This window comes from Diceros bicornis, chromosome 1 (assembly GCF_020826845.1).
Source record: "Diceros bicornis minor isolate mBicDic1 chromosome 1, mDicBic1.mat.cur, whole genome shotgun sequence".
NCBI classification, from domain to species: Eukaryota; Metazoa; Chordata; class Mammalia; order Perissodactyla; family Rhinocerotidae; genus Diceros; species Diceros bicornis.
The window spans coordinates 63,155,686-63,299,864 of NC_080740.1; the positions used below are offsets into that span (position 1 = coordinate 63,155,686).

A 144,179-nucleotide genomic window follows, 5' to 3' on the forward strand; every position below is an offset into this window, starting at 1 on the left:
TGTTTTTTGTGAGGAAGATCAGCCCTGAGCTAACATCCATGTCAATCTTCCTCTTTTTGCTGAGGAAGACTGGCTCTGAGCTAACATCAATTGCCAGTCTGCCTCCTTTTTTTTCCCCTTTTCCTCCCCAAAGCCCCAGTAGATAGTTGTATGTCATAGTTGCACATCCTTCTAGTTGCTGTATGTGGGACGCCACCTCAGCATGGCTGGACAAGCGGTGCCTCGGTGCGCACCTGGGATCCAAACCCAGGCCGCCAGTAGCCGAGCACACACACTTAATCGCTAAGCCACAGGGCTGGCCCCAAGTACAAATCCATTGTAGTTGAAGACTTTTGAAGTCCGTGGTTTAAAGTAAGGTATAACTGTGGTTTGGTTTTATTTTTTAATGTTCTATTTTCTGAGATCAACTACCCCTATATGGCATTCAGAAATGCCATTCATTTATTCACTTAACAAATATTTTAAGTGCCTGCTATGTGAATAGAATACACAACAATGCTTGCCTTCATGTAGTTTACATTCTAGTGGGGGAAACAGATAAAAAACAAAATATACAAGTAAATTATGTGTCATCTTAGAAGATGATAATTGGGTCTGAAAAAAACTAAGCAGAGTGGCAGGAATCAGGCAGAGGGCGGAGCAGAAGGAAGGAGAGTAGGCTACAGTTTTTAAAAGGATGACCTACTAAGCCTCACTGAGCAGGCACTGTAAGCTAGAACTGATAAACAGTCCTTTGGTAAATACAGACCCATACTCATTCCATCGTTCCACAAAGAGTATTAAGCATGTAGTATGTGTCAGGTCCTGAGCTGGGTGCCAAGGATGCAGTAGTGTCCAAGCAGTCATGTTTCCTGCCATACTTCACAAAGTGTAAAATCTTATGCTCACATACTATCTGGCCCTTTACAGGAAAAGTTTCCCAACTCCTGCTCTTAATCATTATCTTATCTGAAAAACTAATTTGAGGATCTGGGGGAAAATCGTCATAACTGCAGTTCATTTAGATAAGAAAAACCTCTTGCGTGTGGTTGTGCCTACTCAGATCTACAGTGAGTTGGGAAATGCACTCTGTGCCTTTAAGGTTTAATGCATTTAATGCTTGAGGAGAATTACTAGAAGACATTTTCTGACATTTGAAGCTGTTTCAATTTCAGCTGCCTGTTATCTGACACTCCAAAATAAAATCACTAAAAATTTGCAGCCTACTTACTTTGAAGTTCATATATGAGACCTGTGATTCTGCTGATGCCCCTCAAATACAAAAAATCATTTTAGAGATATTGTGGTTTGCAAAGCAATGAAAAATATAAATTCAAGACCTTGAGTACTGTTAACTAAAAATAGCATCTGTGCCTCTTTTCAAGCTCCATTGTATAAATCTCTATTATAAGTCTATAGAAAGTTTAGATTTCAACTCTAATCCACAAAATCTTATGTATTCACTCATTCAACAAATTTTTACTGAGGACCTACTATATGCCGGGCAGTGCTATTGCTTACAGAACAGTTACTTATTAGGTTTCGGTAGCCTATTCAATATTACATAACCCTCACCAATGATATTTTCACTTTTAAATGAGATTAAAAAAAAACAGATATGTTCCTATTATCTTGGAGACTGTAGTCTACCGGAGAAGAGAGAACCCAAAAAGACACAAATAACAACAACAAAAAAATCACAATTGTGAAGAATAGGATCCTAGGAAAGAGAATAACATGGCACCTCATTCCCATTGGAAGACTTGGAAAGCTTCTTGGAGGAAGTGACGTCTGAGGTGGGACCTAGAGGAGGAGCAGGATGAAGCCAAGTGAATTTTTCGGGAAGAGTATCCTTGCCCCTTGCCACAATGTTCTCGTGCTGAAATGCTAAGGATCTGGGGAAACTGAGATCAAATATGTAAGTTGGATATTAATAGTATTATTACCCTTCTATACACACATACACAAACTGACTTACAAACAGGCCAACTGAGGCTGGGAGAACTGGCAGTTCATCCATTTGCCCAGTAAATGCGAAACTGGGGATCAAACTCAGGCTGGCTCAGTGGAGCTTTTCACTACCCCATCCCGTGCATCTCTTCCCTGCTCCTCGAGGCTAATGAAACCGGGAAGGCTTTGCACCACTTCCTAGCTCCCATTTCAGTTCATGTGACACTGGGCTGTTCTAAGGAGAAACTGATTTCAGAGGCATATGATTTTGCTTTAAGATTTCCAAATTCAGAGAGAAGAAATGTCAAAAGCTGTCATTTAAATTAAGTTCAGCCCCATACTCTCTAGCACTCTGCCAACCCACTCACCCCACCTTCAATAACACAGTTGGTTCACAAATTTCTTGTCTGGAAGGAAAACATCACCATCAATTCCTTGGACTCTTGGAGATTCCAGAAGGAGATCCTGGTGTTTCTGTGAAATGCACTCTCTCCTTTACCTGCTTTCCTGGTCCTGATGGAGTCGCTCACTTCCTGGGGATGCGATACTAAGCTCAGGGAGCTGAGTGTTAAGTCCTGCAACCCTCAGAAGACCTCCCAAGTAGAAAGCCATTTTCCTTTTAGGGCGAACACAGATACGGATAGACGTGGCCACACTTCTATTTGTGATCATGTAATTCCAACTTGACAGGTGAAGAAAATTGGTTGGAGTGGAGTGATGTGAGCTCCACAAGTCTAATAACCATTTAGATGTTATTTCCAAAGATTCATCGGAACCCAGAGGTTTTTCTGGTTATCAACAGGGTCCCCAAATTTCCCTCTCTTCTAGACATTAACCTGTAATGATTCCGGAACCAACAGACCTAGATTCAAATCCCAAATCCTCCACACGTTGGTTGTGTGACTTTGAGCAACTTAATTGACATATCTAAGTCTCAATGCCATGTGCTCAAAAAATATTAATTTACTTTCCCATATTGCCTTTAATTGATATGCTGCTAGTTTTCACAAGCATGGCAGTAGCAGTTTATAAAATACTAAATATATCTGTAGTTTTAATAAATTGCCACTGCCTTGAGCTCTCCAAGGACCATCCTCCCCCCCGCCCCCAAGTAGCCTCAGAATCTCTCCATAATCCAGCAACAAAAAAGTTAATAACTCACACATCTGGAATCTCTAGGACCCCTCAGCTGGTATCCTTTCTGACTGGTTGATGCCCAAGATAGTCAAGGTGCCCAAAAGTATCTGTACTTGCTTCTCACCATAGGTTCTCCCAAGAATCCCCAAGAGCTAGCCATGCTTCATCCATGCACTCCTCCAGGCCCTGGGGATCTCTGGCTATCCTGACACCCACATACGGGAGCAGCCAGTCCACTATGTTTCCATATGCCAATATTTATTCCACCTGCCAGAGTGCACCCGATCCAGCAGAAGTGGGGTGGGGGACGGCTTTGGCAGCACTGCTAACACCCAGGTGAGCAAGCCCTCCATGCCCATCTGGACCATAGAGCTTGTGACTGCCCACCTTGGTCTGGCATTCCCTAGAATCATCTCTTTGTGGCCACTTGTGGAAACTGCACCCACCATGAGCCAGGCTCTGAGAGAACGAGAGAGAGATGGGGAGAGCAGATGGTCAGGCTAGGAGATAGCAGGAACCACTGCAGGCTCAGGCCAATGGCTGCAGGCTCCAACTCCATAGCTGGCGCTCCCAAGAGAGGAGAGGACTTTTTGGAGTCCTATAATTACTAAGATTTTCCCCATTTCATAGATAAAGAAACTGAGGAAGGGAGAGGCTATTTAAAATGTAAGTGGCAGAGTCCAAATCTAAACACAGGCACCTTAGTGACAGAGGCTGTGTGCTCAACCTTCACACTGTTCCGCGTCTTATTTGGCCTGAAGTATAATTTCAACTTAATTAAAAATGACGTATTGGTAATTGATTTTCTTGTCTTAGTTGATAAGAGAGAATTTGACCATATAAAAATCTTAGGCAACATTATAAAATCTAAAAATAATTTTTAATGTAATTGTTTAGTTCAGTGAAGCTGAAAGAGGTCTTGGGACCATGAACAATATTCTTGATTTTAAAAGAAATTCTCTACTTTTGAAGCCTGCAAGTCATCTAATGACTATCAGTTGCACAGAAAGGTAGATAGAAGAGTTGGATGTAATTCCCTATGTCAAACCACAAGGTGTCATTTGGCATGTGACAGCCATGCCATCAAAAGATCACACCAACAATGTCTAAAAATCAACAAGTGATCTGTAAATCATTACCATTTTAATGAACTATGTGCACTAAAACTTTTATCACTTGGTAAGCAATTTTATATATTTAGTTCAGAGAATAAAAAAGAATACATGCTTAATTTTTTATATATAGCTTGATTTATACATTAACTTATAATACTGTAATGCTTAAGTATTTTTAAATACCACCCCTGCATTCACTTACAAAAAGGATGTTTCATAAGTGTATATGAGAGTGAGCTAGCAAATTTATGGTAATCTGAGTACAATATTCAAGCCCCATGACTTTGCCCAAAACAGCCCCCAAATGTGGTAGTCACACAGACCACTCCTTGTCTGTGGCTGGGGGTAGAGCTGTGCACGGAGAATCAGGACATCCAGATAAATGTAAAGTTATATAGTTTTCTTTTTTCTTCTTCCTTCTTCGTGTGGTCCTGGCAGGATGCATCAGGATGCTTTCTGTGGCATAAATTAAGAAAGAAAGAAAAAAAACCTGACAACCACACTCATGTAATAAGACAACAGTAAGAATTGTGAGACAACAATCTCACATAATAAGAAGCCAAAAGGGAAAGCAGTTCAATGATGTCAAGGTCCCCTGTTCTTCAAAAGGCTAAGAACCTTTCCCTGAAGCAATCCTACCCCCAGCAGACTTCCACTCATGTCTCCTGGGCCAGAATTGAGCCACATACCCCCTTCTAAGCCAAGTACTCACATGGGGAAGGGAATTATCTTAATGATGCAGATTCATCAAGCCATTCCCTACATTCCAGAGCACCCTTAATGAAACTTCATCAGCCAAAAGTCAGAGAAGATACCACTTGGGCTTGAGTTCCACGTTCACTAAAAAAATTCATAAACATAGACCATAAGGAAAAAAGGAGTCATTTAACAGATTGATGTATAATTATTTCCCTTTCTATCAAAAGACCTGAAAATACTGTCAAATAAAGCAATCACTCATCTTTCAACGCTGACAAAAATGTACACTAGCCAGGCAAACAGGGAACTGGGTACAAATTGGGAGCTAGGTTCGCCGTTCCTTTACTGGTCTGTGCAGCACCCGCTGGCCATCAAGTAATGTTGTCAAGCATTGGAAGAAGCCCGTCAGACAACCAAGCAAACATAATCTATTCAGAGCAGACAATTAGTGATACTACTTGTATCTGATATGGATTTTTTTATGTAAATCATTTAATGACTTAAGCAATCCGTTTAAAGTTAGGGTGGGCTGTCAATGACGCTTGTTGATTTTGCAGCTCAGACATTATCACCAAATACTCTTGGTGTCTTGTCTTCTTTCTGTCTCTTAGCTCTGCCTCCTGTGGGGTCAGCTTCATCATCAGACTCCATATGGTGGACACGCCCCGCACATACACAGCAGCTCAAGCTTTACTCTTATGACAAAATGACTGCCTCAGTTCAGACCCCACGTTCTTATCCTAGATGATCTACGGAAAAGAAAATGTCAGTGCCCACAGCACATACCCAGATCCTGGGATCTTTCATTGTCCTGAAATGAGTCATTTGACTAAACCCAAATTAATAACCGCAACCAGGGGGAAGAATATGCAGGTTGGCGTGGGTCAATCATACCCACCCCCAAACCACATGGGAAAAGGGGTATGTTCAGGGTGTAGTTAGAGGGAGAAAGGAAGAAGAAAGGAATGGTTATTGGAGTGACAAACAACAAATTCCCACTGCACCTGTTCTCCACACCTGAGTTTCTCTCTACATAAAGGAATTTTTCCAGCAAGCCTCCAGTTTCCAGGGCCATCTCAGAGCTACATTTTACAAAACCACATGGCTCATTTTACTCATTCAACTTAGAAAAAATCCATAAATCATGGTATATTTTATTCAACAAGTGCCCCAGAATCAGTCACGGTACCTGAGGCATCCTCCTGGGTTGGCTCAGGTGCAAGTTTTGAGGCTGCAGCTCTCACTGATGAAACAACATGTCAAAGCGATTTCTGGATTCGTGTTCACTGGGCTGTAACCATTGCTAATCGAACTTGGAGATTTAGTTGCTAGCATTAGACACAAAGATGTGAGACCAAAGCCAGGCTAGGCAATGAGATGCCGGCCCAGATTGGCATGTGGATCATTTTCACTCAATTTCCCTCTGTTGATGGATCAAATCACTCTGAGTATAGCAGTCAAGCAGGAGAAAATTCCAAAACCTGCACCTGTCCATCCAGCTCCCAGCTGCGATCTGGAAACAAAGTAACAGACACAGAATTCCCAGCTTCCAATGATATATCAAGCAATGAGATGAAAAATGAGCGATCTGTGATCTGTAGCCAAATAGGATGTTACTGTTGTAACATCCCAAGTGCACAGCAGTCAACGAGCGGCAGCCGGGTATACTCAAAACACGCCTGAGATTGGAGTCTGCAGACTTATATTTGACCAATTACTTTGCTACTTGGGTAATTCACTTGGTGTCTCTAAAACTCCATTTCCTCCTCTGTAAAATGGGAGCAACGTAATGAAATAAATAACTTTTGAAACATCTGTGTAATTCACAATTACCCCTCTTAACTGTCCCGTGTATAGAGGAGCCGTTTTATAAATGATTCCCCAGCAGCCATCTTCTACAGTAACAGGGATTGGACCAGGAGTAAAATCCAGCCCATTCTGGGCCAACTACATTTCTCTCCCTGACACTAATATTTAAAATTGGGCTCAAAAGGGAACAATTAGGCTCCTTCAGAGTGGTAGGACCAGTAACATGGAATCTCACACTATTAGCAACCAGAGTCCACTTGTACTGACCAGCAGAGGAAGAGGATCTATGCAAAAAGATTAAAAAGTGGACACAGGGCCGGCACCGTGGCTTAGCAGTTAAGTGCGCCCACTCCGCTACTGGCGGCCCGGGTTCGGATCCCGGGCGCCCACTGATGCACCGCTTCTCCGGCCATGCTGAGGCCGCGTCCCACATACAGCAACTAGAAGGATGTGCAGCTATGACATACAACTATCTACCGGGGCTTTGGTGAGAAAAAGGAGGCGGATTGGCAATAGATGCTAGCTCAGAGCCGATCTTCCTCAGCAAAAAGAGGAGGATTAGCATGGATGTTAGCTCAGGGCTGATCTTCCTACAAAAAAAAAAAAAAAAAAAAAAAGTGGACACACAAAGAAGTTGAGAGGGGACCAAGAGAGTCACGACCACTTTCCAGGCCCTTCTAGAACAAGCCCAGCTGCAGCCCTGCCCAAAGGTTCCATGGCAAATTCCATAATCTTAAATCAAACCTCTTCAATCCCTTTTTGTTATTTAAAACATTTAAGTTGATTTCTGTTACTTGCAAACAAAGAATTTTTATGAACTCATAATGTCTAACTCACTGGGTGGCTGTGAGAAGTAAATGAGATAACAATGCTTTGTAAATGGAAAATACTATAAAAACTGATAAGGACATTAAATTTTATGACTGACAAAGACAATAGACCTGGACAAAACAAATGGACTGTTTTTTAATGAAAAACTAAAATTATTTTTGAGAAAGCAATTTCTTGCCATGGAAAGATGTTTAAGATATATGATTAAAGGGCCGGCCCCGTGGCTTAGCGGTTAAGTGCACCCACTTCGCTGCTGGCAGCCCGGGTTGGGATCCCGAGCGCGCACCAACGCACTGCTTCTCCGGCCATGCTGAGGCCACGTCCCACATACAGCAACTAGAAGGATGTGCAGCTATGACATACAACTATCTACTGGGGCTTTGGGGAAAAAAATAAACAAATAAAATTAAAAAAAAAAAAAGATATATGATTAAGCAGATGATCAGGTTACCAAGATAGAAATTGTTTATGCCAGGGGTCAGCAAACTTATTCTGTAAAAGGCCAGATAGTAAATATTTTAGACTTTGTGAGCCATACAATCTCTGTAACAACTACTCTGCTGTTGTATCAAGGAAGGAGCCATAGATAATATGCAAACAAATGAGTGTGCTTGTGTTCCAGTAAGGCTTTATTTATGTACACTGAAATCCGAATTTCATATAAATTTTACATGTCACAAAATAATATTCTCCCTTTGATTTTTTTCAACCATTAAATAATATAAAGTATAAAATATATTCTTGGCTGTGAGCTGTACATACACACAAACACACAAACACAACTTTGAAAGTATTACTTCAAAACATTGATAGAATTTATCTTAAGGTGTTGGGTTTCAGGGATACATATTTTCTTCCTTTTGATCACCTTATTCTCTATTTTTCTAGGATAGGCATATATTACTATGAAGTTATTTTTAATTAAATTTTTAAAAAATGAAAGTGGAGTCATGAACTGTAGTTCATGAAATATAATCCAAGAAAGAGGCAGGAAAACGGTGGAGTTGGAGTGTGCAAACCTTCCTGAGGCCCCTAGAACACTAGCACTCTTCTTCCTGGGAGCTAAGCTGGGTGTGAGTCTCACTGTGGACCAGGACTACACCACTGGGACAAAGCAGGGAATCCTGTCTGAATGAGCTTCCCATGTCAACACAGAGCCACCTTACCAAGTACACTAGCCTCAGATCTCCTGGCCTCCAATTCCAGAAGTTATAATAAGAATCCCACAGCCTGGAAGCCTAGTGTTTTCTAGAAGGAAGGGAACAAAAATTAATGAGTGTAACTCCTTTGGACCCAGATGATCAATGAGTAGTTGGTTTTCCTTTATAGAAGGGAGATCGAGGGAGCATCCACTCAAACTCTCACCAGGGTCGAATGCCTCCGTGCAGCAGCCCTTCCCAGTTCTCAGCCAACCTCTGCCAATAGGCACGTCATATGTGCAGTGCAAGTTAGCATCTGTGGTTTGCCTCCTGTGTGCCAGGCACTATGCTCGGTGCTATTCAAAAGACATGCTCCCTCCACTGATAGCTGCAGATTGTGTTGTCAATGTCAGTATTGTCAGCATTCAGTTTAACATATCTAAAATAAAATTAGGGAGAAAGTCAAGATGGTGGCGGAGGCAGACTCTGAACTCTCCTCCTCCCGCGGACACAGCCAATTTCAACTACTCTTGGAAAAATTACCCCTGAGAGAGAACTGAAAACTGGATGAGAGGAACCCCTGCAACAAACAACAATCCTAATTGAAGTGGAAGGGGCAGAAATTCCCTTCTGGAGAGAAAAAACGCCTCCTTCACAAGGGTTGGGGCATGCACACAGGGCAGGACTGTGTTGATTGTGTGTGTGTGTGTGTGGACCTGTGGGTGGTGGGGCTTGTCAGCTGCAGAAGGCTTGTGCTTCTCAAAGAACCACATAGGGGATTGGCCCCACCTTCCAGAGCCTGAAACAATTGGGTGCTCCCTTGCCTGAGGCCAGCCCCACCCAGCTGCAATCCTCAGAGAGCTGACAAAGAGACCTAATAGGCTAGAGGCTTATAGCAATTTTAAGCCCCTGAGCCTAACAACAAGCCACGCTGGAGGCCTACTCATTTAATAGAAAAACTGCAACAGGAATGTGCTATTAGACCTTGTAGCCAACTGTGCTGGGGCTCCCCACACCCGATAAAGAGACCGAAGGGCCCACAACAACTACACACAGCTAGCTGAACATTACAACCAGCTAGCCAGGGGGACAGCTCAGCCTCCTTGGCACCTATGTGAAAAGCAACCCCACCACAACAGAAGGACAAACGTAGCCCACACAGGGGTCACTACTGGAACATTTGGAATTGGTGACGAGAGGGAAGCACACTGTTGGGCCTCATAAGGCATCATTAACATGAGGTCACCTCTCTAAGATCAGGAGATATAGCTGACCTACCTAATACATAGACACAAGCACAGGGAAAGAGGCAAAAAATGAGGAGGCAAAAGAATACATTCCAAGTAAGGGAACAGGACAAAACCCCAGAAAAGGAACAAAATGAAACAGAAATGAGCAACCTACCCAAGAGAGAGTTCAAACAAAGAGTGTTAAGGATGCTCACTGATCTTGGGAGAAGAATGGATGAACTCAGTGAGAACATCAACAAAGAAATGGAAGATATAAAAAAGAACCAATCAGAAATGAAGAATACAATACTGGAAATGAAAAATTCACTGGAGGGACTCAAAAGCAGAGTAGAAGATACAGAAGAACGGATGAGTAAGCTGGATGAAAGACTAGAAGAAATCACCCAAGTGGAACAGATAAAATAAAAAAGAATTAAAAAGACTGAGGACAGTCTGAGGGACCTCTGGGACAACATCAAGCACACTAACATCTGGGTTATAGGTGTCCCGGAAGGAGAAGAGCAAGACAAAGGGGCAGAGAATCTATTTGATGATAATAGCTGAAAACTTCCCTAGCCTAAGGAAGCCATCCAAGTGCAGGTAGCACAGAGAGCACCAAACAAGATAAACCCAAAAGAGGCCCACACCAAGACACATCATAATTGAAATGTCCAGAATTAGAGATAAAGAGAGAACCTAAAAGCTGCAAGAGGAAAACAAGTTACATATAAAGGAAACCCCATAAGGCTATCAGCTGACTTCTCAGCAGAAACCTTACAGGCCAGAAGAGAGTGGCACGATATATTTAAAGTGCTAAAAGGAAAAAACCTACAGCCAAAAATACTCTACCTGGCAAGGTTATCATTCAAAATGGAAGGAGATATAAAAGATTTCCCAGGCAAGGAAAAATTAAAGAAGTTTGTCACCAAGAAACCAGTTCTACAAGAAATGCTAAAGAAACTTATTTAAGGGGGAAAGAGAAGACCACAAATAGAAAAAATTATGTATTTCCATGATAAGAGGGCAACGGATACAAATACACAAAAAAGATGTTAGATATGACATCAAAAATATAAAATGTGGGAGGAGGGGAGTTAAAGAGTAGAGCCTTCAGATAGGGGTCAAACTAAGGAGACCATCAACTTAATATAGATTGCTATATGCCTAGGCTACTGTATATGAACCCCATGGTGATCACAAACCAGAAACCTATAATAAATACACAAAAAAGTAAGAGAAAGCAACCCAAACTAAGTACATACTTATCAATAGCTACTTTAAATATCAATGGACTCAATGCCCCAATTAAAAGGCATAGGGTGGCTAATTGGATAAAAAAAGCAAGACGCATATATATGCTGCATACAAGAGACACACTTCAGACCTAAAGACACTCACAAACTGAGAGTAGAGGGAAGGAAAAAGATACTCCATGCAAATGGCAATGAAAAGAAAGCTGGGGTAACACTACTCATATCAGACGAAAAACACTTTAAAACAAAAACTGTAACAAGAGACAAAGAAGAGCATTACATAATGATCAAGGGGACAATCCAACAAGAGGATATAACACTTGTAAATATCTATGCACCCAACATAGGAGCACCTAAATATGTAAAGCAATTATTAACAGACATAAAAGGAGAAATAGACAGTAACACCATAATAGTAGGTGACTTTAACACTCCATTTACACCAATGGATAGATCATCCAAACAGAATATCAATAAGGAAACATTGGCCTTAAATGACACACGAGAACAGATGGACCTAGTAGATATATACAGAACATTCCATCCAAAAACCAAATAAAACACATTCTTTTCAAATGCACATGAAACATTCTCCAGGATTGATCACATATTAGGCCACAAAACAAGTCTCCATAAATTTAAGAAAATTGAAATAATACCAAGCATCTTTTCTGACCACAACGGTATGAAACTAGAAATCAACTATAGGAAGAACATCAGAAAAGCCACAAGTATGTGGAGATTAAACAAAATGCTACTGAACAACGATTGGGTCAACAAAGAAATCAAAGGAGACATCAAAAAATACCTGGAGACAAATGAAAATGAAAATACAAGAATTTATGGGATACAGCAAAAATGGTTCTAAGAGGGAAATTTATAGCAATGCAGGCCTATCTCAACAAACAAGAAAAATCTCAAATAAACAATCTACCAGTGCACCTAAAGGAACTGTAAAAAGAAGAACAAAGAAAGCCCCAAATCAGTAGAAGAAGGGAAATAATAAAAATCAGAGGAGAAATAAATGAAATAGAGACTAAAAACACAATAGAAAAAATTAATAAAAGCAAGAGCTGGTTCTTTGAAAGGATAAACAAAACTGACAGACCTTTAGCTAGACTCACCAAGAAAAAAAGAGAGAAGGCTCAAATAAGTAAAAGCAGAAATGAAAGAGGAGAAACTACAACAGACACCTCAGAAATACAAAAGATTATAAGAGAATGCTATGAAAAGCTATATGCCAATGAATTGGATAATCTAGAAGAAATGGATAAATTCTGAGAATCATACAACCTTCCAAAATTGAATCAAGAAGAAATAGAGAATTTGAATAAACCAATCACTAGTAAAGAGATCGAAACAGTAATCAAAAACCTCCCCAAAAATAAAAATCCAGGACCAGACGGCTTCCCTGGTGAATTCTACCAAACATTCAAAGAAGACTTAGTACCCACCTTCTCAAACTCTTTCAAAAAATTGAAGAGGAGGGGAAGCTCCCTAACTCATTCTATGAAGCCAGCATTACCTTGATACCAAAACCAGATGAGGAAAACACAAAAAAAGAAAATTACAGGCCAATATCACTGATGAATATCGATGCAAAAATCCTCAACAAAATACTAGCAAATCGCATATAACAATACATTAAAAAGATTATACACGATGATCAGGTGGGATTTATTCCAGGGGTGCAGGGATGGTTCAACATTCACAAATCAATCAACATGATACACCACATTAATAAATTGAAGAATAAAAATCACATGATCATCTCAATAGATGCAGAGAAAGCATTTGACAAGATATAGCATCCATTTATGATAAAAACTCTGAATTAAATGGGTATAGAAGGAAAGTACCTCGACATAATAAAGGCCATATCTGACAAACCCATAGCTAATATCATCCTCAATGGTGAAAAACCAAAAGCTATCCCTCTAAGAACAGGAACGAGACCAGGATGCCCACTCTCACCACTCCTATTTAACATAGTATTGGAAGTCCTAGCCAGAGCAATCAGAAAAGAAAAAGAAATGAAAGGGATCCAAATTGGAAAGGAAGAAGTGACACTGTCACTATTTGCAGATGACATGATTTTATATATAGAAAACCCTAAAGAATCCACCAAAAAACTTTTAGAAGTAATAAATGAATATGGGAAAGTTGCAGAATACAAAATCAACATACAAAAATCAGTTGCATATTTATACACTAACAATGAAGCAGCAGAAAGAGAAATTAAGAATACAATCCCATTTACAATGGCAACAAAAAGAATAAAATACCTAGGAATAAACTTAACCAAAGAGGTGAAAGATCTGTACACTGAAAACTATAAAACATTTCTGAAAGAAATTGAAGTGACACAAAGAAATGGAAAGATAATCCGTGCTCTTGGATTGGAAGAATTAACAGACTTAAGATGTTAATTAAGTTAAGACAGGAAACAAGTGTTGGAGAGGATGTGAAGAGAAGGGAACTTTCATACCCTGCTGGTGGGAGTGCAAACTGGTGCAGCCACTATGGAAAACAGTATGGAGATTCCTCAAAAAATTAAGGATAGAACTACCATACGATCCAGCTATTCCACTGCTGGGTGTTTATCCAAAGAACAAGAAAACACCAATGGGTTAAGATACATGCACCCCAGTGGTCATCACAGCATTATTCACAATAGCCACGACTTGGAAGCAACCTAAGTGCCCACCAAGGGACGAATGGATAAAGAAGATGTGGTATATATATAGAGTGGAATACTACTCAGCCATAAGAAATGATGAAATCCAGCAATTTGTGACAACAGGGATGGACATTGTGGGTATTATGCTAAGTGAAATTAGTCAGAGGGAGAAGGTCAAATACCGTATGACCTCATTCATAAGTAGTAGATAAAAACAACAACAGTCAAACACATAGAGACAGAGATTGGATTGGAAGGGAAGGGGGGAGGGAGTGGGGCGAAAGGGATGATTAGGCACATGTGTGTGGTGATGGATTATAATTAGTATTTGGGTGGTGAACATAATGTAATCTATGCAGAAATAGAAGTATAATGATGTACACCTAAAATTTATACAATGTTATAAACCAATGTTACCACAATAAAAAAAAAAAAGTTTTTAGGGGGCCGGCCCCATGGACTAGTGGGAAAAGAAAATAGCAATAATAAAAATGGTGCTATACTCCTGGCACCTGCTGTCTCATTTTTAAGTCTTAATTTTGCCTGTGATGCGTAATAACACCAGTTGAGAAACTGAGGCTCAGAAAGGCAAAGTGACTTGCCCAAGATCACCCAGCCAGCAACTGGCAAAGCCAGGATTCAATCACAGGACTGATTCCAAAGTGACAAAGCATCCATGTCCTGGGGCCTCATCATGCAAGTTAACACTCGGGAACCTGTTAGAAATGCAGAGGTTCAAGCCCTACCCCCCGACCTGCTGATTCTGATTCTGCATTTTGACACAATCCCCAGGTGAGTCACGTGCCCAGTAAAGTCACCATCCTAAGAACCTATTCTTCAGATTCAAATGAAAAGGAGAAAGGAAACAAGATGTGTTATGCAGCTGTGGGCTGGGCACTGTGCCACTTTAATATGACCCTTTTTCTTTTAATCACACAATGACCCTGATTTCATGCCCATTGGATTAACATATAGGTGAGGAACCTGAGGCTCAAGGAAGTGAAATAACTTGCCCAAGACCCACAGCCAGTGAGGGGCAGAGCCAGGATTTGACCCCAATGACCCCAACATGGCTCTGTCTGCCCTTCCTGCTCTCCTGTGTGTGTGGAGGGGGAGAGGGGGTGGGGAGGCTAAAGGGAGTTGAAGGACCATGTAGACCATGTAGCCAACTTGGAAGAGGGCTCAGTCAACCTTTGGGGTTTGAGTTTACTACTAATGTTGGAAAGAGGGTAATTTCTACATCATAAGCTTTAAGCTTTTAATAAGCCACATTAGAGGACAACGGGTACAGGATCCTTAACTGTGTCTACCAGAATGAGATTTTTTTTTTTACCTCTGTTAAATTAGGATGTGCAGTTTCCGTACAAGGTTTGTCCAAAAGGTGCTGAAATGGCAAGTTTTGGAATTGACACATTTCTCATCGCTAATAAAAGTAGAAACAGAAATTAGTCTCAGGGCAACTACTAAGCCCACGGTCAGCTAAAGAGAAATGGAAGGCTCCAAATGAACACTGAGAAACGCTGGGTCCTTTCACAACAAAGAAACACCAAGCAATGATTCAAATCAAGTCAGAAAAAAAAATAGGACTTGCAGGATGGTTTACATCAAGGGTTGTCCCTGATTCGGATGATAAGGTACATCCAAAACTGCATGGAAGGAGTAGAACAAGCTGCCACAGACAAGCAGGTGACAGAGCCCAGGAGAGACAGCCTGCACGCTGTGCCACGCTCCGCCCACCCCACACATCCTGCCTCTTGTTTGCCTGTTCTGTTCAAGGCCGTATTCCTTTCACCTCAAAAGGTGCCTGGCACATAGTAAACACTCAGTCAATAGTTGGTGAATAAATAAATGAAGGAATGGCATCAGGCATTGATTATTAAATGTATCAAATGTTGCTCCAGGAAATCTGAGGCCTTCTATAGGGCTGTCTCCAAAGAATTCTGGGGGTCCTGAGAGGTGGGGAGAACAGACCTGTAGTTCCCTCTCCTGCTCCCATCTAACTAAAACATCCTTATTTTATATATTGGGCTTCTAAGTAAGATTTGACTTAAGGAAAGAGTCTCATCACTAAAAAGGGAAAAATAAAGTTTTGAAAATCCCTGGTACAATAGAAAAAGATTAATCAAGAACAAAAAGACAGATTCTAATTCTTCTTATTATTAGCTATGTGACCTTGAGTAAGTAGCTTAACTTTTCAGAGCCCCAGTTTCATCCTTTATAAAATAGTTTGTTGGGTTTGGTTAGATTAGTTTTAAGGTCTCTTCCAACTCTAATATAATTTTATTTCATTATTTTAATTACCATCCAATTTTATTTTTTCATTCTTCTTTGTATTTTTTGTGATTTGTTCTAATTTCTTTACAACGAACATGTATTTTTTTTGTAGAAAGAAAAGATGTATTCACAAAGACATATAAGTTATATTAAACTAAAAAAACCCTCCCAAGTATTCTCTACATTTGCATTGCTTTTAACAAAAACTAAAAGAGATGTTTTCCACGTTCTCGCCTGGGGAGAAGAGAATTTAAAGTCATGCTGTAGAGAGAGCTGGAGCCTTCAAAAGCAAGTAATGCTTAATCTGTTCTATTTCTGAAGCACAAAATAAAACCAAACAAAAAAGAAAAATAAGCTACCGCTTCACCAGTGCCAAGATTCCTCATGCATAAATAGAGATCCATCCAGAAAAACAGCCTTCTCAGTCGGGTGGGACAAATCCTCGTGTGCTTTTGTGGAAAATTCCCCAGCAAACTGGCATCAAGGACATTGTCTACAGCTGCCTGCACGTATGGCCAGAAAACTACACACAGGTTGTGAGATGCCCTGAGCTCTGCTGGGGCAAGTACCTGAGTGAGGAAGCTGTTCCATCCCTCATCCCATGGAGGAAGCATGGCTGACAGTTCTTGAGCTGACTGCAAGACCATCTTCAGCAAAACTAGTGTAGGAGAGGTCTGGTTTTAGACCTCCAGTCTCCATTTTTTGTGTGTCTTTTCCTGGCTCACTAACTCCCTCCCCACCCCCATCCCACCCACCGTGAAGCTTCGTAGGGCTCAGTACTGCTTCCCCATGGACCTCTGATCAATCCTCTCTCCTCTTCCTTCCTCATTCATATCTCACTCAGGAAGGGACCTTAGCCACAATCACTCCAAAGTATGATTAATGATGTGGCTTTCTGTAATATCTCTCCCAGATGATTATACTTGAATGGAAACTGAGAAATGGCTTTCTACTTGTGGAATTTCTGATTTGGGGGAGATTGGTGGGAGGCAACAGAAGCAGGGAGAGCTGCTGGGTCCATCTGAAATCAGACATCAGAACTGTCTCTAAAAGTACAAGGCGGGGCCTCTTTCTCTTTTTTATCTACACACTCTCTCTAGGTGAGCTCTAAATACCAAAACATCACATCCGTATTGAGGGCTTCTATATCTCTCCTGGAAATCCACACTCATATATCAAGTCTCCGTTTGTCATTTCTGTTTGGATATCCAATAGGAATCTTTACTATGATCAAAACAGAACTTTTTTATTCCCCAGAAAGTCTTCAGTCTTCTTCAGAGTAAATAGCATCATCATCCACTCTATTACTCAAGCCAAAAATCTAGGAGTTATCGCTGGCTCTTTTATTTCCTTTATGCCCCACAATCAATTCAGTGGCAGATCCAGGTAACTTTATCTTCAAAAGAATCCCAACAACCATTTCTCTCCTTCTCCAGTGCTCCTACCCTAACTTGAGCCATCATCATCTCATGCCTAGACCATTGCTGTACCCTCAACTGATCTTACTAATTCCAGTCTCCCTAAAATCCATTTCCCACAAAACAGCCAGTTGGATGTTTTTTGAAACATAGATCCAATCAATTCACTCTCCTACTTAAAACCATCCAGTGCTTCCCATCCCACTTACAATAAAATCCAAAGTCCCTGCCCTAGCTTATAAAGTCCCACAGGATCTGATGCCCTCCTTCCTCTCTGACTTCATTCTGTTCTCACTTCACCCACCACTATCCAGCCACACACTGGCCTTTTTTCTGGACTTCATACCCACCAAGCTGGTTTCTGCTTTAGAGCCTTCATGTGTGCTATTCACTCTCCTGAAGTGTTCTTCCCCAGGATCTTCCCGTGCATGGCTTCTTCTTGTCATTTAGGTCTCAACAGGTAAACTATGCAGAGAAGTCTTTCTTGACCACCAATCTAAAGTAGCCACCAGGTCAGATATCATCACATCATTGTATTTTAATTATCTGCACAGCACTTATCACTGATATTTTCTTGTTTATTTATTTGTTGGTTTAAGTTTAAGACTTGTATTATAATGCAAAATCCAAGAACTTCCCCATTGTTCACCACAGTTCACCATTGTCTGTCCCGTGCCTGGCACACAGTGGACTCTCAATAAATATCTATTGAATGACTGGATGGATGATAACCAAGGAGATAAAGCAAAGATGTTTACATTGAAAGGAAAGAAAATCATGAGGAAGCCTTCACATCATGGTGAAAAAATCATGGTGAACTACTATAGTCTTGACTTATCCATGTCAGAGTCACCTTGTTTTGGGTGGGAGCCCCAGTCTGAGGGTACTCAGGAACTTCTTTCTTATCTTCAAGGGCAAGCCAAGATTTCTTCTTCTCTCTCTACATTCTTTTTAATTTTATACTGATATGACATTAAAGATGTTTTGAAAACATGAAAAGGCAACCCACAATACCATGATCATAGCAAAGCAATTCTTTCCACATATACATATTTCCTTTGAGTTTTTATTCATAAGCAGATATAGTTTTCACAAGATTGCAACCAAAAAATATATACTATTTTACTGGGTTGTTTTTTATACTTACTATTATATCATAAACATTTTCTTTGTGTGTGTGTGTGTGTGTGTGAGGAAGATCAGCCCTGAGCTAACATCCATGCCAATCCTCCTCTTTTTGCTGAGGAAGACCGGCGCTGAGCTAACATCTATTGCCAATCCTCCTCCTTTTTTTCCCTTTTTCTCCCCAAAGCCCCAGTAGATAGTTGTATGTCATAGTTGCACATCCTTCTAGTTGCTGTATGTGGGACACCGCTTCAGCATGGCCAGACAAGCGGTGCGTCAGTGCGCGCCCAGGATCCGAACCCGGGCCGCCAGCAGCAGAGCGTGCGCATTTAACCGCTAAGCCACAGGGCCAGCCCCCTCATAAACATTTTCTATGCTACTGCAGATTTAAATATTTTTGTAATATTAGTAATAGCTAGCATTTACTGAGAGTTTACTATTTGCCAGGCATTGTTCAAAGCACTGGTATTATCTTGTTTTATCTGCACAGTAACTTTTTAAGGTGAGTACTATCATTACTTCATTACCTCCAATTTTGTAGAGTCTCCTGCTAGAGAAGGCACTCGCACATGCATATTAAATGTATCAACAACAAATATCAGTATGAGATTGTTAATAATATTGACTGGCTACAACTACAATAATGGAATGCCTGAATAAACTATGATGCATTTAGTCTGTGTATACCATACTGCCATTAAAAATAATTACACAGAAACATGTAAGGTGATTGGAAGAAATATTAAGAGAAAAAAGAATCAGAATTATATGTTTATTATGATCTCATTAATATTATTTTAAAAAGTCATGTGCAGCTAAATATAAGAAGATCACATATTGATTCCATTTACATGAAATATCCAGACTACGCAAATTCACAGTGACAGAAAATGTATTAGTGGTTGCCAGACGCTGGGGAGAGGGAGAAATGGAGAGTGACTACTAACAGGTATGGGGTTTCTTTGGGGGGGTGATAAAAATGTTCTGGAAGTAGATAGTGGTAATCATTGCATAACTTTGTGAATATATTAAAAACCACTGAATGGTACACTGTCAAAATGGTGAATTTTATGGTGTGTGAATTGTATTTCCATGAAGAATATATTTTAAAAGTAACTGAAGAAAAAAATACACATGTATTGTGTAATACATGTACATATGCATTTAAATATAAAGAAAGAGGTAAAAGCATGTACAGAAAATTATTGATCATGGTAGAAGGAAGTAGAGGTGGGGATATAAAATAAGATAAAAGGAGAGGGCTTGTTTTTCTGTCTAGTTCTACTTCATTTGAATCACATTATTTGTATAATTTATAACTATAATGCTTTAATTTATTACTTGTTTAATTTAAAGTAATAAATTGTGTAACAAAAATGACAACAAAATTTTTAAAATTCAAATCAAGTAAGTAAAATAGACATTAATGCTTAATTTTTGTTAGTCAGTTCACCAAGCTATTAAGATCAATAGATATTATACAAATGAGAAGATTTCAGGGTAATGTTTCTCCTCCTTAGTTCATTTGGCCTTCAGAGGCTGAAGATTTCTCCTCCATGGTACAAAGAATGACTTTTTTGGATTCATAATAGGTTTTAACATAATACTACATTAATAGATATATAGCTGCTGCAAGCTCTCAAATAATCACACTAGAGAGTATAGGTAAGAATAATTGAAGTTCATGGACAGCAAAGATCGAGTCTAACACTGCTATATTTTCTTACTTTTATTTCACCCACAAGTGCAAAATAAAATGCTCAAAATGCAACAGTGAGAAAATGGAGGCATTATTTATAGATTGTATATGATCATCTACTTAGAAAAACCAATATAATCTAGAGAAAAACTATTAGAAAAACAAAGAGAGCTTAGCAACATCGCTGATATATGATTGACCTACAAAAATCAATAGTATTTCTCAACATCAGCAATAACCAATTAGAAAATATAATAAACAATAAGATAAGCAAAATATATAAAATATTTAAGAATTAAGCTAAGCAATAAAACTCAATACCTCTCTAGAAAATAATTTTAAAATCTAATATAGGACATCAAAGATGATCAGAATAAATGGAAATTATAATAATTTTAAAAATGTAAATTTTCTCATACTAATCTGTAAAATTCCCAACCAAATTTCAACTTGAACTTGAGAAATTCATATTTACTCTAAAATTTATGTGGAAGAATAAAGGTCAATGCATAGCTAAGTCAACTATAAAACATAAAACTAAAAAGCTGTCCATCAGACATAAAGACACACTATAAAGCCACAGTAATAGAAAAACAGACCAATGGAGCAGAATAAATGTCTTGGAAACACAGTCATATGTATATGCGTACCTCATATATGACAAAATGCAAATAAATAAGCAGATAATTGATTGTTTAAGAGAGGGTATTAGGCAAACTCGTTCACTAGATGGAGGAAAATAAAACTAGACCCCTTCATAACACTATATAAAAAGGGAGGCTCTTGATAGGTTCAAGGTAAAGGCAATAGATCTACAAGGTTAACTAAGGAAAATGATGTGGACTTCACAAATGAACAAAATAATTAAATTAAATCATATACTATATTGGGGGAGCATTGATTTGGTTGCATCACATTTAAGGATTTCTGCTTCTTGTGGGCTGAGGATAATGGTGGCACCTAAATCAGAATCACTCCACAATTTTTCCAAAAAACTATACAGATTAACCAGAAGAACAAATAAAACCACATCCCTTCAGCATAACTAGAAGGTAGAAGACTCCCACTGCAAGCATTTGTGGAGAGTGAGAGAAGTCCAGGAAGACTTTGGGAGGAGAGAGAAGGGGTTGTTGGTTCGAGACCACGGGAGTTCCCCTGGAATTCGAAACTGGCCCTTGTACATGGAGGGCAAGGAGAGACAGAAGAAAGAGTCAGGCCGCTCCAGATTGGTAGGTGGCAGGTTTCATAAGCAAGGGAACTTACTTAGGAGGCTTATCTTGGGCGGCCACAATGTGAGATCTCCACACCAGCCCTCCAGAATCTGGAAAGTTCATGTGCAGGCCTTAACGGGGTTCAGTCACTATACCATCCAGATGGTCTCAATAACACATTGCTCTCTCAAGGCTACGTCCTTGAAAACAGCTCCCACTGTGGAAACGGTGGGCGGAACACACATTGCAAGGACAGGGGAGGGGATGAGGAGCCTCTGACTGCCTGAGTCCAGTTCAAGGCTCAACCAGCGGTCACATCCTCTCAATGACCTCCTCCAGCAGGGGTGTAGTTGCCTAAGATTGAATTAAAATCACCTCTAGAAAGAGAAAGTCCTTACCAATTGTGACAAAACATAACAACAGGAATGACTACAGGGAAGAGACTTAAAGGTGTGCAGGACCCAAGGTGCCAGCCTCAGAAAGACACAACATCTGAAGAGAAAAAAAAAAAAATACACACACTTTAGAGTCTGGGGTGGTGAGGAATAAAAGAAGCATGTGAAAGAAATTTGGTATCCTACAAGACAAAAGAAAATTTAAAAATTGGGGAATACACTGCAACTTTCCCACTATGATAGATACCGATGGATGATAGATGATAGATGGTAGGTAGCTAGGTAGGTAGGTAGGTAGGTAGGTAGATAGATAGATAGATAGATAGATAGATAGATAGATAGATAGATAGACAGATAGATATAGATAGATGATAGATAGAAATCCATTAAAGAAACCACTTCACTTCACAGATTGAAGAGGAAGCTCTTGAATTAAATGCTTATAATCTTCCCAAATTGCCAACCTGATCCACAAGATAAAGACTCCAAAACAGTCTACATCTATACAAACTTGGAAGAATAAAACTGAAACTTAAAAGTGAAACATTTAAACTGGTGAAAATTGTCACACTCCACCCCAAAACCAACAACAAAGCAGAAGAAACTATAGCACAATACTCCAAACTAAAGCTAGTATTTTCAAAGAAGCATGTAGGAATATGCATCAGAAGATCAAAATCTAAGGAACAGAAATGAACACAAACCAGGAAGAGATAAAGTAAGAGCTGATTCAAAGAAATGGAAGAAAAAGAAAAAAATTGTCTCAGAAATGAAAAATTACATTATAAGTTGCCCTAGGAAGATTACAGTTGAATGAACATTTAATAAGAGGAAATGAAGTAGAAAAACAACCAAGATAGTAAAATAAGATAAAAACATAAAAAAAGGTTGAGAAGAAATTAAATGGAAGACAAGCAAAGGAGATCCAATTACACATGATTGGATTTTCTGAAAAAGAAAAACAAAACAATGGAATATAACTAATATATTTTTTAAAAATCAAAAAAATGGTTCAGGAAATTATAGAAAATCTAAATCCACATACTAAACAGGCCCACCAAGTACCTAGGAAAATTCACCCAGAACAATCAACTCTCCGATATATGCTAGTAAAACTATTATACTTTAAACATTAAAAAAACCTCAGGTTTCTAGGCAGGCAAAAAGACTAAAAATCTTAAAATAGCAAGAGAATTCAGCTGGTATCAAACTTCCCAGGAGCAACATACCAATCAAAGAAGCAAGCAGCGTTTGCAAGAAACTCAAGGGGGTAAAATGTGAACCAAAGATTTTATATCCAGCTAAGCTGTTCTTCAATACCAAGGCCATAAATAAAAAATGACATAAAAAATACTTTTACACATGCAAGAACTTGGGGAATACTGTATTCATGAGTCTTTGAAGAATCTGCTAAAGGAAGAATTTCATCCAACCAAGTTATGACTGAGGAAATTTAGGCAAAAGGAGTGATAGTGAGAATTTTATATATTTAATTTTTAGATTTAAGACTAAAACAAAAGTGGAGACAAGACGAAGAATAATAAAAAATGCCATATGTTTTGATGAAGTAAATACAACGTGAGTAAAAAGTGGAAGAGAAGGGAGAGGGAAAGGGAAAGAAGAATAAATTCATTGATGTGGCATTGAAGTAGTTCTCAAATTTATTGGCCTCTGAAATCCTTTACACTTCTAAAATTCTTGAGAACCTCAGAAAGTTTTTGTTCATTGAGTTATCAATATTTTCCATATTAGAAATTAAAATTAAGAAGTTATTTACTTAAAAATAGCAATATAGTAAAGAACGTATCACATGGTAACATAAACAACATTTTTATGAAAAATGATACTTTTCCCAAAAAATATAGTGAGAAGAGTGGCATCGTTTTACATTTTTGCAAATCCCTTTAAGGTCTGGCTTAATAGAAAACAGCTGGATTTTTGTATGTGTTTCACACATTTCATTAGCCACCAGAATGATAACATCATCACATATTGTATAGCCTCTGGAAAACTTCCATGTGCATTCATGAGACAATGAGAGTGGAAAAGCAAAATAATGTATTGGTATTATTATGAGAATAGTTTGACCTCACAAACCCCCTGAAAGAGTTTCAGGGGTCTCCAGTGGACCACAATTTGAGAACATCTGTTGTACAGATAAAAGGGAGCAGTCAGAGGATACATTAGAAACTGACAAGCCAGATAATAAAAGTTAACTAAGAAAACAGTCAAGAAGGGCATTTAAAAAGGTATAAGTAGAAAGGTTATCACTAAATACCTAATCCTAATACCAAAAGAAATTTTAAAAATTAAAGAGCAAAGCAAACATGTCATGTAAAGAAACATAGAAAATATAAAAATCATTACATATATAGTAATTATAATTGACATACAATGACAGAGTAGAGACCAAACATAACCAGCATATCAATAAATGTGAATTGGCTTAACTCATCTTTTAAAAGAAAAATATTTCCAAAATGACTCACAAAGAAACACCAGATTTAGGATGTATACAAGAGTCACACCTGAAAAAAAATGATTCAGAAAGGCTAAATGTAAAGGGATGGTTCAGACATAACAGGCAAATGAAATCAATAAGAAAGCAGTGTTTCATTACAAACAATACTCTCTAATTATAATGCAATAAAATAAGGAATAACAATATTTAAAATAGGAAAATTCTTTCACCTGGGAATTAAAAATTTTCTCTTAAACAAATCTTAAGTGAAAGAGGAAATAAAATCCTCAATTTCAAAATTTCTAAAATGTAATGATAATGAAAATACTACATATCAGAATCTATGGAATACATTCAAGCAGTAATCAGAAGAAAATAATTGACTTATACACATATCAATAATAATAAAAATTAATGAATTAAATTACAATCTAAAAATAGATTTTTTAAACTCTAGGGGACCCAGTCATAGGAGGGCCCCTGCAATATTGTGACATTTACTTCCAAAAAATGTTTTTTAAAAGAACAATAAAGTTAACCAAAAAACACAAAGAAGAAAACAATAGATAGAAGTGAAAATTAATGTAGTAGAGAAGAGAAATATAAGAAATCTAATTAAATCAAAATCCTTGCTCTTTGAAGAATATTAATAAAGTAGGCATAATACTAGTACACCTAATCAAGAAAAAAAGCAGAAATATATAAAAGAAGAAAAGATAAAAAACAACCATTGAGACAAAAGAAAACTTTAAAATCATGAGCTAACTTTGCACACCTCTATGCTAATACATTTGAAAGCCTATATCAAATGAATAATTTTTGAAGAAATACAGTTTACCAAAACCAACTCAAGTAGAGTTAGAATGCTTAAATGGACCAATTTTTATAGGAAAAAAAATAGAGAAATTTATCAAGGCTATACCCCACAAAAAAGCACCAGGTCCAGGTTTCATAAGGAAATTTTACCAAGCTGTCAATAAACAGATAGTGCCAATGTTACAAAAATGGTTCCAAAGCATAGAAAATGAAGGAAAACTTTCAAAATCATTTTATGAAGCAAATATAATATTGATACCCAAATATGATGTAGTCCAAAAATTTTAAAAATAAAATTACAAACTAACATAATTTATGAATATTAATACAAAAATATTAAATATTTATTAGCAAACAGAATTCATCACCACACTGTGAAAATAATACACAATAACCAAGCAAGATTGTTCTAGGAATACAAGGTACAGTCAATATAGGAAATCAATTAGCATAAAATACCGTAAATGTAAGGAGAAAAATCATGTTATTATCTTCATAAATGCTGGAAACATCTTTTTAAAAATTCACCACCTGTTCCCAATAAACACACACACACACACACACACAACCATGATGCTGAAGCCACAATCTTACTTAATGTAAAAACACTACAGATATATGCAAGACTTGTACCTGCAAAATGGTCCCAACGATCCCCTTCCATGTATTCACTTTTTTGTATAGACCCCTCCCACAATGAATAGTGCTGATCTGTGTACCCAACTATACAAATTATAGAAATGATCTTGTCTGATATCCAATGCTAAGTTATAAAAAAAAATTGTAGTTTCCACCTGGTTCTCTCTGGGATTATTTGTCCAGTGGAAGCCAGCTGCCATGTTGCAAGGACACTCAAGTAGCACTATGGAGAGGATTACATGGTGAAAAACTGTGGCCTCCTGCTAACAGCCAGCACCAACTTGCCAGCTATGTGCATGAACCAATTAAGCCTCCCATATCTGTAGCCCCAGCCACCATCTTGACTACTACTTCATGAGAAACCCTCAAGCCAGAATCACCCAGCCAGGCCACTCCTGAATTCCTGACCTATAGAAAATGTGTAACATAACAGATGTTTATTTTAAGCCACTAAATTTAGAGGTAATTTGTAATGTATGCAGTAACAGATAACTAGTACAACCTGTATGAGAAAACATTAAAAACACTACTGAGAGACGCAAAGTCAGATTTGAACAAATGAAGAGGTAGCCCTTGTTCTTGGACAGGACAACTCAACTTCATAAAAAGATGACTTCTCTCTACACTACTTTGTAAAGTTAAGGCAACAACAAGAAAAATATCGATAAGCTTTTTTTATGAAGCTACATAGGTTGCAACAAATGTTCAAAAGGAAAAATAAACGTGCATGAATAGCTAGGAAAACACTGAAAAAACAAAACTATGAAAAGGGTCTAGCCCTACCAGATGTTAAAACACTCCATAAAGCTTTTATAATTAAAACAGTGTAGTACTGGCCCGTGAATAGGCAGACAGACTGGTGCAGTAGAAGAGAACAGAATGCCCAGAGAGAGACCCAAGTACATATGGAAATTCAATATATGGTGAAGGTGGCTCTCAAATCTGGGCAAAGGTGAACTTTCTTCAAAATGGTACTGAGATAACTGGATCTTTTGGAAAAAGATCTTAGTCTTTTGGAAAAAGATACAATTAAATGCATTCCTCACATCATACATAAAAATTAACTCCAAATGGATCCAGAGGTCTAAATGTAAAATATAAAACCATACAAGTACTAGAAGAAAACACAGTTGAATTCATCTATAACCTGGGTATAGGAAAAGTTTCTAAGTCTTAAAATCCAATTGAAATTTTTTAAAGGGTAAATTTGATTACATAAAAATTAAAATATTTTTCATGAAAAAACTACCACAACGGAAGTAAAAATGACAAATGACAAACTGGAAAAAAAATATTTGGAGAATGTATCACAGATAAAAAGGTATTATTCTTAATATACTTAAAAACTCTTAAGGAAAAAAATGACCAAAACCTCAGTAGAAGAATTAAGTTAAAGGCACAAGCAAAAAGGAGAGATACAATGGTCCTTAGCCATATAAAACTACTTCAATTTTATTTATAATAAGAGAAAAGTAAATAACATTACACTGAGATACCATTTCTCTTCTATCAGATTGGCAAAAAATTAAAAAGCTTGGCAACACATTCTGCTGGCAAGGCTGTGAGGCACTCTCTTTGCTGGTGGGAATGCAAATGATAGAATCCTTATGCTGAGGAATTTGGAAATCTCTAATAAAATTACATATGCATTTCCTTTTAACTCAGCAATCCCAGTTCTAGGAATTTACCCTGAAGATACACCTCTAGCAATAAGAAAATACATTTGCACTAGGTTATCTATTGCAGTATTATTTGTAAATGCAAAGTATTGGAAAAAACCTAAATGTCTATACATAGGCTATTGGTAGAAACAATTATGATACGTACCCAATAGAGTGCTTTGCATTTGTAATAAAGAATAAAGGTGATCTCTATGAGCTAAGGTGAAGTGAGTTCAGCACATATTGATAAGTGACAAATGCAAAATGCAGATATATTAATATTTCCATAGTCACAAAGTGTCTGTGTGAAGGTAGTTAATTACAAAGAGACAAAAGAGCATTTGGCAGACTCACCTTAATCAAGTGACCAAAGTTAATACCTTCAGTAATGGTATAAATTGATATTATGTGCCTCCTGACATGACGCCCTGAGTACGCAATATCACCTTGGCAGTATTTCTGCAAAAAATTCATAATCAAAAAAAAATCACAAAAACACAAACTTAGGAACAGTCTATAAAATAAAATGTTAAGGACATGAAAGATAAAGAATCCTGTGAGGTAGAAAAGAAGAAAAGAAAAGAGTTGTGACAGGTAGAATCCTGGATTGGAGGGAAAAACTAGCTAAAAACTCAATATCAAGACAATTGGCAAAATTTGAACTTGGATAGTGGATTAGATAATAATACTGAATTAATGTTAAATGTCCTGATTTTATGCTTGTACTCTGGTTATAGCTTGCTCCAGTTCTTAGGAAACATACACTGAAATAACTAGGAGTAAAGAAATACTACTATGCCTGCAACCTATTCACAAATGGTTCTTTAAAAATATAGACAATGGATGTGTGTGTGTGTGTGTGTGTGTGTGTGTGTGTATCTGTATATACACAGCCGGCCCTCTGTATCCATGGGTTCCACATTTGTGAATTCAATCAACCATTCAACCAACCATGGAAGGCCTACAATGGTTGCGTCTGTACTGAACATGTACAGGCTTTTTTTTTCTTATCATTACCCCCTAAACAATACAGTATAGCAACTATTTATGTAACATTTACATTGTATTATGTATTATAAGTAATCTAGAGATGATTTAAAGTACACAAGAGGATGTGCATAGGTTATATGCAAATACTATGCCATTTTACATAAGAAACTTGAGTATCTGTATATATAGAGAGAGACAGAGAGCAAGAATGATAAGCAAATGGAGCAAAAGGTTAAAATTAATGTCTGAGTAAATAATATATTGAAGTTCTTATGTATTACTTTTACAACTTTTCTGCAAGTTTGAAGTTAAAAATAAATAAAAATAAAAATAAATAAATAGTTTTTTAAATGTGGATTTCTGTTTGACAAGTGACAACATGGACAAAGTTCACCGGTGGTTGAGAGCATGGGAGAAGGTATTTGGAATGTCTAAAACTCACAAGACCTTGACTGAATGTAAAAGGAATTCCTGCAAAGCAATAAGAAAAAATAGCAATCCCAACAGAAAAAAAGACAAAGTCTATGAACAGACAATTTACAGAGGAGGAAACCCCAAAAGTTATCAAACATACAATAAAGTGCTCAGAGTCATTGGTAGTTGGAGAAATGCAAATTTAAAAAACAATAAGATTTCACAACTCTATTAACTCACAAACATTAGAATTCTAAATAATTCTAAGGGTTAGCAGAAATGTGGGGATGTAGAAACCCAACAGATATATATGGAAATATAAATGGTACAGCCACCCCATATAACAATTTGGCATTACTTAGTCAAATTAAATATATGTACACTGTTAAAGAAAAACTTCACTGGACACCTATTAAAAATGTCAAGGAAGACTTTAAGACTATTGCAATAGGGGGCAGAGATTGAACTCAACTCTGCTGAAACAAAAGGCAGAACTTTTAAATGTTGTGAGCTAATGGAAAATGCCGGAGGACATTGGGGGAAGGTTGGTCAAGGTGATTGGGCTATCTGTGTTGGCCCTTTTCAAAGTCACTTTTCAATTGTCACTTTTCAATGTTAAGCTCCTACTCTCCCACAGAGACTGAGAGATAGGGACGGTATCTCCTTCCATGATTATGTTCAAAGGAATGACTCCCAGATCCTTGAGAAAGACATTTCTGGGTTGTAGAATATTGACAGCACAATTACAAGTTTTCTAAAGTAAATGCTCTAAGAAAAGGGAGGTCAGAGGCCTACAATCAGGAAGAAACTTGTCTAAAGTTTAGTCGAGCTGAGGGGAGTATTAAGGCAGTCTTGGTCAACACCCACCAGCAACTCCACTCCAGAAGATGGATGCATGCATAGATGATAGATAGATGGATAAATGGATGGATAGATAGATACATAGATAGATAGATAGATAGATGATTGATAGATAGATAGATAGATAGATAGATAGATAGATAATATATGCAAGCAAATATGTACAAGTAGGTCCACTGGACATTGTATGTAGGCCCAGGGAGTTAGAGCCCACCATGGTGCCCAAGAATGGATAGGTCAAGTATGGTGAATGCATACTATGCAGATTATGCAGCAATTTTTCTGAACCATATCCTGCGGTTTTTACCGCAGCTATAGCTTTTCACACTGACAGTTTCCCACCCTGCCATGTGTCTATCAACGTTTCAGACTTAGGCTTTCTCCGAAATAGGGAAATTGCTTTGCCCACAAACATTGTGCACTGGCTTTTAAGACTTCCATCTGGAAGCGACTCGTGTCTCTTCCAGTAACATTTCATTGGCCAAAGTAATTCACATGGTCATGCCCAATTTCAAAGAAGGGAAGGGAAGAGAACTGCTATTCTACCATATGCCCAAAAGGTAGAGAGCAGGTAATATTTAATGAGCAGCACTAATGACTAGCACATTCTCAAAATGCCCAACTAAGGTGGTTTTGTGACTACTCATGAGTGACATAAAGATCCATGACAAGGAGTCATTTGTAACTTTACTGAGGCATGAATTTGAATCACACATGTTAATGAGGATGCAGCTGGTTGGAGAGAGCACCAAAGCAAGTTTCTTATCTGTGAATTAACCAAGAACTGCCCAATATCCACATCACATCATATCATATTGCAACTTTGTTGTTCTCTTTTGTTGCAAATGCACTAATGCTCATAAAGTATACTTAGGTTTCATAGGGGAAATTATCTGCTATAAATTTGGGGACTATCAGAGTTCTTGGGACATATCTCATTTTGAACATAAGGGTTCATTCATTGATTTGCCAGTCACATCTATTGATCATGGCAAAGATTCATACCAACTACTGTTCTTAGCCACAATGCCTCTCCATTCATAAGATTCACAGTGACTAAGATGTATACTGACTGGAATTCAATGAGTCCAGTGTATCAGAGAGACAGTCATATATCAAAGTGCTCTGGGTACTGCGGAGTTCTTCATCCCAAATTGTTAGAGACTGTGACACGGGAAAGAGCACAGGATTTGCAGCACAAAGACTCACTAGCTGAATAATCTTAGCATGACAGTGAACGATTCTTAGCCTCAGTGTCTTTCTCAGAAAATGAGGCTATAATATGGCAGGTCATTTCTCTCTTCCTTGCCTCACTTTTTTCCTTCTACCCCTCATTCCTATTGAAATTATGCTATGAGAAACTCTCAAATTTAGCAAAGAGAAGGGTTTGTTTGTCTCCATTTTGAAGAATCTAAATACCTGAGCCTCCTATAAAACGAGGCAAAGGCCATAAGGGTCTACCTTTCACATCTCAGCAGGGACCAGAACACAGGACTTCATGTCCCTGATTCTAGGAGGGAACCAGACCCTGAGGAGTGGCAAGGAGAGAAGGAGATCAAAGAAAGTAGAAGCCTCTGAAAGACCTCGTAAAGTAGACTGAAAGGTGGGGCTCAGTGAGGAAAGCAAAACTGTGTTGTACATCACCGTCTGTGTTTTCTTACCTGCGTGCCTGTCTGGACATTCCATGCACAACCAATGGTTATGATAATAACTCTATCACTAAAGGCAGCTGTAGATCAACAGGTTTTCAAATTATAAAGTGTTATATTCAAATGTGAGGGATTGGGGCCGGCCCTGTGGCTTAGCGGTTAAGTGCGCGCGCTCCGCTACTGGGGGCCCAAGTTCGGATCCCAGGGCGCACCGACGCACCTCTTGTCCGGCCATGCTGAGGTGGCGTCCCACATACAGTAACTAGAAGGATGTGCAACTATGACATACAACTATCTACTGGGGCTTTGGGGAGAAAAAGGAGGAGGATTGGCAATAGATGTTAGCTTAGGGCTGGTCTTCCTCAGCAAAAAGAGGAGGATTGGCATGGATGTTAGCTCAGGGCTGATCTTCCTCACAAAAAGAAAAAAAAATGTGAGGGATTATAATTATGATCTCAAGGATTACAGTGTGTGTCAGTGTGGAATTCCTCCAGAGGGCAACTCGGTAGGGGCATATTTGAAGTCCTTTAACTTGCTGGATCTAGAACCATACTTAGAGTTTTCATGTCCTGAGCCTTTCTCCCATCTGCTTTATCAAGGACTTTCTAACACAGTTTTGAGAAATGAGTTATTCCACACAAGCACAAAGGCATGCCAGTTAGAGAAAATGTTTCCAACTGGAATAATTCTTAGAGTTGGAGCTGGGAGAGTTCTTATAGATCATTTAGAGAAGTGTTGTCCAATAGAACTATCTGTGATCGTGGACATGTTCTGTATCTGTGTTGTGCTATACGGTAGCAGCCACTAGCCACATATGACTACTGAGCACTTGAAATGTGGTTAGTGTAACTGAGAATCCTAATTTTCAAATTTATATAGTCTTAATTTAAATTTGAATTTAAATAGTCACATGAGGCTGGTGGCTACTATATTGGATAGTGCAGATTAAGGAAAAGGTTCTTGACCTGGGACCTATAAACCTCCTAGTGTCCAAGGGTAGCCTTCAGAAATAGCATAAAATCATCTAAAATTGTATGCAAAATATTGAGTATGCAAAATAATACTGTTTATCTTCCAATAATACATAGCTATCCAAGAACAAGTATTAAGTAAATTAGGGTGTTTATGGGGAGGATGGTACAGGATTGGGAATGAAAATGGGGATGAGAGGTGAAAGTGAAAATAATAAAATAAATAAAATAAAATAAAAATAAGAAGATGGCTCCGCACAGACTAAAAATGACAGTGGACCAAGAACTGAAGAGTATAATAACTCAACTCTTTTGTACCCAAGGTACTAAAGAGAAAGAAAAAATTGTTTGTATGGATGTTTTACTTAGCTTTCATCAAATTTTCAAAGAGGTTCAAGACTCCCACCAGAATGTCAAAAATCTCTGAGCTAGGGGAGAATAACCTCAGAACAGAAGGGATGGGAATGGGATGTGGGTTGGTTAAATAATATAATAGACAACGTTTTATCTGACACAATGGGGATTGGCAGTTGGCTGGTTAACAAAGAAAGTGCAAAATTTTATCTTAAAGTGGGAAAACATAAAAAAATATTACTCATACATTTAAAATACTGTATTTCAACTTATATAAAAGTACATGTATTTGCCTTTTCCAGTCTTCTGGTGTGGAGCCAAGGACTTTTCTTTGTGAATGAGTTCATTGACTAGATTTTTGCATTATATTTCTCCCACAAATCAAAACCATAATGCATTTTCTGATTTCCAGTGTGGTTCTCTAAATGGAGGAAGAACATAGAGACACTTCTGAAGCAATCTGAATGCAGATTTCTTCTTGAATTTCACAATTTTCCAAAAATTTTATAGTTATTTAGCACACATCTAGTTCAAAGGAAATTTGTTTTCAATTTGACTTAATGAATCTTTCCAAAGTAAGAAACTAGGTTTCATAAAAACATCCTCTCTCTCCCCTCAAATGTCAACAATTGTAGGTAGGTAGAATGATGGTCCCCCAAAATGTCCATGCTCTAATTCTCAGAATCTAAGAAAATGTTACTTTAAATGGCAAAGGGGACTTTGCAGATGTGATTAAATTAAGCATCTTGAGATGGGTAGGATTATGCTGGATTATCTGGTGGGTCCAATGTAATCACAAGGGTCCTTGTGACAGAAAGAGGTGGAGACTCAGAGAGTAATTTAAAAATACTATGCTTGTGGCTCTGAAGATGGAGAAGGGAGCCAGCCACAAGTCGAGGAACGCAGGTGACCTCTAGAAACTGGAAAAGACAAGGAAACAGATTCTACCTTAGAGCTTTGGGAAGGAATGCAGCCCTGCTGATACCTTGATTTTAGTCTCATTTCAGACTGACCTCCAGTTAAGATAATAAATTTTTTTATTTTTTTAAGCCACTAGGTTTGTGGTTATTTGTTAAAGTGGCAATAGGAAAGTAATACGCCAGTTTACATAATAGTTAATTAAATTAAATAATTATAAATGCAATGAGCATAAACTGATTTGGGAATAAATGCAAGCAACCCTTGCAAAACATGTAATCCAATTTTTGAGACCTGAAGTCTACAAGCAAACGAGTGAGGTATACTAGCAGTGATTACTCAGGACGCTGTGGACATCAATCAGCATGTTTTTTGGGAAAATGGAGACCATACATCAATCCAGCCAGCCAATCTCTTAATCCAGAGAGAGAGCATCCATTTTAGTGGCTAAGTTTTTTTGTGTGTGTGAGGAAGATTAGCCCTGAGCTAACATCCATACCAATCTTCCTCTGTTTTTTTTTGTTTTTGTTTTTTTTTGCTAAGGAAGACTGGCCCTGGGCTAACATTGGTGCCTATCTTCCTCCACTTTATATGGGACGCTGCCACAGCATGGCTTGAGAAGCGGTGCATCGGTGCACGCCTGGGATTGAACCCGGGCCACCAGCAGCGGAGCACCTGCACTTAACCACTACGCCACGGGGCCGGCTTGTGGCTAACTTTTTTTTTGGGTGGTCACTATATGCTAGGCACTGTGCTAATCATTTTACAACAATTTGGTAAATAAATACTGTTTTCAACTATATTTCACCAATGAGGAAATTTAAATTCAGAGTGCTTAAATAACTTGTCTCAGACCACACAGCTAGTAAATGGCAGACTTACTAGCCAACACTTGTTCTCTGATCCATCTGATTTGAAAACCTAGGGTCTTAAGGTCCTTTCTAAACTTGAGTTTCTATATTTCCCAGATGCTAACCCAAACATCTCATTTTACAAGTGAAAAAACTACAATTAGTCTAACCAATTCTAGCTCTGTCACCATAGTAGTCAAGATCACAGCAAGAAATAGAATAATTAGACAGGGTAATTTGAAAGGAACTGAATAAAGTATTTTTCACAAGATGTGTTTTTACACACAGTCAGAAACACATCAAGTGAGTCAAAATGGAGTTTACTCCACCTCAGGGAAAGAGGGCAAATAGGATCGCATGACATGGCATGACATGGTATAAACAGTATAGTTTGTGATCAGGAAATATAAATCAAGGGACATACAGACATTTCTCTTGGATGTATTTAGCATTACATGGCATTGCTATGAAATTCATTTGAGGTTTGATAAATATGTGGCCACACAGTGATTCTAGTTCAGCTGCTTGCTAGCCGTGTGCTCTTAGACAAGTCACTTACCCACTGTGAGCCTTTGATTCCTCATCTGCAAATCACCTCCTACCATCTTCACAGGGTTGCTTCAGAGATTAAATGAGCTAATGGATATGGAAGCGCTTAGTAGATAAACTAAAACATCCTCTAGAGATATGAAAGATTACAATTACGTGTGAAATAAGTGAAATGGATGATCAGCATGGCAAACCATGTTGTGAGACGAAGCAGTCTTACTCAGGACTCCCTCTGAAGTGAGCAGAATTTTAGCTCATCAAAGAAATGTTGGTTTTTGTTTAAAACCTTGCTAATGTTACAGGCTTGTCACCCAGGACCTCTCATCACTGCCTCTGATGTCTAGGAAATGCAAATCGAGTATCATTTTAAAATAAAACAAGATGACAAATTAAAGCCCAGGCAGATTCCTTTGCAATTACAACCTAACACTGCAACTGGTTCTTGTTAAAATAGTCTCATTAAATCCAACTGTTCAATTCCCTCTGCAATATACAGTATTTAACTATTGCTATACCGTGAAACCACATATTTATTATAAAAATAAAATGTCAAAAATCACAAGCACTGTGGCCTTTAATTTTTTAAAAAAGTCTTACTCAAGTCCTTGAAAGTATAAATAATATATAGTGATGAGTGGGATGCTCAGATCTGTTTTCTGAGAAAAATGTTTTTGTTTGAATGTATGAACTGGTGAGACAGAATAGATGCTAAAGGAATTGTGAAAAACATTATCTTACTTTTACATCTCTCACACTCCTAAGCAAAATATTTGCTAAATGAACACTGGAAAGGAAGAGAGGGTGGCAGGTAAATGAGCAACTGATGTGGAGAGACAATTCACAAAAGATATGTAAATGATCAATAATAATATTAAAAAAACTTCAACTGTAAGCTCCATGAGAGCAGGGACTTTGTTTTGTGAACTGTTCTATCTCTAGAGCCTCCCACAGAGCTTGGAACATAGTAGATGCTCAATATTTATTGGCAGGATGAATAAACTTTCCTCGTATTTGAATAAGTACAAAATAAAACCATAATAAGATGACATTATTCATCCAATAGATAACCAAAATTTTGATTTTGTTTTTCATGATAAAACTCAATGTTGGCAGGGCATAGAAGGAGAAGATTTCAAGTATGATTCTACCTTTTTGAAATCATTTGGGGGAGGGGGGAGAGAGAGAAAAGAAGGAGAGAGGAAGAGAGAAACACAGAGAAAGAGAAGGAAAAGAAGGGAGAAATGGAGGGTCTTTAAGTTCATCTACTCTAACTCTCTCATTTTACAAATGATGATGTCACCCATTTATTCAAGATGGGAAAATCCCTGCCGACAAGGAACTTACAGTCAAATGGAAGAGACAGGCACTGAATAAAGTTATTACGAGAAGTGCAGAGTGCTATGGGAGTGTGTAATGGGAGACGCAGCCTAGACTCAGAGAGAGCTTCCCAGAAGTGACAGGTGTAGGACTTAAGCAGAGGAAGAAGCCCAAAGACTCTGGACTTATAAAAAGTCAGTGGTGGTACAAGTAATACCTCTGGACATTATATATAAAACAAAATAAGAAGACTATGAAGAGTGAAGAAAGCAAACCAGCTAGGAAACTGGAGACCCAAAGGACAACACTGCAAGAAGTTTCCTGGCTTTTCTTTTTGCTTCACATATGCCAGACTGAATGCTGGAGAAACCAGCAACCTGGAAATGCCAACAGGTACAGATGAAAAAAAACTCCAAAACAGTAAAAGCCTGTTCTCTCTAAGCAGAGGACCAGGAAAGGTACAGCCTAGCAAGATAGAAAACATTTAGAAGATAATCGCTGTACTCCAGGCAAATACCACAGAAAAAGATACAGCAATAGATATCACTCAATCTGAACAACAGAGAGAAAATAGACTGAAAAAAAACAAAAATAAACAGAGCTTCAGGGATCTATGCAACTGTAACAAAAGATATAACATTCATGTCATCATAGTTTCAGAAGGAGAGGAGAAAGAGGCTGGGGCTGAAAGAAGACATGAAAAAATGACTGAAAACTTCCCAAATCTGGCAAAAGACATAAATCTACAGATTCAAGAAGCTGAGCAAATTCCAAACATGTTAAACCCAAGGAAATCCACAACAAAACACATTATAGCCAAACTTCAGGAAACCAAAGACAAAATATATATATATCTTGAAATCAGTAAGAGGGAATCAATACCTTACCTATGGAGGAAAAACAGTGGATTTCTCATCAGAAGCCATGGAGGCCAAAGGAAGTGGCATAAACATTTTCATGTGCTGGAACTGGAAGAAAAGAACTGTGAACCCCAAATCCTATGTATCCTGTGAAAATATCCTTAAGGAATTAAGGACAAATCAAGAAATTTTCAGATAATGAAAATCTAAGAAAATTGGTTTCCAGAAATTCTATTCTAAAAGTATGGCTAAAGTAGGCTCTCTAAACAGAAAAGCAAAAATAAAAGATAAAATCTTGGAATATCAGGAAGAAGAAAAATAAAAACATGGGAAACAAAATATGGATAAATACAGTAAACTTTTCTTCTCTTATTGAGTCATTTAAATTATATTTGATGAGCAACTAGAAAGCTGTGCAACTATGACATACAACTATCTACTGGGGCTTTGGGGGAAAAAAAATAAAGTAAATAAAATAAATAAAAAATAAAATATTAAAAAAATAAATTATATTTGATGGTTAAGCAAAAATTATAACACTGATATGGTTCCAAATACATGTAGAAGAAATATTTAAGGTAATTAACTATAAACAGGAAAAAGTAGGAAAGTAAAGAAAGGTAAGGTTTTTATACTTCACTCAAACTGGTAAAATGATGATACCAGTATACTGTGATATGTTATATATATAATGTAATTCTTAGAGCCACCATTTAAAAAAGGTATACAAAGAGATTGACTCACAGCCCGGTGGTGCAAGTAGTTAAGTGCATACGTTCCACTTCAGTGGCCCGTGGTTCATGGGTTCGGATCCTGGGCGAGCACCAATGCACTGCTTGTCACACCATGCTGTGGTGGCATCCCATGTAAAGTGGAAGAAGGTGGGCACAGATGTTAGCTCAGGACCAATCTTCCTTGGCAAAAAATGAAGAGGATCAGCATCAGATGTTAGCTCAGGGCTGATCTTCCTCACACACAAAAAAAACAGATTCACTCAAAAACACACATATAGATAAATCAAACAAGAATTCTAAAATGAGTTTTATATAACTCATAACCCAAAGGAAGGCCAAAAAATAAATAAATAAAATAAAATGGAAGACTTAAGCCCTAATACATCAATAATTACATTAAATGTAAATGATCTAAGTCACCAATTAAAAGTCAGAGATTGGCAGAGTGGATTTAAAAACGTGACCCATTGTATGCTATTTACAAAAAACTCACTTCAAATGTAACAAGTAATACAGGCAGATTAAAAGTAAAAGGACTGAAAAGAATATATCATACAAACATTAATAAAAGAAATATAGGCATTCCTATCAAAGGCTCTCCACCTAAGGAGACTTCAAGGCAAAGAAAATTACCAGGGATAATGAGAAACATTATATAATGATAAAAAGGTTAATCCAAAAAGAAGACAGAGCAATTCTAAGTGTGTACGCACCAAACAACAGAGCTGTAAAATATGTGAAGCAAAAATTGATAGAAATAAAAGGAGAAATAGACAAATCCACTATTGTAGGTGGAGACCTCAACACCCTTCTCTCAACAATTGATAGCACAACTAGACAGAACATCAGATAGAATATAGAAGAATTCAGCAACACCATCAACCAACAGGATCCAACTGACATTTGCAGAACACTCCACCCAACAACAGGAGAATACTCATTCTTTTCAAGTGCCCATGAAACATATGAAAGATAGATTATATATCCTGGGCCAGAAAACAACCCTTAGCGTATTTAAAGAACTGAAATCGTGCAGGGTGTGTTCTCCAACCACAGTGGAACCAAACTAAGATCAATCACAGAAAGACAGCTGGAAAATCTCCAAACAACTGGAAACTAAACAACACATTTCTAAATAATTCATAGGTCAAAGAGAAAGTCTCAAGGAATATAAAAAAAAAAAAACTACATTTTTTTTTAACTGAATAAAAATGAAAATACACCATATCAAAATTTGTGGGACACAGTGAAAGCAGTGCTAGGAGGGAAATTTACAGCACTAAATGTATACATTACAAAAGTGGAAGAGTCGTAAAACAATAATCCAAGTTCCAACTTCCTGACTTAGAAAAAGAAGAGAAAAATAAACCCAGAGCAAGCAGAAGACAGAAATAATAAAGAGCAGAAATCCATAAAATACACCAAAAGCAATAGAGAAAAATCAATGAAACAGAGCTGGTTCTTTGAAAAGATCAATAAAATTGACAAACATCTGGCAAGACTGACAAAGAGAAAATAAAAGACAAATTACCAATATCAGGAATAAAACAGAGGATATCGTTAAAGACTAGGCAGATATCAAAAGGATAATATAAAAATACTATGAACAACTCTACACATATAAATTTGACAATTTAGATGAAAGGGACCAATTCTTCCAAAAACACAAACTGCCACAACTCATCCAATATGGAATAGAACATTTGAATAGCCCTACAACTGTTAAAGAAATCACATTTATAATTAAAAATCTCCCCAAAACAGAAATCTTCAGGCACAAATGGTTTTACTGGAGAATTCTAGCAAACATTTAAAGAATTAACATCAACTCAACACAATCTTTTCCAGAGATTGCTAGGTGTTTACTATGTGTCAGGCCCTGTTCCTACTGTTTTTACATGTCTTGAACTCATTTAATCCTTTCAACAACCCAATAAAATAGGCCCTTTTACTACTCCCTCCCATATGAGGAAAAGGAAGCCCAGAGAGCTTAAGTACACAGCTAGGACATAGTGTGGGAGATCAAAATTTGGCCACCCTGAAATATGTCTCTTTACCTTGATTATTTTCTCTGATGGACATTTGACCTCCCCCATTAACTGCCTAAAGGAATTTAACTCTGGGTATGGACAGACTAGCAGGGTCCTCACTAAGCCCATTCTTTGCAAGGTTCTGTTTACCAAATATTTACATTTGTAAAAGTATTTCCCTCTGTGTACTGGGAAAGGAGGGGGTGGCTTTATCTGTAGAAACTCTTATCAGTACGGAAGAGAGGACTTAAATCTACATACTCTTGATTACTGTGATTTCTGTCTCTCTGGCCACGTTCTCTATAGGTGGCCCTGTAAAGAATTGTCTGACAAACATTTACATTTCCCTCTCCATGTGAATTGTCTTAATCTCAAACCATTACCCTCCTCCCCCCACCCTGCAACATCCTCCTTTGTCTTTAGCTGAAGATGGTATTTAAGATGAGAATTGCCACTGTTGTGTTGAGAAAGTCAGTTTCCCTGGTTTCCCCCATGCATACGTTATTAAACTTGGTATTATTTTCTCCTGCTAACCTGTCTTTTAATTATTCAGCCAGCCATAAGAACCTTAAGGGAAAGGGTGGAGGGGGGGATTCTCCCTCTTCTCTGACAACAGCATAAGCAGGATTCCAGTTTAGGCTTCTGGGCTATATTTGAATCAAATCGGATGCTAAAATTTCTCGTATTTAAATCTTAATCTAATGCCGAATTTATTGTCAAATTTCACTTTTGTGAAGGGAAATTCAGATCTGACCAGGACTTGCTATTTCAACAAAGTAGTTGGGGTACTACCATAGTTGGCATTCTCAATAAAAATATATGTGTTTTGTAAATAAAAATAAAGGTTAGTCCTGCTGGCAACTGTCATACAATTTCCATTGCAATGACAGGTAAGATACATCTGAGAGAATAAACCAGAAAAAAAGAAGTTTGTTATTGGAAATGGTAAGAGCTTCACTATAGCAGGATCAGCCGCACCACTATAATTACAAGAATCAAGAATCAAAACAACTCCTCATTAATTTTTTTCCTTTTTTGTCATTTTACACCATAAAGACTAATTATACCCCTTCCCATTGATTTTAACAAGCACCCTGGATTAAACACCGTAGAGAGACTGGTTGGAGAAAGCTGCCGTATATAGGTGTATCTGAACTGCCTCCAGTAGGAAAAAAAGGTATGTTAAAAACATCATACAGTAGTCTCCCCTTATCCGTGGTTTCAGTTACCTGCAGTCAATTGTGATCTGAAAATAACACTATGTCACAGCTATGTTACGATGCCTACGTCATTCACTCACTTCATCTCATCACATGTATCCTCTCATGTCTCACAAGAAAAAGGGTGAATACAGTACAATATTTTGAGAGAGACTACATTCACATAACTTTTATTACATGTATCATTATAATTGTTCTATTTTATTACTAGTTATTGTTAATCTCTTACTGTGCCTAATTTATAAATTAAACTTTATCATAGGTGTGTATGTATAGGAAAAAACATAGTATATATAGGGTTCAGTACTATCTGCAATTTCAGGCACTCACTGGGGGTCTTGGAGCATATCCCCCGCAGATAAGGGGGCCTACTGTATTGACAAATAAAATTTTCCTGATGAGTATTTTCTCTGAACAAAAGAGAAAACATGACTGACCCCAAAAAAATTACAGAGAAAAATAATTTAAAATTTAATATTCAATAAATGCTCTTCATACTTGTGTATGAAGAGCATTTGTGTTCCTTCTCAACAGCTAAGAGCTCTACATTAACTCAGCTCTCAAAATACTCTGTGATGCCCCTGATGGCAAGTCTTGCCCAAGTTTACTGGACACTGGCCTCGTTTTGTATTACAAGATACTGGCAGGCAAAGGCCATGCTGCTGGGATGTAAGGCTGAATCTGAGGGACAGGGGAATCCTGCGAGTTCCAGGGATTGGGAGTGGCCTACATCAGGGCTTCTCTAACTTTCCAGAGAGGAACCCGACTCCCGCCAGCAAACAGAGCCCTGGAGCATTTGGGATGTACTAGCTGCAAGTGCTTGTATCAGGCTGAAGCGTACGTAATTGCCTTTCTTTGGTATTTCCATTAGATTTAGCCTAATGTAACACCTGCTGTGTACTAGACAGTATGCTAAGCCGTGCTCCAAGCAAAGTGTCTTTTAAGTCTCATGTTTTAAAAAAATTAAGGATCTATTCCAATTTCACATTCTACAACATTATATGTTTGTGTGTGGGGGGGGTTGTTTTTGTTTTTGTTTTTTGCTGAGGAAGATTAGCCCTGAGCTAACATCTATGCCAATCTTCCTCTATTTTTCCGTACGTGGGACACCGCCACAGCATGGCTGGTGAGTGGAGTAGGTCCGTGCCGCAGATTCAAACCTGCGAACTTGGGCCGCCGAAGCGGAGTGTGGGGAGCTTTAACCACTCGGCCACTGAGCCAGGCCCTATATATTTGTTTTAATATAAAAATAATGTTTTTCCCACAAATCTTTGAGAAAAATGAATGCTCCAAGAGGAGCATTTTGCCCATCTATCTTGCAGCTTCACACATCCCTCACAGAGATGACTCTATATTCCCAAGGGTACAAACACCCTGTTCTGAGAATTGCAGGTGACATCCTCCAGGGAGAGATTTCAGAGGCAGATTGGGGGAAAATAAATGCCCTGCTGATGCTTTGCTCTTCTCAAGTCTTCTCTGCAAAATCCTTCCCTTTAGTAAGGCCCCAAAACATTGTTAGCATGTATTTTTTCCAGGAAGAAATGATTCTCATAGTACTTGACAGAACAATTAACACCTAAGGAAACAAGTTATAATGCCAGCTTCTGAATTCACACATACAAAAAGACTACTTTCCATACTGGAATAGCTCCAATTGTAATCTGATGCATAGTTTAATTTAATTTAAATCTGTAATTAAAAATTGTAGCCATCTAGGGCCTCTGATGTGACTCCAAGTTTTCCAAAGGCTTTAGATCCAATCACCAAGATACTGGCAGAAAAGCTGCGAGGGACTTTTTCCTGCTATACACCTATGGATATGTTCAGAAAAAAAAAAAACAGACAGACACGAAGTAAGGCTCTAAATCGCCATGCTATCTCCTGCAGTTCTCTGAAATGTCATTTGTGAACGAAAATATCAGGCAATAAAGGTTTCCTCATAGTCACCCTAACATAATCAGTGACAGGAATGACCTTGGTAGGTTTTTCCCTTTCTTTCTCCCTCTCTTTGCCTCATATCCTGTTTCCATTTACAATAACTATACTCTGGGGTAATTCATTAAATTTTTTTCTTGCTGCGTTTTGTATATCTCCTGTCCTGGGGACCAGGGGAATTTTTTTTTTTTTTTTAGACTGATTGACAAGAATGACTTTGGTTTTGACAAGACTAATGACTACATCCTTAAACAAACACAAATAACAGAGGAGCTTCAACCAGAAAATAATTTCCCCTAAACCGCTAAAGAAACTGGCAAAGTGGTAATTTCAAAGTTTGAACAATTGATGGACTTTTGAATTTAGGGAGACACCTAAACTCAAAACGGGAAAACAAAAACATACAACTGAAGAGTTAGCATTTTCTCCTTTGTCATCGGATCTAAAAGTTCATCCTGGCACCAACACAAAGAAGTAATGATTCCATCAGCAGTCCAACAGATGGCAGGCACGAAATGGCTCTAACCTTCTCCGAGAATGCTGGAGAATAGCTCCGTGGAGTTTAATTTAACAGGATGGCGGCTGCTATTTTCTCTCTGCCGCCTCCTGCACAGCATGCCTGTCCACAGCTCGGAGAGCTACGTCTTAAGGTCCGGCAGTACAGTTCCTCAGATAAACCCTTCAAGACAAGCAAGGTCTCCAGTTATTATGAGATCCTTCTTCTGCATGGGATTCTGTTCCAACAAATGCAACTCAAATTTTTGATTATAACAAAGCAGGTTATGTATGGTGGAGTATTTTTTAGGATCTTTCTTCTATTAGCATTTAAGAGACACTGGAGCACTTTTTTTTGGACAGTGAATCATATTTTTCTGAAGGACTAGAGGCAAAACACTAGAAAGGAGAGGTCTCATATTACAAACTCCCCTCTCCTATAAGTGGTAAGCCACTTATAGGAGAACAGACTTTACTTCTGAAGTTGGTAGGAATTGCTGTCTGTGGCTTCAGGATGCTGGGGATGCAACCTAGAATCTCTGGGGATGGGACCCAGGCGTCAGTATTTTTTAAAGCTCCCCATGGCGTTCCAACTGGCAGTCAAGGTATGAAAGAAATACTGCATTTTAAAATTTAAATACTGCATTTTAAGTTTCTATACATTAATTTAATTTCTATTCTGAGGCCCCAACACACGGGGCTTGTCATTTTTAGGACTCCACCTCTTTACCTGCCTCGGTCTCTCCAAGGCTTGTGTTGAGGTTCTGGGGGTTGCGGGATTAGCCCACACGAGTTAGCGTGTCCCGCCCAGACATCAGGGAAACACTGTGCTGATACTGCAGCCCTGAATTCAGGAATGTCCTCAGACCAGGCTGTAATAGTCAGAGCAGTCTGAAAGTAAACGACATTTAGGCCTGAATATCCTGTACCCTGAAATAGAGGCGTAGAGAGAACCAGCTATCTTCCAAAAGGTAAGTTACGATGTGCCCTCACCAATTCAGACATGATCATCCACAACGGTGCAATCTGCTGCTTCAGGGCCACCAAGCTACACATTTTTGTGCTGATCTTTCCACTATGCGTCCTGTGCTGACTTGTTCTACATCCTTTAAATAAGCAATCATCATTTGATTTACCCAAGAGCTGTTTCTGATCTTACCATCAATTGGTGCCCACTACTGCCATCTGTCAATATCACGATGGCGTAAGCCTTCCTGGAAACCCCCTGGAAACCCCCTGGATCAAGTCAAAAGAGAAAACAAATTCTGCCTTTCTCTTGCACACAGTAGGTGCTCAATAAACACTTGCTGAACTAAGGACTCTACCTGTAAAGGCATTCAGGCTCTAACAAAAGAAAGGCATCAATAGGGCTTAGACAAGGCATTTTGGAAACAAAGTACAGAAATCCATTCAAATACAGTCAAGTAAAAAGGGGACAAATGGAAGGATAATGGCAAATCTCATGGAAACAAAGTACAGGAAGTATAGCTAAGCCTCACAGGTCAACAAACAGCTGCTCTCTCTCCCCCTCCCTCTTTGGGACCACCTGACTTCATGCTGCTGTTTGTCTGTACTGTGCTTCATTTCTTCTCCCTCTGCAGACCCTGGTCCTCTGCTCCATCAGCCCATGGCCCACTCAGGTCATTCAATAAGAGTGGCCTCTGCTCATTTCTGGGAGAAACTTTAATGGCTCACCTTGGAGGAAGCAGGGAGCTAACATCACATGGTTGGTATAACATCCCCACCTGGTGCCACTGAAAAGGACTAGGATCATCACTACAAATGATCAACACAAGCTCTACTGAGTGGTGATACCCCCAAGAAATTCAAATTCACACATAAATATTAGTTATAACACCTTTATTTCAGAATGAGTGCAGGATTGAATTCACAGGTATACAACTAATTTATAGCTCTAAATCACAATAAGATAGATTCAAAAACACTTTATCCTGCACAAAAACTTGGCCTGAGAAATGTTCATTTGAATTTTAATCTACTTTCTTTTCATATTATAGAACTGTATATATAAAAACACTAATACAACTGGGGGAGACAATGGCTTATAGATTAAATCATTTGTAGCAACATCTCACTTATCTTGAGGTCACAGACCTGACAACTGCAGTTGAGGATCAAGAAATAAGTTAGAGGAAGTAGCAGAGCCACTAAGATAACATCACCAAGTCAATGCAGCAATGTTCATTCATTTTACTGCTAGAAAAGCCTCCCAAAGCCTCATTCAGATCCTGTTTACTGTTACTTGACATATAGTTGCAATTACATGATTTCCCAACCCCATACAGCAAATGAGAGGAAAGTTCCTAGAGATAGAAAAGAAAAACTATAAAACCACTCAAAGAGCAGAGCCATTCAGTGCAGGGGCTTTCATAACTATTATAGGACCTGAAAGAATCAAAAACATAAATGATAACCCTGAAAAGATTTCATCGTCTTCAGTAGATTGTTTGCAAAAGGAGGAAAATGTATACTAAATTAAGAGTTTCTTGTAAATGGTTGAAATAAAGCAAAAAAGATGTGCAACTTAAAAGAATAACCTGGAGTTGTCCATACCATGCACCTCACAATGTCTGATAAATGGGATATTACTATACGTATACGGCTTATAAGATACACAAAGCAATTTATATAAAAAGAATACAGCACCTTTTTAATCCACATATGACTGAAACTATAAAAGCCCCTTCATGGTACAAGCACCTCAATCATGTAGGGACAGCTTAAGTCAGCTTCTCTCTGCAAAAGAACTTTATATTGTGTCCTGAGTGATCAATGGTACTAATCAGTGGGCCTGATGGACTGCAAAACCTTCTTAAATGATAGGAGATGCAGAGGCCAAGAACACTTCCCCTAATCAGTGTTTCTCAAGATGTGGTCTGTGGAACAGCACAACCAAATCTCCTGGTGAACTTGTTTTAAAATGCAGATCCCTGAGTCCCAACCGAAATTTCATGAATCAGAATCGCTGGGGTAGCGGCCTGGGAACCTGCAGTTTAGCACACCTCCCCAGAGATTCTGGTACAAGCGGAAGTCCTGGAATCACTATAGTAAATCATCACCTTGAAGTGTAGGCTCAGCAACCCAGTCAGGAGGAGACTGGCCAGGTCTGGGAATTAACCCTTTCCCACCCTTGTTCCTAATGTGCCCACTAAGGCTGTACTCCTGGTTTTGACATTTCTTACATTAGACTATATATAATAAAATAAAGTTAAATGTGGGCTTCTAAGTGGTTTATCATAGGAAAAAGATTCTGACATATAATAAAAATAAACTCTAACAAGCCCTGATTAATTTTAAAAAGAACATAAGATTTCTAAGCCATATATGTGAAGCTTGAAGCAATGGATGCTTGCAGGGGAAAATAAAATACTGAGCGAGGAAACGTGTCTGAAGCAAGTCCAGAGGATTACTCGGGAATGGAGAGGAAAATACATCTAAAAGCAGTCTTGGAGGAGAGGCAGAATGCAGCTTACTTCCAGAACAGGAAAATGCAAATCTATTAACAACTGGCTGGGATGTCTAGGCTGGTCCTTAACATTCTTGAAGCAGAGGCTGGAAACTACTGGCAAACATGTTTTGCTTGGCCAGCACAATATTTTAAACAATCCTTGAATTCATTACCACCACGTAAAAATTGGGACTTGTCTTTTTCTTCAAATTCTGCCTTTTCCTGCAAAATTGGAAATTGGAAGAACTAGAATTGGAAGAACTAGCCACGTGGCCACACTGTACTGGAGCCAAGCAGCAGCTGCACACCTTTAGCAGGGGGTGTGCTCCCAGGGGTCTCCCCAGTGGCCACCACTCTGCTTCACTCACCAGATCACCTGCCAGACCCCTGCAGGCATTTGCATTGGAGCTTCAAGGAATTAAGACAAAAATTCAACCTCTCTGTGCTTCACTCATTCTATTTCTAACAAAAACTCTTGCTACAAAGATCCTTTTCACCTGAGAGGTGTCAAGAAATCAGATAATGCCCAGAGGATTACTTGGGAATCATGTACAATTCATTGTACTGTTCTCATCCTTAGCTGCCCATTGGAATCACCTGGGGTGCTTTAAAAAATACTGGTGCCTGGGTTCCACCCCCCGCCGAGATTCTGATTTATTGGTCTGGATGTAACCTGGGCAGCAGGATTGCATAAAGCTCCCCAGGTAGTCCTAATGGGCAGCAAAGGTTGAAAACTCCTGCATTCAGAGGATGCAAGTGGCTGAGTATGAAGGGTTAAGTTTATGCCAACGTCAACCTGCAAATACAAATTTCTTGCCTCTCACTTGCATGATAATTCACATCACCTCTTATTTTTGGAAATGGGCTATTATTCCCAAAGCCTACTAAATGCCATTTACAAACTGGAAAAGGAGGTCAAAGGGTGTTCTGGTTTCTACCATTCATTTTCCCTCCAACACAATTGAAGAATGAAACACTAAGGAAATGAAGGGAAATTATCCTAAGAGACAAACTCAGGCAGCACAAATAGCTCAAATACAATAAGAAGAGGTTCACAGTGGCAGGCTTCTATAAAAAAATAATTGCTTTGAAATTCATCAATGTACTAAGTGGAAAATTTTTCAAATATTAAAAAAAGAACAATTTCCCTAAGACTTTCCAGTAATGGCCCAATTTTTATCTTAAGAAGATGAATTCCAAATTATTGCCTCTCTTCAAGCTTTCTATTAGGTAGTACACATTTATATTTTGGCTTCCGATCACAGGAAATGTAAATTACTGTCCTCTAATTTTCAAACAGTAATACTATCCTATATTTGAGAAGAACATTTTCAAAATGGTTTCACATAATAATGACTTCTACTTACTGGACTTCTACGTACCAGAGAGTAAGCTAGGCATTTTATATACATGACCTCAAATCAGTCCAACAATCTCACAAAGTTAATTCTATAACCCCATTTTACAAATTTAAAAAACGAGCTCCAGAAACATTTAAAATTATGTACAGGATTATTGAGCTAGAGGGTGCCAGCACTTGGAATCAAACCCAGGTCTGTCTGTCTGAACCTAAACCTGTGCTTTTTACACTGAGCTACCCTGTTTAATCATCACAAGTAGAAAGATCTGTGCCCAATTATCCCCATTTGTCCTGTGAAAAACAGAGAGGTTAGGATCTGCTCCATATCACAGAACGAGTTAGCAGGAGCCAAGATGGCAATCTGCCTCCCCACTCTCCAGCCCATGTTGTTTTAGAGGACCAACTCACAGCTCACGTGCTACATTATAAAAGCTATACTGATGGCAGTTATGTAGTACTTATGGGTAGAAATCAAATGCTCCTGATTTCGAGGAATCTTAAATGTTACTATAAATATGGCTTAGCTTCAACACAGGTCTGGTACATTCCTGTCTGTTCCAGGCCACCTATGAATCAAGTATCCAGTTCAGCTCCTTTATTTGTCCCAGAATCCTCTCGTGAATCCTATGAGCAATGACGCAGATAACAGAAAGGCCCAAGCACCGCTCTTCAGGCCTCTAGCCTGTCCTCGGCTGTCCTGACCAGGCAATCAGCAGGACATCCTGAAGTAGGGCGGACATCACTTTCTGTGGGGTTTTTCCTTTATTTGTAAAATCGTAAGGAGACTGTGCCATAAAAATCAGCTAGAAGGGCTCATCTCCACGAGTGCTGTTATTTGGGGCAGGCTCCCAGGGGAGTGTATCATTTCATGTCCTGGCAGGAAGGTGTCCTCTTCTTTAAGGTGCCGACACTGCATCCAAAAACTGCGTCTTTGATGTGCTGTGTCCAAGAAGTGTTTCTCGAGCAAAAGTAAACACAACACGGCTCCCCTGCAAGAGAAAGCAAACAGGCTTTATCACCTCATAAACATGACTCACCAATCAATACTTATTTGCCCTCTTTTCTGAAGCAACTCTTAAGAGTCACTTGAATTCTATCGCTTTGGATAATTCTTGAAGAAATTGCATTTCTGCCTCCTAATGATCTTTGAACAAAGCAAGCACCTCATTTTATTAAGTCCAGCGACCCAGAGGAGCTGGTTCAAAGGGGAGTTAAGATATAGCTAAAATTGAGGTCTTAATCATTCCTTTTTTTTTTTCTTTTTTTTTTTTTTGTGAGGGAGATCAGCCGTGAGCTAACATCCATGCCAATTCTCCACTTTTTGCTAAGGAAGACTAGCCCTGGGCTAACATCTGTGCGCCTCTTCCTCCACTTTATATGGGCTGCCGCCACAGCATGGCTTGACAAGTGGTGCATTGGTGCGTGCCCAGGATCCGAACCCGGGCAGCCAGCAGCAGAGCACATTCACTTAACCGCTATGCCACGGGGCCGGCCCCGAGGTCTTAATCATTCCGATGTGAACAAACTCTGCTATGTTATCAAACCTCACCAAGCCCGGTCTCCCAACTGCCAGCGGCAAGAACAAACAGATGTCAGGGCTGTTTTATTCAAAAAGGACAGGAAAGGGCCAGCCCCATGGCTTGGCGGTTAAGTGCGCGCGCTCCGCTGCTGGCGGCCTGGGTTCGGGTCCCGGGTGCGCACCGACGCGCCGCTTCTCCGGCCATGCTGAGGCCACGTCCCACATACAGCAACTAGAAGGATGTGCAGCTATGACATACAGCTATCTACTGGAGCTTTGGGAGGAAAAATAAATAAATAAAATTATTAAAAAAAAAAAGACAGGAAATCAAAAATCTATCAAATGGATGTGTCAGCAGCAACACCACAGCATATTGGTTAGTGAGATTTGTGCACCTCCACTTTGGCTCATGACAAAACCACCTTCTAAGCTTTTGAATTGTCAAATACCCACTTGGATACACAGGCCAGAGAGTTCTAGAGAGTATCTTTAGTGCTAGGTATGATAAACAATGTGGTCACATTCTATGTGAAGTTAAATTATACAAATTTGAAATGTGGTATGATATAAAAATATTGAATGTCTCCTTATGCATATTTGTGCAAACCCCACAGAATGTTTTTTAAAAATTAAGAATTGCAAAATTCCAAAGCTGACAAATTGAGTTAATTGTACACAGCACCTTTACTATTTCCACATCAGAGCGCTACTTTATCTGCTAAATAAAATGCCTATATTTCTACTCCATTATGCGTATGCATTGGAACTTTGAGCAATTTCAATGATCACTGTTGCTAGTATTTAACTTCACTGTTGTGATAATTTTAATGCTTTTGTATGCCTTAAAATAATATCACTCAAGGGAGGATGTTAGAGCTAATGAAGAGAAAATAAACTGTCACACTATTAACTTTGGTATAGAGGTAAGATGCAATCAAACACTATATAAAAAAGGCCAAACAGGGGCTGGCCCCATGGCCTAGTGGTTAAGTTCGGTGCACTCCACTTTGCCGGCTTAGGTTTGGCTCCCAGGCACAGACCTGCACCACTTGTCAAGCCATGCTGTGGAGGCGTCTCACATACAAAATAGACGAAGATTGGCACAGATGTTAACTCAGGGCGAATCTTCCTCAGAAAAAAAAAAAAAGGCCAAACAACAAGGCTCCCTGATGTTAATTTAGGACAGGGCATGCTCTAACCCAGGGGATAGAACACCTTTTCTTAAAGGACCAGATAGTAAATATTTTAGGCTTTGCAGGCTGTAATATCTCTGTCACAACTATTCACTCTGCTATTGTAGCCAGAACATAGCCATGGGCATAGCTGTGTTCCAATAAAACTTTATTCACAAAAGCAGACAGCAGGCTGGATTTGGCCTATGGGCTGACTCCTGCTCTATAGCTATAGAGCTAATTTCCCCCCTTCCTTTTAATGTAGCATTTTACTGCTCATAAAACCAGTAGCTCCCCCACCTACAATCATTCTTCCACAGATAGAACTAATCTTGAGAAAATGAAAAGTTCCATTTAAACAGGAGCATTTATTTCAAGCTTGCAAAAACTTTGTAAAAATAGTCAAGAAAATGGGGTAAAAAAAGAAAAAAAGTGAAGCAGTAAGCTGGCAACGACACTGCAGCAACATCAAAGCCTCAAAATGTTCTATATCATGTTTTTGGTGATGCTTACATAACTGTTTATATTTGTCAAAACTTACCAAATTGTACACTTAAAATTAGTCAATTTAATTGTACATAGATAATACCTCAGTGAAGCTGATTTTGGAAAAACCTTAAATAAAGCCTCAGCAATAGCCTCTCATTTGCAGTAATTATAGATTTATGTGGTAAGAGTGTACATTCCTTACTTTACACATTTGCTCATCTGAGAAACTGTTCATGAATTACGAGAGGCTGAATTACGTAAATCCTTCAGGAACTCCATTGCACTGAATGCATTCAGTGCAAGTGTCCTGCACTAAACGCCCAGTAGCATCCAGACCTCAAGCACCTCACGTAAGAGAGGAGAATAATTTGCTTTTTAAAAACAACACAAAGCCCTGAGTTCATGACTCAGGGTAAAAACACAAAAACAAGAACTTGGGTAATTTAAGACAATTGGTAATGATTGTTTAATTTCCTCATTTTCACTAGCAACACTTTAAATCAAAAACACAAATTGATGTGAGTTTCATCTCCTTTCTTTTCAGTTGTCTTCGCTCCAGGCTGGAGCCTGTCAACATTCAAGCAGCAAAAAAAAAGGCAAACAAGAGGCTGGGATGCTAAAATCGGGAAAGCCACGCAAATCATTCCTCTGATTAATCTAAAATTGACGGAATACATGAAAACAGTTTCAAAACCCCATCTACGAGCTTTCTCAGTGCCCTTGCATTTAATGTCTCATTTCAGTGACGAGAACTCATTTAAAGCAATCGTTCTCCAAGTGTGGTCCCTGGACCAGCAGCAGCAGCACCACCTGGGAACTTGTGAGAAACACAAATTCTCAGGCTCTACCGGGACCTACTGAATCAGAAACTCTGCGAGTGGGACCCACCAATCCATGTTTAACAAATCCTCCAGATGCTTCTGATGCTCACTAAAGTTTCAAAATCACTAATTTACAATTTGGGAACCAACGTATACTTTTTCCCTGTAAGTGGAGTCCCCTCATTTTCTTATTTAATGTGGAGCTGACTTTAGACCCCACCCTCCAGGGTCAGATGGGATCTGTGCCCAAGTGCACGAGCACTAGAGTTGCTTAGTGAGCCTCAAAGAAACACCAGCCTGGGAAAACAGGGAGATGTGGCCAAGCTCTTCTCTACAACTTTTCAGAAAACAGAGTGGATGTAGGAGCACACCATATTTAGACTCCATCCCAGCATTTTTTGAGCACCTGCCATGTGCTGTGCCTATGCAAAATGAAATTATCGTGTTTACTCTTTCCAGTAATAAATAAATCTATTAGTATGTGTTAAGTATAGAAGGCTTAATATTAATCAAAATGGAGCCAAATCTGCAAACAAGCAGAAACACTTCATAATTCTCCAATTTTCATTCGTAGGTCTGGCCAGCATGCTTTAAATGCTGAGGTACTTGTACACAAATGTTTCTTTTGCTTCTTCTTTGGTTAATTGTTCTCAAAGTTTATTATATATCACAAGTAGAGTACCAAGTTGCTTATATAAAACCATGTGTACTATAGTTTTAAGCCAACATAAGGAAATTTGAGGTAATTCTGCATTACCCACAACACGGTTTGCTTTACTTAAAGGTTTTATGTTCTCTCAGATGTTAAAAAACTAAGTCTTATAAATTTTCTAAGATGCAAATCCACTGTACTCATTTATTTTAGGCTTTATTCTGTCTTATATAATTTTGTTTTACCTTTCTACTATGAAGAACATTCTCCCTGATGTAGACAATCAAAACTTAAGGATAAGAAAAAGTTAAGTAGTTCTGAAATCCCCCTGCTATTAACCCTACATCATTTGCCCTAACCTAGAGGTGGCATGTGCTCCAGCACAAGTGCCATCTTCCTTCCATCCTGTGCCCGTGGCAGACATGGCTAATCAATCAAGGCACTCTTAATCAGAGCCTGAGAATTATTCTCAAGACCTCAGAATCCTTCTCAGTAGCATTTCAGGCAGCCACTCCCAATCGTTGGGAGGATATATGACTGATAAAATATATTTATTTTCACTGGCCAATCAACATGCCCCTTTCTTGTATTCCTTCCTGCTCCAAATACAGCTTTAAACTCCTCCTTTCATTGTTTTCATTGAACAATAAAAATAAGCCTCAGTTAATCCTGAACTGCAGTCTCTACAAATCTATGCCACATTGAGGGCTGCAATCATGTGGGATTGTGCTGAGCAGTTTAAACAATTTGAATGCAGTTGTAACCCAGCAAGTAGTACAAAACTGCTCTGAACATCAAAGAACCAAGTAAATAAAGGTACTGAAGAGATAACAAAACACCTGTGAAACAGCATCCCGTGCATATAACTGAGAAATGTACAGCATGAATAGCCCAGGGAGGCTGATGCATAATGCCAGGCTTATAAGCATGAAAACATGGCTTGAGTAAATAATTCTGATTTTGCTTTTGGTACTCACTGATGATTCTTTATTCGGCTAAAGGGGCACCACACTGTTCCTTTAGCAGCATTTCCATTATTCTAATTCCCTATAGAGAGAAGAAAGAAAAATCAAAATGCCATATTTTACGGACAAGCAGTTTTACATATATCACAAGCCTTTCCCTTCAAGAAATCCAAGTGATGGCCATATATTTGTTTCAGAAGAGTAGGCTCATAATTATACCTTACATTTTTATAATACTTTACTCAGCAATTTCACATACATTATGTCCACATGCACTCAAAACTACTCAGGGAAGTAGACAGAGCGGAGTTTAGGGTCTCCATTTTAAACATAAGAAAACAGTCCAAGAGAAGTTGGGTAACTTCCTGAAAGTGGCCCAGCTGCTAAGTGGCATTGCCAGAGCTGGAATGATAATGGTAATAGTTAATATTTATTGAACACTTACAAATGTGCTACACTTACTGCTCAGGTTCTTATGTGCATTATCTTGGGTGGTGTGTGCCGGGTGCACTGTGGGGATCCCCTCCAGGACGCGGGCACTCCTTCCCTATCTGCCAGCACTGCAGGCTACTGCTGGCACACAGCCACCCTCAGCCAACAACTGAGAGCCCTCTCCAATAACCCTCTGCACAAAAATCTCCATCTCTGAGTCTGTGTCCCGAGAGCCGGCCTAGGACACCTTGTTTAATACACACAAAACCCCTGAACAAGTACTATTCTTAGCCCCATTTCACTGATGAGGAAACAGAAACTCAAAGAGGGTTAAGTAATTTGCCCAAAATTACACAGCTCTTAAGTAATAAAGCCAGGAAAGAACTCAGGCATTCTATTCTGGTTTCAGGGTCACCCTTAATCTCCTCGCAGTGCTCCCTCCACTACTGTACATATCAAGCTGTCTACCCACCCATCTTGCCCAGTGAAATTCTACCCTAGAAGAACAACAAAAGCAGATATTCCCTCTTTCCTCCTTCAAGGACAAGTTCTGTAGACCAGAGGATAAACCTTCAGATGGAAAGACAGGATTATCATGTAATTATGAACGAAGGTCTTAAGGAAATCAAAACTGGATCTGGAGCAATGGGACACACTGTTCTCAGGGACTATAAAGTAGTTTAAAGAGAATAATGATCCAAGCTAACTTAAAATACAGTTCCCCAGGCCCCTCACAGGAAGACTTTGATTTAATAGGACTCAAGGAGGCCCCAGAGTGCTAAAACTCTAACAAGCACCCAGGTGATTCTCAGCCTACATGAGAAAGGTAGGGACTTCCTACTTGGGGTTTGTTGTGAGCCACAGGAGGAGGATGCATCTCTAGAGAAGACAATACAATATATCTAGTACCAAAGTACACAGAACAAAATGTATCATTTCCTTGAGGTTTCAGAAGGCCTTCAGATTCTGGCTGGCCATCACCACAAATACTGCCACACTCCTGGAAGGAAGAAGTATTAATTAAAGGATCTTGACAAAATGCCAAGGACAACAGAGTGTTGGGTGAACCAAAGTAGCAAACTGTGGGATGAAGGGCACTGCATCAGAGTCCGGAGACCTGGGTTCTGGTCACAGCCCTGCCAATTATTCAGCTGGGTACCTTAGGCTAGTCACTTTTACCAAGGAGTAACTTAGACCAGAGAGCTCAGGGGACCACGAGGCTGACCGGATAGTGCAGCTGCACACCAGAATTACTAGGGGAACCCAGCAAGCAAATACAGATTCCCAGGCCCTACCCAGACTGGATACAATCCGAATTTCCAGGGCTGGGGCCTGGAATCTGTAGATTTATAACATACCTCACGTAGTTCTGAAGCACAACTAGTTCATCCACTAGAATTTGCAAATGGCAGCTTGACACTACCTCCAAGATCCCTTCCAACTCTGCCAGCCTGGGAATTGATGAAACAGCTCTCCTTCGTCATTTTTGAAGATACAGTACCTACTGTACTATCATCGTCTGAGAGCTACTCTCCTTTTAAAGAATTAGGGGGAAAAGGAGGGAGGCAGGGGATGAAACAACCAGTGGAATGAAATTTAAGCTAATTCTTAACATAAGACCTGAACTGTGCTCATTTCTGCTCTCATTCATTCAACAACAGATCTGGTTAACAAATATTTATTATGCAGCTACTGTGTGCACTGGAGATTAAATGGTGAACAAACAGGACAAAGTCCCTGCCCTCACAGAGCTCACAGTCTAGTAGGTTCCGTTCCCCTGTTTCAATGTTTTGTTTCAACAAACCCCTGGACAACAATTAAATGCCCTCCTTCTATTTTCAAGAAGAATAAAAATGGCCACGTTACTTCCATTTCAAGCTTCTTTTTGCAGAGTGGGCCTGTAAATCTATATGGGATGTCTTTAAAACCAGAAAAGCACACTCCTTCCTTAGGAAGTAAGCGCTGGTGCACTCTCTCCATTCATCTAAATTAAGAACGTCACCAGTTACTGAGCTGAACACTAATTGACATAAGTGAAGACTTCGAGGGTTGCCTTGGGAATTGAAAGACGTTATTTATTGAATCAATTATGCTCACAATGTGACAGTTGATTTTTCTTTCCCTTTTTTCCCCTTCTCTCATGCCACTTTAGTCTTTTTAAGCAGAACAGTTAGAAATAGAAGGTAGAGAACAGGGGCAGAGAGAGACCTATAAAATGAATTAAAGAAAAAAAACCTAACAGGGAGGCCAAGCCATTATTTAGTACCTCTCTTTGGTAAGGAAAGACCAAATCAAAGCCCAATAGATAGAATCCCTTCAAATAAAGTTCCAACGCTTAAAACTCAACCCCTAGGAGATCAGGCTTAAAGGGGCTAAATTTACACCACTTATCACACAATAATGCCTGAAATGCAGAACAAACATTAAGTGGATTCACCTTTATAGATACAGCTTAAAAGCTTTTTGGACTGACAAACCATAAACCAGCCTGATTTTATTATTTGTTTCCCCTCTGAGAATTTTTTCTCTATTACAAGGCTATCTTTCTCTATTTACCAATGTATGGATAAGTGAGCCCTCTCAGTCTCATTTCCCTAATACTAGAGCTGTGCTGGCCAAACACATCCCCACAAAGGAGCCCCAGAGTCTTCCCGATGCAAAACATTTCACAAATTCCCCAATCTAAGAGTCTCTGAGAAACAGCTGATTATTACAGAAAATGAAAAGCTTGCCTGAGAAGGAGGTGGAATAAGTTGGAACTAAAGGTGGCTAGATCCAGATAGTATATTTATTTTGTTATCGAACTGATGCTTCCTTAGGAAGCTCTGACTTACCTAGGAGGCCTCGAAGAGAGTAATATTAGACCTTATAAAAATTACAAAGTTCTAAAGCAGTTCTCAAAAGATACATCTATGGGGCGTTCTTAACAGAAAAGAATTGCTCACTTAATTATCACAATGATAAAAGACTGGTCATGATTAGATGAAGAACAACTATTTATTTACTGAGCATTTACCAGAAGCTAGGTGACTGTGATAACCAGATCAGGCATTGGAAGATCCCCACTGGAAATAAAGCTTTCTTGTGGGTCACAGCTTTGGAATAAGTACCGTTAACAGTATCAGCGCCCATTGTGTGCAAGAGACTCCACTGATGCAGTGAGGAATAAGATGCATATAAGACATGAAGCCTCTACTCAAGGGATCATAGGTCTCTTGGGAGGAAATAGAGGAATGCAAAATAACTGAAAGGCCAGACAGCCTCTGAGAAGCACTACCATGTTTAAAAGAAAAAAGTTCAATGGAAGAAGGGAATAGAGACTAATCTTGCAGGAAGGGAGGACTTGCAGAAGACACTGGAAGAGGATGGATGTGAGTAAGACCCAAAGTCCAGTTATGGGTGTGACATACAGAGTGAAGGGAAAGACCAAGCAGAGGGAGGCTTAAGAAAAGGCACGGGGGGATGGGAACATTAGTGTGAGTGCAGTTAAGCAACTGTATTCCTGAAGGCAGAGAAAGTGGACTGTATGTAGCAGGAGATGAGACTATCACACTTCCAAACTTTCCACCGTCCCCACTCCCCACCTGCCCACACACACTCTTCCTCCCACCTAGCTCTGCTCTTTCCTAGAAGAGACGACAGCATATAAAACATTCTTGTATTGCCAAAAATGGATTTGTTATGCAATGACACCATTAGAGAGATTTAGGTTGAGTCCAAGCTAGCTTGTGAAACCTTGGGCATTTTGCTTAAATTCTCTACTCTTCAATTGCCTCATCTTTGAATAGAGATAGTATAACATGGGCTTGTCCTAAGAATTAGTTAAAATAATGCCTCAACTGGTTATCAAAGTACCTAGCTTCTGGTAAAAACTCAGTAAATAAATAGTTGTTCTTCATCTAAATCTCTTTCACCATCATCTAATCCCACTAGAATGTAAGCCCCAAGGGTAGGGGTCTTATCTGTCTTGTTCAAAATGTATCTCCTAGAAGAACAACGCCTGTTATATGGAAGGCATTTAGTAAATGTCTACTGAATGAATGAATGAATCCATCAATCAACCAATCAATCATCAGCTTACAAGTCTACCACATTGGACGGTAAGGTGCTCAGGGGCAGAAAACAAAAGTTACTTACATTTTAATCCTTATTGTCTAGTGCAGAATTTGGCACACAATAGGTGCTCAGCATTGATAGATTATAAAACTGATCAACTGATTACTTTGGAATGCCAGGCTGATGAGTCTGAACTTTGGAATTACAGTGCAATCTGTCCAGTAGTTAGCACTCTAGAAAGTGTGGTTGAAAAGATTAGGATGACAAGGGCTGCCATAGGAAATGAAAGAACAAAACAACGAAAAAATGAAAGATGAAAGTAAAAAAGATAAAAGAGAGAGAATGACATGGAAAGAACTGACAGCAGAGGTGGGACTTAAAATGCGTCCTGAAGAATTTGGATTAGCCAAAGGAGTTTAGAAAGTGGGATAATTTTGGATACTGAAGTTTGCATTATAAAACCACTCACCTCTTGATAAAAGGATTTGTATCAAGTTTACTCTAAAAACCTCACTTTCCCTTTTGAGTCTAAATTTTTTTTAAGTCGGTTTACATAAAACTTTCTCAGAATCTTTTCATTTACTTTACCTAGTCATAACGGTATGAGGTAGAATAAGAAAATGTCACTCTCCTGCTTCAACCCTTCAATAGTGTCTCATTGCTCTTATAATAAAGTTCACATTTTTTATCATGGCTTTAAGGCTCTGGATGATCTGCTTCCAGCCCATTCCAACCACAGCTCCCTCCATTCTCCCCTCACCACTATACGGATACACAGGACTGCTTTATATTCATGGAACACGCTCAGTTCCTTGCTTTTTCACTCACTGTTCCCTCTGGCAGGAACATCCCCAGATCTTCCAGTGACCGGCTAGCTCCTTGCAATATGCAGATCTCAACTCACCCAGCACCTCCTCAGAGACTCCCTGATTGCCCTGGCTACAACAGCCCAGGCCACAGTCAGGATCACACAGCCTGGTCTCACTGTCTCTATAGCATTCATCACTCTAAAAAATTATCATGCTTTTTAAATATTTTGTACTGTCTGTCACCCCTGCCCCCCACTCGGCAACAGAATGTAAATTCCATGAGACCAAAGAGAGACCTGGCCAGTGGGTATCGTCTGTGGAGGGCGGGAGGAAGAGGGAGGAATCTGCATCCAGTTTTCTCATCAAAAGGTAAGAGAAACACTTCTCAAAGCTTCTCCAGGAAGAGCTCTTTTGCCACAATAAAGCATCTTTTAATCTGATGCTGTCCAATTCTTTTACAGTTAGGACTTACTCATCTATAAAACTGGGATGACACCAAATAATGATAACAGTTAAAATGTACTGGCCCACCCTGTGTGCCAAGCCCTGTGCTGCGTGCCTCACCTGCATTGGCTTATTTTACCCTCCCATCTGCCTGAGAGGCTCATTACCTTCTTTTTTTAGATGAGACCTGAGGCTCAGAAAAATTAACCCTCCAGGCCAAAATCACACAGTAACTAAGAAGCAGAGCCTCAATCTGACCCAAGGCAATCAGGATTGAGAGTCTGGGATCCAGGATCTTACAACCCTAGGGGCGGGAGGTTTCAATAAGATTGTGTTAGGCGAAGACTATTGTCATGTTGGGTACACAGGCAAGAGCTTCCCTTCCCTTCCCTATTGACTAGGTTCAAAAAGCCTGATACATATATCAGACATTTTAGCCCTGCTCCCAAACTAAATGGCATGATTCTTAATATATAAATCAATATTTAATCACATCTACAAATTATTTTAAATACAATGCTTTTCATGTAGGAATATCTTGCTAGAATGTACGACGACTTCAATATAATTTTCCCATAGTGCCTAATAAACTCTTGAGTAAGATTGATTTTTATTTTGATAGTAACCCAAAATCTTTACGTGTAACTGCAGAACATTAAACTGGTATAATAATTCAGATTCTTCGCTTCACATTATACAGCTTCCTCTCTCTTTAACGAGAATATTTAATCTCACAATTTGTAACGGAAAAGAATATATCCCAAAATAACAAAATCTAAAATTGGAAAGAACATTACATTATCTAACCCAGATAGGAAGCTCTCAGCAAAGGATTGACAGGGGCCCATCTGATTTAGAGAGTTGTCCTGGGATCACATATCAGAATGAAAAGTTACAAAGCCATTTCCATGTTGCCAATTTTCAAATAAAACCTGGCCTGACATGAACATTTTAGCAGCTAAAAGGCATTTAGTCATTGGTGTTTTTCTATTTTATAAAGTGACTTCCCTCACCCTCCACTGTAACTCAATCTATTTTCATTTTTAATTTTTAGAATTTGACCTGGATATGATTTTATTTTTCTTGACTTGGACTTCACGCAAAATATGGCTTCTTCATGTGAATCTGTTAGATATAATCAGAGAACTGAAAATTAATTTATCAGTAATTAAAAAAAGAAAAATCAAGGCCAGCCTCCCACCCAGTGCCACATCCCCTCCTTGATATTTCTGACAATTGATCATCTCTTACCTGCTTAGAAACCTCCACCGACGGGAAGCTTTCTCTTCCTTATTCCATCTACGTCAGCCCTACTATAAGATAATCCGCCTCACACTGAAGCAGCACTGCTCAGCGCCTGGCACCAAAGGGTCCCTGTACCAAGTCTTGTACTCCAGACTAACAAACTAAAAATCAACAAGCTTCTTATCAATTCCCTTTATCAGCCATTTTTTCACTATTCATCAGATTTAAGCTCAGTCACAATCTCCCCTTTGTTTCTTCCTTATTCTGAGAGATAAAATGGTTAGCAGCATGCTTGTGCATTTTATCAATGAATTGTCTCTAACATAATAAATCCATCTGATGCCCATATAATAAATAAATCCAATGGATGCTCAGATAATTCTCCTTTTATCTTTTATCTCTACCCTTCTCTTTCCCCCAGATTCATGAATTTCTATAAGTCAACGATCTTCTTTACACGTAGGGCCAGTCTTCAAATTGGGCATTTCCTTTGAACAAAATATAATTTTCCAAAGCCATATTTCAGTCAAAAACGCATCCCACCAAATCTCAACAATATTGAGGTTAATAATTTATCACAGCTTACTATATGCCAGGGGCTTCACCTACATTATGGCATTCAATCCTCTCAACAGTCCTATGAGGTGAGATACTTTTACTTTCACTATTTCCAGGTAAGGAAACTGGGCCTCAGAAAGGTAAGTAACTTGCTCAAGGTCACATAGGTGGTAAGTAGCCAACCTGGAATTTAAACCTGGATTTCTCCAACTCTTGCCACAATGAGTACTTGCCTCACTGAACTTGTTTCTGTGCCTGTAAAATGGGTGGAAGAAAGAGAATACGCATACTTTCTTGCAGGACTGCTCTGAGGATTCAATGAGGCAACATACAAAGCTACTATAAAGCACGGCCGACTTTGGTTAACCATTACTTCCCATTCTCCCTGTGGCCTGAAAGTGGCTACTGATTTCTTTATGGACCTAGCTCTGACTAGGGGCCCCTCACAATGAGACTCCCACAACAAGGCACCCACCATTCAGTTGGAATTCCTAGAGGGAATGTCAGCAGGGGCTCACCTTGTGCTTGTTCACATTTCACAAAGCCTGTTTTATTGCTCTTCACATCACCTCTGAGAGTTACTAACACTTGTGCTTGACAACACCGAGCCCAGCGGGGTAAACCAGCTTTCCCCCGGTCACAGGGGTCATCAGCAACAGAGACAGAACTAGAATCCAAGTCCCAGGAAAGAACTGATTACCGAGAGGCTGAGGCCCCTACTAGGCTGTGGGAGCACATTACATGCCTTGTCTCATTTAATCCTCACACCCAACCTATGAGTCAGTGACATGAGGAAAAGGAGACTCAGATAGGTTAAGAAACTTGATCAAAGGCACCCAGCTACTAAGTGCAGTATGTTTACAGGGTTCTCTTCTCAAATTACCATAAAACGACACGTCGCCTTAGGCATAGTCCTTCCTGCCATCTCAAAGTTATTTCCATCTACATCTGGGTGGTTCTAATTTTAAAAATTTAGGGAAGGCAGGGTGAGACCAAATCACATGTAGTTCTTGCAATTGCCCTAAAAATAAAAGCACCTCACTACATCTCCAAATGCATTTCATTTTCTGTTGATACCAAGTGAAGCTCCTTCATGCACTTTGGAGAAACTGGAGGACAAACGTGCTCACGAAGCATTTCTGTTTCAACACAGTATCTGCCAATTAGAATTCCTTGGTTAACTGTCAAACGCCAACCTGGAGAGCTCTTTACTTCCCATGAAAAGCCTTTCGATGCTAAACATGATCATCATTTCTTGGGGACAAAACCCAGAGAGTAAATGAGGGATCAGGTTACAACTTGGAGCTGGAGTGCTGTAATGAACACTGGCAACATAAATATGACGGCTCGCCTTCACTCCTCATCCTTCACATTACCTGGGGAGTGCAGAACCATGAAGTCCACGGCAAGTTTAAGAAGTGACGCTTTAAAAAAAAATTCTAGGGGCCGGCCTGGTTGCGCACGCGGTTAAGTGCTCGCGCTCCACTGCGGCGGCCCAGGGTTCGCCGGTTCAGATCTCAGGTGCGCACCGACACATCGCTTGGCAAGCCATACTGTGGCGGCATCCCATATAAAGTGGAGGAAGATGGGCACGGATGTTAGCCCAGGGCCAGTCTTCCTCAGCAAAAAGAGGAGGATTGGCAGATATTAGCACAGGGCTGATCTTCCTCACTAAAAAAAATTCTAAGCATTTAACATCACAAATTAACAAGTGCAACCAAAACAAAAGCTACATATAAATGACTAAAAAATAAAATCTCTATATGCAAACAATGGTCTAAAGATGAACCACCTGCTATTTTTCAGAATCAGTCATTGGCAAAGGGAAAAAAAATAACTTGTAGTGCTTATAGGCACAAATGTTCTTTAAAATTCCCAACCCCCAGAATAAACTGATAAGAGGAAAGGAGAGTAAAACGGAAAAGCTCCGTTTTCCACCCGTGTAGGGAAAAACCCAGTTCTTCCCTGCAGTGTGTGTTTCTTTCCTGTGAGTTTCCTTTACTACTCACACAAAACACTTCATTTCTGACACTTTTGGTCACCAAATGTGTGGGGGTTTTCCCCACAACAAGCAAGCCTCTGACACCAGCCGGGTGTCCTACAATTTAACTCAATTCTGACACCAGCTACCAGAGAAGTGTCAGATCCCACCGGTTAAGAGCTCAGTCCCACAAGACTGCCCCCGCCCCCACAAACACACACACTCCAGACGCCAGTCACAGCTCTGGTTATCTATCACCCCTGCTTCTGATCAACTGGCTATAGTTTGGAGATTCCAACGGCCCCCTCCTTAGGTTCGATTAATTTGCCAGAGCAGCTCACAGAACTCAGGGAAACACTTATTTACATTTATCAGTTTATTAAAGTGTATGATAAAGGATTCAGATGACAGCCAGATGAAGAGATACAGAGAGCACGGTCTAGGAGGGTCCTGAGCACAGGAGCTTCTGTCTCCAAAGTTGGGGTACGTCACCCTCCTGGTGTGCATGTTTTCGCCAAACTGGAAGCTCTCTGCACCCCATACTATTGGGATTTTATGGAGGCTTCCTCACATAGGCATGATCACTTATTAACTCGTGTTTCTAGCCCCTCTCCCCTCTCTGAAAGATGAGGGCTGGGGCTGAAAATTCCAAGCTTCTTTCTAATCATGGCTTTGTCTTTCTGCTGACCAGCCCCCATCCAGGAGCCATCCAGGAGCCAACTCAGAGTCGCCTCATTAGAACAAAAGATACTTCTAGTGCTCTTATCACTTAGGAATTTACAAGGGTTTTAGGTAGGAGCCCTGTGTCAGGGACCAGGGGCAGAGACCAACATATATATATTTTTTTCCATTATTTTACAGAGAGATTGAAGAAAGGGACATAATAACATGGTGGATACTTTTTAAAAGTTGCTCTAGAGCCATCCTTGATGGCCTACTGGTTAAAGTTCGGCATGCTCCGCTTCGGCGGCCCGGGTTTGGTTCCCAGGCGTGAAACCACACCACTGGTCTGTCAGTAGCCATGCTGTGGTGGTGGCTCACATGGAAGAACCAGAAGGACTTACAACTAGAATATACAACTATGTATTGCAGCTTTGGGGAGAAAAAAATTAAAAATTAAAAAAAAGATTTAAAAATTGCCCTAGTATTTCAATTGCTAATTAAATGAGAAGCATTATTAGTTAATCCCTAGGATCAATCCACCCGTCATATTGTTTGGTCTCAGATATTCCTACATGGATTAATAACTCCCACATGGACAATGCTCTAAATCTACCAGCTTGCCTTGAATGCTAAACAGTCTGATAAAATTCTTCTCTTCAATAAAAAACCTGAGGCTTATAAAAAATACATTCAGGGGGCCGGCCCCATGGCTTGGCGGTTGGGTGCGTGTGCTCCACTGCTGGCGGCCCGGGTTTGGATCCCAGGCCCACATCGACAGGCTGCTTCTCTGGCCATGCTGAGGCCGCGTCCCGTGTGCAGCAACTGGAGCGATGTGCAGCTATGACGTGCAGCTATCTACTGGGCCTTTGGGGAGAAAGAAAGGAGGAGGATTGGTGGTGGATGTCGGCTCAGGGCCGGTCTTCTTCAGCAAAGAGGGAGGAAGATTGGCATGGATGTTAGCTCAGGGCTGATCTTCCTCCCAAAAAAAAAAAAAAAAACCACATTCAGGAGCCAGCCCCGTGGCATAGTGGTCAAAGTTCAGCACGCTCTGCTTCGGCGGCCTGGGTTTGTGGGTTCAGATCCCAGGTATGGACCTACACCACTCGTCAGCCATGCTGTGGCAGTGACCCACATACAAAATAGAAGAAGACTGGCACAGATGTTAGCTCAGGGACAATCTTCCTCAAGCAAAAAAAGGGGAAGATTGGCAAGAGATGTTAGCTCAGGGTGAATCTTCCTCAGCAGAAAAAAAAAAAAAATATTCACACATCCTTCACTTGATGAACTGCAAGGGTGAGATTCCTTTTACATAACAAGCATGGTAAGCAATTCTGGCTGTTGTTCTGAGACTGATGCAAAATCTTCAAGGCTGAGGGACAACTCTGATTCATGCCTTGTTTGGAATTTGGCCAACCAATCCATGTTCCCTGCAAAATAATTTGTTAGACTGGCTGAAGTGTAAAGGTGTGAGCTGCTGGAAAAGTAAAATTAGAGGTATATGTAGCCTGGTCATCAAGGGCTCAGATGAAGGGTCTGACTGCCTGGTCTGAATCTAGGAAATGCCGCTCACCACCTGTGTGATCTTGGGCAAGTCAATTCACCTCTTGGTGCCTCCTCATCTATAAAATGGTGATAATAGTACTTATACCACAGAGAATTCTTGAGCAAATTAAAGGAGGTAATGTAGGTAATGTACTGAGGATGATGCCTGGGCATAGAAAGTGTTCAATAAATATTACTTGTTATTGTTACCTCTCCTATTACCCCAATAAATAAAAAGTTTCTCTGCTTTTAAGACTATTTTTAAAAGATAATAGAATGGAAACATAAAGAAGTCTTATCACTTTTGGAAAATAATACAAATAATATGTACATTTGTTCACTAATTCAATAAATGTTACTGAGCACTGACTATGCGCTACGTATTGAGGATAAAGTAGTGAGCCCCATAAAGAAGCCTGTCGTTCAGTGAAGGAGACAAAGAATACATTGAAAGAATCATGAAAATAGTCACATACAGACAAGAGGACTTCAGGGAATCTTTTCTAAGGTAGTGATACAAAATATGAAAGGCTCTATGTATAAAGATGTTTCACATGGGCTCATTTATAATGGTAAAACTTAGAAATACCTTCAATGCTCAATACTAAAGGAATGGTCAAATCAATTATTATATAACTACTTCATGAACTATTAGGCAGTCATTAAAATGATGGCTTTCAAGTCTATGTAGTTACTGTGAAAGGTATTTATAATAAAATATTACTTGAAAAAAGTAAGACATGAAATTGTACTTATACTGTAATTATGACTGCTTAAAATCTGCATATGAAAAACTGGAAGGAAATATGCCAGTTTGAGTTATAATGGAAAGATAACAATTATCATTCATAGAGTATTTATTGTGTGCCAAGGTACTTTAAGCATTTCTATACACTATTTCCTTTAATTCTCATACTCATAACATAGGTACTATTACTCACTTTTCACCCCGAGAGAGGTTATTCGTATATACACTATGAGGGAGGGCACTGAGATTTCAACTCAGGGTGCATTGACCCAAAAGACAGGATCATTACAACCACTGAACATTTGTCTATATATTGTAATGGGGAAAATAAGTTTTTGCTTATAATTTTCTTGCATTTTTCTTTTTAAATCATAACTGATTATTTACTGTGTGCCAGGTCCTGTCCTAAGCATTTTATGCGTGTAACTCATTTACTTTTCACAAGTACTCTATGAAGTAGGTTCCAATATTATCCTCATTTTACAGATGAGGAAAATGAGACTCAGATAATTAAATGGCTTGCCCAAGGTGACACAGCTGATCAGTATAGGATATTCTGCTGGTTTAAAAGAGAACTAGGGCAAAAGAACATAAATGGCTCTGCTGGAAATATAATTTAAAACATGTATGTGCAGGTAGTATTTATTCAAAAACATTTTATTTTTTTTATTATTTTTTCCCTCCCTTCCTCCCCCACTCAAAAACATTTTAAATAATTGTTTTGTAATTTTGTTTAAAGACTGAAAGAGTCTCTTTTGGGAGGAGTGCAGCAGTTTTATTAATTACAAAATATTTCAAACATATCAAGAACTACAGTTAATAGAAAAACCAGTGGGCTTTAACAAACGTTAACGTCTTTAAAAGTAGCAAAAACTACATCCCCACCAAAAGCCACTGATTGAGAAAATTTTTAATTATAGCTTTTAAATTCTTCTTAAATTGGATGTCAATATGAAAAGAGTTAATTAACTCTCAAAAAGCTACCATTTTCCTTTATTAAGAAAATTCAGAGAAAAATAGAAAAACAGTTTAGCTTGACTCTAAAGAAGAACACTAGGCAAGGAATAAGGGGTCAAATCCCAGACAGTAAATGGGATCCCAAGAAACTGGAGGTGACAAAGAAACATCACCCCAACAAACCTGGGTTCATGAGTCCCAACGCTTCTTTCCTCTTTAACAGGCAAACACTCCAGCCTCCCCCCCTCACCTTCCTGGGGCTCTGCCTCGTGCCCCAAGTCCCACAAGGGTGAGTACAACCAAAAAGGGCCTTCAGCAAGAGATGAAATTCTACCGTAGAGTGGGGCGACAGAATAAGAAATCACCACCAACAGGGGAGAAAGAATGATCAAGGAGAACAGCTGGACACCTCCAAGAGCTTGAGGAGCATTTAACTAGCATGCTGCAGGGGTTAAGCACACAAGTGAAGTTTAACTATTGGATATAGCTTTAAGAAATAAAATTACCTTTGCAATTCAAATTGCTCTACCCAGAATGCTGTATTCACCCCTGATCTGAGACACCTGAATGACATTCTCCTGGCCTGTTGGTCAAACTAAGAGACTTAATTCAGTACACAGAGCCTAGCTGAATCCAAGCCCAATCCTACAACAGGTTTGATCCACAAAGATTTGTGCCTCAAATGCTCTTAGTCCACTCAATCTGCAGATGCAGCCCCTCTTTTCCTGGTATTTCAAAGCAGGCTGGCCAGAGCTATTTCAGTTTTCAATTCTGTGCCTGCCTTAAGATACATGAAGATTTACAGTGGCCACAAATTCCTATTTTCTCATTGTCTTTGTCTTTGAATTTAGCACAACAGAGTGCAAGAACAGGCTCAGAAAAGTAATAGATTGATTGGAAATTCTATCCAGAACAGTAGGGAGAACGTGGCTCCCAATCTCCAAAGATACCGGGTTGGGTGTGAGAACAGAAGAGCATTAGGAAAGCAAGTATAACAGTAAGTGTTACAGAGACAAGGACATTTTCTCCATGTTCCAACAAGTGTCTACTTCAAGGTCACATGTATACCGAGTGCTGACAGAGACAAGTCATGCATTTGTCTTGTCCCTTCACCTAAGCTCTTTGGGGGAAAGGATTCTGTCCTCCGGGTCAGGGAGTAAAAGGGTACAACAGTTAAGAGGGTGGGCTCTGAGGTCAGACCGCCTGGAATTCTAGCTCTGCCACTTACCGGCTGATGAAAATGTGCAAGTAATTTAACCTCTGTGTGCCTCCATTGCCTCATCTGTAAAATGGAAAAGTGGGAATAACAACAGTCTCTCTTTCAGAGGGTTATCGGGAGAACTCAATGTTCATAAAACAGTGCAGTGCTTGGCTCATGGTAAACACTCATAAATTATAGCTACTGTTATTATTATATCTGGCTTTCTCAAAAGTTTCCAGAACAGTCTGTGCTTACAGAAAGCAAGGATTAAAAATAAGCCAGCATATCTATTCTTGGGCACTAATATCTCAAAGGCACCTACAATATCTACAAATCTTTGTAATATGCAATTTATTTAGCTCACATGGATTTTAAATGAAATTGTAACAACCCTACCACATGCTTACCATGCCTTCTTGCTCATCAGTATTTTATAAAAGTATACTTCTTATTTTTAAACATCTTATTGCCACCTTAACCCTTGACTATCTTCTTGTGACACGAATTATCTCTGATGCTCTTGGATCCGTACTTAGCTTCAACTCTTGAATTTTTGTGCAGGCTTAAAGACTATTTGTCAGAGAAATAAAAAAAAATCTTGGTATTTACACACTGGGGGGAAGGAGAGAGGGCTGAAAAAAATCATACAATGTCAGAATTGAAAATGACCTCCTTGGCCAATACCTGATTTTACCAAAACTGACGGTGAAGTTCAGAGTAACTAGTCCAAGCAACGTGGCCATTAGAGTGCAGCCAAGGCAGGACCAGAGCCCACATGTCCTGATTCCTGGCCTGTGTGCTCCTCACTGCACTGTGCTGAGACCTGCCTTCTGATCACTGTGCAAATAATGACACCGACACACCCAGAGCCCAGGAAACCACTTTCTGTCATTTCAGGTAAGAGCTTAACTTCCCAGGTTTCATCTAGCTTCATAGAAGGTAAAGTCCCAGCATTTCAGCTGGCTAACTTAGGGGATTCCCGAAAGCTTTATCACTGAGCAGTCTATTACAACCCGGATGAATTCAAATGAGCCATCGAGGGATTCTGGATGCTTAAGTCTCACAGTCAAGGTAAAGGCATTGATTTAAACTTAGTAGAAGGTGAAAACTGTATCACTCACAGAATACTCATTTTCACCAAGATGTTTTCACTGTAAAGGCTACATTTCTCAGGACTAAAACTCTAGAGATAAGAGCAGGATGAGCTGAGCTGATGGGGAGGGGGATATGTAAGAAGAGGGCAGCTATTGTTATTTAACTGATGTAGAAAGAAATTGTTAAAAATCAGCATTCCTGGTAATATTCTCACAGCATCTAATGAATAAATATCAAGTAAATCAATCTATTTGAGCACTCATGAGTGGGATTAAAAAGTATTACCAACGGAGGTAAATTGAGAGCTGGGAAGTAAACCCTCTGAACTGGAGGGACAGAACATATTTCATCAGTTCTTTGAGTGGCTCAAGTAATGGAAAGGATCTTGAAAGAATTCACATAACCAAGAAGGAAATACAAGTCTCTAATACATAGTCAGCAGAATATTACACTGGTGTTCTTACGTTGTATTTGTGACTTCTATTTATTCTTTTGAATGACAGATTTATTTGCTCTTTTCCTCTATCTTGAAATTCATTGGGTTTTGAAATGTCCACTCTTTTTTAGTGTTGTCACAACCATGCATGTGTGTACACTAGACATTCAATTCACAGATAAGGAATTGAGCAGCTCAGGGCAACTAGTCCAAGGTAACACAATTAAAAAGCTTGGAGAAGGACTCAGGCCAAACAACAAGGTAGTGACAGAAGCATTCACTTGCAACGTCTTTGGAGTAGGAATCAGAAGACTGGAGCTAACAATTTCATTTCTTCTTCACAACAATCCTACGAGGGTAGAATAATTAGCCCTGCTTTCCTAATTACAAACAGAAGTTCCAAGAGGTTAAGTCATTCATTCAAGTCATACAGCAAGAAAACTCGTAACACCCAGAGCCAGCTAGTGGAGGAAGCTATAAATTGGCGGAATTCTTTTGGAAGGAAGTTTGGCTATATGCATCAAAGGTCTTAAATATGTGCTTTAACTAGAAGCGACTAGAAATATACACAAGTATTTATTTTCACAGATTTACCACAATAACATTTATAATACTGAAAAAAATAGAAAACAATAAGAGCTATTATGCCAATGGAATACTATGAAGGCATCAAAAATCATGTTTTCAAGGAATACGTAATGACACAGAAAAATGTTCATGATATGTCCATAAATGAAAAAGTTGGGCTAAATGAACAGAATAATCCCAATTTTGTTTTTCAAAAAAACCCACACATTTACATACATATGCAAACATACACAAAGAAGACACATGGAAGGATCTATAGCAAAATGTTAAATGTGGATACACTGAGTATTAAAATTATGGATTTAAGAAAAAAACGATTAGGAAATAATTTTTAAAAGAAACAACACAAACTTGACCTATACCGTTGCTATCTAAATTTTTTGTTCAGGTAAGTATTTAAAAGGCTATTTACTTATAAAAATATACTTATCAGAGAACTTCTCTTTTTTTTTTGTGAGGAAGATCAGCTCTGAGCTAACATCCATGCCAGTCCTCCTCTTTTTGCTGAGGAAGACCAGCCCTGAGCTAACATCTATTGCCAATCCTCCTCCTTTTTTTCCCTTTTTATCCCCAAAACCCCAGTAGATAGTTCTATGTCATAGTTGCACATCCTTCTAGTTGCTGTATGTGGGACGCCGCCTCAGCATGGCCTGACAAGCGGTGCATCGGTGCGCACCCGGGATCCAACACCGGGCGGCCAGCAGCGGAGCGCACACACTCAACTGCTAAGCCACGGGGCCGGCCCCAGAGAACTTCTCTTAATGCTAATAATATCGAAGTTTTCCTGTGCCAGGCATGTTTCATATATGTGCCCTCACTTAATCCTTAAAATAACCCTGTGAAGTACGACTGTTATCACTCCATTTTAGAGATAAGAAAATTAAGGGTCCAAGATGTGAAGTGTTACATCCGGGAAGTGAGAAAACCAGATCATGGACCAAGGGCCACTTCTTTAAAGCTTCACATTCAATCCCTATGTTAAACACACAGCCAAAACCATGTTTCACACTGAATAATCTTCCTAAAGGCAGAACATACTAGGCTTTTAGTTCAGGAGTTGATATTTGGTATGTGATTATCAGGATGTCTATAATTTACTTCAAAATATTTCCACACATGCACTATAATATTATGGTACATGTGTATAGTTCAAGTTATATATAGTTCAAGTATAGTCAGTTGTCCTAATCCAGGATTCACACCCCAGGGGTTGGTTATGAACGTTCTCACCAGCAACCTCACTCTCCAGAAACTTGAGTTGCCTTTATCCTTGAAACACCAGCACTTTGTCATTAGCATAAGGAATGTTAAAATTGTGAATTTTCACTGGTGAAATTAGCGGCTTGCTAACTAGCATAATAGATGTTAGAAATGGACTCTCATTAATTTAATTAATGGGACTTAAAATATGGGGATTAGCTCAGAATTCTAGATATACACCCATTCTTGCACAAGGAGGGTGTAAGACCTCCTGGTATTTACGCCTTTGTGTAATCCCCTTCCCTCGAGTGTGGGCTGTATCTAGTGACTTGCTCCTAATGAACAGAATACAGAAAAATAAAGGGATGTCTGTGATTAGGTAACAAAAAAACTATGGATTTTGCCTTGCTAGTATTCTCTTGCCCTCTCTCTTGCTTGCTGCCATGTTGTGAGATGCTCTATACAGAGGCCCATGTGGCAAGGAACCAGTGGAGGCCAGTGGAATCCTATCAGTAACCATGTGAGTGCATTTGGAACTAAACCTTCCCCATTGAGCCTTTGGATGAGATCACAGCCCCAGCCAACACTTTGATTACATCTTTGTGAGACCCTAAAGCACAGAAGCCCAACTAATTTGTGCCCAGACTCGAGACCCACAAAAACTGAGAGATAACAAATGTATGGTCTTGTAAGCTTGTGGAGTATTGGGGTAATTCGTAACACAGCAAGAGATAATTAATATGATTAGTTTGCAAAAATGATGTAACCAGTCAGTAGCCAGGTTTTTCAAATGCCCATTTGGACTATGTATATAGTGTCAGCATACATACACACAAGCATAGTATCTTCTGTCTGAGGGAATTATCTTCCAGTATTAAAATGGATTTTTGTAAGACACAAATAAGCATGAACCCTAAGGAAGCAGCATATTCAGATCCCTTTAGCTTTGGCATGTCTAGGCCAGACCTTCTTCAGAGCGACGTACAAATTGTTGGACTTGCCCACATTGTTTCAGTGACAAATATTTCACATGCTGTTGAATTCAATCTCTCTCTGCTTCAGCCTCCCAATCAACACAATAAGAATAATGATGGAACTAATAACGGGGCCTTGCCAGGAGAGTGGCTGAAATAAATTATTTTATCACACATTGAAAATGTATTTCACAAACTTAAAAAAAAAAATACCTCTATGCAAGTGCATAATGAGAGCTCTGCATTTCCGCAGCATTCATAGTTGTCTCTAAGTACTTAGACAACTGGGCTAAAAAAGAACACTTGCATGACGAGACTGTTATCACCCACATTATCTCTCGAGCCTCTCCTAGAAAAGTAAAATGCGGGGTTTGCAAGAACCATGCTGGGGGGGAAGAACTGGTGGGGGAAGAACTGGTGATTTTTTGTTTTGATTTGGAGAGATGCAGGCAAAAACTCCAAAAGACAGCAACACTCAATGCAGTATAAAGCATGCTTTCTCAATGGGGACACTATCAAAATGAGGTGACAATTTGTTCTTGGGAGTAAAAAATTATCTTAAACTTTTTATGTATAAAGATATAATATAGTATATAAGCAGATAATCAGTATATCTGTGGTATTAAAATTTCACGGGGTGGGGGGGAATTAGGAAAAAAATGTCTAAAAAGGCTCCTTAGTGAGGGTGAGAGGGCAGTAACGAAAAAAAGGTTGAGCAAGACTGGCCTAGGATGCCTTCCCAAACTGGGGAGCACCTGTGAGCCATGCCTGTCCCAGGGAACATCCTGATCTCTCTATTTCCTTCTCTTAGGATCCCAGAGGTCAGACGACAGGCCAGGGTTCCTCCCAGCTCTGCTTCACGGTTATTGGCCATTCCCCTAGGCTGCAGAAATGTGTATGAAGCCTTTCATGTGTCCCAGACTTCCACCAATCCCTATTCTCCTTCAGATCTTTCTCTTTGTTTCCTTGATCTGTTTTTTTAATGCACCTGCTCACCTCAAGGCATGTTAAAATATGTATTTGGCATCCAGCGTGCTACTTGTCCCTGGCACTTTTTCAATACTTCCAACCCATCTTCCATTGGCCATCTTGGGTTAAAATTGTCCACCAGAACATGAAATCAGGGCAGAGAGACAGAGACTACAGCAGAGTCAAGAGACAAGTGAGTGCCTCTCAGACTGAGGAAAGCACTGTATGGCACGCTGGCTAGCATCACCGGCCGAGAGTGTGGTATATATAGTACTCACTCTTCTGTACAGACTTGAGGAAAATACATAGTAATGGTACAGTCCATAGCTATCATAGACAAAGATAGCTATCTATCTCAAAAACAAACTTTTTAAGCAGTTCCTCAAAAAATTAAACATAGAATTACCATATAATCCAGCATAAGAATTGAAAGCAGAGACTTGAACAGATATTTATACACCCATGTCCATGGCAGCATTATTCACAAGAGCCAAAGGGTGGAAGCAACCCAAGTGTCCATTGATGTATGAATAGATAAACGAAATGTGGTATACACATACAATGGAATATTATTCAGTCTTAAAAAGAAAGGAAATTATGGGGGCCGGCCTCATGGCCTAGTGGTTAAGTTTGGCACACTCTGTGTCAGCAGCCCAGGTTCGTGGATTCGGATCCTGGGCATGGACCTACACCACTCGTTGGCCATGCTCTGGCAGTGATCCACTTGCACAATAGAGGAAGACCGGCAAAGATGTTAGCTCAGGGCCAATCTTCCTCAAGCAAAAAGAGGAAGAACACAACAGATGTTAGCTCAGGGCCAATCATCCTCAGCAAAAAAAAAAAAGAAGAAGAAGAAGAAGAAGAAAGGAAATTCTGACACATGCTACAACATGGATGAACCTTGAAAACATGATACTAAGTGAAATAAGCCAGCCATAGAAGCACAAATATTCTATATTCCACTTCTACAATGTACCTAGAGTAGTCAAATTCACAGAGACAAAAAATACAATGGTGGTTGCCAGGAGGTGGGAGGAGAGAGGAATGGGGAGTTATTATTTAATGGCTACATTTGCTGTTTAGGAAGATGAAAAGGTTCTGGAGATGGATGGTAGTGATGGTTGCACAACACTGAATATACTTAATGACAGTGAACTGGACACTCAGAAATGGTTAAAATGGTAAATTTTATGTAATGTATATTTTACCACAATAAAAAATTTTTAATATAATTTCAACAATCTTTTTTAATATAAAGATATGTTCAAAATAAACAGCATAACAACAAATCCGTAGTCCATGGGAAAGCAGTAAAGAGGGTATGTCATGATAGTAAAAATGGTAGAGATGGCAGCTAAACACACTCTCAACTCGCGTGACACTCTGGAATTTAGGCCAGCTGGAGTCCGGATAAGAACAGTCTGGGGGCTCTGAACACAAGGGAGGACACTCTATAGCCACTCAAAGGCCCTCTCAGGCTCTGGTCCATTCTAAGTTCTTCCATTGTAACTGAGTTCATTGCTTCTGCATTCCTCCATCCTTACTGTTCACACCACATCTCCTCTCTCTGGCTCTATCAAGACACATATCTAGCCCCACACTAGCGGTATGAGTGCAGAGACCATTGAGTGTGACAATGCCGTGTAGTCATCAAGAGCACACTCTGGAGTCAGATAGGCTTGGGTTCAAATCCCAGGTCACCATTCACTAATTCTGTGACCTTGAGAAAAATGCTTTGGCACTTGGGTCCTCAGTTTCCCTATGCATAAAATGGGAATAACCCTTCCTATCTCGTAGAGTTCTTCAGAAAAGTAGATCAGGTAATGCATGCCAAGCACGGTGCTTGACATCTAGGAAGCTCTTGTAAGCACCAGTTGTTATTTTAATATCCTTCTCAGCACTGATCATAGTGCTGAGCACTGAACACCAAGTGGGGCTCAATAAACTGTCAGCATCAGCAGATGTTTCTTCACTGCCTGTCATGCTTTCCACCCTGAGCTGGATGTCCGGGGAGTAAAGCTGTATAAAGTACAGTCTCTAATCTCGTGACTTTTGTCTTATTCCTACTTGTGTCCCCAGCATCCCACCCAATGCCTGGCACGTAGTTGACACCCAAAGTATTTGTGGAACTGAACTTTTGAGTTTAAAATCTAGTGCATGTTCATATGAGTTTGAGGAGAAAAAAAAAAACACGTAACCATAGAAAGAAAGTATGATAGGGCCGGCCCCGTGGCTTAGCGGTTAAGTGCACGCGCTCCGCTACTGGTGGCCCGGGTTTGGATCCCAGGCGCGCACCAACGCACCGCTTCTCCAGCCATGCTGAGGCCGCGTCCCACATACAGCTACTGGAAGGTTGTGCAACTATGACATACAACTACCTACTGGGGCTTTGGGGGAAAAAAAGGAGGAGGGCTGGCAATAGATGTTAGCTCAGAGCCAGTTTTCCTCAGCAAAAATAGAGGAGGATTAGCATGGATGTTAGCTCAGGGCTGATTTTCCTCACCAAAAAAAAAAAAGAAAAGAAAGTATGATAAAGAAACATGTGAGTAGGATTTCTTTAAATTCTTGAAAACAGAGAGAACACCTTACGTATATTTGACCTGTGTTCTTCAATTTATTGAAAGCTTTCAAACATAGATTTCACATCCACGTGTGGGAATGCATTAAAATTCACTTTGTGGATGAGTAAACTTACAATCAGAGGGTAAAGTGACTTGTGCTAGATCACAAAGACAGTAGGCTTTAGTAGGCTGTAAGTTCAGAACCGCCTCTACTTCAAGGACATATTTGTTGACTTGACTCCCAAGGGGAAATCCTCACTCTCCTGCCCACATACTTCTACTCCAAGAGGAAAGTGGGGTCCAAGTGATGGATGAAAAGTCAGAAAGGCCCCTGAATTGCAAGTCGCCTCAGAGTGGTAAAAGGAGAAAAGAAAAACAATTGAACAAGCCCCCAGAGGCACAGAAACACAAGTGACCTCGGCTTGGGAGTCCATAACTAAGGCCAGCTTTTAATTTACAAACACAGAGAGATAAACTTTGTGAGCACCTAGTTTTGCTTTTTCTGGGAAAAAAACAGATACCAGATCCCACCTTTACCACCACTAAACAGCTTCAGGGATGAAGTCCTAAAGTGAAAGTAAAGTCACCTAAAGTCACTCGCATGGTGACTTGCACAGAAGCCATTTATGCTGGCTCAGCTGTGAAGGTTTTATCAGGAACTCAGGCTGATACCAGAAAATATCACTATTTGGATAAAAGGTAAAAGACACTTCAGGATGAGTGGCTTCTAAAATTGAAATGCTAACTAATTAAACTAAGCATCTGAAGAAAAAAAAAAGTAAATTTGGAAAAGGCAAAAGCTAGCAGGAAAAATATACTCTTACTGCCGAGCATAATAAGTGAGAATACCGAGGAACCACTTATGTTCCTCACTTTAAAAATTTAAAGTCACTTGATGATTTCCAGATAATATTCATCAGAAACCAACTGTGGACCCTGGCTGCGCATTCTCTCTCTCTTCTACTCATCTCCACATAAATGTACTGAGCACTGTCCAAGGTACTACAGGTTGGGGGGAATTGGGATTAAGATTAATAAAACCCCCTCTCTGCTATCAAGAGCATAGAATCTACTGAGACACCATGCCAGAAACCTTTGGGAGTATTCACGTACCACACCACCCCTTTCTCTGGGAACTGACACCCTAATCCTGATCCACATGGTCATGGCAGAGGATGAGCCATATTTGTACAACCTGACTTCTACCCCCCTGGCCCTGCTTGACCTATGGAAGGCCAATGAGCATCCCTTCCAGAGAATTTGGAAATGAAAGAAGTATGCCATCAATCTCTTTGTTGGTGAGAACTCTATATAACATGTACATTTGGACTGTGGAGGTCCACATTACACTACACAGCCTGTGGAGCAAAGAAAGCCAGTCTACAGAGGAAGAGAACAAAACAGATGCCTAGTCTTACAGACAAGAGCTGAAGAAGGAATACTGCCTGGGTTCCTGGAAGTGTTCAAATCCCAGTGCAGACAGTCTGAAGCATGGGAGCCTCACCACCCTTGGCCCCTTATAATAAGCTAGCCTAAAGTAGTTTCTGTTACTTGCAACCAAAGAGTCCTAATAAATACAAGAGGAACGAGACCACAACACAAATGCATCTAACGCACAGCAGTATCTGTGGAGTTCATCATGCTGAGTAGGCAAACATTCCACTTCATTCATCTGAGGGCTGCACCATAAAGTGGCAAGGGTAAGATTATTGATAAAAGATGAGGATTTGAGTCCAGACTCCACCCTTTGCTAGTCCTGTGACCTTGAGCACATCCATTTAGCCCACACTTAACACAGTGCCTGGCACAAAGCAGGTGCTCAGTATATGTCTGTAGGAGGAAGGAAGGCAGGGATGCAGCCACCCCACATCTCAGGTGCGCTCATCTCGTCAAGACATTGCTCATCAATAACACAGGAAGAATAATGTCTACTTTGTGCATCTCACAGGGTCAGAATGCACACAAGCACTGTATGGTTAAAAGTCATTAATAGGTTCAGATTGATGGACAGGTCAAATAAAGACCCACCTGGATTAATCAAACAATATTTATTTATCTAAAGCAAGGGTTGGCAAACTATAGCCCACAGGCTGAATCCAGCCCACCACCTGTGTTTGTGTGGATCACGAGATAAGAATGGTTTTTACAAAAGAACATTTGCAATGAATTTGATGGGAGGGAACACCAACATTTCACCCCAATTCACCTAAATGTTATCTCTCCCCCAAAAAAGAATTCTATTCTTCTAAAAATTATACTTAGTAGACCTGTATTACAAAACAAACAAAAAAAAACTATACTCAATTATTATTATTATATTTTTAATTCAGTCAGTAAAAAATTTGTGCAAATTTGTTTCTCTCCTGTTATAAAGTACCTACATGATATCTTGATTTTGCCTCTTGGCCCACTAAGTTTAACATATTTACTATCTGGTTCTTTACAGCACAAGTTTGCCACTCCTGATCTAAACAATGTACAAAAAGTCAACTCAGTCAGGAACATGGCAACAAAATTATTTTCTCATCAGCCCTATTATTATTAGAGTGCAATTTTGCAGAACATGGGGGTTTTTACAAATGCATAATTTACAATATAGCAGAAAAGCCTGCAATAATTTCTTATGAGTGACAGTCACATCAGACTGTGGGGAAGCTCGACTACTCCCTTCAAGCCCAGGCTTAAACATGCTGGGCCAGGCTGGATATGTGCTCATCCAAGCCAGGAACACATCATTAATCTCAACAGTATGTCTATGGAGTAAAGTACAGTACCAAATACTCATTCATCACCCCCAGCCTGCCAGACTAACGCATCATGGTCCAGGTTCATTCTTGAACCTAGATCTGCAAAACAAGAACAAAGATCAACTACCCAGAAAAATCTCTGAGGTCATAACAATAGTTCTTTAGACCAGCCATTAAGCCTAACCCACAAAACAAAACGAGGTAACATGTGCATAAGTCCTAAGTAAATCCCAGAAATAAGTGATTATGCTCATCATCACAATAATAACAATAAAATATTATAAATAATAATTTTAAAACACCTCAAAATACCTGTAATAGGCATATAAAGATGCATAAGGAATGGACTTTGCTCTAGGCAAGAAAATAGGATATCTCAATCTCATGTGTAATATCATGTAAGACACATTAAAAACAGAGTAGCTCTACTTAAAACAGGGTACACAGGATCTTAGAACATCAAAGTGGGCTCTGGATCACCTTCACGGAAGCGTAAGCTCTCACAACTACAGAGTTTGAAAACCACAATAATAGACAACCAGAAGCTCCAGATCTCTGTGTCTTCCTCATCCATAACATCAGGACAAAAATAACAGCCATTTCAAAGGTTTGTGAGGAATAAATGAGATAATAAATAAAAATTCATTTTACAGTGAGTAGCACCATAGTAAGCACTCAATAAATATTAGCCATTATCTTTTTTATTAAACAGTTGTCATATTATATATACTGTAAATATAATTATTCATTCTGATTATTTCTCTTAATTAGACTATAAGTATCCTCCACATTATCACATACTCTTCATTGGCATATTTTTAATTTAATGGGCCACAAATGGCACCTTAGTTTTACTTTGATTTGGTTTTATGCAATAATTAGTGAGGGTAATTATTTTTGCATCTATTTATTAGCTGTATTTTTTTCTTGTTATGTCTGCTTATGAGCCTTATTCAAGAAGTCAGTGGGAATCTCCATGGTTTCTTAAAATTAACATTGGTTCAAAGGGGAAACAAGCTTACCTTTTGGGCTCCCTGTCTTAAGAAGGTGCTGGCAAAAGTTTCCAAAATGTAGTTCAGAAAGCCAGCCCCTGTGATCGAAATCCTGCCTCTCTGAACAAACTCTGTCCTGCAAAAAGCAAAAATATGCATCTTTGATGTCATTCTATGTTTGGATATTTCAACTATAGGGATTTCCAACAGTATAATTACCACTTATAATCACAAAATAATATCCATAGTAATTCAATAATTGCCTGTTACAACAAAAGATTTTGTTAAAAACAGACTTACAGTTTATATAATATAAGCAACAGTCTTACTCAAATTAAAGAATATTTTTTTCAAGTTGCTAAGAGAGTAGACTTTAAAAATTCTCACCACGGGAGCCAGCCCAGTGGTTAAGATCACGTGCTCCACTTCAGCGGCCCGGGGTTCACAGGTTCAGATCCTGGTTGCAGACCTACACACCACTTATCAAGCCACACTGTGGCAGGTGTCTCACATATAAAGTAGAGGAAGATGGACACGGATGTGCCCAGGGTCAGTCTTCCTCAGCAAAAAGAGGAGGATTGGCAACAGATGTTAGCTCAGGCTAATCATCCTCACCCAAAAAAAAAAATTCTCACCACAAAAAAAATGCAACTATGTGCAGTGATGGATTTCTTAACTGACCTTATTGTGGTAATCATTTTGCAATATATACATATATCAAATTATTACATTGTACATCTTAAACTTACACAAACTTACACAATATTATCTGTCAATCATATCTCAATAAAGCTGGGAAGAAAAGAAATTATATGGGTGCATTATTCAAACAACTGCAGAACACAGGATTTCTAGCCATACCTAATAAATAATTCCATAATCAAATTGTGATACTCAGGGTATCAACAGTCTTTAAAAACAACAACAAACATATACATAGAGACAGAGATTGGATTGGTGGTTACCAGAGGGGAAGGGGGGAAGGAGGAGGGCGAAAGGGATGATTAGGCACACGTGTGTGGTGATGAATTGTAATTAGTACTTGGGCAGTGAACATGATGTGATCTATGCAGAAACAGAAATACAATGATGTACACCTGAAATTTATACAATGTTATAAACCAATATGACCGCGTGAAAAAATTCACATGATTTAAAACAAAAAAAAAGTTGCTCTACTTGACCCACAACAAATAAACTTAACTGATTGTTGACCCACAACAAATAAACTTAACTGATTGTAAGTTATATATATTAACTATATATTATATATTAAATATATAATATATAGTTAATATATATTTATTTATATATAGTTAATATAAATATTTATATTTATTAATATATAATATATAGTTAATATATATATTCATTTCATGATGTAAAATGGCTTTTTGAAATTTTATCTAATACAATTATCAGCTGTATGACTTTGGGTAAATTATTTAGATTCTCTTAACTCAGTTTCCTCACATGTAAAATGGGAATAATCATAGTATCTTCACTTTTACAACTACTGTGAGAAGTAAATAAGTTAATACATACAACAGGAACATGAACAGTTCCTAACAGACAATGAGCATTCATTAAATGTTAGCAACCATTACTAAAGAGACAGACAGACAGACAGACAGACAGAGACAGAGACAGGAAAGCCAGAAGCCTGGAATGACTTCTTTAATCCTTGACTGGAAAGAGAGGGGAGACAGATATGCCACTACCCTATTTAAAGTTCTACTAATATTATCTCCACTTCATAAAACAGAGATTTGTATAACACCTGCGAGTGACGTCAGAAAGACGGCAGAGTGGGAAACCCCAGGCCCTCATCCCCCCATGGAGATACCAACTTAACAACAATATATGGACCAAATTGCCTTTGTAACAATCCCATAAACCAATTAAGAGGTTGTAGCACCCCAGGTGAGTGCAAAGCCAAGCAGAGCCACATCAAAGTGAGTAAGAAAGTCTGTTGCATTTCCCTGCCATAGCCCCCATCCACCCAGCACAGTGCAGTGCCATCAGGAGAACACTCCCCACTCCTGGCTTCTCCCTTGGGAGGGAAAGAGAAGAGTAGAATGTATGTCCAACATTCTGGCTTTACAGGGGGATTGCCCAAGGAACAGTTTTCTGTCTCATCTGACTCGGCATGCTAACGTAAATGACAGTATACTTCAGATGCCTGGGGGCTGCTCAGAACAAAGGCAAGCAAGGTGACTTATTACAGCACTAGAGAGTCTCCAGTACCACGGACAGACATCAGAGAGAGCAAGAGGTTATGCACTCTTGAGAACAGGAGCCAATCTCTTTAACTGAGAAATTACACACACAAGCCCAGAGAAGAAACATCCTCAGAAAAGATTTGAGAGACCCCCCCCACCCCCAGAATCTCTACTCATGCTGATTGATGAAGGTCACCTCCTGCATGAAGCCAGTCCACAAAGACTGGGAGAGGTGACTGTCGTTTCAAATGCCCAAGTCTCAACAAAAGATCACAAAGTATACAAAGAAACAAGGAAACATGGCCCAATCAAAAATAACAAAATAAATCTCCAGAAACCAACCCTAAAGAAATGGAGATGCATGAATTACCTGACAAAGAATTCAAAATAACCATCTTAAAGATGCTCAATGAGTTAAAAGAGAACACAGATAGACAACTAAATGAAATGAGGAAAATGATACATGAACAAAATGAGAATATCAACATAGAAACTAGTAAAAAAAAAAAAAAAAAAAAAAAAAAAAAAGAAAGGGGGCTGGCCCGGTGGCGCAAGCAGTTAAGTGCGCGCGCTCCACTGCGGCGGCCCGGGGTTCGCTGGTTCGGATCCCGGGCGCGCACGGACGCACTGCTTGGTAAGCCATGCTGTGGCGGCGTCCCATATAAAGTGGAGGAAGATGGGCACCGATGTTAGCCCAGGGCCGTCTTCCTCAGCAAAAAAAAGAGGAGGATTGGCGGATGTTAGCTCAGGGCTGATCTCCTCACAAAAAAAAAAAAAAAAAAAAAAAAAAAAGAAAGAAATTCAGGAGCTGAGGAATATTATTATTGAATTAAAAAATTCACTAGATGGGTTCAACAGCAGATTTGATGAAGCAGAAGAAAGAATCAACACACTTGAATACAAGTCATGAAATTATTTAGTCAGAGGAGCAAAAAGAAAAAAGAATGAAGAAAACTGAAGAGAGCCTAAAAGATATCACCAAATGGGTCAATATACACATTATGGGAGTCCCAGAAGGAGAAAAGAGAGAAATGGGGGCAGAGAGCCTATTTGAAGAAATAATGGCAGAAAACTTCACAAATTTGAGGAAGGAAATGGACATCCAAATTCAAGAGGCTCAATGGACTTGAGAAAAAAGCAACTTGTCAAGGGAACTCCCATAAGATCTTCAATGAATTTTTCAGGAAAAACTTTGTAGGCCAGAAGGAATTGGGATGATATATTCAAAGTGCTGAAAGAAAAAAATGCAAACCAAGAATACTATATCCAGCAAAGCTATCCTTCAAAAATGAAGGAGAAATTAATGGGGCTGGCCCAGTGATGTAGTGGTTAAGTTCGCGTGCTCTGCTTCGGCAGCCCGAGGTTCGTGGGTTCGGATCCAGGGCACGGACCTACACTCTGCTCATCAAGCAAGCCATACTGTGGCGGCATCCCACAGACAAAATAGAGGAAGACTGGCACAGATGTTAGCTCTGGGACAATCTTCCTCAAGCAAAAAAGAGGAAGATTGGCAACAGATGTTAGCTCAGGGCCAATCTTCCTCACAAAAAAAGGAGAAATTAAGACATTCTCAGATAAACAAAAGCTGAAAGAGTTCACCACCACAAGAGATTTGGATTACACTTAACTCTTCTGTGTTCATTCATTTGTTCAGCATACACTGACTGAGAGGTTACTATATGCTAAATACCACACTGGGGGCTTGAAGCCCAAGGTGAAGGAGACAGACTCTGTCCTCCAAGATCTCAATGACTAGTGGGAAAGACAAATAGACAAGTGGGTGAGCGTCACACCAGCAATTAGAGGCAAAGCATTCCACTAGAGGAAAACCACAAGGACTCAGGCAAGAAAGCATGAAAGCATGAAGGAACAGGTATGAGGAGCTGCAAGTTATCTGCAAATGCCCAATACTCAGTAAAGGGCTTGATAAATTCTTCCCATAGGAATGACCTGAATACAAAGTGGGCAAAGGAGATGTTAGGAGATGAGGCTAGAAGGACAAATGGAGACCAGACTGCAAATGGTCTTCAGGCTGAGGAGTTTAGACTTTATCCTGAAAGCACAAGGATTTCTCTTCTGAGGGCACCAAGTAATAGGTACAGACTAACAGTTACATGTGCATCATTGACTAAAAAGCTTGGTGTCACTCCTTAATGTTTTTAGATGGTCTCCTATCTCCCATTTTCAGCACAGTGCCTACATTCAATGAGTTCAATGAGTATTTGTTAAATGAATGAATTAATATTAAATTTCTTTACAATCAAAAATATTCAACAAAGAAAATACTTCCCCCTACCTTCTTATATCTCTATGGAAAAGAGATGGGAGCCATGTCTCCTATATGTGTATTGGGGGGGGTGTGTACATGTATATATAAACACATTCACTGACACTAAGAAAGGTGTTCTAAGAAAATTATGGATCCAAAAAGCTGTGATTTGGGTAAAAATATTTATCATAACCTCTTCATTAGACCTCTCTAATTCTCTAATAGCAGTGGCCTCCACATTTAGATCATGCACACAGTAAAAGGAAGCCTTCAGAACATTTCTCTCTCTCTCTCCCTCTCTCTCTCACACACACACACACACACACACACACACACACACACACAGAATTATCCTAGCCAATCTGACATAAATAGTCTAGGCAAACAGTCAGTCTAGGCAAAGCAGCTTCCACCTCTTAGATTAAGCCTATTTAAAATGATTTGCTCATGTAAAACTATATCCTAGTGACACTAATCTTTCCTGTCTTTATTCCAGATTAGTCAGAGTAGAATTTTACAGTGACTTTAATATTTAAAAGTGAAAAGTTGAGCAGTCACACACTCTTGGGAGAGATGTACTCTTGAGTCCTCAAGGCAACTATAAGTGAGAGATTAATAAAAGTCTGTCTTACATCATATTCTAACCAATATTTATTTCTTTCTGCCACTATTGGGAGAAGCAAGTGCTCAGAAAAGCACTCTCAGGGTTTGCCCACATATTAGAGAATAACAGGGCAGTAAAGCAGGGTCATGCCCTTGACATCAACAAGATGAGAGTTTATCCTATTATATTTTAAGACTGCCAGAGAAGAAAATGTTGCACTTTCCCTCAATAACTCATTGACAAAGCACATCAGACATTTTCTTCTTACTACACATAGCTAACCTAAATCCTTCATGCTAGATAAGCCTCCATTTAAGTTCCTGAGTAAAACACAGCAGGTTACACAACAACATACAGTTTAATTTCAGCTCTTTAAAAAAAAAGAAGAAAAGACGGATGGACGGATATATAAATAGCTAGATGGACAAATGGATAGAGCTGAAATACAAAAAGAATCTCTGGGCATCACAATTATAGGTGTTATTTATTTACTTTGTTTAATTTTCTATAATAAATATGTATTAGTCGGAAATCGCCAAAAATATCAAAAATAAGACCCTGAGGATCATTTTTATATAAATAAAAAGTTATTCTTTAAAAGGCTCTGTGCTACGAAGAACCATTTTCAGCAAAGGTACATGCTAACTTCTGACTCACCCTTCATTTAAAGTCTCATTAAATCACTTCTTGGCTTTCCTCTCCCACACTATGTAACCTCAGTTTTTTGTGCCTTTTGTCCTAAGACTTTCTCTTGCCCTCAACCTTGAAGTGTTCGATGTTTCATTCAAGAGACATAAAAATGGTCAAGTCTTCCTACACTTGTCTTTTATCTCTGTTAAGCCTGAAGGACTGCATCACATTTATGATGTTATATACTCATGGTCACACTTACTCCTCAAAAAACTGGATAGTAACAGTGTGTATTAGGTATCAGACACTATATTATCTTCTGAAGTTGTTACTCTTAAAATTTTTTCTCTCTTTTGCACATGAGGAAACTGTGGTAAAGAGAAGTTAAATAACTTTCCCGAGGTCATATACCTTGATGTCATGCAGATTCATTATCTACTGCCTCAAAATCCTAGTCCTGCTCCTATCTTAATGACGCAACCATCCTCCTAGTCTATGAGATTAGAAATCTCAGCAACACATTATACAGTTCCATTTCTAATCAATCCAAACATTCAATCAGTCACCAGATTGTGTTTATTTTATTTCTAACATCCTTCAATAGTCTATGTCATTCTCTCCCTTTGTATTGCTACTCCCTGGGTTTAGCACAGCATTTTCTCTCTCCAGGACCACCACAACTGCCTCCCAACAGGGTCCTTGTCTCCAACGTGGGCTCCCCATAATCCACACAGCCCAAAGTCAGCTTCCTAAGCACACACTAATCTTGTCACTGACTATTTATTAAGGCACAGAGAATAAAATCCACACGCTCAGTTGAGATGCATCCATATTGTTGCATAGAGCTGTTGTTCATTCGTTTTCATTGCTGCATAGTGTTCTATTGTTTGAAAATATTCCAAATTATTTAACCACTCTACCAAGATGGATATTTAATATGGACCCAGTTTGAGGTTATTATCAACACTGCTGTAAAGAAAATATTTATAATGCATCAAAGGGACATATGTGCACAAGTATCTCTAGAGGATCTAGCAGTTGAATATCTGGGTCATAGGACATGCACAGTTTCAACTTAAACAGATAATGACAAATGTTTTTCCTAATGGTTTTACCTGTATTTTTTTTTTCTTGATTGCATCAATTCCAACTGCAATGACTAGCACATGGTAGGAAATCACTAACGCATTAGGAACAAAAGAATAGAGAGAAGGACGGAGGGTAGGGAAGACGAAGGGAAGAAGCAAAAGAAGGGGAGAAATTTATAGTACATCTCAATACTTTCACCAGGGAATTTGAACCAAATGTCTCAGGAGTTCCACCTGCTAAAGTCAGTAGGGGGCAGCCTTCACCGGGCTGAGAGATAAGCCACCACAGTATCTGGAAAATTATGTTAAAAGAGGAGGCTTAGGCCGGCCCCGTGGCTTAGCGGTGAAGTGCGCACGCTCCGCTGCTGGCGGCCCGGGGTTCAGATCCCGGGCGCGCACCGACACACCGCTTCTCCGGCCATGCTGAGGCTGCGTCCCACGTACAGCAACTAGAAGGATGTGCAGCTATGACATACAACTATATACTGGGGCCTTGGGGAAAAAAAGGAGGAGGATTGGCAATAGATGTTAGCTCAGAGCCGGTCTTCCTCAGCAAAAAAGAGGAGGATTAGCATGGATGTTAGCTCAGGGCTGATCTTCCTCAAAAAAAAAAAAAAAGAAGAGGCTTGCTCACTTACTCACGCAGTACCTGTATCTGAGTCACATCTATTGCTTTGTCCACAGGCAGACATAATTCAACATAGAACACAATGGAAGCATGACACAGAAAACACAGCTCAAATCTAGGAACACCTTTGTGAAAGTGAATGGCAGTTCATACGATCAGTCCCCTAGTTGGGGTCATTTAAAAATGTGTTCTCTTCTGGATTTGGGAAAATAAAAAAGTTCAGAGAAAATATGGATCAGGAATTAATCCCCAGAGCACACAGCCACCAGTTCTGAATCCTCAAAATGGTAGTTTCGAGAAAGCAAAAACTATTAATGAGATCCTGTCCCTGAATTATTGACTGGTTAGGTATGGCAAATCTTGCCTAATTGTTTTCATGATGGGAATTTAATTAAAGTTTCTTTGAGGGGAAAAAAAAAGGTTCCACAGATATTCTTGTTGTGATGACATCTCAGTTGTAATCACGATGTTTTTGGCAATCTCCTGGAACCACATGGAGGGGCAGCCGAAAGGAAAGACAAGGTCAGCAGGTCAGACTGCCTGGTCATGCCCTGTCTAACTCCCTGGGTCTAACACTTCTGTGGAGACTGCCGGGCTCATATATGCACTCCAGCACGCCAGAATATGTAGTCTTTCCCACCCTATCTTATCAAACCCATTTATATAATTGTGCCTCCAGAGAACCAATTCAATTTACAGAGTTCTCAATAAGTGCTAAGCAGTTTTCAGCCTTAACACACACACACATTATACACACACACAAACACACACACTCCCAGGACAGGGATTAAGGGTGTGGTTCCTGGAGTCAGATTACTTGGATTCATATCTCATCTCTAACACACAATAGGGACCCGCCCACATAGGCAAGTTCCTGAAGATCTGAGAATCTCAGTCCTCTCTGGAAAACACGTTAATAATACCCATTTCATAGGTCACTCCAAGGGTGAATAAGGTAATATATGTAAAGCACTCAAGGTAATATGGGTAAGCATTCAATAAATGTTAGTTAATACTACTAACACGAGGAATAATAATAATGCTATCTACTACCACCACCACTATTATTCCCATTTACAGAAAGAGAAGCACAGTGTCTGAGAAGTTAAATGCTCCCAGTACAAATCCAGCTCTGGTAACCTCCAAAACCTTTGTACTTCATTAACTTCTAGGTGACACTTGATCACCATAAACCACTTGGCAATGAGTCCCTCCCTCCCCATTCTGCCCTTCAAAGCCCTTGGAGGTTTAAATGAACCCCTCATCTTTCCAGCCTTCTCTCCCACTCTGCTATCACAGGTCACACACTCACTCTCTGCACAATAGCCATGTGAGACCAAACATCCCCCTCGCCTCTCTGACCTCTGCTCCAAGGGCTCTCTCCCTCTGAGCTGCTCTCTTTTAATATTTATTTATTTATTTATTGTGTGTGTGTGTGTGTGTGTGTGTGTGTGTGTGTGTGTATGAGGAAGATCAGCCCTGAGCTAACATCCATGCCAATCCTCCTCATTTTGCTGAGGAAGACCGGCCCTGAGCTAACATCCATGCCCATCTTCCTCCACTTTATATGGGATGCTGCCACAGCATGGCCTGACAAGCGGTATGTCGGTGCGCGCCCGGGATCCTCCGAACCCGAGCCGCCAGCAGCCGAGCATGCACACTTAACCGCTATGCCACGGGGCCGGCCCCTGAGCTGCTCTCTTTTAACCTGTCCCAGGAATGGGTTATTAACAACACCCCTAAATTATAACAATGGGCAGCAGCAGGGAATGCCATAACACTAAGGAATAATCAAACAGTGAAATCTCAAGAACCTAGCAGACTAGTGCAGGTATATTTTATAGGGCAGGGTGGCTCAGTTTCTGAAAACATAGTATTTAAAAATTGATAACAGACAATACTTTTCAATATTGCATTGTGGTAAGGCATTGTATTACGTCCTTTATATATACGCATTTCAGTTAATTTTCTCAACAATCGTATGAAGTAGGTAATATTAAGCCTGCTTTACAGATGAAAAAACTGAGGTTCAAAGAGGTGAATTTGCTAAAGTCAAAAAAAAATAAGTGGCAGGACCACTATTTGAATCCACACAGATAACCTCAGATCCCATGTCCCTTCCCACAATCCTACTACCTAGAAAACTGCCTATTCAGTGCAAGCTTACTAGCATCCTGAGTGGTGGACAAAGATTCAAATTATACAACAGTTTGTGAACTGGCCCAATTGGAGGCTTTTCTTGGGATACTGGGCACACCAGTGCATGCATCCCATTCAGGGCTGGCTTCAAGGACATGTGATCTAGGCAACTGCACAGGGCTCACCTGTCAGAAGGGCTACATACTTTGTTGAATGTTCTGCTGTCACTGTTTTGAAATTCTTAACCATTTGGAACAAAGGGCTCTGCATTTTCATTTTGCACTGGGCTCTGCAAATTATGTAGTTGTTCCTGATCCCATTTCAAACGTAGGTCTATACAACACTGCCAACTGCCATGCCCCTGGGGAGTTTTCTGAGATGCTTAGGAATGCATACTTCAATTTAGCAATACCTACTAACAGCCTGCAAACCCTTGGACCCATAACATCTACCTATAACAACGTGTCCTAAGCAAATAATCTTAGACAATTATGAGACCAGCCTAGAAAGATATTTATCACCTCATTATTCATAAGAGCAAATAATAGGAAATAATGCAAATGCCCAATAATTAGGACATTTAATAAAACATACTAGAATAATTTTATCCAATGACTACATCTGAACAGCCATAAAAAAATTATTTAAAAATGACACATTTAATAAGGAAAGACAGTCTAAAATGTAATGTTAAATTAATGTAAAAGTCAGTATACCATGTACAATGCGATTCCACGTTTGTAAAAATGATTTTTCCGCAGAATGAGTAAATAAATTGCAGCAACTGCAGCTCCTACAATGGAATGCTATACAGCAACAGGAGAAGAACAAACTACTGATACACAAAAGATACAACAGAGTACATACTCTATGATGCCATTCCATGTGAAGATTACCAGTAGGCAAAACTAATCTACAAGGATGGAGGTCAGAATAACAGTTTCCTTTGGGGTCACTGACTAGAAGGAGCACATGCTTAAGAGGGCCCAAACATATCCTGTTTTTTCTTATACGTATTTTGTAACTGTTCTACAATGAACAAGTAACACTTGTTTAAAAAAAGAGGAAACATTATTTTTAAATATGATGATAAAGAATACTTGCAGTAAGACTCATCCAAAATAGACCTATGTGAGGGCCAGAAGGTTTTCTTATCTTCAGACAAGAGGCTGTTGAGTCATCCCAGAGCAGACGGGAGAATCAAACAGAACAAGCTAGGAATTACCACCTAAATTCCTCACAAGGCTATAACCCTCTTGAGGTCAGACACATATGAAATGGAGCTGCCTCTACCTCCAGCACAGAAAACGTCTCAAAACATAGCTGTAAATGCAAACCAGAAAACTGAACTCAGCTTATCAATTTTATTTTCCATCTCTTTGCTCAGCCACCAATATTAGCCTTGATTAGAAAGATGACAATCAAGCTCCCAGGTGTCCATTCTCAACCTGATGCAGGAGGCAGATCCTTAGACTAGACAGATTGTCCCCAGATTCTTGTCTGTTGCCTCAAGACTTTAGGTTGTTCTACACGATCTCAATGTACGGCTGATAAAATATTATAATTTTTAATACCCAAACTTTTTGCGTATTCACTACAGATGCAAAAAGCTAACAAAAAAAGAAAGAAAGAAAATTAAACAGGCATCTCTGCTCCATAAGAGCAGCAACTGCAACACAATTTCAACACAGATCAGACGCATTAAAATCTCCCTTCTTCCTCCCTTACTTCCACTGATAATTCCTCTCCTGTATACATTCAAGAGGGCCCTTATCTGAATTTTGCCAAACTTTTTAGGAGGGTGTTTCTGCTGAAAAGTGTTTACTGTTTGCTGGAGAGCCAGATTATCAACTGGTCATGCTTTATAAGATTAACAGGAAATTTGCAAAAAATGAAGTTTCAAACAGGTGTCAGCAGTGTATTTGCTTACCACCAGAACCACAGGATACTGACTAGTTATCAGGGGTTCCCAAATCTAGCTGCGCAACAGATTCACTTGGAGGACATTAAAAATGTTAATTCCCAGGAGCCAGCCCAGGCCTACAAAATTAGAATCACCACAATGAATCTACATGTTTAACCTTCCCCCTGAATCCTGCTCTAATACACAACTCAAAACCAAAAAGCAAAGGAGAATGAAAAAGAAAAATCAATAGGCACTCACTAAGATATTTCAAAAGCTCTTACTGATAAATGGCATAGAATGCCCTCTTGGCTAAACATCATTGTTTCCAGTTCAATCATTATCTCCATTTTCAACAAAACAGCTTACTCCACTTTTCAAAGTTAGTACCTTTAAGGAGCCACCCCACTTTGAAAACAGCATTTATTCACCATTAGTTCCAATAACAACTTTCATTTATCTAGTGCCTTATACTCTCCAAGTGTAGAACATTCCCATCTATTATCTTACTAAATCTTCACACCACTGTGAGGGAGTTCAAACTACCTTTATCCCTTTTCCCAGAGACAAATGGTATGTAAGTGACCAAGCAGCAAAAAGGAAGAGAGGTCTCCATATTATTGGTTCAAGAGTCCCTCTACATCAAATTTCCTGCTAAATCCTACCAAACTTTCCCAATTTGCACTTGCCCCTCCTGCCAGTTCCATCCTTTTCCACTTCCCTCCCCTCATCCCTATTTTGGCCCATAAGAAGCACGATCTACCATTCCTTCAACAAATGACCACAAAGCATCCTCTGCAAGCCAAGCACTGTGTTAGACACTGAGGATAAAGCAGGATGGGAAAACAGAGAAGACCCTGATTAAATGAACACCAACATAAAAGGCACACGAATGTCTTTAGAGAGCAGCCTTATTGAGCCAAAAATAAGGCTCCAGCCCAGATGTTTTATTTACACAGAAAAGGTCTTGTTGTTCGGTTTTCTGTAATTGGCAGTATGTTCTGCTGTCTGATCACCCACTGGTACACTGGAAATCAAGGTCAATATGAGGACAGGGAGTCACATTTTGGGGTGAATACAGTGGTATTTATCCAGGCCATTAGATAACCACACCCTCAAGCCCTTTATCATCAGGATTGGGGCTTAGAAATAATTCCTAAGTGAAGTTAACAAAGCCAGGATATTTTAATATTTCAGTGAAAGCAAGTTTGGAGGTCAACTAAAAAGGCCAGGGCCGGCCCAGTGGCTTAGCCGTTAAGTGCGCGCGCTCTGCTGCTGGCGGCCCGGGTTCGGATCCCGGGCGCACACCGACGCACCGCTTCTCTGGCCATGCTTGAGGCCGTGTCCCACATACAGCAACTAGAAGAATGTGCAGCTATGACATACAACTATCTACTGGGGCTTTGGGGGAAAAAAAATAAATAAATAAAACTAAAAAAAAAAAAAAAAAAGGCCAGTGCCAAACACACAGAAGTCACCAAAACTGTCAAATTTGCTCCTCAGAAAAAAAAAAAAACTTCAGAGCAGGGGAAAAAAATAGATACACAAAGAAAAAATGCCCAACAATTAGCCCTTCAAAACATGCAAATTATACTATTTGTGATTCACCAGATAAATACTCAAGACTTGAGATGTTTTAATCCAGAAATTGAAAAATAAAAAAATTCAAAATGTTGTATAATTTATTTATTAGAACGAAAAATATTCATATGAGTAACTTCAATAATAATGAAAATTTATTGAACTAAGAACAGCTGCTCGGGGGCCAGCCTGATGGTGCAAGCGGTTAAGTGCGTGTACTCCGATGCCGCGGCCCAGGATTCGCCGGTTCGCATCCTGGGCGAGCACGATGCACTGCTTGGCAAGCCATGCTGTGGCGGCGTCCCATATAAAGTGGAGGAAGATGGGCATGGATGTCAGCCCAGGGCCAGTCTTCCTCAGGAAAAAAAAAAAAAGAGGAGGATTGGCAGATGTTAGCACAGGGCTGATCGCCTCATTAAAAAAAAAAAAAAAAAAAGAACAGCTGCTCATCCCATTAATTTAATCTATGTGTAAAGTCTGATTTTAGCTTTTTTGATTCTTTAACTACATTCCAGGAGGAATTTCTTTGATATTTTATAAATGTTGAATCAACATATCTGATGGTATTAACACACACTCTAAGCTGAGCATTTTTAAATCTCAGAAATAAGGTTTATAAGCATCAATGGATAAGGAAAAGCTCTTAGACATGGAAAGGTGAAGATATGGGCCATTGAGATGCTCAACGCTGAGTATGGGAGAATGGTCTTGTTACTCAAAAGCAAAAAAACCCCAGCTCTGCAACATCATGAACAGAGTAAGTCTCCCCTGATGGTGATAACTTAAAACTTGCTTCAAGATAACAGAAAAGTTCTTACTTACCACAAAACCCCATACAGTTATGGTGAGAGAGCAAAGCCCAAGAAAATACTTTTACAAGATGATTATCTTTTAGAATTACTTGGATAAAGTAAATGTCCATTATTAAAGCCATATCAAATGCATATCAATTATACTCCCACATAGTACAATAAAAATCTATTAGAAGGAGAAGAACCAGAAAACTAAGAAATATAAAGAATAGAAGCAAACACAAAATAGTAAGAAATTAGTAAGTGTATCTCAGAATGTAAGGTTTCAGAGGACAGAAACCATGACTTTTCTCTTCCTTCTAAAAAATCTAAAACAATATACTGCCTTCTCCACTTCCAAGAGTAAATGCCTGTGTTCTGCTCTGAAAAAAAAAAAAAAAAAGCACATTCCCAGAGCTGACTTTTAATGTTTTCGTTTCAGATTAAGATTCATTTTTCTATTTTCTGATTTGGCCCAAGTGTCCTAAAGCAAAGCAGTGCCTCAGCCCAGCATCTCTGACTCTGGAAACTCAGGCAGTTCCTCAGAGCACCATGCCTGGTGGCCCTGGGTCTACAACAGCCTTGGTCACAGCATGAACCAAGAACCAGAAATATGGGGGAATTCAGTCCATGCCAAATGCTTGCATTGACCCCTAGATGCTATTCTCTCCAGTGCTTAAATCTCACTCTGGAACTAAAACAGAAGGGTTCTTATTCCCATGACTCTCAAATTGAGGAGCTCATATCCCCAAAGCCGGTGTGGGGAGAGAATGGAAAATCACAACATGGAACATCCTCCTGCACTGTAATGGTAAAAATTATAAATAGGTCCTATATTAAAATAATGCATACTAAGGATTAGAATCAAAAGTCATGTGACTTTTTAAGATGATAACAACAATAAAGGTAATAATACTAATCACTAACATTTATTGACCCCTCTGGGCAGGCACTGTTCTAAGCTCTCTACATGTACTATTTCATTTAATTCTCACAACAACCTCTGAGGTAGGGATGTTATCCCCATCATACATCATACTCAGAGAAATGAAATACACTGTGCAAGAGCATATAATTGTAGTTTCAGAGGTGGGATTCTAACCCAAGAGTCTAGTCAGTTATTGTGCAATAGGATATGAGAGAGCCTGCACAGGCCTGGAGGAGCCAGGTTGGCTGTGTGAATAAAGTAGATCTGTAGATTGTTGGACAAATGAGCCAGATAGGGAAAGACAACAGACTATGAGGCTGCCTTAGTTCCTGCTGGCGTTCCACTTCCTGGTTCCTGTCCCTTGAGAGGCCTGATCACTGGTACAGAGATACCCCTGTATTCATTTGCAGTGGTAAGTTTCTATTCCTTCCCAAACGTAACAAAGACAGTGGGCACCGTGGTGAAAAGGAAATGCAAAGAGGAAAAGAGGTGCGCAGCATCCCCTTCTTACAGACTCTATTTTTGTTCAGGTGCCCATCCTCCCACGCAGCCCATGCGTTTCACAGGGACCGGACTCCACCCCCAGTCTAGGGGCAGATCCTGATTGGTCAAGGCCAACCAGCCCAATAGTCTTATTGGCCCAGGAGGGAGCTGGTGATCCGAGTTGACTCGAACACATTCAGGAGAAGGTCGCTCCCCCTATGGTTGGGATATAGTTTCTCTTCCTCTCACAGATCTCTTTCCCTCACTAAATGTGGACAAAGAAGTACGCTGACTCTAGCTGCTCCTGGCAGCCATGAGGAAACCCAACTTGAAAAAAGATTAGCTACACAGGGGAAGATGGACCTAAAAGAACAACAACTATGGAACTACAGCCACTTGGTTATGAGATAATACAGTGCCTTACTGAGAGGAAGGGCAGTGTCCTTGCCAACAGCATAGATCCTGGAGTCACACTGCCCAGGTTTGAATCTATATCTGACACTTATTGGCCACCTTAATCCATACAAGTTACCTCTCTAAGCCTCAAAATGGGATAATAATAGTTCCAACCTTATAGGGTTGCTATGAGGATTAAATGAATATATATATATTTTTTCATTAAATGAATATATATACACATACACACATACACACATATGCAGGTGTGTGTGTATATACATACACACATATATATACATATATCAAGCACTTAGAATAGTGCCTGGCACATAGTAAATAAACATATATAAGCAATGGCTGGTATCATCTGAGTCAGGGTATCTGCTATTTGCTGTGAAAAGCAGCCTAATTGATAGAGGAGAAGAAATAGAATAAGTGTAGGACTTCTCTGAGGCATGGAATACCAAGCTGGACCCTGGAAAAGTGAGATGAGTGAAAAACAACACATCACTCTACCTTCTGAAAAGGATGTAAATTCCATTCCATAAAAACTGCAGGAAGAAAACATCCAATGAAGTTAATAAAGGAAGACAGCATTACAGAAATACCCACATGCGTGATAAGGCAGACAAGGGGAAAGACCGATGTAGTTCTTGCCCGAGAATGTGCCAGAACTGCAGAGACATGAACAGGAAACCAAAATTGGATCTACGCAAAAAAGACGGAGAGCAAGGCTTAGTCAGATTCTACAGGGAACCCATTTCGAGCCCCTCTCTGAATTGAGCTGAGAGGCCATGCACAGGGACAGAATGACATCTGGTTTCCCATCACACACCCACACCTGCTAACCAACACACAGCTTAAAGGTCTAATTTTAGACTCAGTAACCACGCCAGCTTTTTTTTCCTTTAAAAAAAATTGTTCATATTTCACCTTCTGGGTGCAGTGGCTAGCCATTACTCACATTGCCTGGCAAAGGAGACGAATGAAAGTAATCATATGTCCTTCTTTCTTTGACATCCCCCCAAGATTACCCATGCATTTAGAATGCCTGCCTAAAATGCCTTTCTAAATCCATGTCAAGGGCCGGCCCCGTGGCTTAGCGGTTAAGTGTGCGCACTCCGCTGCTGGCGGCCCGGGTTCGGATCCCGGGCGCGCAACAACGCACCGCCTCTCCGGCCATGCTGAGGCCGCGTCCCACATACAGCAACTAGAAGGATGTGCAGCTATGACATACAACTATCTACTGGGGCTTTGGGGGAAAAATAAATAAATAAAAAATTATAAAATTAAAAAATAAATAAATAAATAAATAAATAAATAAATCCATGTCAAGAGCTAAGACAACATAAGTTTCCTAGAGTCTGGATCACAGCTTTCATCACCTCATCTCCTACCCAAAAACCTTCGTGCGGCTGCTTGTTGCTAAAAGGATAAAACCCATTTTCCATAGCCTAGGAGTCAAAGTAATCTACAGTTTGAGATAAATCCACCCTTTATAAATGTCTGTGTTCCTACGTCACCTCTTTGCTCAGGATGGAGTCCATGATACCTGGATTCACATCTTGGCTCGGCAACTTACTGATTGTATCACGTTGGGTAAGTTATTTAACCTGGGTCTCAAAACACTGCCAGTAAAGGATCTAGCTTTACCTTGGCAGTAGGTGTCAATAAATGTTGGCCTGCTGTGTCAATAATCTAAGAGAGTGTTTTGGAGAGAACAAAACCATAACAAACCAAAGAAAGAAAAAAGTGTAACTTGTCAAACCTTTATAAAGAGGAATCTGATAATACATATCAAAATATAAAATGTGGGGCTGGCCCAGTGGCGTAGCAGTTAAGTGCATGTGCTCCACTTTGGCGGCCTGGGGTTCGCAGGGTCGGATCCCGGGCGCGCACCGATGCACCACTTGTCAAGCCTTGCTGTGGCGGCGTCCCATATAAAGTGGAGGAAGATGGGCACAGATGTTATCCCAGGGCCAATCTTCCTCAGCAAAAAGAGGAGGATTGGCAACAGATGTTAGCTCAGGGCTAATCTTGCTCACAAAAAAAAAAAACAAGAGAGAGAGAAAAAAAAAAAATATACATATATATATATAAAATGCACATAACCTTCGACTCAGAAATCCCATTTTGCTCCATCTACCTTAAAAGGTCATTGACTGAATGGGGAAATATGTAATCATAGGTATTTCATCACAGCATTGTTCGTAATAGCAAAAAATTCAGAAACAATCTAAATGCCAATTAGGAATGAACTTAAGAAAATTATGTAAACAAACGCTATTGCTAGGTGATAAAAATGGTTTCCTCTTTTTTTCCAGAACTGTTTAATATTTTTTACAAGACTCATGTATCCTTTTTTCCAGAATCAGAATGACTATTTAAAAAATAATTTTTAAAAGACGAAGTCTTGCCATTTGTAACAACATGGATGGACCTTGAGGGTATTAAGCTAAGCAAAATAAGATGGAGAAAGACAAATATCATATGATTTCACCCATATGTGGAAGATAAACAAACACATAGATACAGAGAACAGATTGGTGGTTACCAGAGGGAAAGGCAGGTGAGGGGAAGGCAAAAGAGGTAAAGGGACACATTTGTACAGTGACAGATGGAAACTAGACTTTTGGTAGTGAACACAATGCAGTCTTCAGAAGTCGAAATATAATGATGTACATCTGGAATTTACATAATGTTATAAACCAATGTGACTTCAATAAAAAAACAAAATAAAAAAAATAATTTTTTTAAAAACACACAAAAGAGAAAGGTCCTAAGGGAGATTTCTCCTGGATTCTCAAGGCCAATTATCATTTTATGTCACTGATAAAGGTTCAGTTCAGCTTTTCAGACCAGCCAATAGCCCAGATATATGAGAAAATTGAAGCTGAAACGAGGTAGATGAAATGAAAGACTTTTGTGTTTTTTGCATAAAATCATACAATTCCATCCTGTTACTACTTCTATGTACAAAAACAAACAAACAAACAAACCTCTATTCTCTGGCCACAACTTTTATAATTAATCCCAAACATCTATATTCTACATATATTCGTCAGCTGATGGACACTTGGTTTGTTTCCATATTCTACCTATTATGAATAATGGTGCTATGAACATTCCTGTACAAGTTTTTGTGTGGACATGTGTTTTCAATACAGTGTAGAATTGCTGGGTCAAGTGTTAACTCTAAGTTTTACTTTTTGAGATACTGAAAAACTGTTTTCCACAGCAGCTGCACTATTTACATTCCCACCAGCAGTGTGTGAAGGCTCTAATTTCTCCACATCCTCTCCAACATTTGATAATGTGTGTCTTTTTTATTATAGCCATCCTAGCAAGTTTAAAGTGGTATCTCATTGTGGTTTTGATTTGCATTTCCCTAATGACTAATCATGTTGAGTATCTTTTTATGCACTTATTGGCCATCTGTATAAGGGCATACCTCAGAGATATTGCAGGTTTGGTTCTAGACCACCACAATAAACCCAATATCACAATAAAGCGAGTAACATGAATTTTTTGGTTTCCCAGTGCATATAAAAGTTATATTTACACTGTCCTGTAGTCTATTAAGTGTGCAATAGCATTATGTCTTAAAAAAATAATGTACATAATTTAATTTAAAAATATTTTATTGCTAAAAAATGCTAACCATCATCTGAGCCTTCAGTGAGACATAATCCTTTTGCTGGAGGAAGGTCTTATAAAAAACGCAGTATCTGCAAAGCGCAATAAAGCAAGGTGCAATAAAACGAGGTACACCTGTATCTTTTTGGAGAAATATCTATTCAAATTTTTTGCCTATGTTTAATTGGGTTGTCTTTTATTACTGAGTTGTAATAGTCCTTTTTATATACTGGGTGCTTCATCAGATATATGGTTTGTAAATATTTTCTCCTATTCTCTGGATTGTCTTTTCACCTCCTTGACAGTATCGTTTGAAGCACAAAAGGTTTTAATTTCGATGAAGTCGATTTTGCATATTTTTTCTTTTGTTGCTTGGGCTTTTGGTGTCATATCTAAGAAACTGCCACCTAATCCAAGATCTCAAAGATTTACACTTATGTTGTCTCCTAAGAGTTTTACAGTCTTAACTCTTTCATTTAGGTCTTTGATCCATTTTGAGTTAATTCTATATTTGGTGTGAGGTAGAGGTCCAACTTCATTCTTTTGTATTTAGATATCCAGTTGTGCCAGCACCATTTGTTGAAAAGAATATTCTTTCCCCATTTAACTGTCTTGGCATGTAGCTTTTTAAAATCTACCTTAAATGTTCTATAGCTTGATCGTGACAGTGCTTACATAACTGTATATGTGTTTGTCAAAATTCATAGACCTATACACTAAGAAGAAAAAATTTTATTGTATGTAAATATCTCAATAAACCTGACAATTAAAAATTCTCCTTTAGAGAAACATTCACATATAGCATATATAAGGATCATATGCTTCACAAATATTGCAGTACTGTTTGTAATAAAGAGAAACTAGAAACCATCTGCATGTCTCTCAAAAAGAAAAAAGCTAAATAGAAGGTAGTATAATCATAGGATTGAATACTATGCAACAGTTGAAAAGAATAAGTTAGATTTTACATATATCAAATTGATAAAGTTTAGAAACATTCTATTAAGCAAAAAAATAAGTGCACAATGATGTACACAGAATGAAAGCAAGCATGTAAAAAAGATATACAAAATCATACTATACAGTCTCTGTGAGTACACACATAAATACCTAAAGGTATCTCTTAAAGATCTTGAAGAATACTTAGCACACTGCTAACACTCATTGCCTCTGGAGAGGGCAAAAATGAACCCGGATGGATAGGAAGATCAGAAAAGAGTTGAGCTCTGTCATTTTTCCCCCAAAGGGAAATCTATTCATTAATTAGTTGTGATTAAAAATTAATAATTGGTAATTTATTTGAGCTGTAAACAGAGATTATAAGTATGGAATCATAGCTTTTTAATATATGTGCTCATTTGTGCATCCCTGCACCCAACCTACACACACACACACACACACACACACACACACTCAGAGGTGATCTTACCAATTTGGATTTTCCGTACTTTCCCGGAAGACAGACTCCTCCTTCATAGATGCATACTGTGTCCATGTAAGGCAGTGACTCCGCATAGCCATGTTTCTTTCCTGAGGATTGAGCCACGATTCCTCTTCTAACTGGATACTAGGTACCTTTAAAATGCTCACCTGTCCAACAGAGGGAAGATGACTTTCTCAATTTAGGAAGAGCAGGCTATGTAAGGACTCTGTGCAGAGTTGCTTTTAGTCTTGGATAATTAAGAGGACAAGCGATCCTCATATACAGATGATGGCTTACCAAGGCTGTAAGTCCTTGAGACTCAAACATACTATGACCTTACTAAATGCTGGTGAGGCCCAGCCTCATGCAAATGGCCCAGAATTTACACAGGCTGTACAGTCCCTGGCCTGATTTCCCTAACTGCTAAACACTAAGCAAATTATCAGCCTCCTTCGTGACTCCTCTAGGGCTGGTTACGGCCTTCTTAAATTGATGGATTCTAATTGGGCCCACTTACGGGCTCACATGCAACACAATATCAGATAAAACAGTTTCTTCATTTTAAACTCTTTCAATATCTAGAAATGCATGCTTTCCTAGGTAGAGGAGACATGGAAAACTACAAAGGCAGAATTGTACAAGTCAGAGGTGTCCTTAAATTATTTAAGAATTGAGATACAAGACAAAGTTGAATGCCTTTTTAAATAATAGATTCAAAGCGTGTATATAGGGCAAAGGCAGGGTACACACTCTGTGGAAAAAGCCAGTAATAATTTGCTGCATACACTGCAACATATTTTACCATCTGGAAAATAAAAGAAAGTTCATTTTCATTGTCATATCAGCTTTCTTTCCACTAAAGAATGTGACAGAGTCTTAATCCATGATAAGGAAGTAATAGAAGCCGCCATTTTTTTTTAACATACAGCATAGTAATATAATTTGCAAGCAATCAGCAGGAGCCCAGCTGGGTTCTACATCACACACAGAATCACTTCCGGGTTGAAACAACCATCTGAGACATTTTAAAAAGTGCGTATCAAGTTGCTCTCTCATTTCCTAACAATTCTAAAAGGACTCTTATCAATAACTCCTCTATGGTTCAAGCAATGTGATTAAAAATTTCCACTTACCTTTTCCAACAATCACCAGAGTGCTTAAGGATTTCAAAGAGAGAAAAAAATTTGCTATCATGAAGATTTCATCATCAATGCCATTACTTTACAGAAACATACACAAAAAGACTTATAGAGAACACTGAGCACATTATACTCCCTGAAATAACTGTTCTCTCTGACAGTGAAATAGAAACTGAATCTTTTGTCTTCCTTACTAAAGATTGGACTAGATATTTACCATCTGCCCACTTCTGATCATTCCTATCTAAGAGTCATATCTAACCATGGACAGATTATAAAAGATGGTCACTTCACACAAAATGTCCAGGTATCTTTAAAATAATTGTAAACCATCTCTATGTCCACTAAGAGCCCTCCACAAAAGAGAGAGAGACAGAAACAGACAGAAAAAAACTATCTCTGGTTGCACTGCCAAAACTGAGGTTGGATATGAGAGGGCTTTCTTGTGAGGGGCTATGAGGTAGAAGAACTGGGAAAGTTCTATCACTCCTTTATATCAGAAAATGCTCTTTCCGTGACTATTTGAAAATTACCCAATGTTACACCAAATCTGATTAAATTTTGAAATGAATTTACCTTCCTTAAAATTTCTGGAATCACATTCTGACAGATTGCAATCCTCTTTCTATAGATGATCCCTGTTGACACATCTAGAAACAGAAAATTTTTAGACTCAAAAAAAAATTTAAGGAAATGTATTCTTGACTTAATGTCAATAAAACTTTAAATGTCAATCTCAACTTTCTATTGGTAGAATTCCTAGAGAAAATGTTTAACTCAAAACTCAGTGTCCTGGACCATTTTTCTGGGCCAAATCACTCCAAATAAATTTATCTGTGATCAAAGAATAAGGGTAAAACAGCTAGTCACACTGCACTTTTCTAAAGTCAAGGGTAAAAGAATCGCAAATTGTTCACCGCTCTGGACCATCAATGTCAACACTCCAATGACAACGGCCAATGAGCCTCCTGCTCAACTCCAACAGAGAAAGTTTTAACAAAAAGATGGAGAATCTGATTCTGCCACCTTCTGCACCAAACACGTTTTCAAGCACAGATTTCAAGCTACAAAATTTAAACCTATAATTAATTATATTAGGCATACTCTTCTCTCATTGGGGAACAGACTCCCTGTGACTGGAACTATTCTGTTTTGGAACGAAGTTTCCAGAATAGCACCAGGGATGTAAAAAACACACGATAAACATGAATTAAGAAAAAGGGAGACCGAGTCAGAGAAAAAGATAAACTTTGAAGCATTGTCTTTTGCTCTGTGAATTACTGTGACTCAGTTACGCTCCTACAGGGTTTCTCAAAGCTCTGGCTATGGTAGCCCTGAACCTGGGTGCAAACACCCTGGCTGCCCAGAAGCTGCTGACAGGGTGAGCAACTGGTTCACCTCCTCTGCCCATTGGCATCCTTTGGTCATCTCATCCAATGTTTGCAGCATAGAGACAATGGACGAGCACTCCTGGAGGCAAAGGTGCCCCTGTCAATGGTAGAAATTGTAATCAGCATTCCTATACCACTTTAGAATATATACATTGTTCTCTCATTTGATCTTCACAACAACCTAAAAAGAGGATTGTTATTATTTTCTCATTTACAGATGAAGGAACTGAGCCTCCAAGAAGTTAGGTCATGCAGGTAGTAACGAAATCAGGACTTGAAATCAGATTTCTCTGATGCCAAATAACAAGTTTCTCCCATCCTGAGTGCAGGTACATGCAAAAATGTTTTTTAAAATATAGAGTTATGGAAGTGCAGAAAATACCCTCACAAGCAAAAGACAGTTTTGTGTTCACTAAGCACAGAGAAGGCCTCAGAGTCACATAAAGAACAGTAGTATCTCATAAGTTCTCTCAGAAGGCTCAAGAGCATGTTAGACCTGGGCCTGGGTGTCCCCAAAGGTTTATACATTGATTATGTGCACCATTATAGCTTCCTGCATTGCCCAGTTCTCGAGTTCAAACACTGAGAGTGAAAATGCTCCCGCTGGAGATGTGAATGACAGAGAACAGTGAAGACTCCTACAGTCTAGTCCAGGGGTTGGTAAACATTTTCTGTAAAGGGCCAGATGGTAAATATTTTAGGTTTTGTGGGCTGTACAGTGTCTGTCGCAACAACTCAACACTACTGTTGTTGCAAAGAAGCAGCCATAGATAATATGTAAACAAATGGGCATGGCTATGTGCTAATAAAACTTTACTTACAACAACGGGCAGCACAAGTATAGTTTGTCAACCCCTGCTCTAGTCAATGCTGAACCACATTGCCAAGTACAGTTATGATTCCATAACCTAATCACTTTATGGTCAACATCTCATATACATGCTATTCATCACATCAATTTTGCCATCTATAAAATGATATAGGGATATAGCCATGTGACCTTGGGCAAGTTATTTAACTTCTCTGTACCTTGGTCTCTTCATTCATTAGATAAGAGTAATAATAATACCTACCTATATATTGTTCTGAAGATTAAATGAGAGTTAGTAAGAATAAGAGTGCCCGGCACATATTAAGTGCTCAAAAATGTTAGCTGTTACAATTGTCATCAATTATTAACTGGGAAAGTAACAAGAGCATATTAGGCAAGACTTCTGCTGTAAATGCCGGGTGTCCTTTTCCATCAGTCACCTCAAATACAGAAATATAATATAGCTGTTTAAAACATAACAGGCCACACACACAAAAACACACATATCTTTACAAAAATCAGTATTACTTGAGGCCAGCCTGGTGGCGTAGCAGTTAAGTTCCCGCATTCTGCTTCAGTGGCCTGGGGTTTGCCAGTTCGGATCCTGGGCACGGACCTACTCACCACTCATCGAGCCATGCTGAGGCAGCGTCCCATACAGAAGAGCTACAACTCTACAACTATGATATACATATGTACTGGGGCTTTGGGGAGGAAAAAAAGAAAAAAGAGGAAGATTGGCAACAGATGTTAGTGCAGTGCCAATCTTCCTCAAAAAAAAGACAAGTCAGTATCACTTAATGATCATTACTAACTTGAGGTATATTCAGAAAACTTACCTCTTGTTTCCTCCACAATTTTTACAGCGATGACATTTTTATCCATGGGGTGGGGATACTAAATGAAAACACATAAAGAAGAATTACCATTCATCCTTGACCAAAGTGAATTATTTCATAGTAACCACAGTTATTTGCAGGAATAGTAAAATACTTTCCAAGTAACCTCTAAGGCCAGTTTTCAATCAAGGGTCTTAATTTTACTGCTTTGGCCTAGGTAAGTGAGATGCTATCACCAGCTGGATCTGTATGAAATCTAGGGGAAGCCTTCCGTAGATTCGACCTAGCTCTAGATGGAGAGGGGGATGTCAAGTCAAGCTAATAGATAAATAATACTATTAATATTGAACCAGCCTCACATAAATCACAAGTGTTCTTTGTCCAGGCACCCTGCTAACTGGTTTACTTGCACGATCTTGTTTAAATCTCCCAACAGCCTCTCTGTTGTGACTGGGTCATGTGGTATCATTATCCCATCTTTCAGAAATGGAAACTGAATGAAGATGCAAGAGCTTAGGGTCACCCAGCTAGTTAGTGGTAGGGCCAGGAAGTTAAACCAGGCCTAATACAGAGTGAATTCCTTCACTACTGTCCTGTACCATGCCTGGTGGCTGGGTTAGCATCACAGTAGAACCATAGACATAGTCTATGCCAGGTGCTCAAGAAATAGTTTATTTATTGATTAAATTCCCTTGAAAGACAATTTGGATGGAATACAGCTGATAATAGCCACCATTTTTGTCCGAGGCAGTTTACATACGTTATTTCAGTTTAATTCTCAAAACTATTCCATGAGGTATATCCTGTTTTTTCCCTTTTATGTGTGAGAAATAAGGCTCAGACAAACTAAGTAATTTGCTCAAAATCACCCAGCTAATGAGCATCAGTACTGTAATTTACCCACAGGTACTTTCTGTTGCCTTCAAAGCCTGCCCACTAACCTACCCTCGAATCACCTCTGAGTTACTCAAACCCAACCCTTTCCATTGCTCAGTTGCAAAAAGGGAGACTTAGGGAGGGGAAGTGACCTCCTCAAAGCCATAGGACAGGTGGCTGCTGACACAGGCCTGCTAAGCACCCCTGGGGCTCTTTTCCCAGAGGTTTACTGCTTCTTCATGTGACCAAATCTGAAAAGAAAACTACAGGGAAGTCTTATCCGAGACATCATAAGGCACTGAGGGGGAGGCGAGAACAGGCTGAGGGGCAGGAGAAGAGGCGGGCCCTCCACTTGGCAAACTTGAGCTTTAGGTCTTCGGAACCCCAGGAAATGGTATACAAAACTCAGTGAGTATGGGTCTCCTCAACCCTGCAGCATGTTACATGCGTGCCTGTACGCATGCGTGTGTATAAGAGGATGACTGACTGACTGACTGATTGATTTTCAAGGAAAAGGACCCATCACTTTCACACATTCTTAAAGATATCTGTGGCCCAAAAAACACTGGATCAGAACATAGGCTCTATGAGAGCAGGAATACTGTCTATTTCAGTCACTCCTGTATCTCCACCACCTAGCACAGTGTCTGGCACACAGTAGGCACTCAATAAATATTTGCTTGAATGAATGAATGATTTGGAAGATAAACTTCACTGACCTCAGGGATCATTTGGAAAATAAACCTTACTTCATTTGGGGACCAATCTGTGAAGTGAGCAAGGGGCTCTGTCCTCAGCAGCCTCAACAGCTCATCACGCCCCACGCTGTCAACTTTCATTCACACTTCCACCCTGGCAACTGCAATCTGGAGAACTAATCAAAAACACGGCTTTTTAAATATTCCTTCATTCATTCATTCTTGCTCCCGAAAGAAATGCTCAAAATTAGTGACTGCTTTCTTGTTTTAGCCCTCGGTATTTCTTAAAGATAATGTCCATTACAGAAGGTCAGGTTTAGCTCTTCTGTTCCTCAGCAAGGAGCCTCACTTACACAGCACCCTTGAAGCAAGGGAGATATTTGAGACTCTAACAGATCCCCTGAATTGTGTGTGTATGTGAATTGTGTAAGAATTAGAACTTTTACATTAAGGTAAAATGAGAGTATGAGAGGATTTCCTCTTAATACAGTTCTAGTTTGCTCATTTCATATTCATCAATACATCCTGACTGAATATTATAAATACACTGTAAGTTGTCGGAAGATTACTGAATTAAATTACAAAAGAGGTTGGAGATGTAATCACCAGAGAAGCACAGTGATAAAAGTTTTCAAGTTCTGATTACTTCCCTAAGTTATCAGTGAAATTCCTAAAGATTATAAACTCAGAAACTTCATACTTTTATGTAATTTTAATATTTGCTCATTAAGTCAAAGGGTATCAATTTAAATAATAGTGAGAACTCTCTATTCTTCATTTAACAATTTTCTGAGTACCTATCAGGCCGGACACTGTTCCAGGCACTGAGGATACAGTAACGAAACAAACAAAACTGCAGCCTCTTAGACAGTTTACATGTTAGTTGGGGAAACAAACAAACAATAACTATATCAGGAGAGGGGCTGGCCCGGTGGCACAGAGGTTAAGTTTGCGCGCTCCGCTTCGGCGGCCCTGGGTTCACAGGTTTGGATCCCGGGTGCACACCAACGCACCACTTGTCAAGCCATGCTGTGGCAGCGTCCCATATAAAGTAGAGGAAGATGGGCATGGATGTTAGCCCAGGGCCAATCTTCCTTAGCAAAAAAAGAGGAGGATTGGCATCGGATGTTAGCTCAGGGCTGATCTTCCTCACCAAAAATATATATATATATATCAGGAGAAAGTAAATCAGACTAAGGGATAGTAGGGGGACAGGAAATTGTGAAGAGGGGCCACTGTAAACTACTTAAGGGTCACCCATTAGACAAGGCTTGTAAATAACAAATGGAAAATGGAAGTTTTATTAGCCAAACACAAGAGATCCTGAACTATTCACTCCAGTAAAATCGTTTGCAAGATTCAAGTCATTTTCTTACTACTTTTGGAGTTGAATCGATATGGCGTTGTTTCCATACGAGAATGAGAAAAGAAATTAGATGTTTATTTATAATAGCTAAACACCATGACGTGAAAGGCATATATTTTAACTTTTTTAAAATTAAACATTTATTGGGCTGAGGCTCCCCCTATCTGGCATTATTTGAAATGATCTGACGCCATCTTGTGGTAACTTTAATATTCATGATTTAATTCATGAAACTTAATCTGAAGTCAGATAAGGGATTGAGAGAGAGAAGGCTGCTCAGTGTCCCCACCAGGAATGCCAATTGAGAAGACAGGAAGCAGGCAGACAGGTTTTTCCGGACACCTTTTCAAACACGATGTGACAGTGGAATGGATCAAGCTAGGTCAGGACGAAGCCCATCAAAGACTTATTGAGCATCTACCGTGCCTGAGCAGGGTGCTGTATTAGAGGTCGCCATATGTATCATCTCATTTAGTCCTCCCCAAAACAAGTAAATATATTAACAAGTATCAAGATTCGGAGTCTTTGTGTTAAAAACATAATGGCATACAGCCTGCACACGAGCAGGGGTCATGCTGAGATTTTCCAGTCCCCACTCCACACTAGCAACTCGCAAGGAAGCAAAGTGGTTTGATGACCCAGATGTCTGCCAAAAACTCCTGCTGTCCTTGGAGCTGTTCAGTGGACCACAAACAGCAGTGGCATAAGAATTACCACACGGAGCTGTGTACATGTGCCATGCATCCCATACCTTCTGGGTGATGTAAGGGATTTTTCAAGGTATTTTTGACTTCATTTTGAACTTACCTATGATTTTTACTTTCTTCACAGAATGTATAAACTAACTCCTTTCCCTTTCCCCAAGATATAAATCTATTGCAAATATCACTGTATATATGATATGTATGTAACAGTCTAACGAGGGTAAAATGTAGACTCGCCTACATTGTCATATACCCTGCTGTCATTTATTTCTACATATTAAACGGTTAAGAGGTCAAAAATTTCAAAATACTGGGAAAAAAACAAAAACAAAATAAACATTAAAACACATATAGCTATGAAAGTGAGAGGCCAAGAAGTTGAGTCCATCTAATTACAGGAATAACATTCAATACATTTGTGGGAGGAGCTTCATGAAGATATGGCATTTACCTTTCTTATTTATGGGGGTAAAAATATATAAGCTTTCATAAAGCCTACTCTTAACAGAGTAAGGAGTTATTAAAATATCAACTTTCCAATGCCTGCCTTTTATAACACCCTCCCCCCAAAAGAAGTCAATGACCTCCAAAGGAGTCATCATTTACCAACTTCCAAATGGCATTATCCAAGAGCCCAAGGAAGCAGTTGAGCTGACAGATTTGTATTCGTCCTGCAAAGAAGGCCAAGAGGATCTAAGATAAGTCCGGTATATTAACACACCTGTTTTATAAACATGAAGGGAATCATGGCTACCCAGGCTGCTTCCAAACACGTGCAAGCAAAGGGGTGGGGCTGCCGAAAAGTGATTTGACGTTTAGCTACACAAAGAAATCACCGTGAGCTGTGCCAAATTCCCTTTAGGAACCACTTACAATTATCGATCTTAGAAGAAAAGCAAAGTTGATTTTACACCAAGATCGAATGAGTCATTGATTAATCAAAATTTCAATGATCAAAGACTGATCATATTTAAGTCAACAGATTTTTTGTGTGTGTGTGAGAAGATCAGCCCTGTGCTAACATCTGCCAATCCTCCTCTTTTTTTTTCTGAGGAAGACTGGCCCTGGGCTAACATCCTTGCCCATCTTCCTCCACTTTATATGGGACGCCGCCACAGCATGGCTTGCCAAGCAGTGCGTCGATGCACGCCCGGGATCAGAACCAGCGAACCCCGAGCCGCCGCACCAGAGCGCGCACACTTAACCGCTTGCACCACCGGGCCGGGCCCTCAACAGATATTTTGAATGGCTGTTCGTTGGTCTTTCAAGCCAGCAGGACGATGGAGAAAGGACAAAGGACAAGGAGCAAAGACGTGAGGACCCTGATGGTGCCATCTGTGAGGCCAGGGCGGTGGACCACCACATGATCCTCAAAGGCCCTTCTGGCTGGGACAAGTTATGATTCTAAACAAAGGTCAACCAACGTACATCACCCTCATTCATTCAAAAATGTTCTAATGATCGGCAATGACATAATGAAGTTTTTTGAAAGGAATAGTTTACAATTGTGAAGAAAGGAAGATCCTCTTATCTCAACATTAAGTGCATACCTAAACCCAATGTATTTAAAGATACAATAAAAGTCTACAAAACAACTGACCAGTATTCTTCAAAAGTGCCATGGTCCAGAAAGACAAAGAAAGACTAAGGAACCGTCCCACATTGGAGGAGACTAAGACACAACAACTAAATGCAATGTGGAATCCTACACTGGATCCTAAACTGGAGAAACAATATTAGTAGACAATTGTCAAAATCTGAATGAGGTCTATAGATTAGTTAACACTGTCTCAATGTTAATTCCCTGGTTTTAAAAATTATACATGGATTTGAGGAAGCTGGGTCAAGGGTGTATTGGAATTCTTCGTCTGTTTTTGCACCGTTTTATAAGTCAAATTATTTCTGAATGAAAAAGTAAGAAATAAAAAACAAAATTAAAATAAAGACAGAGTGCTGAGAACAGAATGAGTTTTAGAATCCAAGAGACCTCAGTTTAAAGCCCATCTGTGGGAGTCTTGGGCAAATTACTTTAATCTCAGTCTGCCTCAGTTTCATCTGTAAAATCAGAAAAAACACTACCTCAAAGAGTTGTTATAGGAATGAAAGGAAATAATTTTATGTAAAGTATAACACCTGGCACCGTGCAGATACTCAGTTACAGTAGCTAGTTTTGCTACTAAAGAATGAATCAACAATTTTGAAAACTAAGTTTCAAGACTTCAGTCTTTCTCTTGCAATTTACTGTGGTGTGGTATTAAGTACACTGCTAGTATCCATCTGTGATCCAAATATATTTAAGTGATGATTAAAAAATTATTAGAGGCCAGCCCCATGGCCTAGTGGTTAAGTTCGGTGCTCCGCTTCGGCTGCCTGGGTTCGGGTCCCGGGCAAGGACCTACACCACTCATCGGCAGCCATGCTATGGTGGCAACCCACATCAAAGTAGAGGAAGACTGGCAACAGATGTTAGCTCAGGGTGAATCTTCCTCAGCAAAAAAAAAAATTATTAGAAGATATTTCTTATTTTCCTAGACTAGTAAAACCTCACAAGCTCATGCTTTACCAATTCAGAATTTGCACGAAATACAAGGACTCCCTGACACATTCCTGTCCACTAGCATTAGGGAAAGCACCTCATCGCAGAAAAGTCCTAGAGAGAATATTTACTTTTTAAAAAAAAAGGCAACAAATTCTTTCTAAGTACTCCAAAAGCTCTCATAGATTTATAAGTAAAATACGAACTTTGCCCCACACTATATGTCTGTGATATGCCCCTGAGAAAGCACTTAATCACAAAAATTAATATATTTCCCTCTGTCCCCCTTGACAGTGAGCTCCTCGAGGCCAGGGCCATGTTTATCTTCTCATCTCCCACAGACAAAATGATACACAGACTTATTATGAATGTCTACTGGTAGACACAAAATGAATGTTTAACTATTAGTACCTAGTTAGTTAAAAATCTCCTATCTTTCATGCACTAATTATGCCACAACTTCCACTAGATAAGTTATCAAGTACACTTTAATATTATTTAAATGACATTTAAAAAATAAATCGTAATTCAAATGTGAACCTTCATTCATGCTCACTCTCCCCTTTACTACTCTAAGTTAGTAAAGAGTTCTGCAGACTACTTCTCTCAGTTGTTTATTTTCAGGTTCATGGAATAAATGTAATAAACTATTATTACTGTTAGTATTACCATCATGATTTTAAACAAGTACTTTAAAAGTACTTACTATATGCTGACATCAAGCTATGTATACTGAATGCAATGATGTGCATTATCCAATTTAATTCTCCCCAACAACTCCACAAAATAGTTATTATTATTCTTATTTTGCAGATGAGGAAACTGAGGCATAGAAAAATGAACTGACTTGCCCAAACTCACACAGCGCTCCATCCCCCCGGTCTGATGTCAGAGCCCACGCTCTTCACGTCTGCCCCATTCTCCTTCATGTCATGCCTAATCTTCTTCTAGTAGAATTGAGGATAGGAAGATAAAAGTGAAGAAAGACTATTAAAGTGTTAGCAAAAAGATAAATAACCATTATGTTAAACTAGGCCTATCGTTTGTCAAATCATTTATTCTGGAAATGCCGGTTCACCCCAAATATTTCAGGACCTCCACAAGGAGAGATGCTCCACACATGTAAGTGTCAGATTTGCAAGGGAGAAAAGATAGGATCAGAAATGGAAACATTATTAATTACCCAATCAACTTTCTACTCTAAATGGAAATAGCCATTCATAAATCCCCTTTATGAGTTTAAGGGTAAATGCTCAAACCATTTTGTTCAGCACATCAGGCCCCTAGCTAGAATAAATAAAACCCAAGGCCACTGCGTTGAAGCAAAGAAATTATTTTAATCTGTCCATTTTATTACAGTATCCAAGATAAGGACATGTTACTGAACCCCACAGACTTCAGTCTGAAATTACATAGGGCTAAACCACAGAAGGTTGTATTTTATTCATTCATTTAACAAGGATTTGTCGAGAACCTACTATGTTCAAGGATCTCTTTGGGTCCTTGGGATATACCAGGAACAAATAACAAAATCTTTGCCCATGAAGCTTACACTCTACTCACAATGACTCTTTTGCCTATAGCATAAAAAGAAAATTAACTTGAACAACTCTATGGTAGGAAAAACTATAACTTCTCTGGCCTCATTTGAGAATAAATAAGAAAATCTAGTTAACACAACGGCTCTCTGGGTCCTTTTTAATGACTTTAGATTTCAGATAGATGAAATTTAATAAGTCTTTGAATCCAGCTCCTGAAAGGTAAGCTCACTAAACAGACCCCTGTGAGCTTCCAGAGAGCTTCTAGACAGCTACATTCATCCATGCACCTTTGCGCTCTCTTTGTAAAGGGTTTTAAGTAAAAGGAAGGAAACAGTTTTAAGTGATGAGAGGTAGAAAGCTAAGAGTCACGCAAAGAAAGAAATCAAAATACACTGCCAAGTGCATTGACACTAAAGTTCATGGAAAGTACATTTTAGCATCTGAATAAACCATTTTGGGCTTCATGGCATTCCTCCATGAAGAGTTCATTGAGAAACACTACATTCCATGAACAAAGAGTATTGTGTTTGTTTTCAAGGTGCCACTTAGCTTTGAAAGCATGTAGCTAATATCTTGCCTGTGGTATCCAACAGGCAGGTGTAAGAAGCGCAAACATTCCTCAGGTTTTAAAAATAGCAGTATATTATAACTTGGAAGACAAGTCTAACATACTAAAAGCCATAGATCAGTAGATTCTATTTAAAATAGAACTTCCTCAGTGCTGAAGTGGCTTCAAACATACCATTGTGCAAAATCAGATTAAATGTTTCCCAGAGATCTTCATGATTGTCCCTTCTGCCAAGTGCTTTCCTTTGAAAAAAATACATACAGACTAAAAGAAAAATAAAAGTGTATTTTGCCGAAAAGATCATTCTTACTACCTTAGGCTTATAAAAAGCTTATACTTGTCAAACTTACACATTTGATCCTTACAACAATCCCTGGAGACAGGTGGGGTACGGAGCATTACCATTTCACAGATGAGAAATTAAGACAGTAGGGTTGTCTTATACAGTTGTACATGCTGCTCACTGCACAAAGACTCCCAGTCAAGCAGGCCAGTGGGCACGAGGCTACATCCACCTAGAGAAAGGAGTACCTTTCTCTCATTTGCATAAATAGCCCCATTTACTTTCCACTAGCCCTATTTACCATGAGCTCATGGAGTAGGCCCCCAGATGATGTCTCTCTCTAATTGCACAAGGGCACAGCACAGGCTGGTGAAAACTGTTTCCCAAGGCCCCCCGAAGACTACTTTTAATGGGGAAAGCACAATGATTGGAATCCAGGTCTACTGACTCCCAGGTCATGACTTTGAATAACTTTGGTGAAAATTCTCACAGCAAATGGATCTATTGACTTCTTAGAAATAGTCACATAGCCCTTCCCAGGGATCTCTGAAGGACTGCTTTGTGAGTGGAAAGAATGGAAGCGTAGTGTTGTCCATGGTGTTAACAGTCCCACCACTAGGCCTTGACTCTGCAAATGGTCACCTACACTTTCTCCAGCCCTACCTTCCAAAATATCCTCCTCAGTCCTTATTCACTATGTGTCAGGCACTTTACTAAGTTTTGTTTTTTTTTTTTGAGGAAGATCAGCCCTGAGCTAACACCCATGCTAATCCTCCTCTTTTTGCTGAGGAAGACCGGCTCTGAGCTAACATCTATTGCCAATCCTCCTCCTTTTTTTTTCCCCCCCAAAGCCCCAGTAGATAGTTGTATGTCATAGCTGCACATCCTTCTAGTTGCTGCATGTGGGACGCAGCCTCAGCAGAGCCAGACAAGTGGTGTGTCGGTGCGCACCCGGGATCCGAACCCGGGCCGCCAGTAGCAGAATGCGTGCACTTAACCGCTAAGCCACGGGGCCGGCCCATTTACTAAGTATTTTATAAGAATTATACCAGATCCCAACTGAATGCAGCTACATAAGTGACCTCAGCTATAATACACGGTACATAAAAACCACTCAGCCCACCCACAGAATTGTGAGAATTAAAAGTCTATCACTGGTTTAAGCCACTAAGCTTTGGGGTGATTTGTTACATGGCAGTAGACAACTGAAACACGGTTATGTTCTCACCCTACCACACATCAAAGCTATACCCTTGTATCAGGCACAATGGGTCCACAATGATGACAAAAAGGATCTGAGATTGGATAAAGAGCACAGTGAAGGTGATTCTGAAACATTGTATTCCCTCCATAATCATCTGAGTGCCTATTATGTGCAAAGCAGCACAGCCTGGTGATTGGGGTGTGGGCTTTGGATTTAGATGTTTTGAAATCCTGGCTCTCCACCTGTTAGCTCTTGGCACTTGGAAAAGTTGCTTAACCATCTCTGATTCTCAGTTTCTTCAGGCTGTGAAATGGAAGTCAATCATAACTACTTCCTGAGGCTGCCGGGAGGAGTAAACATGATATATGGAAAGCACTTCCTGGGAGACTCCTATTCACGCTTCAGCCATCATTTCACAAATGCCACTTCTTCAGGGATGCCTTTCCTAATGACCACAGCAAGCCTCCCTGCTGTTCTCAGTCACAGCACCGTGAACTTTCCCTGTGTAAGTACACATGATCAATCGGAATTACGTGTTCATTTGTTGATCATTTATCAATGTCGGTCTCACCCACTAGAGACCATCAGCTCCATGGGAAGAGGGCCTCTGTTGTGCCCTTCAATGTTTTTCTGGTACCTAGCACAGAGCTTGGCACACAGAAGAAAAGTTATCTATAAAGACCTATTGAATGCAAGAAAAGTATTTAGCCCAGAAGCTGCCACATGCCAAGTACTCTCTGAATGAGAGCCTGGCACTGTGCTACACGCTTCTGCAGGACTGAGTCCCGCCCTGAAGAAGCTTCGAGTCTAATGAGGGAAAAAGACACATGCAGAAATAACTCTCCAACACTGTAGAAGACAGTCAGTGAGGCCTGGACACACCGCCCCTCGAGTTCGGAGAAGCCAGAGATCGCCTCTCTATGAGGACAACCCAGAAAGGCTTTCTAAAAGACCAGTGGCATTAGAGCATCCACATTCCCAAGTGCCATACCTAACAAAAAATGGAGTGTTGGCTGGTCCTTTTCTGGGCCCAGAAGCATGGCCTAAGGCAAAGTCTACACCAGATCCATAACTCATTCTTTCATTGATTTATTCCTTCATCATTCATCAGATTTATCTTGAGCATGTAGTGGGTGCCAGGCACTATTCTAGATACTGGAGATCATTGAAAAGTTCAGCAAGCCAACATTCCCCCCAAAATAGGCCTCCATGGCAACACCATGTTAACCAAAGTCCTACTCACTCCTTTGTGACCTGGGCCCCCAAATGCATCACCTCCTCTAATGGAGGTCAGGTCTTATCACCTAAGTAAGTACCTTCCTTCCCCAACATCTGCCTCAGTTTGGCTTCTGGGTTGCATACGAAGTGCATTGCTCAGTGGCTCCTGCCTAAGGCAAATGACAATTCTTGCAAATCTTGCTTAAGAATGTGAAAGCTGAAGGGGAACCTAAAAGACCTTCTGATACAATACTCTTATCTTAGACATGCAGAAACTGAGGCCTCAAGAGAAGATGACCTTGGAGCAAGATCATCAGTGAACTAATAGCAGAGCCAGACTAGAGTCCGAGGGTCCCACCTCCCAGGCCTGGGTGCTTTCGATTTTCCAAAGAAATTTCCCCTTCTCCTACTACCACGAGCCACAGTCCTAGGAGGAGCCTTTGAGATAAAGAGGGTCCCTGAATACTGAGGCCAGGGTGCACAGCTGTAGTAGTACAAACCACAGTTTAGAGCGCTAAGCATTGGTCACTGTGATAAGCACTTTACAGGAATTATCTCATTTGAATCCTCACAATAACCCTTTGAGTTGGTACTGTTATTTTCCCCATTTCACAGATTACAAAACTAAGGCACAGAGAGGGTAAGCAGTCTGCCCAAAGGCCCACAGCTGTTTAATTAAAGAGACAGTGGTGAGGCGGTGCAACGATAATGCCAAGTAACCTAGGATGATGGCTTCAACGCCTCCCACTAGCTTTTAAGGGGTCAATGACGTACTAGAACGATTACCAAGTCATCTGCAACCTCAACAGGGCTCCAGAACTTGGGTTCCCCGCGACCCTCCCCCAAAACCCTCTCCCTTCAGGTGGGTCGGGATGTGAACGCGATGCCTCGCATGGAGCCTTCTCCTTCATCGTGGAGGGGAGCCTTGGAGGAAATCCACTTCCACCCTCACCCCGCACATCCCTGGGGCGAAACCCGCAGCTGGAGGGAGAGCTGGTCGGTGAGGACTTCCGCGTGGGCAGAGGAGAGGAGAGCGGAGGAGAGGAGGGAAGAGGAGAGGAGAGAGCTGCAGACGGCCGGGCCGGCGGAGGCAGCGCGGAGGACGCGAGCCCCGGCCGGGCCAGGGCGGGGCGGGTACCTTTCGGAGGTAGCTGGCGACCACCTGCTCGAAGGGGTACTTGTACACCTGGTGCACGTCCACCGTGACCCCCATGCCCGCGCGCCCGCCGCGCCGCCCCAGCTCTGCCCCGGGCCGCAGGCGTCCACACCCAGGCGGCCAAAGAGGCCCGGGGTTTTTTCTCCTCCTTTTTCAAACTTCCGAAACTTTATTGGCCGCTTGGAGAACAGACAGTCGGCCACGCCCCCGCCCCCTTCCGCCGACGTCCTGTGTGGGCGGCGGGGCGCGGGAGCGGGGGAGGCGCGCCCCGGCAGGGATGCCCCTGCCCTGGGTCCTGCGCGCCCTGGCCCGGGCCGTCTGCGGCCCCGGCTCGTGTGGAGACCCCAATGTCTGTGGCCGAGAGCCGCCACGCCACGCCCTGGAGACTTGGACCTGGGGACTTGTGCTTTTCTGTCTTCATCTCGCCTGCAGCCACGGAGTGAGCCTTTAAGCCGCTCTTGGCAGCGCTAAGACAAGTAATAATAAATATGTAAACTACCCGCCCTCTAACTCTAGGAGTTGTAATATAAGCTTCTTCCGTGTTGCTGAGTCTGGTGTGACAAAGGCCAAAACCACATACTCACACGACCAGGCAGCTGCCTCTGAGGCTGGGTCTCAAGTACAGTAAAAGTTGCCCCTGACAAGAGATTCTCACATTGAGGTATATGGGGTAACTCTTCAGGTTCAAAACTGATTTGGCTTGAACTAAAATGCCTGACTTATGGCCTATCAAACATACGTTGTACTTCTACTTGACCACTGAAGTAAAGGATACGCTTTCTTAAGGTAAGAACACGTGCTTCCCCTCCTAAGCCCTATTGGAAATGCCCTATTGGTAATGCCCGGATTAGTCCCTTTCTTGACATCACGGTCACAGTGACCTGCTAATTTGCAACTGGATACCTCTTTGAAACTTTGATGAAAATGTATCCTGGGTGTGTTTAATGTATGTTCTTTGTTCTAAAAAGATATAAGACTGTGCTGAAAACCATGCTTCTTCGAACGCTTTCTAAGGTCTTCCCATGTCCTCACTCTGGCTCAAGTAAACTCACCTTATTTCTCTTATCTATAGAATGATTATTGGTTATTTTGCGTTGACACCCCTATCGCCTAGGAGTGTCCAGGAAATGAAGAGGCGTGGTTTAGCGTCTCTGACTCCATAGGGAAATTCCTGTGCTCATTCAAGTTTAAACACCATGGAGCAAGGAACAAAGGGGTACCAAAAGGATCTTGAGCATTCTTCACTTGACTCTGGATTTTATGAGAAAGAGCAAATGTATCCATATCTTCAGTGTTATTCAACGTATCATTTACTGAGCACCTACTATGTGCCGAGCACTGTGGTAGCGCTGGATTCAGCAGTAAGTAAAGCGCAATGCCTGCTGTCATGTAGGATGAGTGAGCTGGGTGATTTTATTACCAAATTCACTCCACTTGGGTGGGACTCCAACCCACGTTCAGAGGCGCTCTGAGGAGAGACCCATGGGTGCGCCTCGTACTCACAATCTGTCCCCTCTCCAGAGGGTTCTTTTCTGTTCGATATCATGGATTTGAAATGAAACCCAAGCTGAGCGTTCAGCAGCACAAGCTTTTATTCAATGGCCAAAGAATGGAGAAATGGGAACCAGGTTCACAAATCAACTTCTCAGCTCTTGGGTCGAGTAAGCAGCTGTTATAAGGGGTCGAGATAATGAAGGGGAGGAATATTCGGGGAACAGGGCAGGCTTTCAGGGGGATCAAGGGGGCCACCTCTTTTCTTTCCTTATTTAGTCATATCCTGCCATTGCTGTGGCAGTTGTAAACTGTCATGGTGCTGGTGGGTGTATTATGTAGCATGGAAACGTATTACAATGAGTGTATAATGAGCTGCGGGGTCTATGTCAGGTCAAGTCAGACTGCCCTGTTGCCGTCACCTGATTCTGTCTGGTTTCAACTATATGTCTCAGCCGTCTACTCCTTCCTCTCTTTGTGGTTTCCTGTAAGCTCAAGAGAGTGTGTTAGGCTTGTTCTGAGCAGGGTTGTGGTTAATGTCTTATGGGGCCAGGGGCTGGGGTAACTATTTCACATCAAATAAACAAAATAGGGAAATAAGCAGGATAATGGGTTAAAGCATGATTTTAGCTAGGATGAATAAAGGTCTCTGAAGTGGTGACTTTTGCATGGTCTGGCAAAACCCTAGTCTTGGAAAATCCAGCTCTCCACTAACTCACTGTATCACCTAAGCCACTGAAACAGACTGGAGGAAAATATACACCCATTATATCAGGCCTCTTTTTAAATTCATGACCACTAGCCTCCGGCCTTTTAATGGTGCCAGACAAAAACACTACATTTCTCTAATCCACTTACTGTCCCACTCTCCTCCCACCCCAGACCTCCAACACCTCCCTTCCCAGCCTTGTTCTCAGGTGGTTTCCTTGCTTCCTTTTTCACTTAGTAAATAGGAAACGTCTCTCCACTGCATCTCTCTACCCACCTATCCAAATGCCCTGCCTTCTCTCCTGTTCTTGTGGATGAACTGTCAGTGCTTAGTTTAGGGCCAGTCTCTCCATTTGTCCACTGGGTCCAGTGGTGGGCTGGCAAATGGTGAACAAACAAGCTCTGCTTTAAAACACAAACCAAAACAAGGCCCTGATTTCTAATGGTTGCGATTTCTGTGGTGTAAATACTCCCACCACAGCAAATTTCAAACTACCAACGTGGTGTCGCTCAACGTGGGGTTGGGAAGAGACGCGCAGGAGCACCATTGTTGGCATTTCCACCATCCACGTGCAATAGACATAGCCACAAGAGCATAGATAATGGCAAACATAGTAAAGTAATGAGGAAGGAATGAGTTCTGAATGCCTATTACCCTTTTTAATATAGTTTAATTGTAAATTTATGTAATTTAATATTTAATAATAGCTGTGTTTAATAACCAGCTGACGGGGTTCAGAACACAGTACCCCAGAATATGGTACCTTGGCATATGGAATATTTTAAGGTGAAGAAGTCTGAGAAACAGCAGAAGCAGACAGGTCTCTCTGACCTCCCCCAGCCCTTCTCCCCTGAAGGAGGTCATAAGACCCTCTTGTGAGGGGTGCCCTGTCTATACCTGGAGGAAAAGAGCATCCTTATCTCCAGAATGAAGAGTCACTGAGAAGAATCTGAACAAGAAGCCTTGCCAAGTTTCCCCCAGTTTACTGCAAGTACCTCATACCCTTTGTCCCATCATATTTCTCCACAACTGTCCACTCTTCATCAAACCTAGCATAAAAACACTCAGCTTTAACCGTTTCTTCAGGTCTTCATTTCCTCATGAAAGCTCCCATGTCACATAAAACTTACCGTAAGTAAATGTGTATGCTTTTCTGCTGTTAATCTGTCCTTGTCAGTTTAATTTTCAGACCCAGCCAGAGACCCTAAGAGGGTCAAGGAAAACTTTTTCCTCCCCTACACAGCTCTACTGCATCACTAAAAGTTCCTTGTCCCCTTTCCTGTTCAAGGACATCTCTCTAGCCATATTCCCCCTCTTTATTAGATCATCAGTTTTGCCTCTACCGGATCATTCCAACCAGCACACAAGTACACTGTGATTTCCTCTATCTTAAAGAAATTCACTCTTAACCCAAGATCTTCCTCCAGCTCTATTTCAATTCTATGCTCCATTTTTTCTCCTCAGAAGAGTTGCCTGTAATCTCTTGAACCCATTCCAATCAGTTTGGGCCCCTGTCACTCCACTGAAACTACTGTTGTCAAGGTCACCAATGACCAAATTGCTAAATCCACTAGTTAATTCTTAATCTTCACTTTACTAAACCTGTGGGCAGCATTTCCTTGAAATACTGAATGAGGATTGGAGTGGAGAATTAGGTGCCAAAGTTGTTACATGTTGAGTGTGTGTATAAAGCCACTCTACTATATCACCAACCCCTCCTTACAGAAAAAAAACCCACCAGTCTCTGGAGAACTACACAGGCCCAGAAAGGAGAGATGATTTACTTGTGGAGTTTATGGTGTCCCTTATCTGCCTCTGCTACCAGAGAGTAGCTGGAGACTGCGTGTGAAAGAGAAGCCCCCTGCTAGGCTGAGCCCTGTGCCCCCACTCCACTCTGACCACTGATTTCTTCCAGAATGTATTCTTGGGCAGCTACTCGCCAGCTCCTGATTAACTGGCCACAGAAGGCCAAGGTTGTATCCTGAAAGATGAAAGGACCCAGCACCTGTTGGCTCTACTTGAGCAGGGTGGCTGAGTGACTTGTGTAAGAACAAATGCCACCTGCCCATTCCAAGGACACTGGGGCACTCTGAAGGTGGAAATGTGTGCCAGGCTTGACAAGGGAGGCCACTGCCAAGTAACTTTGTGGCTCAGAATCACAGCAAGTTTGCACAACAATAATCTTACTTGCTATGTCCCCAAAGAAGAGAGAAGGAACTGTGAAACAAATTCTCATTGCTTTGAAATTGGGTGGCTTAACTAATCAGGGACTTGAGTTTGGAAGTTTGCTGGCCAACCTTACAAGTTCATGACCCTATTTGGTCTTGAAGATACCAAACTCATCTTTGTATATTCCAGGTGAGGCACAGTGGTTTGAACATAGTAGACATCCAACACATTTTGATGGAATAAATAGATGACTGGCCCTTTATAAATGCCATGAGGTCTAAGTGGACAGAGAGCTTCAGCCCTGACCCTCTCTCCTTGCTCTCTCACCTCTTTGTTTTTCTCACCCTTTTTGTGCTGGTTCAGTTCCCTCTTCTGACTATCCTGACCATCCCTCTATCACTGATATTTTTATCCAATCTTATAATTGTCTATTTATGTAAATTATCCACTGAACTTGTTACCGCCCAGCGTGGGGCCTTCTGCTCGCTGCAAGACATGCCAATAGTCAAGAGGTAGGAGAAAAAGGACTTTTTTTATTACAGCTTGCTAGCAAGAGGGAAGATGGCCGACTAATGTCTGGAAAAAAACATCTTAGGGGGCACAAGGTCTTACAGCAGTTATATAGGCTGGTGGGTTCTTGGGGAGGGGGTTAGGAATGTTGACCTTCTGGTCTTACAGACTGGGAGTGCCACACCAGATCTTTCAGTTTTTTTGATGATGGCTATTAGCATAGATTCTCTGTTGAGGGGTCATCACATTCCTAAGGAACTCAAAAGAACAAAGTTATCATCTTATCACAGCTGGGAGGTACATGCACAAGCAGGGATCATAAAATCAACATAGCAGTTAGATCTCCTGGAAGGTGCATATCCAGCTGGGTTAGTTAGTCAGAGGTCATTCAAAGTTACATTAGAGTTTCTTTTCTACAACATGGCTTCCCTCATGTCAACCTTGTCTTGAGCCAGTATCAAACTGTGAGGTTCTCCAGACTAGAGGGAATGGTGTGTTATTCACTCTTCCCTATCCAGTACTGAGTAGGAGAAACCTCAGTCCTCTTCCTGTATTTCTCCTTTATTTTCACACTACTACCACATTCACAAGACTTCTGACACTAGATGTGGGGGTGGGTTTCCCCACACCAAGAAATTCTGTGATACCAGCTGGGTGTCCTACAATTTAATTCAATTCTGACACTATCTACCTGGAGATAGCATCAGATCCTATAGGTTAATGGCACAGCCCCACAAGTCTGCCCACCCCACTTCGGTTGCCAGTCACAAGTACAAGTTGTTACCTTTTCTTCTGACTGATGGGCTATAAATCAGAGGTCCCCACGACCTGCTCCTTGGTTCAGTTAATTTGCTAGAGCAGCTCACAGAACTTAGGGAAACAGTTTACTTACTGTTTATCAGTTTATTGTAAAAGGATATGATAAAGGATACAGACGAACATCCAGATAGAAGAGGTACAGAAGGGCAAGGTATGTGGGAAGGGGTGCAGAGCTTCCATGCCCTCTCCAGGTCTGCCACTCTCCCAGCACCTCCACGTGTTCACCAACCTGGAATTTCTCCAAACCCTATACTTTTGGGATTTTTATGGAGGCTTCATGTAGTCATGATTGATCATTAACTCCATTTCTGGCCCCTCTCCCCTCTCTGGAGGATGGGGGCGTGGGGCTGAAAATTCCAAGCTTCTAGTCATGGCTTGGTCTTTCTGGTGAGCAACCCCTATCAAGGAGCCCAACCAGAGGTGCCTCATTAGAACAAAAGACACTCCTATCACCCAGAAAGTTCCAGAGGATTTAGGAGCTTAGTATAAGGAACGAGGATCAAAAATCAAATATTAGAACAAAAGATGCTTCTAGTGCTCTTATCACTTAGGAAATTACAAGGGTTTTAGGAGCTCTGTGCCAAGAAGGGGAAAGGAGAGATGGGGCAGACCTATATATATTTTTTTTTTCTATTATTTCACAAGTGCCTAGCAAAATGCCTGGTACATAGTATATGTTGAATAAATTTATGAGTGTACCGAACATAGAATATGACCTTGAGCAAGTTCTGAAGCTGGGTTCTGAGGGTTACTGTAAATATTCAATAAGATTACCTTTGACCTTGTTATAAAAAGAAGTTAAGCTTGTCAATTTGCTGTTTTCCTGTTTAAACTGAGGGTAACTCAAGGGTCACAAGGATTTATGAGCTTGTTTTACAGAAGAAAGAATGCCTGCAAGGATCACCAAGTAAGCAGCCCCCAGCTGCCACTGATGCCCAGGGGCTTATCGGGAGTGAAAGAAACACAGATTACCTTTTTGTTTCTCCAAAACTCCTCCCACCACACCCCTTAGCTCTATAAAACCCCCTGCCCTCTTCTCTTGTTAAGGCAGATTTGAGAGAACCCGTGCTCCCACCTTCTCGTTTAGGCCAATTAGAATAAACCTTAATCCATCTCCAAGCACCAATGTCTCACTGTTTGTCTTACTGCGTGTTGGGCACACAGATTTGAGATTAAAAGGTTCAGTATCAGTTCCTTCCTGTCCCTGCACCTCAGCTTCTCCATCAACAAAATGACCAAGTGGGCCAAGATTATCTCTAAACTCCCTTCTAGCTCCCTGAGGTTTCAGATGTGCGCTAGATGCCAGGGCAGGCAGGATATAGTTACTGAAACCAAGGCACACAGCAGGAATTTGCAAGGAGAACAAGGCAAAATCTCAGAACAGTTCACAATGTCAGGGTAAGTGAGACCTGTGGCATCATTGAACCAGACTTCTCTTCCCCCAGTTACAGATGAGATTGATCAGACAGTCAAAGGAATTTCAAGAAGTATAATCGGGCAGAGAGGAAATATTTTAGGGCAAGAAGCCAGCAGGCCATCATACCATCCAACATTACAGAGGACCTAGAAGGTATATCAAATCCCAATGCCTAGCGAAAGAAATATGTAAAATATCTCGTATTACACAGGTAAGTATGAGTGCTAAGGAGAAAAAATAAAGTGGGGAAGGAGGATGAGAAGTGGGGCTGGGGCAGAGGGGACGCCCTCCCTGACAAAGTGACATTTAAGTAGAAGACTTGAAGGAAGAGAGGGAACAAGACATGCTCTTATTTGGGGGATGATCGTTCCAGACAGAGAAAGTGGCAAGTTCAAAGGCCCCGAGACAGGATTTCTTCGCCTGGTGTGTTTGAAAACTGTGAGGAGGCCAGTGTGGCTGGAACAAAGTCCTGGGAGATAAGGTCAGAAAAGTAACAAGGATCTAGGCCACATATAGTATCCTAGGCCCGTGTGGAGATTCTGGCTTTATCTCTGTGTAGGATGGGAAGCTATTGAAAACTTTGACCTGGGGAGAGACGTGCTCTGAACTCTGTATTTTAACAGAATCACTCTGGCTAGTAATTATGGAGAAGTGACTGTGGGGAGGCAAGGGGAAGAAAGAAACCAATTAGGAGGCTATTGCAATAATCTGGACAAGAGATGTTGATGGTGAGACCATAGTGATGTCAGTGGAGGTGGGGAGAAGTTTTTAGATTCTGGTTCTACTGTGAAGGTAGAAATAGCAAAATGTACTGAAAGATGAGAAGTGGGATGTGAGAGGGGAGACAAGGATGACCCTAAGGATCATACTTTCTCACCATGGAGAAAGCCTGCCTGACTACAGCAGGAAATAAAGTCAGATGTATTCGTTTCCCAGAGCTGTCATAACACAGTACCACAAACTAGGTGGCTTAAACAACAAAAATTTATTGTCTCACAGTTCTGGAGGTTAGAAGCCCAAGATCAAGGTGTCAGCAGGGTTGGTTCTTTCTTAGTGCTGTGAGGGAGAATCTGTTCCTCAGGCATTCCTTAGCTTGTAGATAGTGTTCTCCCTATGTCTTCACATCATCTTCCCTCTATGCATGTCTGTCTCTGTGTCCAAATTTCCCCTTTTTATAAGGACACCAATCATATTGGATTAAGACCCACTCTAATGACCTCATCTGTTATAGGCTGAATTATGCCCCCTCAAAATTCAGATGTTGAGGTCCTAACCCCTAGGCCTCCAGAATGTGACAATATTTGGAGATAAGGCCTTTAAAGAGATAATTAAACTAAAATGAGGTCATATGGGTGGGCCCTAATCCAATAGGACTAGTGTCTTGATAAGAATCGATTAGGACACAGGTATGAACAGAGGGAAGACCGTGTGAAGACAGAGGAGACACCCACCTGCAAACCAATGAGACAGGCCTCAGAAGAAACAGCACCTTTTTTTTTTTAGGATTAGAAGATGTGGTATATATGATTTTATATCCCTTTGTCATGTTCTTTAACAAGTTGAAAGCATTATCTTCGAAAATATGATTTTAATGATATTAATTATATTCTATTATATGAATGAACCATAATTTTAAATTATGGTTTTTTTATATTATTTTTTATATTATAACTATTGCTGTCATGAAAATCCTTGTGGGTAAATTTTTTCAGCATGTTTTATTGCTTTTTTAGAACAGAGTCCTAGAAGTCTTGGATAAAATGATAGGACTGTTTGTGTGTGTGTGTGTGTGTGTGTGTGTGTGTGTGTGTGTGTGTTTGCGCGTGTGAGAGGAAGATTGGCCTGAGCTAACATCCATTGCCAATCTTCCCCTTTTTGCTGAGGAAGAGTAGCCCTGAGCTAACGTCTGTGCCCATCTTCCTCTGTTTTGTATACGGGATGCCTCCACAGCATGGCCCGGTGAGTGGTGTGTTGGTCCACATCAGGGATCCGAACTTGCGGACCCCAGGCCGCCGCGGAGCAGGCAAGCTTAACCACTACACCACAGGACCGGCCCCGATAGGACAGTTTTTAAGGACCATTTTAACCCTGTCAACACCTGATCTTAGACTTCTAGCCGTGGGAACTGTGAGGAAATAAGTTTCTGTTGTTTAAGCCATCCAGTCTGTGATACTTTCTTATGGTAGCCCTGGCAAACTAATATATCATCTTAACTTGATCCACTGCTAAAATCCTCTTTCCAAATGAGGTCACATTCACAGGTGCTAGGGGTTAGGACTCTAACATCTTTTGGAGGACATAATTCAGCCCACAACACCAGACATAAACAGGCAGAGGGGAAAGATGAAGAGAGAGTCTCCAGATCTCCAGTTCTAGTCCCTGAATCCCATGATTTGCCCTGTTTACTGCAGCTCCTTCTTGAATTTTCTGAGCTTCTCCAGGATCCTTCCTTGTGTGTTTAACTTAATTCGAGTTGAGTTTTCTACCACTTTCAACTGAGACTCCTACCTAATGTGATGTAGAAGCAAAATTTAGCTGTTGTGAGTTCATATGCCAGAGGAAAAAAAGGAAAGAAAAAAGAACTCTTTATTGCCAGGTCTTTTTCCATTTCCAAATCAACCCAGCTCCTGAGACCTTTGAAAGTTGAGCTGCCTTTCACATTTGTATTTTCAACTCTGTTCTTACTCTTTTCACCTTAATTGTTTAGAAATTCGATAAGAATTTTATTCATTTTGTTAGCTTGGTGAAATTGCATCCTTTAAGGCCAATTTACTCCACAATGTTAGTACAAAAGGGGAAATTTTCTTTGTAACAGCAGTAGCAATTAATGGCCTGCATTTTAAAAGAATCTATTTAAGATATTTCTTGTCTGGGAAGACCAATTTTAAAAGACTGATCTCACACCAGACTGAAGACCAGAAATTACTGAAGGGTAGTTGTGGTCGTAATACTGAGAAGAAGAAGAAGAAAACCAAAGGCACACAGAGAGAATTTCAAATGAAGTGCAACTTAGAAAGCTAAGGGGTAACATATTCAGACTCAGTGTGAAAAAGTTTACCAAGTCTTTTCCCTTCCCACATATTTTTCTAGGGGAAGAAGGTGTGAGCAGGAAGGTACTGGAGAGTTGGAATGGGTCAAGGGGAAGCAGAGGGAAGAGAAGGGGCGGAGAAGGAGGCAACCATGAAGGGCCCCCGACAAAGGAAGAGTGAATTGAGGAAGAAATAATGAACTTATCTTTGCTTTGAGTTAAGTTATTACATTATTTTTCTCAAAGGACTCTCTGACTGATGAGATCAGTAATGAGAATGTTATCAGTCAGTGACATACCACCCAAGAATAATGACAGCTGCCAAATATTAAATCCATTCCCAACTGCAAAGTGATTGCAGTCCAAAGGGCTTTATATATTCAGTCTTAGCAACAATCTGAAGAAGTGGCATTTGTCTTAGACTGGGTTCCCTGGAAACAGACTTTGAGACAAGAAGTTATATGCAGGAGGATTGGAGGTGCTTTTGGGAGATACACCCATAAGAAAGTGAAGAATGCAAGATTGGGCAAAGAAATAATCTGCCCTAAAATTTGGTTCCCAATTGAGACCTCAGCCAATCCTATAGGAAGCTCTGGCACTGGGTGGCCCCCACTGAGGCAAGGGGTCTGGGTGAGGCAATTCCCTTGTAGTGGAGAAAGGATTTGGGAGGAGCACTACCACATCCATTACCATTATTATCTATAGTTTACAGATGAATAAACTGAAGCTTGGAGAGGTTAATTAACTCATCCAAAGGCAGTAGAATCCAGTCTCTCCAAATTTTTACCTGCAAGGGTATAAACTAATAGAGTCATTGGAGGAAAACTAGGATGATTTGAAGGCAGAACACACAAGAGTGTCCAGATTAAAGGCATTTTGATGTTTCTTTTTTTTTTTTTTTGTGAGGAGATCAGCCCTGTGCTAACATCTGCCAATCCTCCTCTTTTTTTTGCTGAGGAAGACTGGCCCTGGGCTAACATCCATGCCCATCTTCCTCCACTTTATAAGGGGTGCTGCGACAGCATGGCTTGCCAAGCAGTGCATCGGTGTGCGCCCAGGATCCGAGCTGGTGAACCCTGGGCTGTTGCAGGGGAGCGAGCGCACTTAACCACTTGCGCCACCGGACCTGCCCCATTTTGATGTTTCTAAAGAAAAAATAAGCCAATCAAAAGAGATGTTGGTGACTTATGAAAGCATGAGAAGATAAAATTCAAGAAGTAAACATACATATTGGAGAACTTACCCCTAGAAATAGATGATTCATGTAAGTACTTTGAATAATTCTTTCCTCACTGGAAAAATTATTCTTTCCCTAAAATGGTCACATCAAGATTAACCTAAGTCATCAAGCAACTGCCTGATTCCCATCTTTGTCTGCTCACCAAGCAGGCTGATCTTACAATAAGAGCATTTCTAATTGGTGTGGTAGTGATGTCTCAGAGCAAATAAAGTGGTTCCTGATTTTGCTTTAGCTTCCCAATAGCTTAAATGACTGTTGTGGATGATGCTATGCAGTGGCTGTGTGTACTTGGTTACCCCACGTCTACCCCTAAGACATGGACCCTCTCTTAGTTACGGATGAGATAAAACAGATGCTAAGCATGCAAGTCAAAGGGTTAATTCCAGGGATGTAACAAATTTACCTATGTCACATCACCCTAACCTTATCCTTACATGTGACCAGGCATAACAGACTTGCTTTTTTTACTATAGTTATTACCATTGTGTTACATATGGTGACCAGAAGGCTAGGCCAGCCTGTAGTTTCTGCATGAAATAACATTCCAGTGATGCTCTCAGAGTCTCCCTGGGACAACCGATTAAACAACTGTTAAAGGATAGGGAGATCATTCTTAGTCCTCCTACGATGCTAATTAGCCTATCAACAGCTGCTTCCCTAACCTCAGAGCTAGAATAAAGAGGAAGCTTAAATACCAATTTCTCTGGGCACAAATCTTAAAAGATTGACTCATGTACCACGACATAGGATACCAACCAGCCAAAAGATGCCCCATGACCTGGAAATGAATGATGAATATCACAGCTTATAATTAGTCAACAGTGGACCCCAGAAGAAAAAGCTAATCTAGACCTTCCCTCTAGCACTCCTGGGACTAGATGGAGTCCATGGTCATGTTGCCAAGAGAGAAGTCAATTAAACAAGAAAAAACCGGTTGTGCTAGTTTCTGGGACAAGAATTTCTAGGACTCTGGAGGCCTATGTAAGGTGAATAAATAATTCTTTGGTAGTTCTATTTACTATCCATTCTTTCTACTAGTATTTATTAAGCATCTTCTGTGCACCTGGCACAGAACACATTAGAACACAAAGAAAAGTAAGATATGATTCTCTCTTCAAATGGAATTGTTGGTTGTTTACTCTGCATTCATTCTGCCCTTCTGTCTTCAAAATAGAACCCTGTTTTCCTTCAGGTTTTCACCCCACCCCCGGCTTCAGAAGTGGGCCTTATTGGTCCAGGAGTGATCTCCATCGCCAGTAATTGGCAACAGAATGGGCATATGACCCAGTCTGGACCACTGAGACACGAAGAGTTTTACTGCGGCCTTCTGTTAATTAGCTCCCCCTCCCCTCCATATGAACAAGGAAGTGTCCCTAGCTCTGGCAAGCAGACATCCTATGGGTAGACAGTCTTGGTTTGACATCATCCTTGTGATGATAGGAGCCAATAGATGGGAAAATCTGGGCAGTGAACACTGTAGAGCCTCTGCCCAGTCACCCCTAAATACCACACTATTTTCATTGCCCCATATGTGAGCTAACAAATCCACTTCATAGTTCAAGCCGGTTTGAGTTGGATTCTGTTGCTTGCAACCTATAGAATCCTAATGGGTAAGAGCTAACAGTCTAAATTTAGCTCCCCTGGAGAGTTATTTTCTAAAATCAAGCCATAGGATAAAATATTCTGCTGGAACTAGATGGCAAATTTCTCAAAGATTGGACTGGGTCTAATATTTCTTTGTATCTCTGGCACCCTACAACCACTGAATGCTGAATCACTCATGCAAATCAGATAAAATAATGTATAAATAAGTTCTCTGGCAGAGGAAATTGCTATTCAAATAAAGTAAGGAAGGAAATAAGGCACTAATAGAAGCTCTCCTAATAATAGGTAACATTTCTTGGGCACTTAATATGTGCCAGGCACTGTTCTTTGCGTAATTGCTTTGAGTAACTTGCATGTATTAACTTATTTAATCCTCACCACAATAGCCAGGTACTGTTATTATCCACAGTTTACAAGTGAAAAGGCTGAGGCACAACACATTTACTCAGATACATATAAGAAAGTTTGCTTGTTTAAGATGAAAATTTTCAGTAGTTAAATAACTAATGACTAATAAAAAATAAAATCCTAAAGTCTCCATGATTTCAACCAATAGGACTTATCTAAGCCAGTTCATAACAGGATTACGTTTCATCTTCTAGACAGGATGAGGGGGTGAAAATATAGATTTGCTTAGATTTTTACAACACTTTAATATGCTATGTTTTATTTTTTATTTATTTTATTTTTTTATTGAGGTAATGTTGGTTTATAACATTATAATATGCTATGTTGATTTATAGATTCTTGGAAACTTGTTTGTTCATTTTACTGCAGTCTAAAGGTTATTGCAGAAGCATTTGATAATCCATGCTATTAGGCCAATCTGTTACCTGTGCCGTCTTACTAAAATGTATCTGCTTGTTAACCTAGATATACCAGGACATGTATCTGCAAGCCAAAACCCCCAAACTTCTGCTCCATGTCTTTATCTGAAAATCCATAAATATTCAATGTGTAGTATTTGCTGTTACTTCTTTCAATAAATATCTTTTGGGAGCCTACCACATGCTAGGCAGATATCTGGGTACTGAAGAAACATTAATAAACAAAACAGATATAGTTACTGCCCTTAAGGAGCTTATCTTCTAGTGAAAGAAATGGATATTAAACAAATCATCATACAAATAAATACAAAATTACATATTTTGCATTGAAAGAAAAGTAAAGGGACTGCTGAGAAATAATAAAAGGAGTATCTAATTCAGTTTCTGTGTGTGTGCCAAAGGAAGCCCTCCTGAGGAAATGACATTAAAGAGGAGAGCTGAAAGAAAAGAGCAGTAGATATCTTTTGTTATTTTCTTACCCAGCATCAGTTCACATTCTTCTATAACCATAGCCCAAGTCTTTCTGGAGAGTATTTGTACAGTCTTCCCTCATTCACTGCAGTGGTGCTTTGGAGATATTTCTGCCACCCCTCCTTGCTAGGATGGGGCCAAGACCTGGACTAAGCCAATCAGTGTATTCCACCTCCGTGGCCAGTGATGCGTTCAGTTGGTTCAGGGATGAGCACATGACCTCTATTAGGACAATCACAGCAGCAAGGCTCCATCTAGGAGCTTTGGTTTATGCTGTTTTATCCACTGTGCTGAGTATTGTGAAGCTATGAAACTAAAGAAAGGGGATAAGGATGATATAACTGAGAGACAGCTAAATCAGAAATGGATTTTCTTAACATCATTGGAGCTCTAATTTAAACTGTGCCTGACTATATCCGCCCGTGAACTGTCCAGCTATATGACTCACAGTACAAAGCTTTCTGGCTAAAGCCAGCGTGGTAGTCATTAGTACTTGTCATTTTTTTTCTGGTTCTGCTCCTCCTGGACATCTGATAGGACTACACTTCCCCTCTTCTTTAAGTTAGACGTGAGACTTGACTTGGCCAATGACATGTGAGCAGACTTAATGTATATCACTTCTGGGCGGAAGTCTTTAAGAGCCTGTATGCACTCCGCTGTGTTTTCTTCCCCTGCTGTGGCAATCAGATACATTCCAAATGGTGGAGACTCTGTCAACCTAAGATCCTGACTGAGCATGACAGGGAGCAGAGCTCTCCATCGACCAAGATGGAGAAACAAAAGCACTGATGCTTCAGAGTTGCTCTTTATTGCAGCATAACTTAGCCCAAACTGACTTACATCCACCCTTTTTTTTTTTTAATTTTTTTTTGTGTGAGGAAGATCCGCCCTGAGCTAACATCTGCCAATCCTCCTCTTTTTGCTGAGGAAGATGAGCCCTGGGCTAACATCTGTGCCCATCTTCCTCCACTTTATATGGGACACTGCCACAGCATGGCTTGACAAGCGGTGCATCGGTATGTGCCCGGGATCCAAACCGGCGAACCCCAGGCCGCCGCAGCGGAGCGTACACACTTAACCACTTGCGCCACCTGGTCGGCCCTCACCCTTTTTAAATTGTATGTTTCTGTCTTTTGCAACAGAAATAATCCTAACTAATACAATGAGTATAAGGAAGGTGGTGAAAAATAAAACATAAAACATTCATGTGAAAGGAAGGAACCAAACTGGAGGTTGAAATGGGAAAGACTTGTTTTGAGGTTATTGCAGTGATCCAGGCAGAAGGTGGTGTTGATTGGACTGTGGTGATGGTATGGAACATGCAAAAGAATGAAGAGATTCAAAATAATATATTTTAGGGATAGAAAATGATAGGAAATAATTTCTCTCTGCCAAGACCCATTACTTTCTCATTTTGACTTTGTGTTTAAAAGGCCCAGGAGCAGCATTAAAAAATTATATGAGCTGAGAACTAAGAGACCCCAGTTCTGGAGTTAAGTCAGTTAATAAGTAGGATGTGACATTAGACAAGTCCTTCGCCCTCTCAGACCTTCACTTCTTCATCTCTATAAAAGGAAGGGGGAGTTAAACAGGGCGTCTCTACTATTTCCTGTAAACACTGACATTCTGTGGAGCCTGATCATAGGAAGCTACCACATCAAAATATTTCAATGGGATAAGTGTCCCTGGCTCGATTAAGGACATAAAGAATGAATTCTCATAAGACTTTGCCATAGTATAGTCCTTTTGTCAATGGCGAGGGTAAAATGACACCCAGTGGCATAAGAAGGGCTAGAACCTTTTGGTTATGATTTTGTAATGATACTTTATTTAACATAAGTGTCTGAAAAATGGCCAAGATGATAGATATATGTGGTACATTGACAGCATGACTCACTCTGATCTGGATTCAGACAGACTCTTCTACATTAAATCTGTTCCCCAAACATAACAAATAAACTAAGATGCAGAAAAGGTACCCAAGCAATATTGGACAAAGAGAACTTCACAGGCACTTTATCCTAACACTGTTCACTATAGCAGGATTTCCCAAAAGGTGTCTTTAGGTGCTTTTACTTGATACATGGACAAATGTACTTTTAGTAGTGATTTCCCCTGACTTTGTGTTTTATTTACAGAAATCTCCAATAATTGAATGTTCCCGGCCTCTTTCCGCTCCCTTACTCACTCCATCTCAATTGGTGAGTTCCGAGGAAAAACCAAGTATGGTTGCTCAGTCTTTCCCTCCCTATCCTTTTGAATCTGTTTCTTCCAGGGAGGAAAATTTCTACACTGTCCTTGGCTCTGAGGTAAATGGGGCCACACTGCAGGGAAGGCCTGCAGGTGGATATGTCTGTCCAAGCCTGGGGTCCACTCTTAGGGAGCCCATACTTGTCCAGCAGCTAAGCAACATCCCGCAATGTAGCTTTTATTAGTGATGAAGCTGATATTTTGAGTTTCATTTTCCTAATTCTTGTCTATCTTTCAGGTGGTGCTAAATTTGAGTGAGGGAAAGTTGATGTTTATTGAATCCCCTCAAATTCCAACACTTATGTTTCCATCTTAATGGATACTGGGAAAATATATGGCCAGTTAATTAAACCCTGTGGTTCCACAGATATTATTGCTTAATATGAATCTAATTCTTTTAACGGGGTCAATTTAATGTTGATTAAACAAAAATATTAAGAAAACAATAATATAGGTGGTACAAAATTAAGAATTTGGCAAATATTCATAAAAAATTATGGATTATATGAATGACATAAGCTTAGAAATTACTGTACCAAAGAGGAGAATGCGATATAAGGCTCCATCCAAGAGTTTCACCATATCAAAAAGATTATCAATTCAGGAGAAAGGTTTGTACTTGATGAAACCTTATATAATATAAGAAAAATATGGAATAGCAATATGATAAGTTAAATTGGAAATATCAGTGTGAAATAATAACCTTAATAAGTATGTTTTCAGCTCTCAGTGGCCCAGCAGCAATATCAATGCTCTCTTACTCACCACATATTCTCATGTGCAGCCCCAGAGCCCAGCTCCCGGTCTTTAGAATTATTTCCTGTTAAAGGAAACAGAATCTCTTGGAAGATAGCTAATCCCATGATTTAGGACAGAAAAAAATTCAGAACATTTCTCCAACATCCTATTGTTGCCAAAAAGCAAGAATGTTTTTAAGAAAGTTAGGAGTGGTATATAAAGGATAAAGGAGTCAATATAAAGGGCCCCCACTGACTATATGGTGACAATTTTTTTAAATAAAATTTTTATTGTAAAAATAAAGCACAGATACAACACACACACATGCACACACACAAATCAAATGTTTGCCCAGGTCAAATTATAGAACTTTGCCACCCATCCCATAAGCTCCTTCCATGAGCCTCTTTCCCATCACACCCCCTTCCCTTTCTGCATATCTTCACTTTTATAATAATGACCTCCTCATATTTTTTTAGAGTTTTATCACCCAAATGTGTTCCCTAGACCCTGTAGTTTAGTCTTGCTCACTTAAAAATAAGATGATATGTCTCTTAAGATGAAGTTACAAGTTGAGCATCAAAATCACTATCGTCATCATCATCATCACCACCACCATTACCATCATCATCGTGACTGATAGGACTAGATGAGTCTTGTGAAAGGCCTTGACTTCAAAAAGACTCAAAATAGAAAAGTTAGCACGAAGTCTACCCAAAAGATTATTGTAATAGAAAACAATGAATACAATAGACCATGTTTATTTTTTATTGATTTTAATAATTAGGAGGGTTTGATATTTCTTCTATTAATCTTGTATGTTTATAAAGCACAGTCATATGCCTATCTCTGTCTGTATAAGGTGAATAAACATTGGAAATGGTAAGCCAAATATCCCAGAAAAAGTAGATGCCAAGAACAGGAAGGACTATTCATTCAGGTGGGCACCCACAATAACCAACCAGAAGGAGAGTTCCACAGTGTTTGTCAATATAATATATTAGCCAGATGACCTACAAAGGAATGCTAACTACACGGACTCAATCTCTCAACTCTTGGGAGATTAAATCTCAGCACTAATTAAGGGAGATGTAAGTTTTTAATGCTAAAAGATCAAATCAATATTTGATTATGACAGGATAATCTGTTATATAACAATGGCCAAGTGATAATTAAGAAAACAATTTCAGAGATAGATACTAGGTTGCAAAATTAAACCCTAGGCATAAGATAAGGCCTGAAATAGTCTCACAGACGTTAACAGATATCACTTAACTATAGAAAAGCTTATTAAAAAAAGGTGGTTTGGGTTAGCATCACCTTGGGAGAAACACACAAGTCTGACCAAGAATTAATCAGTCAATAAACCAAGTCCTGCAATCTAGGCTGTTCTGATAAGGTAATCTTTCTTTGGGATCTGCTAAGAATTTTGTGACCAGGGGAAAGGAATAAAAATAATAATACTGAAACCCTCAGGATATATCAAAACAAGCACAGAAAAACAAGAACAGAGATAAGAGGGGCATTAAACCCACGGTATTGATGCTTTAGAGTAGATTCAAGTGAAACTGTAGCAATAAGTTCTGTAATTTTTGTTTTATATGTTGATGAATTAAGGTTTTGAAGTGTTTAAAAGGATCATTCATTCTAAATATATAATTGCGGTTAGTTTAAAATGATATACTTAATAAATTTGTAATCAATATTTTAAGATCCCAAGAAAAATTGGTTTTCAGTTTTGGGTATTAGATTCATGAGCTTAATAAATTGAGCATTAAACAAAGAACAAATTATTGTGAGTATTCCTCCCCGTGAGAAATCCCTTTGGACATAAAAGAATCTATCAATAAAGACCTACACAGAAGATAGTCTTACCTTGTGTTAGTTATCTATCCTTTGTAACAAATGCTCCCCAAACTTACTTGCTTAAAACAACATTTATTATCTCAATTTATCATCCCACTGGTCAGGGATCTATGCAGGGCTTAGCTGAGTGGTTCTGGCTCCAGGTCTCTCACAAGGCTGCAATTAAGATGTCAGCCGTGCTTGAGTGTCAAGCTCAACTAGGGAAGGAGACCCTTCCAAGCTCACTCATGTGGTTGTTGGCAGGATTCAATTCCTAGAGGGCTGCTAGACTGAGGGCCTCTGTTCCTCCCTGGCTGTTGACCAGAAGCCACCCACTCTTCCTTGCTGTTTGGATCTCTCCATAATGCAGCTCACAACATAGCAGCTGGCTTCATCAGGTGAGCAAGAAAAAAAGCCAGAGAAAGAGTTACAGTCTTTTATAACCTAATCTCAAAGGTGACCTCCCATCATTTTTGCCATCTCCTATTGTTAGAAGCAAGTCACTAAGTCTGGTTCACGTTCAAGGGTATGCACAAAGGCAGGAATACCAGGAGGTGGGGATCATTGGGAGCCGTTTTAGAAGCTGTCTACCTGTGAAATTTTCCCAAGGCATTGGCCCATAAGACAACAAGAGACTGAGAGCCTTGTGTGGGCAACCAAATATCATGTCTCTGCAAACACCAAATCACCATTTATTAAACACCTTCTATGCATCAGGCACTGTGGTAGATGCTGGGGGTACAATGATAGGTGAGGCACACTTCCTGCCCTTAAAGAGCTCATAGCTGAATGAAGGAGACCAACAATTAAAGGAGAGTTAACCACTCTCTACTCTCTTCCCCTCCTATGGCACCTATCATTTTATTTTGCAAATACTTATTTAAATCTCTGGTTCCCTGTGAGACTATAATGTCCCTGAGAGAAGGTACTATGTCTATTTCATCTTCTGGCCCCTTGTGTCTTGCACATGGCCTGACTCATAAGAGGCCTTCAAAAATATAACACTTTGAACCTAAAAAGCAGACATGGTCAATAATCTATTAGCCATTCACATCTTAGCATGAATTAATGGCCCCAATCTTCTGAGAAATAATCATTAATAGGGGAAGAAGTACTTGGGAACTGGATAAAAGTGATGCTAAGGAGACTGCACAAAGAGGAAGCTCACAGTGTTAAAGGAGATAAACGTTGACTCTAGTGTTGCCAAGCCGTGATTTAACTGCTCCATTCCTACCTCCTTCTCCCACTCGCCCACCCCCAAGCAATGAGGAAGTTCTCCTGTATTATGGTTCCAAGTCTTTTCTTCTCTGGGTTTTACATGTTCTTTAACACAGGAAGTAATTATATGCCATAATTCTGACACTGACATAACTCCGTTTCTCTCTCACATGAATTGCATGAATGTGAACTCTCTATAATTACCGTGTTTAATTAGAAAATGAGGAGATGCCACTAATGAGCACAGGTGATAAAAACAACTGCGAACATTTCTTTCAAATGTACCTTTATCATAAAATTCACTCAGATTAAGCTCTAGTGAACCGCAGAAATTTTTTTAAAATGTCACTGGCACCAGGTTAAATGAGTATATTACAAGAGCGATTCATATTTGTGGAAAACTTAGAATAAGAACAACATCATCTTTCCTATAAACTGAAGCTTCGTTGATGTCTTTGGTTGGTTTAATTTGGAAAGGTAAATTATGGGTCACAAAGTTTATGCTTAACGTGGATTTCAAAAAATATTTTAAATGTGCAACTCTCTCTTCAAAAGAGGTCTTACCTGGAAGCTAAAATAAAAACAGAGAAAAAGTAGAGTTGCTCTAGGGGCAAAGGTATAAGGCATATGAACTCTGCCTCCTCACCCCACAGAATCCCCTAGATGGGCAGGAAGGAGAAGATACAGCCATTTCAAACCACAAGTGTCCTCCAAGAAGGGTGGGGCCTGTGAAAGGAAACCTGCTGGCCGCACATCTTTGTGAGCGAAGGAGTAGACAGGCCTTGAGGCTAAGCCACGTTTGGGATAGGGGCGATAAAGATGAGTTGGTCCACCTAACAGAGTAAGAAGAATAGAGGATAAACTGGGATGGAAAGGCAGAAAAGAAAGGAGGAACGGGCAAGATGGTTGTAAGTGGCCAGCACAGTCAGCAAAAGAAGTCTTGCTACATGAAGTTGTCTCGTGACTATCATGCAGTAACTGCCCCCTAGGCTTCTCCCATTTCCGGTACAGTTTGTTACTTTCACGAAGCCCTAGCAAGGCACCGTGTTTGTGAGGGTCACAGAAAGTGTCCGGGCAGACGTGACGTGGAAAGAAACAGCATGTGTGGGACTAAGAGATGAACAATGAACTGACTTAATTCAATTGTTAGGAAGATTCAAGGAGTTAGTGAGAACAGTATCCTGCACACAGAACAGCTGATATGTGCTTGTTAAAATAAATAAACAAACTCTGTAATACAGCCCCCACAGCTGCCAGCTAACCTGGCCAAGCAGAGCTGCTGAGAGGCACTGGAGTAAGTAGCAAAGGGTAGCAACAGTGTCCTCCCCAAATTGTAAGGCCAGATTGATTTATTATGCTACCTAGAGGCCTAAGATTATAATCTCATTAATGATAAATACCAAGTGTATTTTCATCTTTGTATCCTGAGGACCTAGTACAAATGAAATGCCTGGAACATAGCAGAAATCCAATGAAAAATTGCTCAACGAATAAGTGAATGGATAGATGTTATGTCTTTTGAAAACAGGTATTCCTTTAAACAATTCTTGCATTTTCAAAGGATATAGCATTATTTTAATCATAGCATCGCTATGATATTTTTTAACCTTCATATTTGTTTCTAGCTCTGAAGGAATTCTTGTAGCTAACCTTGCCCTATACTTAACCCTGACACTGCCCAACCCACTGGCAATGTTTGTAGTTCACAAATCAGGAAGTGGATATTTTAGTGCAAATTTATCTCCACTAGTAGGCAAAGAAGTCAGATATGTTTTACATAGAGTAGGTCATAAGCAATATTTCTGGGTACAAAGGACAATAGGGAGACCCTGCAGCTCTACCTTCAAAACGTATCCACAATCTGACCACTGTTACCACTTCTCCTAGTACCACAGTGGTCCAGGCCACTATTAGTTGTGACCAGGATTATTGCAATGGTCTCCTAAGTGGACTCCCACTTCCACTTTTGCCCCATAGTATCTTCTTTCAACACAGCAGCCAGAGTGGCTCATTAAAACGTAAATCAGATCATGACCCTCCTCTGCTCAAAATATTTGTATTAGTTGGCATACGACTGGGAAACCAGAAACCACTCTAGATGCCTCAAAGAGAAGGAATATATATTATAGGGAATTGATTACAAAGATTAGTAACTGCAGGAAGCCACTACCACCGTTAGGCTGGAGGAACAAAAGTGAAAATGGTGTTACCTCAAACCTACAATCATAGCAGCTGAAGTGACTACTGTTGGAGCCAAGCTGCCTGAGCTAGCATTCTCAGCTGCTGTTGCTGCTCATGCAGCTGCCGCGTGGGAAAGGCTGCCAGGATCCTCATCCAAGAAAAAGGAAGGCTCTTCCTTCCTCCCATCTTCCAGTCCTGCCAGTACCTCCCAAAGGCAGCAACTAACGGGAAGCCAGCAGGTTAGCGACTCTGGGAAGTGTAGTCTGCAGGTCTCTTGCCCCAGCAGTAAGAGGAAGGTATAGAAGGAGAGGGTGTGAGGTTGACAGAAAACACACCATCCAGAGCAGCACCTCCCTCACAGTAAAACCCCAGTTCTTACAGTGGCTTCGAAGGCGGGCGCCCCCTCGCCCGACACACGCGCGCCTTCCTCTCTGACCTCATTGGCTGCCACTTGTCATCTTGCTCACTGCACTTCGCTGGCTTCTTTGCTGCTCTTCGGACACTCCAGGCTCTCCTGCCTATGAGTCCGTCACTTGCTGTTTCCTCTGCCTGGAACCATCTCACCCCAGATACTTGCACAACTCACTTCCTCATCTCCTTTAGGCCTTTATTTAAAGGACACCTTCTCAAGGACGCCTCCCGGAAAATTAATTTAAAATTGCAACCCCTCCCAACTCCCTACCTCCCTTATTTATTTTTCATTAGAGCATTTATCCTTTTCTAACACACTATACATTATGTATATACATATATACTTTTATCATATATAACTATATTTTATTCTATATTATATATTTTTAGTTGTCTCTAAAAATATATAATATATATATATGTATATATTTTAGTTGTCAGTATCCCACCATTAAAATGTAAGCTCCACAAGGTCCAGGATTTCTTCTGTTTTGTCTACTGATATATACCCAGGGTCCAGTAAATACTTGTTGACTGAATAAATAAATGTCATCATTAGGAGATGTATTTATTATGGCATGAAAAGTATTAAAGGCTCTTAAGAGCATGGGGGAAGAAAAAGAAGTCAACATTGCTTACACCTCTTCCTCTGGGAACCTCTCTCTAACCCCACTCTGGCTACATTAGGTGTTCCTTCTATGTGCTTCAAATGCTCCCTGTCATTCCCCTATCCCAGAACTTGTAACTCTGTATTGTAATTATCTGTTTATAGATCTGTCTCCTTCACTGCAACTGTGAGTCCCATGAGCTACCAAAGGGGTGGTGCTCATCTGTGTAACCCTGCACAGCAAGCACCTAGTGATGTGGTCCTGCGTGTCCTGCATACAGGGCTCAAACAATATTTGCTGTCGAACGATCCTGTCAAAAAGCAGAGGAATACACTTAAAGGTCTCTGGATATCATTCCTTCCCCTGGCATTCTGGAAAAATAGAAGAGTCAATAGCTGTGACAAAACATCAACAGAGGTGGTAAATAGTTAAGTACAGAAGCAAAGAAAGTTGATGAGCAATAGTTCTATCGTTCTGGCTAAGAGAAGACAGGCAAAATTATCATGGCTTCGAAAAATATTTTAATTTTTTTATTAGACGTATTTATATTGCCTGAAATGCATTCCATTGTTGAACTATTTTAATAGCTGAATATTAAAGAATAACAAACAAATCTTGAAAAATTAAGTTATGAAAATCAAAATAATTATCATAGAAAAGCAATGGTCTCAATAGATAGCAGATTTTAGTGTTATGTTCAAGGGGCAAGGAGAATGGGTGTTAGAGCTATAAAAGTTCATTAACAAAAGTATTTTTCTAATTTTATAACCAAATTTAAGAGAAAAGAATTATCCTTAGTATGTGTATTCTTAGACAGTGGAAAGATAATTGCTAAAAATCAGCCTTGGTTAGTTTTTCTTTTAGAGGTTTCCAATAAATACCTAAAAATATCCACAGTCTTTCATGAAGAGATTGTGGCTATATCTTAGACTTAAAATAGATTTATTTATTTGGTAATAATTCAGGGGCTAGAAGAAGTCATATCACATTACATATACTTAAGCACCAGATTTATTATAAATCACTTTGACTTGGCTTATAACCTCAGTAGTATAGAGGCACAGAGAAGTGTCTTATCTCATCTTGTCATAAAAAATAGCAGTGCTTGTCGCCTGCATGAATATTACCTAAGCTCATCACACAGGAGAGACTCAGGACTTGGAAAGAAAGGCCTCCTCAGCTTGCCTATCTCCAGCATGAAGCACCTACACGCTGTTTTGTTTTCAGTGGCCTGCTAGGGCATTCGGCATTGGGCATCCCTTTCCTCTTCTGCTTAATTAAAAATCCAATTTGACCAAGAATGATTTGAAGTGCACTATAAGCAACAGGAATTCAGTTCATCAGAAACCTGCCTTTTTTATTCCTTTCTCACTGCATAATTTTGCAAAATAACTCCCAACCAGAAAATGACCTCAACCTCCTGCCCAAAGTGTACATCTATTTGTTCACAAGCGCAAGGAGAAAACTGAGCTAAGTCAAGTGAGATACACGCACACGTTCCTGGAAGGAAAATTTTAGAACCAGTTTCAAAGCAGACTCTAATTCAAAAATGCCCCTGCCACTTAGACCCACATGGAGATGTTACCAGCCTCATGAAATGTCATCGAGTAACTGAGTTTTGCCAGTGGTGGAAGTGGTCGCAGCCTCTGTGGCTTTCTTGATGGGAGAAGGAGGAGGAGGAGGAGGAGGAGGCAGTTTATTAGAAACAACCTTAGGGAGGATGCAATAAAAGCGGACATACAAAGCCACGGGCTATTGATTGCAAATCTGGCAAGGCTGCAGGCCATTCTCATTGCAGGCAGGGCACCGCAGGGCCCGATAGGACTCCTTAAATCTGTTGGCCAGCATCGAGAACTTGCTGCCGTGGCATAGAGAGCAAGTGGCACTGCCCGACCCTTGGCAGTGAAAACAGTTGTCCTCAGGAAGCTCCCCTTCCTGCAAGAGAGGTCAGGGTTTAGTTACAGCAGCAGTTCAAGTCCATTGTTCACATGCAGGTCAAAAGAGCACTGGGCTGTCCCAAAGGCTGGGGCAGAATAAGAGGAAAATGCTTCCCACAAATGCCAATGAGGGAACTGGTCAGAGACACGGAATAATCACAGCAATTTTATCAGAGAGGATTTCCCTGATGGACATGTCTAAGACAGCGTCCCCTGCCACCATGCCTGCGTTCTACGACTTGACGTTCTCTGTTGCCCTTGTCACCACCTGACGTGTTATTTTGGTATGCTCCATAAGAGCAAGGACTTAATTTTCCTCATTGCCAAGTACTAATAGTGAACACTTGCAGAGTGCCTCATAGATGCCAGGCACTGTTCTAAGAGCTCTCTCTTTATCAATCCGTCTAATCCTCACAGCATCCAGTGAGATAGTGTCAGTATTATCATCCCTACATTACAGATGGAAAATGAGTACCGAGAAGTTCAGTTACTTGCCAACGGTCACACAGCCTGGAAGAGGAGGAAGCAGGTTTTGATCCTAGGCAGTCAAGCACCAGAGTTCGTGCTCCCAATGATTGTGTGTACAGCCCTTCATTGTAGTTGTCCAATACTAGGTGCTCAAGAAAGATCGTTTTGTGAGAGACTGAGTGGATGAATGAAACGATATTACAGTCTTTCGAAGCTTAGCTCTGAATTCTTGCAGTGCTTTATCTTTATTCTCTTTGAGAACTATGATAAGGTCCAGTGATGAAGACCTCTGCTCTGGAGCCTGGATGTGAGACCTGCTTCTGATGTTGATTATGCACCTTGGACAGTTCCCTTAACCTCTCTAAATCTCCATTTCTTTACCTGTGAAATGGGAGTGATAATGCTTAGCTCTCTGATTAGCTGGAATATTAAATGAGAGAGTATATAAAAATACCATAATATATTATCTGGCATATGATAGGTTCTCGATAAAAGTTAGTTCACTTCTAAGTCTTGCTGATAAGTCTCCAGTCCTCTACTCCCACCCTCCAGAAAATGTCCCTTGTCTATTGTCATGCTCTTCCCCTAAGACATCTTAAGGAAATTGGCAATCTTGACACTCCTATGCAAAGACCATGCATAGACCATGAACATTCTAAGAAATAAGGGGTATACTAGATCAATATCAGGTGGATCCAGCACCAAGTCCTGTCCATTTCACCTTCTAGACGTCTCTCAAATCCATCCAGTTTTCTCCACCCCAAAACCACAGCCCTAGTCTAGACACCCACCAACTCTGGCATGAATTCAGTGTGTACCCCTGAGTCTGGTCTTGTGGGGTGCTCTCCCGATGATGCCAATCTCATTGAG

General features: G+C 40.0%; 2 protein-coding genes across 6 annotated transcripts in view; both read right to left on the bottom strand.

Moving 5' to 3' along the window:
- Positions 1-49,077: 49,077 nt before the first annotated feature.
- Positions 49,078-117,441, bottom strand: PRELID2 (PRELI domain containing 2). 5 transcript variants are annotated; one of them, XM_058543166.1, is made up of 8 exons: positions 117,350-117,441; positions 105,218-105,275; positions 102,753-102,826; positions 101,044-101,204; positions 80,344-80,449; positions 68,779-68,832; positions 54,128-54,197; positions 49,078-49,486 (listed from the first exon to the last, which is right to left on the bottom strand). In XM_058543166.1, the coding sequence occupies exons 1-7, from the start codon at positions 117,422-117,424 to the stop codon at positions 54,138-54,140; spliced, it is 588 nt and encodes a 195-aa protein (XP_058399149.1). In that variant the 5' UTR covers positions 117,425-117,441; the 3' UTR covers positions 49,078-49,486; positions 54,128-54,137. The 5 variants fall into 5 exon arrangements, with proteins under 5 accessions (XP_058399149.1, XP_058399170.1, XP_058399179.1 ...); XM_058543187.1 differs by lacking the exon at positions 117,350-117,441 and adding an exon at positions 117,164-117,298; XM_058543196.1 differs by lacking the exon at positions 117,350-117,441 and adding an exon at positions 109,468-109,526.
- Positions 117,442-142,656: 25,215 nt separating this feature from the next.
- GRXCR2 (glutaredoxin and cysteine rich domain containing 2) overlaps positions 142,657-144,179 on the bottom strand; it is a 12,201-nt gene continuing 10,678 nt past the window's right edge. Inside the window, exon 3 of the mRNA XM_058542801.1 lies at positions 142,657-142,839. Within this exon, the coding sequence (XP_058398784.1) occupies positions 142,657-142,839 (183 nt within the window). The remainder of the gene's footprint in view (positions 142,840-144,179) is intronic.

Excerpts from the sequence above, each read along its gene's own strand:
- PRELID2 (XM_058543166.1), bottom strand. The coding sequence starts at position 117,424 with ATGGGGGTCACGGTGGACGTGCACCAGGTGTACAAGTACCCCTTCGAG. Across the intron at positions 80,450-101,043 it reads AGTACGGAAAATCCAAATTG|GACAGAGTTTGTTCAGAGAG; the intron begins GTAAGATCACCT and ends TGCTTTTTGCAG. Across the intron at positions 54,198-68,778 it reads TTGCACATTTTCATCAGCCG|GGAATTAGAATAATGGAAAT; the intron begins GTAAGTGGCAGA and ends TTCTCTCTATAG.